The 121896-nt window shown below is 39.4% G+C and overlaps 1 protein-coding gene and 2 long non-coding RNA genes across 7 annotated transcripts; all 3 read right to left on the bottom strand.

Annotated features, from left to right (window-relative positions):
• Positions 1 to 2573: 2573 nt before the first annotated feature.
• LOC137472660 (uncharacterized) lies at positions 2574 to 10884 on the bottom strand. Its single transcript, XR_010998340.1, has 3 exons — positions 8598 to 10884; positions 7813 to 7954; positions 2574 to 3678 (listed from the first exon to the last, which is right to left on the bottom strand). It is a non-coding gene; the product is annotated as an uncharacterized lncRNA (long non-coding RNA).
• A 7208-nt stretch (positions 10885 to 18092) lies between these two features.
• LOC137472659 (uncharacterized) lies at positions 18093 to 49225 on the bottom strand. 2 transcript variants are annotated; one of them, XR_010998338.1, is made up of 5 exons: positions 48617 to 49225; positions 27401 to 27583; positions 20194 to 20404; positions 18663 to 18812; positions 18094 to 18438 (listed from the first exon to the last, which is right to left on the bottom strand). It is a non-coding gene; the product is annotated as an uncharacterized lncRNA (long non-coding RNA). The 2 variants fall into 2 exon arrangements; XR_010998339.1 differs by lacking the exon at positions 20194 to 20404 and having other exon boundaries at positions 18093 to 18438.
• Positions 49226 to 49437: 212 nt separating this feature from the next.
• Positions 49438 to 109635, bottom strand: PRDM5 (PR/SET domain 5). Of its 4 annotated transcripts, XM_068187968.1 has the most exons (18): positions 109414 to 109635; positions 105120 to 105203; positions 98178 to 98300; positions 93342 to 93525; positions 92452 to 92626; positions 91632 to 91724; positions 91245 to 91366; positions 89434 to 89513; positions 86004 to 86088; positions 84578 to 84735; positions 80827 to 80913; positions 79300 to 79393; positions 78107 to 78267; positions 76708 to 76801; positions 65388 to 65473; positions 55964 to 56068; positions 51043 to 51249; positions 49438 to 50556 (listed from the first exon to the last, which is right to left on the bottom strand). In XM_068187968.1, exons 1-17 carry the CDS (start codon positions 109504 to 109506, stop codon positions 51085 to 51087), a joined length of 1989 nt encoding a protein of 662 aa, XP_068044069.1. In that variant the 5' UTR covers positions 109507 to 109635; the 3' UTR covers positions 49438 to 50556; positions 51043 to 51084. The 4 variants fall into 4 exon arrangements, with proteins under 4 accessions (XP_068044069.1, XP_068044068.1, XP_068044070.1 ...); XM_068187967.1 differs by lacking the exon at positions 49438 to 50556 and having other exon boundaries at positions 50659 to 51249; XM_068187969.1 differs by lacking the exons at positions 49438 to 50556; positions 80827 to 80913 and having other exon boundaries at positions 50659 to 51249.
• Positions 109636 to 121896: the final 12261 nt, after the last annotated feature.

Below are 121896 nucleotides of genomic sequence, written 5' to 3'. Positions count from 1 at the left end.
CCAATTTATCCCTCTCCACCTGAAAATAACTGAGAAAACTGGAGATCATGGGCATCCTCAGAACAAGTGAGAGCTGTAAGGCCTCATTCTGTGATTTTTCTGAACAGCATTTCCCTCTTGGGCTGCTGATGGGATCCCCTTGGACATACAGTCAATAAATATACTGGAAAATATGTTTTCATTTGATGAATGATTTCCTTAACCAGTGTGAATGTGATACTTGGCCTTTTCAGTACTGCGAATCGCTGAGAAAAATGCGTCTTCAACAAAGCAGGAATGACATGAAATTCATTCTCACTGACACATGGATATTCCTGAATATTAGAACACACACCCATCACCAGTACATTTGGGGACTTGAAAACTTCTGTAATGCCAATTGAACAAGTCCAGCTGCATCACTTAGCTGGTATTTAATGCAAAGAAACACATTGTGCTATGTCTCTTCCCTGGCATTCACTCCAGGTAAGAGATTTTTGTTCTTTATTTTTCATATCAGAATTACAAAAAAAAACAAAACCAACCAAACAAACAAAAACAAAGAAACAAAATAAATAAACAAACAAAGATGAACCTTTAAACACTACTTCTCCAGTAGATACTCACCATCCTTATTCCTTTCTGGACAGGGAGATGTGCTTCACTTCAGCAAAACATTTTAAGAGATTCTAAGTCACTGCAAACGCCAATCACAGGAAGGAAATTAAGCTCTGTTCAGCTTTGCACATCTATATTCCAGTGCATACAAAAACCACAGAGCACACCTCAATATATTTTCAGAATACTTGGCAACAATAAATTAAATATAATCACGGCTGCATGTTGGCTCTTTGTTCCTATACTCAGAGGTGGAAGATTATGAAGTGGTGTCTTTCATCTTCTGAAGTTTGTAGACTTTTTTCCTTCAAGTATACACATTACAAGGTTTGCAGAGGCTAAAGTCAACAAACTGTGCCCAGCAGCTGGAACCCAGAGCAGAGTAACCAGTTCCTGTTGGGGCCGAGTCTCCAGCTCCAGATTAGTCACCAAGAATGCTGAGCCCTCAGACAGAGACGCTTTGTTCTCATCTCAGAAAATCCCAGTACACCTAGGGAAGCTCAGCTCGCACAGGCCTCATCGCAGAGATTTGCAGTTGTGTTTAGGGCTCAGTTTAAAGCTGGGAAATTCACAGTGACCTGAAGTGCTACATGCCAGCATTCTGCTTTCAATGCTCAGCTAGCTGTCTCTCAATGCTCAGAGCAGTCCAAGCTGCTGAGATTTAGAGGCCTGGGACGCAACTTTATTTACAGTGCACATCAGACAAGAGCTTGTGTTGATGATCATCCCTGTAAAAGCATTTTATATGCATATAAAATAGATTAACTCCCCACACCATGGGTTGCCTTGAACATTTGCTGGTCTATATTTACATTTCTTTGGTCTGGTGAAGAGAAAGTCAGCACAACACAGAAAGGTCCTTATTTATACCCCACAAAACGTGTACCTTTGGGAGAAGGGATACTAAAGTTTACGTACGTACTCAAGGAGAGCAGTGTTGGGTGACAAATTGGTATTGCTGCTCCCAAGTCTGCTTTTTAACTGGTTCTCCATTAGAGCAAGATTTCATCATGTCAGCTTAAAATGTTACAGTCAGTGAAAATCATCCCCTTCGCTAGAAGGAAAAAAAAGAAATCCAAATTAATTAAGGAGACAAAAGAAAAATTTTGTATCAGACTATTTAGAAATTTGCACCATGGGGAAGCAGTTTAATTTACTGCTCTCAAATGTGAGTAAAATTGAAGGATCTGACTTGAAAAAAACAAGTTTATGTATTCTTCATGCTGCACAAGCATGGCTGAATTTGTTTTATCTGACACTTACAGAAAGGATGGTAACATTCTCTTCTGCACACAGAAAGTTGTCATCTTCATAGCAGACTAACTCTGTGTCCTCACACCTGAAGATCTCTAGTCCATGACTGGGACTCAGTCCTGATCAAACAGTTAACTTAAGCAAACTTGTCACCCTTGGAAGGGCCATAGCACAGTCTAGTCCCTTACAAACAAAATGTCTTTTCTCCAGCTCCTTGCCTCATTTGAAGTCCAACCTGAACACCATATGAAGGCTGAGCTTTCAGAACCAGGAGGAAGCAATTAAAAGATCTATCCAGCACGAGTGCTTCCAGGGAAAAAATGAATGCTCTGTATGAATCCCTCACCTCTTTAAGAACAAGAATGTAGGGTTTGCCCAACAATAAAAGTTTAATGGCAGTTATTTCACACAGTGTCAGAGTGAGCCCCACACTAATCATCTGCTGAACTGAAATTCAAGACATTTAGATGCTCACCACTGACCTGGCAAGACACAGGCCAAAGTCATACCTGGAACACCACCTTGCTATTAGGTTTTTATAAGGGCTATGCTGCAGAGCATGCACGCTTTCCAGCGAGGCAGGGAAGCTTTGCAACCCAAAAGCTCCTTATGACACTAAATGTGATCAGCTTACAACACTACAGATCTCACAGTCAGCAGGAGCTGTGCTGTAAGAGAGCTTGTAAAAAAGCTTGTGCTACAAGAGAGCTCAAGGCAGATTTCAGTGCTTGCTACAGACCATGCTCTCTGTACCAGCACAACATAAACACACAAAAGCAGAGCTGAGTGTCCCCAGAACAGCACTTGGGCAAGATCAGAGGATGCCAGTGGATGTGCTGCTCCTGCAGTCCCAGCAGGAGGGTGTGCCAGGGAGAGACAGTGTGTGGGAAGCAATGACTGCAGCAAAGTGGGATCCAACCAGAGCACCTTGGCTGTGCTGCAACAGAGCAATTTGGTACTTTCCCACGTGGTCAGCCAGCTCTCCTGGCCAGCAGGACAGAGATGCAGCAGAAAGATCTTTCTTTCAAAGGTTTACTCCTGGCTCTGGAGAGCTTTGTAATTTTTGGCAGTCTCAGGATGGGCTGTGCAAAGGGAAAAGCAACTTCTCTGCTCCCTCTCCCACACTGCAGCCATGCAAGGCCCAGCCATAATGTAGCTATTAATAAAAAGAGCACAGATGTGCCCTGTAGGCACTTAAAAGACTAAAAAAAAAAAAAAAGAAACAAAATGTTCCTGTGTGTTTCATAAGTCGGTATGTAAGCATAATGCAATCTACTATATTAGATAGAAAATGAAGTATCTTAAAAAGTATTGAATCCTTGGTGAATTTTCTCAGTGGATCGGCATGAAGCTATTTAGCCCAGATGTTTCCATAATTCTGATGCATTAGGAGCTGCACAGCACCATGGCCAAGCGTTAACACAGTGAACTGTAATGTAAAACATGTAAAGATCCTGGCTTCCAGAGTTATTGGAAGTTTTCACTCTAACCACTCCGCTTCCTTAAGCAGCTATATTTTCTTTACAATATGCACTTATATTTTAATGCACATGGAAGAAGAACTAAAGCATTCCCCTCTCTCCCATCAAAACCTAATTCTGTGTGTTCTCTGGAAGAACACAGAGAGGCCAACGAGAGATTGACACGGAGTCTTTCAGAAATGGGAATCTCACCTCTGAACAGCAAATCTCACACTCCAGGCAAAAGCAGGGCCAGCAAGGCACAGCTGGGTACCACATGAGCAGGTGAAGAAGTGATGGTGAGATTTCCGATGACAACCTGGTGTCCAAAAGACAGACTGTCCCACTGCGAGGCTCTCATTCGCATCTGTAATGGATTTAGGGATTTGTAGAGGTAGTTTCAAAGATATTCAAGCAGGTGCAATGTGTATGTTGGAATGGCCTGACTGAGTGTAGGAGCAATAATGGGAATATGAAGCAGCACAAAGAAAGGTAACAGCATGTGCTTAGCAGAATGTGACATGAAGAGTGCAAGAAATAAACTGTCAGTCTCTACAGAAGAACAATGCAATGGAATGCCTTGCATTGAGAGTTAATTTGGAAAAATCTTTGTCACCATACTTAATTATTCAGAAGAGTTTAAAATAGTTCAGAGATTATTTCTTCATTATCTACCTGCCAGGGTGGAAGTTGAGAGCTTTGCAATTCTTCAAGACCTTGTTATCTTAAAAGCATAAAACACAGTCCTAAATGAATGAAAATTAGCTCCTGCTACAGCCCCAAACCCGCAGTCACAACTCTGTTTTCTTGCGAGTACTTGCTGGAATAGAGCTCACACTCAGACAGAAAACCAGGTGTTAGAGGTGGAGTAACTTCCACTTCTTGGAATAAAAAATGCCAAAACTTCATTTAGGCCTGGAGTTTCTCATGCCTTTTTAAGGTAAACAAATGTTACTTGGGTTTATAGAGCGCTCTGGAGCTCTAAAGAGCGCTCTGGAGCAATCCACCGTAGACTATCACCCTGACCACTCACACACTGATTATTCTCCAGAGCAAATAGGCCATGGAGGCCTTTTGTTTCACTTCTACACAGTAAACGTTTAGTAACCAAATTTTCTTTATGCTGCTGTCAGCTATTTTGCATTTTCTCCCCCACCCCGTGGCTGAACAGCAACTTGTCCTTGAACTGTATTTTCCAGAATAACCACTTCAATTCACATTACTGGCTGCTACTTTTATTTAAAAATATTACAGGACTTCCAATTAGTGAGAAGAGAAATCTGTATTTCAAAAGCAGAGTTTGTAAACCATGGCAGGTGGCACAATTGTCTTCCTATTTAACAGAGCTTAATATCAGACCTTCTCTTATTCCTGTCTGATTTAAGCCATTCTGTTCTTTCCAGTTGGATACAGTCCTTGGCAGCTGTTGGACAAAAGCTGATGACATCCATAACTGCCAAACAGCTCTTCTCTCTTTAATAGCCACAGAATTATCATCTAGGCATGGAAAAAGTCAAATATCAGTTTGTACGAGATTGTTCTACATTGTTTCTCAATTAGTGCTCTGCAATTTAAAAGTTAGTTCTCCTATCATCTATTTCATCCTTATCTGTTTGCCAGCTCTGAGGTTAAACAAAGCAAATATCATGTTACATTCCTTTAAATTTGGAAAAGGAAATGGGGTAGTGAAAAAAAAAGAGGTGTAGTCCTCAGGTATCTTAAATTATGAAAATATTGTAAAATAATCATTATTTTAATGTTAAAATAAATATTTGAACACAAAACTCCTAGATAACTAATGACCAGAATACCGTAACAATTACTTCTTTTCTAAAACATTTTTTGAAAACTGTGACAAAAAGTTCAGACTAAATAAAGTACTATGCACGTTTGCCTTGGGTTTAACTCACTTCCTTCTTTATCACTCTTCCTGTCTGAGCTTTAAGATAGAAAAGCATTTTTTTCTCCATTTCAAGTACAATCCTGAATAGTGAAGTAACAGCTTAAAGATTGCAAATATTACTGAGATTCTGCAAATGCTGGTGGTCTCAATTCTCTTTTTCCACGGAATTACTGGACCATTACCTGTCTCTCTCCAAATAACAGACAGTAAGGACCCCATAAAAAATGATCACTTGCATTATCCAGCTTTTACACTTCTTTTTGTAGAATTACTCCTTCTTGTATAATTTTCAGTGATGTTTAACTAGCTCCCACATGGCTCACAGTGTCCACTTCACTTAACTAGCTTCAATTTTTTCCCAAAATATAATTGTTCCAGCAAAATTTTCCTGACATATAACTCGAACTTCTGGGTTTTTCTATGTGAAATGGGAGGCCAGCAGGAATACTGCATTTCTGAGTAAATACAGTGACAAAAACACACCAAAACACCTGCAGAGGAGAAACAGGAGCTCCAACAACTGAGCTGAGAGAAGCTATTTCACTAATATTTAATAGAATGTGTTACCCAAAAGCACTGGGAAAGAAATAATTCATCACAACTCCTATACTCAGTCCATAATCAGGACCGAAACCTTCAAAACTTCATGAAAATTAACAAAACTTAGTGTGACTCAAACATATATACATTATCTGTAGGTTTTAAAGCTCCTGTTTTGTTGATCAGCAAACCTGTAGATTGGCTAGTCCATAAATTCTTATATTTATTTTCACTCTTTAAACACAGCGTATACCTGGGTTTGGTGCTTTCAGAAAGAAATTTTCTCTTTACTTGGTTGTAAGAGCAAAAATGTTCTACTGAGTTGTTGACCATTTTTGTCTATAGTATTTCTTGCTTTGCTCACGAAAAACAAAGTAAGGAGTAATTTTTTTATGAAGGATAGACCCTCCAGGCATGGGAATGTCATTTATTACTGTAAAAACACAGGGAACAAGAATAACTGCACGTCCCCCGTTTCAGTGCCTGTGCAGTTAGGTACAGTTGGTCCTGTCTCAAGTGGGATCAGCTCTGGTTCTATTTTAATAATTCCATTATACTTCTTTAACAACATTTACCTTTGTTTGACATGGGGGACTGCAGCACTGATATCCAGAGATGGAGACTGATGCCCATCAGATGTTGTTGGGGAAATCACAAATATATCGATCTGTCTTTGCCACTATGAGGACTTAGAATATCACTTCCTCTTTGGCAAGACAACGTTAGCATTCATTGTATCCACTGACACCAGCAACAGCCATTTTTGAGACTTCAGGATCAGTTTCTGATGGATTAGTTATAATATTAGATCAGATGCAGAATGTTTAAAAGCATTATTCCAATTTGGTCTTGCAATACATTGTTAAGAATACATTGTTGTAATAATTCCTCCCTAGTTCCATTAGGGCTGTGGGTTATGAAATATTTGTAATTAGAAGTGGAGCTGTATGTCAGAGGTGCTCTCTCAGACAGAGCAGCAGAGAAGGCTGATTCCATACACCAGGCTCTACTCCTGACAAATCCGTGCCTGTCACAGAGGTTTCGTACAGTGACAGATGGACTCACACAACGATGCAGCCAAACACCAAGGTATGATTCTTCATATTTGACACGTCTTCATTTCCTCCTGCTTAGCCCTGCACCCTCAGGGATTCTGCAAATCCACCAGGAGATTTCTCAACTGGAATACAAAACCCAGGGCCTCCACCTACAAACTCTATTTATTGGCTGCACTTCTGTAAAACTTCTGGGGGTGGTTGCTGGCATTCCATCCCATCCCTAATCTCTTCTTCATACCCTTACTCAGTCCTAGCTACCATGTCACTGCTTTTCCCAGCTTTCCAAACTGCCTTTCTTGCAGTCCCACAAAAATATGTGAGATGTAACAAGAACAAGCTGCTCTCCTTTTATTGTAACACCATTCTGGTTAATTTCTAAGATGTCTCTCTTCTTTCTTCATTCAGTACCTTCTGGCAATCAAACCCTAGGGGCTCACAACACTAAATTTTTACAATGTTTCAGGACAGCTACGGTTGTAAAAATAGGAATTTATGATCATATCATAGCAGGTGTAAGAAAGTTCATTTGGCTTAATTTTTCACCTGAAAACATGAAAATAGGTCACATCAACAAGAAAGTGAGATCCTTAGCACATGTTCTGTAAAGCCCTGTAAGCACAACAGGAGTACAGCCAGCCAGAGAAGCATGGGCAGTGTGAGTGCAGCAATCAATTATTTAAGGAAAATCTGCCTGGAGACAGCCATGCCAAGCACCTCGATCTACTTTAATGGTGGAAGTGAACACATATGCTTGGGGAGTTCATATCCTTTCTGAGTATCTCTCACTTATGATACAGGAACAGACAGCAAACTCTGAGCAAGACTGCAGTAAGTTCTGAGATGTGGGGGAGCTCAGCCAGTTGTGGGTTAGCATTGCACAAGCTCTATATTCACTCATATTCTGTATTTATTGATGCACAGATGAAAAGGTAGGAGGTTCAAGTGATCTGGCATAAATGAAGGTTTCCGTATCACAGCTGCTTGCTTTGGTAGTACTTACATGAAAAAGCCTAATGAAAAGTTAAGTGAATAATGTTGCACACTGGAAAAAGGACTCCTTTTGACAAAGTGATTAACTAGAGAGCCTCCACCAGCACTCCTTGGATGCATTCCCAGGAAAGCCTCTCATGTTCCTGCTATTCCTCATCCTAGATAAACAAATGAATACAAAACATTACTCAAACATGGAGAAAGTTGTTTTCAGCAATTGATAGGATGTGTTTTGATAACAGTGTACTTGATTTTAAAAATACGTATATCAGCATTTACAGAGAGAGCACTATTTCTCATGCTGTATTTACTCTTAGCTTAACAGAGCATTTCAAAGTCATTCAGTTGTGAAAAGCAGATGAATATATGATACTGCAGAAAACCTTGCTTTTAAAGTACTTTGTTTTCCCCTCTATCAATACTCCTTCATAATAATTTGTGAAGTTTAGGAAAAATAATTTAATTATAAGCAACCATAGCTTGAAAATATTCAAACCAACTCACACTTCGGTGCTTTTATAGGATATAAATTAAACCCCTCTTTTCCATGAGGTATTATATGTGCTACCTGGAAGCACAAGCTGCGTCAACATTTGATCCCAAAGGTAATCGACATCAGTCAGAAGAAAAGGAAACCACACAGCCCCCCCCCCCCAAGAAATTGCAATTACAAAAACTTGTAGGCTGTAAGAGCTGCACAAGATGAAAGTGAGGGATTGAGTGAGACACAGAAAATTATTTAATGGGAAATGAAAGAGGAAAGATAACAGAAAAGAAGAAGAAAGGAGTAAAGACTTAGAAGAAAAGAGAGCTCTGGCAGTTTACAAGTAGAAAAACTTCCAGGAGAGATGTAGAAAATTTGGCACCAGAACTTGAAACAAAAGCCCCAGTGGGACTGAGACTGGGAGGAAAGGCAAAGAGAGAGGGAGAGATGAGCTGTAGTGTTGGCTGGCCACAAAACAAAGACCTTCCCAGCCACATGTGTTGTCATGGCTAGCAGACAATGCAGATAAATACACTTCCCAGTTTGTGTTGTGAAAGCATCTGCAGTTCTTACAGAAGAACCTAAATTAAGTTAGGAGGTTTTAATTCTGATCATATCTCTAATTTTAGAGCTGGAACAATGGTCTAGGTCTTTTTGATGCTCTTATTGTGGTGCAATTGTTGTTGTGCCATCGCACCACTTCTTGCTCCTGTGTGCATCACTGGCATGGCCAGGCAGATGCAGTCTTCACTTGTGCCACTAACACATTTGGCACGCTGGAACTGAAGATGCCTGCATACGCTGAGTGAACTAGTGGGTACTTTGGTATGCCAAAATGCTCAACAAATTAGTACACAATGGGTTCTCAGAAGTGGCAAGGGAAAAGGTGGACAGAGCTGGGATTTGGGTTCCTTTACCAGAAAATTCAAACATTCGAACCCCAAGAGCTCATAAAGTACTTAAGAGTGATGAAGCTGAATGGCCAGGGATAAATCTGTGGGATTGTGGTACTAGCTAGCTTCATATGGTCCTGCACAGGTATGCTGAGCTATCTAAGGTGTGCAGAGCTGCAGGCAGCCAGTCTTCCCTAAACACTTCCCTTCCCAGGTTCATTCCTGTTACCCCTCCCTCCTCTCGCTGGCGTTTCTGTTCTGCTGCTGACAGTGTGCTCAAAGCAACATCACTTTAAAATGGGCTTTTCCTGCACAGTTTTATGGGCTGTGCTGAGAGTGTTTCTGATGAGCATTTTGCTCTGTGGCTCAGACAACGATGCCACATGTTGTGTGGATGCCTGGGAGGATTTGACTCCCGTATAGTTCAGAAGTCTTTCCTTCCATGATCTCAGGACACGCTGTTTCTCCCTGCCAGAGCAAAATGGTGGCAATTACATCTCCCCCTTGTGTTTAGGTTGCTGAAGCTCATAAAACCATGGCTGCATTACAAATAGAACATTCCTGTAACTTCACCAGAAAGAATTGTTTTCTTCCTGGCTCCTCTTCAGAGCTCAGTGGTTAACAGGGCCAGGCTGCCTCTTCTGAACACAGGAGATATTACCAGAGCTCTTGGCCATGCAGCACAAGAACTTCTGCCCAATCTGAATCAAGAAACATACTGTCTTTTGCAAAGGAGAGGGAAAGAAACATAATGGTAAAGTCTTACTTGGCTCTTTTCAGTCGAGCTGACAAGCTGTTGTAGGCTGAGTGACTGTAGGCTGAACAAGTTGGCAGGAAAAGAACAGTGTTTTCCAAGCCGGACTCTGCAGCCAGGGCTGATGGGTAGCATAACAGACTGCATAGCCTCCAGGCAGAATAAAATCCATAAAATGAAAAAAAACCACAACAAACCACAGCATGCAGTCATCAAATCTATTCATATGTTCAGGACTGGCTGCATAATCAAAGGAAAATTACTTCATTGGGCTCACAGCCCAATAACAAGCTGGAAAGGGTGAGACTTTATTTCTTGGATTTAACTGAAGGCAATTGGGATGACATCTCTAACACCATAAAACTGATATTCCTTGAACAGTTCATGATGACTTTTTTGTTTACTGTAATCCTGAAAATGTCACAACACAAAGGAAATCCAGAAAACAAATGATACTGCCGTCACATAGAACCTACACATTTAAACAGGAAGAATTTCCCTAACTTCAAACATAGCAAGCACTTTTTATTGGTAAAATTATTTTCCAGTCCACAATGTTTGTCCTGGTTCAACAGGCATCTGTGTTTTAAGCTACATATCCCTTTCATCTCATGACTGTTAAATTTAAGTTTTAATGAATTTGGGTGTTTAGATCACACTTTGACTCCTTGGCTGAGGCAATACCATTAAGCAAGTGCACTCCTTATGAATGCCTACTGCCTTTCTCCATACTTGGCTCACCCTTGGAAGAACAAAGGCACAAAGGCAGAGAGAAGGTGCCAAGTAGTTTCTCCAGGAAGTACATCCCACCACTCCTGGGAGATGTCTGTCTGCCTTGCTCTTGAGAACAAGAATCTTGAGAAGGAAGACACACCACTTTGAACAGCTGGCTGTTTTGGGAGATCAGCTCTTTCTAACATCCAAATGTCTTTTTCCTGCAAACTAGTTCTTGCCCTATCCCTAGGTGCAGATTCTCTATGGAGAATCAATCTGCACTGTCCTTCTAACATCCAGCTTTATCAAAAGAGAAATGTCAGACCAGCCTTTATAAAACACCTCAAAATCCTCCAGTTTTTCTAAACCCCTTACTGCCCTGACACACTTCTCTGAGAACTTCTCTTTATTTGTTTGCCTCAAATATTTCAAAATTGTATCAGACCTGACTCAGTTGTTGGATACAATCACTAGCTGACTGCTTCAGCTCCTCATGCAAGTGTTACACTTGTCATCAAATTCTGATGTATGCCTAAATTAGCTACCTATTCTTAAAGCTCTTTTTCAGTACCTAGCTAGAAGTCTAAATTATTGGTTGTCAGATGAAGTTTAAGGATTTAATTATTTGCATGGTGCCAGATCAAAAGTATTAAAATTAATGTTCACAACATGTAAAAGTTCTTAACATTTGATGCTGGGACCAAAATCAAACTGCTAAACAGCACAAAAAATCTTGTTATTATCTCTAATGAGAACCACTGATTATTTTTTACATTTCATTTGACAGTCTTCATCCTAATTAATTCTACATGGCAAAGTGAAATTACTCTGGTTAATGAGGATCATTCTGGCTCCGAAATACACTTATTAAATGAAATTAAAGCATGGTGCTAATCAGGAAAATGAGCATGTGTTGCCAACCAAACATACAAACCCCAACAATGAGATAATGACAGGTACAGTGACAGACACAAAGCACTGCTATTTAAAGAGAGTAAAAGACTTTGAGCTTCCCTAAGAGAAAGAGCAACCTAGATGTCAATCTCTGCAATCTTCAGGAAGAAAATCTTTTGCTTTTTAAATTGTGTTTGGTTTCTATCTCAAAAATAAAGCAACACCTGTATTGCAAAGGGACTAAAGATTAGTAAAGTAGTGGACTGCCAAGCTGTACCAGAGCACAGGCCTCTGTTAAGACACAGTGAGAGCAGTTTTCCAGTAATGCCCACTAATGTTTCCCAAGTTTTGGCAGGTTCATCCAGCAAGTTATTTCAAAACAAGTAAAAAAAAGTCTGGATCTAACACTGTCTTCCAATCGATTTTCACTACATCGGGATATATTTGTTAGATCTTGAGTCAAGGCAGTCCTGTGTATGTGTATTCTGGGAATAACCTGGCACAGGTAAGCGGAGCCAGCAAAGCTTGCATGTTGATGTGATGATAAATTCTGAATTAGCTTCAAAAGCTTTGTTTTGCTCAATGACAAGTGAGATGATTAACACCAGAACTATTTGCTTTCATTTGCATAGAACACATGGTTCCCTGGCTGAAAGGATAATTTTTCCTGGCAAACCTCTGACACAAGAAAGGGCTGAAGACAAGACCTGGCAGTGTGAATGTGTGTAAGGATGCAGGCTGACAGAGGAACTTTGCTCTGAGCAACAGAGACTTCTGGCCATGGCAGAGATCTCTTCTGTGGGTCTGAGGAGAGGGGAAGATTTATTCTGTGTTTGCCTGTCCTGGGTGGCTTGGAGGTGAGCCATTGCTGGGGTCATTATGCAGCCTGTCAGCAGTCACTGTCCTCTGTCATTTTGGAAAACACATTTTTAGAGAGATACAGGGATGTTCAAGAACTCTAATGGCTTCAATTAATTTCTCACACAGCTTTTCAAAGATGAGACAGGAGCACAAGTAAAGTGCCATGAAATGCTGTGGATTAAACTCCTGAATATATAATTTACTACTTCTGCATAGCAATTACTCACAGGTTTTCCAGGGAGAGGAAGAAAAGTCTGCTTATGTTTCAGAGAAATTAAGTCCTATGCTTCTCCAAATATACAAGAGGAAGTTCACCCAAATGTTTTGCTCCCTGAGGTATCCCCATTCCTGACACCACTTCTTTTACTGGGCTGTCCCAGGGCATAATTAAGCCCAGATCTTATCTTCCAAGGACAGCCACAGGCTATATGTTAGAAAATAAAATAGCTGGGGAACTAGAACAGTTGTTTGCAACATACTATTGTCTGGATCCTTGAAGCTTTACTACTGGTCTTTTGAGGAATGCACTGAAGTACAGAATAATAAAGTGTATTCATTTGTTTTTATTTTAGACTCCCATCTCTTCCTACTCTGAAGAGATGGGAGTCTAAAATAAGCCATATACAAGAAGAAAAAAGATGGAGGCAGACTCTTCTATTATTTAAATTTGTATTCAGCTCAGCAGTCTCTTTTGCAGAATAATTTACACCTGTATTTTGCAGCAGCGTGGGCCAGCACTCGTGGGTCTACAGCTGAAATTCAGAGAGGAGGTGTAAATACAGACACATGAACTACTTGTTTAGGTAGTTCAGATACTTGACTAATTGTGCTGATATCTACACTAGTAGTTCTGCATAGGAATAAATCACGTCTTGTAATTGTATGAGTATATTTTTATTTGTAGGAGCCACTTGGCTGTAAAAGTATAAATTCAATTATCTTTTTTTTTTTCTTTTTGTACCATGGCACATAACATGAAAAGAATATATTCCAACACAGGTATAAATTTCAGTTAGTTTTTCCAGCTTACCCTATATCTTGAACAATTAACACTGAATTGCATTTGCCATTTTCCAGAATGGAATCACTTTATACAGATAAGCACTGAAAAACTTGATATTTTAAATAGATGACTTTTGGTGTAGGACTGACTTGACTCAAATTAAAAAGGCATTTTTACTACTTTTGCCACATTTATTTTTAAAACTAAAATTTTAGTATCCAGTTTTTAGAAAGCTCATCTGTTTTCATCTAACAGTGGTGCAGGGGCATTTTGTCACACCGTGATGTACATTTCAGGAGCTCACACCCATCCTGTTGTCATTCAGTGATGAGCATAACTCACTCTGCCATTTCTAAATAGAATTAAGTGCATTTGGGACCGAGGGAGCACCAACATATCTTAAGAGCAGTCTTCTCTGACTTCTAATCTGTACATACATTGATTTTAATGGCTGTCTTAACTCTCCGCTCCCCACCAGTTTCTAAATTCAACAACTAAGAGAGATGATTGTAACATTCAGATAAAAAGAGGGTGTAGAGATGCAACATATCATCTTGGTATTTAGTGTAACATGTACTTTACAAGAGCTGCATTTTTATCCAGCACTGATTTACTCTGCCACTCTGCTAAGTTGTTCAATAAATACAGTATTCCACACAACCAGAACTCCTTAGATATGTATTACTGGGGCAGATTCTTTTCCCTCAGCAGTGTCTTAGAAAACTAAATATAGATGCCTAAAATGAAACCTAGTCATGAATTGCAAGTGTAACACAAACCAGCATTAAAGCCAGTGAGAGTTCTGGGCACTCAAGAATGAAGAATACTTTATATAAACCATCATAGACAAGAATCACATTACTAATTAGCAAGTGACCAAAATAAACAGGGATCAAGGATATTGTGGAGCTAAAACAAGAATCCCTACTCAAAATGCATGCCTAACTTTTTCCTGAATTCTTCAAGTCCAGTTGACCAATAATTTCTATTCTATTTCAATGGCTCATTCTGATTCCCTGTTTCTTGCAGGACCAGTAAATGTGGGGTATTTTCCAAGCTTCTAGGTAAATGGGTCTACTTCTCCTTTTCAGAGAAAGAGAGAGAGAACAGCTGTAAATCAGCTGGATGAAGCTCTGCATTGACTTTGCATGGTGGCCTGTCCCAAAACTCCCCAAAGCTGTCCTCCTCTGCCAGTTCTACTTGCAGGTGAAAGAGGCAGCTAGAGAACCTGCCAGAAGGACCTGTTAAACAGCAGGATTAACTTTCATTTCACAAGGTCCCAACAGTAATTTTTTGATTACTTTTTTTTTTTTTCAATACCATCTCTTCTATATTCACCTCTACTTTGTATTCTTAAAAACAGACAACCTTTGCCTATCAAAAAAGGGATCTGGTCTTGCATCCTCCCGTAGGCACAGCAGGCTCTTTGTGGCCTGTATGGCTGAGAATCCTGTTCTCCAACCAATGCCTGCTCTCAGATGTATAACTGCTTTAATGCAAAGTAAACCTCTCCTTTCCAATCTTTCACTCTGGAGAAAAAAGGGAGGTTGAAATTACAAATTCTTAATTCGCTGCCATATTAAACCTAAGACCTCTCCAACAGTTTACTTCCACCTTTTCACAACACTTTTCACACCATTCCTCTCCACACAAGCCCACACTTCTCTTGACTTCATTTACCCCTGGGAATCTTTCAGGAGATGGAACGGGTGCCAAAACATTGTAACCCACATGCCTTTCTCTCAGGAGCAGAGAAACAATGATGCTCTGGAGTTAGGGCTAAACATGCAAGATCACAAAGACCTCCTGCACTGCTGTCACTGGTGGGGCAGGTCTGGCAGCAGAGTTTGGATGAGCTGCTATGCCAAGAAGCCTCTTTTATACCTTTTAAAGGCCATTATGAGACTACCTAAGGTGCAGGAGACCAGCAAAAGACACAGAGTACCTTTCACATGCAAATGCAAGAATAGAAAAAGCTGCAGCTGGAGGCAAAGAGTCAGACTGAAATATAAGTGCCAAACCCTGGCAAACAGAGCCAAAAGCAGTGTGTGCCTGGCTCCAAGCACCCAAACTGAAGCTTTCTTGGCCCAAGAGATAATCAGTCCTGGGAAGACAACATGGAACTGTTTTAATGTCAGAAAAAAATCCTTTTTGCAACATTGATATCTTGTCAAGAAAACTGCTGTGATATGGAAGATGGATCATATGAAAGATGGGCAACAGCCCACAGACAGTGTATGGACTTCCAAGATTTCACCATAACACACTGGTCTTTGACAAGCGGAGGAGTAAACATGCCAGCAAAAATAGTTCTTCCTCCCAAGATGAGGCCAATTACACTCACTTTGTTCCAGGCCAACAGCTCCTGGTTTCCCCCAAGTTCTGACTCAGGGTTAGAGAGGTCACTGCCTCTTACAGACACTTTTCCTCACACTCTGCTCATCCAAGTTTCTGGCCAGAAGAGCACTGTGGCAGATTATTCCAGGTCTGAACCTGAGTGGGTTTTAGCATGCATCAATCAATCCAGTGTGATGCTTTTGTCCTGGTGAGCAAACCTTGAAAAGCTGCGAGCCTCACTTCTGGCAGTTTGCATCTTCTTTTGCACCAGTGCCATAGTCAGATTCGGTGTCACAGCCTTGGTTTCAACCCACTCATTTATATACATCCTGTGGTTTCTCCAGGCAACATTAGGCACATATAATCCCTCCTCAAAACAGGAGCTGCACTAAACATTATAGTATTTAGAACATAAATATGAAGGAAGTATGCCTTCAGATTGCTGTGGTACAGCATACAGCCCAATTAGACATACATAGAGTACTACGTTCTTTTAAAATCCTAATATTTTTTTAAAATGTATTTTCAGGATATTTCCATTACCTAAACAAGCTAGCTAAAGAACTGACTTGAAAACATTTGGATCTGGACATCTACTACAAACATTACATCGCACTCTCTTCTAGTTAAGAATATACAACAGCTGATATAAATCCACAAAGCTTCCTTGATTTCAGTGCAGCGGTGCCAATTCATAATGTACAAGGATTTAGCTGTACTGTTCCAGCTAAAAACAAAAATTTTATTCAAGCTGTCCAAATACACTTTTGACTCACATTTAAGAAAGAAGAAAAGAGACAGACATGTTTTGATGAGATTAATAAAAAAGAGGTACCTCCTCCTTTCCCACAAATGCATATTTGTACTGTACTGACAACCCTCCAAGTCCTACCTTTGTCTCAAAGGAGTAACATGGAATAACCTCAACCTACTTGCAGAACATTCCTGTCTCTCTTCAGATCATTCTCTCACCTCAAATATTTCCTTTTGATGCCTCAGGACACATAACACCAGCTTAGGAAAGGGGTCTGTCACCTGTGACCTTTAAAACGAACCTACTCAGAAAGATGGAAAAAAACCCAGCAGACAGCAAAAAGCTTTGTCAGGAATTTGGGTGTAGGAAGCAAAACAGGTACTTACCAGTGTTCAGTGTCCTTGCTTCACAGGCAAAGCTGTGTGCAGGGGCACATGAATTCTGCTTCCAAGTCATACGGGAGGTCTCAAGTCTTCCCTGCCTGTTGGGATCCTGTAACAAAAACTTCGGTCACCCTGAAACACATTTCTGACTGCTGACTTCTCTTACAAGACTGTGAGAAGAGCTGGACTGCTGAGGATGGACAAGATAAGCTCCTTCTCTGCCATGCCCAAAACACAGTGTTCGTGCATTTGACACATACATACACATTTTTTTCAGAATAAGGTGCTACTTCTGTCATTTTGTCAACACAAAGTCTAAAAAGGTGATTAAGAATAAGTGTCTTCACTTGTAATCTCAACACAAAAGTCTTAGGGCTGGGTTGAGCACCTGGTAATGTTTTCTCTGGGCTACCAAGCAAAGAAATCACAGATCACATACCCAAGGAGCTATTTACTGGTTTCTTTCTTTAAGGAAAGAATCATATAAGAAAATGAACTTGCAAAACAACATTTATTTTCTCTTGCTTCGCTTTAATTAGATTACGCTATTTGGGTTTAAAATACTTAGCTAAACTATCTGTATCCACCAGCTACAGATTTTTGTTATAGAATGTAAATGGCATATTTAAATGTTATTAGCATACAAACTAAATTACTTTTAGAAAGAGCTGACTCTACAGATATTGTGTTTTCATTTTTAAATATAGATACCAATTCACACAGTTTTAATTCCTCTACTTTCTTGTAGCTAGTAAACAAAAAATTTCTGATGTTTCTTTTCCTTCATCTTGTTTGGGGAAAACCAAAAAAGCTCAACAACAAAAAACATCAAACACTCCAAATTGCTGTGTTACTTCCTCACTTCAAGCCCAGGCTATTAAATTAACAATAATTATTATCTAATTACCACTGCCATTAAAGGGAATCCCACCACTGGTTTCAATGAACTAGGAATCAGACAATGAAGCCAGTTTCCACGTTTGTTACAAAGTTTGAATTAATAAAAAGTTGATTAACACTGCATAGAAAGATGCTCAAACCAGATCCTAATACTTACACTGAACACAAACAATGGGAAATATGAGTTACACAACAGTTCCACTTTTAATTTGCCAACTGAATCCTGTATTATGAAAAAATATTATTATTCAGCATCTAAAACAACTGGAAGTGAGATCAGTCAAATCCAGAATTTGCTGGGGAAAATGGAGAAAACTTGAGGGGAAAAACACAGAGTCTTTAGACTTGTTTTTCCCTTAAAAACACTGTCAGATGAAACAGTCTCATCAATCCTGCAACACAGCCTGACATGTTAATTAACAGTTATGAGGATAAGGAGTATTAATTTACTGTCCCTGCACTTTCAGTGGCAAACAGAAAAATTTTATCTGTAATTTCCCCTAGAAACTGAGAGCCTGTTTTCCCTATGTGCTCTTGGAAAAAGTTCAAAGCAAATTAGCAAAAAAAGCAACTTACTAAATACAAAAAATATACCCCATTCAAATGACTTGAGCAATTTCACTGTCTACAGTCATTTGAAGACTGAATCCTGAGCTGCACTGAAAGGGAGGAAAAAGAAAGATCTTGAAAAGTAACTTGGCCTTACCAAACTCTGCCTCAATATCTGCAAACACACAGCTGTCCTTGACTTCAAGTCAATGCTGTACATAAACCTGCCACCATTCTCTGACCCCTGAGCCACAAAAATAGGAATTCCTCCAAAGACAAAGATGGGTTATTTATCAAAAAAGTTATTTCAACTGCACACATACACTTAATTTACCTGCTGAACCATGCTAATCTTTAGTCTGAAGTAAAGAAACATGATTTGATTTCTGTTCTCATTCAGAAGCAAGATTTACAAAACATCACTTTGTTTGCTTATCAGGGTTCTTTTCATTGACTACACTTCTTTTTAGCTAACTTCAAACCACTGTGAGCAAAAGAGAAAACAATGGCTGACAACCAAAGCACAGAAGGGCTTTTTTTAATTTTAAGAATAAACTTAAATTTGGAGTTTTGGGCAGATCATTTTGCCAGAGATTGTGTTTTCTATGATATTTTCAGTCAATTTCTCCAGCTTCCCACCACATATACATAAATCAGACACACACTTTCTTAATTATTGCAGGGAGTGGCATTATAAATCTCTGCTTTTCTCAAGATCTACAACCTCATAAAATTAGAATAATGTGCATCATCTCTCTTGCATAGCTTCTGGCATATCATTTTCACCCTCCTTCCAGCATAATTGAATACTCTGTGGGATATTTGTAGTAATAGTCATCAGTCTCTCTAATTAAAGAAGTCTGGAAAAAATATGGCAGTTTAACTATCAGATGCCTTTTCATAAAAATAAATGTTAATGATTTTCAAGTACATATGATGTTCTTAACATTATTAAACTTGGGATATGTTGGTCCCATTTGTATATGGAGCCATCAGGACAGGAGCTAAAACTGTTTGGAGAAAATAGGAGTAATTTACAGTGAATTTTGTGACATTTCCCTATCACCACCATACCCACATAAAAAACAGCATGGACAAGGGCTGCTCTCAAGTGAGTTACCCCTGCCCCTTTTAATTACCTAATAAACCTACACTGTAACTCTGTAAGCATAACCTCTGAATACCAGGTGGTATTTAATTACACAAGCAACCCCACTGATTTTACTCATATTTAACAGGGGTAAGGGTCTATTCCTCACAGACAAAAATTTAGAAATCTGGAAGTTACCTTGCTTTCCTGTTTTAGTTCTTGGTTACCAAACATTTTACTGATTTGTTAATTGCCTTCCCACAACAAATGCAGATGCATTCTATTCAAAATTCTATCTCAGAGCTGCTATCAGCTGAGTTTAAGTTTCTATTTGAGTACAAGCTACTATTTCTATAGAGTTGCTTCTATTACAGAAACCATAGAAAAAAGGCTGCTTACCAAATGTGGTAATAAGCACTGAAGAGAAACCTTGGGCCTTAAGATAAACACAGTGTAATATAAGTTTGATTGAAATTGACTGGAGATGCTACCACTCAGAATTACTCTGAATTCAGCAGAGTAATTCAATCTTGACCAAAAGAACAAAGAAACAAAAGAAACTCTTTGCATAGTACTTACCAACTTCTGTGGGGTTAGTTCTAATGAATGTGCTCCCTGGGAGAGTAAAGCACCACAACATACACAGCTCTGAAATTTCCAAAACCCAGATCCAAGCCATGCTTTAGAAATACACTGCCAGCAAAACTGCTCCTTTGAAGAACCCAGCTTTGATTTTCACCAAAATTTTTATGACTTTAGAAGCCTCTCTTCTTACCTCCCTACACTGAGTGTAGCTACCACCATGTTCACTGCCCAGTGTATTTGATCAGCAAATTGCCAAGCTCAGCAGAGATGCAGTAGAAATTAAGGTAAGAGGACACTGATTTTTCCAAGAGCTTCTCCATGACAAATACGGTATTTAATAAAATGATTCGACTGCCCAACCTGGAATTTTATGCTCCCTCTGAGCATGACATATCTTGCACCTATGAAGTTAATCAAATGCCAATGTTATTTTTGCTTTTATTACCCAGGACCAGCAGAGCAGTTTCAGGAAAAATAATTTATACCGACTGTTTCCAGTTAAAGGAAATTCAAAGTCTTCAGACAGTGTTTTTTATTTCTGGTGCTTGAATTCTCAAAGAAATAGTGAAGTATAATTGATACCATATGCTTTTTATTGTTTTCCACATGAAAGAATCACTATTTCCAGTGGATCACTGAATTCTGCTGTGGCACGGTGCCAAATCATCAAACACCAAGGTCACATGCAATGAAGGTAGTGTTCAAAGCAGGAATAGCATGTATCATATCTTGGAGTTGAAGGTTTATTCAGTTTGTCTGAGTATACCCAGAAAAGAAATTTTCTGGGGTTTTCTGCAATCTACAAAGCATCTCCTTGTAAATTATGGGCACAAGACCAAGAAAATGTGCAAATATTCAGCGCAAAACAACAGGATTACAAAACACTTTCAGTTCAAAAAGTATGATGATTCAGATGAACATCAAAAAGCCGATGTTTCAGACACTTCAGAAATGTTAATAACCATCAAATCTGAAATTAACTGCACCGACCATATTTCAGGAATATCACTGACACAGAAAAATTGTTTCTTTGTCCCACAGTTGTGCCCGCAGAACACCATGTTTGTTTTAAGCATCATGATTGTTTTAAGTATTAATTTAATCTGCTTTACTTGTCTGCTTCAAAAAATCACAGCTAAAGGGCTATTTTTATAAAATCCTGCAAATCTTTCTACTTTGGGAAAACAACCCCACTTTTCACTTTTCCTGAAAGTCCACAGCAGCCTAAGTAACTGGATCTTTTTATCATTTTCAACTGATTTTGTGATACTACTTCCCACCTTCTGCTGTATCATTTCAAGCTGAGAACTTCTCGAAGGAGAACATCACCTTGATGATATGCGTCTTACACAATGGAGAAATTAGACACATATCCAGGAACTACAATTCCAGCAGCACGGGGCAATCAAAAACCAAGGTGTGAGACTACCCACAAAGTCATAGCAGTGGCTTTTAGCTTGAATAAGGCTTCAAAAAAGCTTCCTTTCTCTCAATGTTTGTTCTTCACATCATAAAAGGAACAATGTAACACAGGGAATGACCAAGCATCAGGAATAAATCTTGAGTTATAAAGTCTGAACTGCTTACAGGGATATTGCACATGCACTCGCCATCAGCACAGCAATTTCTCTTTTTTGTGTCATATACAAAACCATTTCTAAAATAATGGACATATCACCATAAGAATTCACCAAAGGCTGCAGAACCAAAAGTTCCACATAACAATTCATTATGCCAATAATACCAAAAGAAGTTAAATTGGCGTATTTTATCCAATGGTAGGACTTTTGTAGAGAAACAGGAACACAGACAGATTTTATCTGTCTACTTCTCAGGCAGGAAATTTAATTTTTCACCTTCTGGAAAGGTTTCAGTTGCAAAGACTTCTGAAGGAACATAATGACAGTACGACCTAAATTGATGGTTTTAAAGAGAGGAAATACTAAATTTATGGCAAGGACTATGCTATAATCCAGTATTCTTGGCCTTTGTTAGAGGCAGAACAAGCATCACCCCAGGGCTTGAATGATGCTGGGGACAATCTGAGAATCTGTCACCATGGCTCCTCCAGGTCACAGATGAATTGACAGAAAAAGCAACCCTCCATAAAAACAAGAGCAGGCAAAGAACTCTGAGAAAGAGTCACCTTAGTTCTTTCTGCAAAAAAATACAAAATGGCAATCTTGTTGTTTTAAACTTTTCCCTATTTTTTGCCATTCTGCATACTCTCTTTTTCATATATAACTTAGCCATGAAATTAATTTCTGAGAACATCACAGGGAGTTTCTGGAATCTGCTGGCAGAATAGAGGTAGCTCAGGATAGAACAAGGCACCCAACATTTCCTACAACAAAATGAAAACTTGTAGCAGTCAGAGGCCCTGTAAGGCCTCCTTGACGGTTACCCGCCTAAGACAAGAAATGCAGAGTCATGATGAGTGGACCAAAGTAGCTCCTTTTCCGTCTTCGGACCCTTGTTATCTCTCTGTAATGCTATAGGTCGTATTCTCCTCAACCCTGGCCATTGGACAACTTCCAACACCCCAGTAGCCTACTTAAAGCCCCATCTCTGCCCAGTTTGATGGAAGAGCTGCCACTGGAACCCTTCGCAGGACCTACTAATAAAGACACCGCTGCGGAACTCTACACAGACTTCTCCTCTCTCTAACCCTGCGTCTGCCGAGGCACCTTTGCGAGCACAGAGCTGGAATCACTTTAGAGCTGAACTCACAGAGCTGGAATCACTTAACAGTGCTCGCTTAGGTTGCTTGTGGCTGGGAGCTAGCCCGAGGGACGCAGAGAGGTTGTGCCTCATCCGCACAGCACTATCCGGGACACCTACCGCGGCAGCTGCCCAGGGGGCCAGACGGACCCCCGGGGCCCCAGGCCGTGATATGTGGCACCCGAACAGGGACTCTTTTGAGGGTTTGATGTGTCCTTTCTACAACTGATTGTCCTGTAGGATTTGCTGGTATGCCTTCCTTGTGTTCTACTCCCCATTCACTGAAGAACTCTTTTAACTTTCGAGAGGTATAGGCAGGTCCATTGTCTGTTTTGATTTGTTTTGGTACTCCCAGGGTAGCAAATGCAAGGAGGAAGTGCTTTATAGTGTGCTGTGTAGTTTCTCCTGGATGAGCTGATGCAAATACTGCTCCTGAAAATGTGTCGACCGATACATGCACATATTCTGACCTTCCAAAAGGTGGGAAGTGAGTTACGTCTGTCTGCCACAGCTGGCAGCTGTTCAGTCCTCAGGGATTGACTCCTGTCCCCATCGCGGGTATCTGGTAATTTTGACAGTTTGGGCAAGTGGCGACAATAGCTTTTGCTTGATCTTTTGAAAGCTTGAACATTCTAATAAGGGCAGGTACATTTTGATGGTAAAATGCATGTGACAACTTTGCCTGGGCGAAGATGTCAGGGATGTTAGCAGTTTCTATTGCCATGGCCAATGCGTCCGCTTTCCTGTTCCCTTCTGTGATGAAACCCAGGAGATCAGTGCGTGATCTCACATGTATTATATGGTAAGGTTTCTTTCTATGAGAGATTAAGCGTGTTAATGCTGAAATCAATTGGTGTAACTTTGGATTGGAAACCTCTTTGAGAAGAGCGTGTTCTGCTCCCATAGCTATACCTGCGACATACGCAGAATCTGTGACCAGATTAAAGGGTTTATCTTTGAATTTTTCAAAGGCTCTGACAACAGCGGCTAATTCTGCAATCTGTGGAGATCCCTCCACTATTTAGATGTCAGATTCCCAATTTTGAGTCCTAGGGTCCTTCCAAGTCATTACAGATTTGTGGGAAGACCCTGAGCCATCTGTAAAAATTGTTAGAGCTTTGAGTGGTGTTTTACTTTGGACTAATTTTGGGGTCAGATTAAAGACTGCATTAAAAAGTTTATGTTTTGGGATATGAATGGAAATTTGGCCTGTATAGCTGTCTAGGGCAAATTGGAGGTTTTCATTGGTCTGGAGCAAATGTTCCAGATCCCCAGTGGTCATTGGCAAATATATGCATGTGAACTCACACCCAGCAAGGGAGCGGAGGCGAGTTCTGGCTTTTTTTATTAAATGTCCCATTATTTCCTGGAAGGTAGTAATTGTCTTTGAAGGCTGGTTGTTTGTAAAGATCCATTCCAGTATCAATAAAGGGTCTCGGAGTTGAAGATCCCATTGGAAAATCAGTCCATAGAACCGAGGTGTTTTTCCGAGGATGACAAACTGGAAAGGCAGCTTGGGCTCGAAGCGATGGGCTTGGCGTGAAGACAGGGCTTCTTGGACCTTGGTGATGGTGTCTTGGGCTTCTGTTGTGAGCGTGCGTGGAGAGCATGCATGGCAACTAGGTCCTCGTTGCCATGGAGGAGGTTGAACAGGGGAGCGAGGTCCTCTATTGTAATTCTTAGCAGGGGGTGTGCCCAGTTGATGGATCCACACAGACTGTGTAAGTCTCTCAGGGTTTTTGGGTCGTCTCGGATGGCAAGTTGCTGGAGTACAATTGTCCTTTCTCGGATCAGGAATCCAAGATAAGTCCATGGGTTGGTGTATTGTATTTTGTCCTCACGGATCTCGAACCCTGCTTTTTCTATGGTTTCGATTGTCCCTTTGACTGCTTTTTCTAAGTAAGTTTTTTCTAATGCACAGACCAGGATATCATCCATATAGTGGTAGATGATTGCCTCTGGAAATAGATTTCGAACAGGAGCGACGTACCACTGGCATATAGTAGGCGAGACCTTTAATCCTTGGGGGAGATACAACCAATGGTATCTTTTGAGTGGAGCCTCTCAGTTAAGAGAGGGAATGGAGAAAGCAAACCGTGGAGCGTCCTGGGGGTGCAGCAGAATGCTGAAGAAACAGTCCTTGATATCTATGATGGCAAGTATCCAGTCTCGAGGCAACATAGATGGTGAAGGTAGTCCAGGCTGGAGGGGGCCCATATCCTCTACGACTGCATTAATTTTGCGAAAGTCGTGGAGGAGCCTCCATCTGTCTGTCCCAGGTTTCTGCAGTACGAAGACTGGAGAATTCCAAGGGCTGGTGGTCTCGACGATGGGACCTTTGGTGAGCTGTTCTTCCACAAGGGCTTGTAGTGCGTGCAGTTTTACTTTAGAAAGGGGCCACTGGTCAATCCAGATTGGGTCTTGGCGTTTCCAGGTGAGCCGAGGGGTATCTGGTAGTGTGCGCTCCTCAGTGGCCCCAGTCAGAAATCCTGACTGGGAGTATGTAGGGAAGCTCCCCATTGGGATAGGACATCCCTGTCCCAAAGGGTGATGGGGGCTCTTACCACAAATGGGTGGATGGTTGCCAGCTTGCCTTCAGGCCCTTCAATGAGAATGTTGTGTTTGCTTCGCATGGACACTGTGGCTCCACCGATCCCTGAAACCATTCCTGCTACCGGTTGTAGTTCCCAGCGAGCTGGCCATTCCGAGCGAGCGTTGATGGTCACATCCGCACCAGTGTCCAGCATCCCTGGTAGGTGGATCTTTTCTCCTCTGTAGGATAGACCGTACTTGATGGTAGGCTTACTTGGTCCCACAACTTGTGCCCACATTGCTGTTGGGTTGAGAGGAAGCTGTTCCCTGTGATTCTTTGGGAGCAAAAAGGCTTGTGCGATAGGAGTTCCCTTTGAAAGAAAAAATGGTAAGTCCGTGCAGTACAACTGGACAGAGATTTCTTGTCCTGGGTGCACTGTTTGCACTTCTGGAACAACAAAGATTTCCTCTGGGCCATGGAGAGTGTCCCTTATAATTAAAATGTTAAAAGGACCACCTTTTGGCCCATGCTTGCCTGTGGGAACACGATAAAAACTTAAACACCTCAGAAACATTACTTTTTCCTTTCCCATGATGGTCAAGGCAGGAATGAGAATGCTTCATTTTTTCTTGAAGGAGGAGAAAAACTTCCAGACACTTTTCATTCTGATGAAAGAATCAGAGATTTATCCAACTGTCATCTCTACAGAGCAGTATCCGTTGTAAGATGCAATGCAAAAATAGCAGTAGTATGCATATGAGATGCAAATAAAATTTTTACCTATCAAATATGTACAAATATAAGTCAAGTGCTAATACCTACCTGCTAAGGTTTTACACTCAAGAGGACATTTAATATTTGTCTATTTTTTTTAGTTTGTTATGAGTGCAGTATTACCCTTGCAGCTATCATATTTTTCTTCTCATTTATTCCCTTTTTTTGTTGTTTTTAAATTACACATTCCTGGGTGTCTGCCTAAGGGAATTTGGACATTCTCAAAGAATGGGGGATTCTTAGGTCTCTCTCAGCAAGGGGAAATAAGGCATGGTTTTGCTGGAAATTGCTTTAGAGAAAATAAAAGGACTAGGGAGGAATCTGAAGTATTAAAACCCATGTAAGTCCAGCTCCCTGTTGTGAATTCAGCAGCAGTTTAAAGGCAGCTTTGGTCTGTGTCTTGCCCTCATTTTCTAAAATAACTTGTATTTATGTTAAACACATACCAACTTCACCCCGTAAAAATGTTTAAACCTCTCACAAATGAGCTTCTGTATAAATACTGTTGGATAAACAATACTCAAAGAAGCTGAGACACTGTAACAAATAATTTGAGTTGATGGCTACAGCCATTAAATGCTTTTGCCAGGGGCAAATAAATTAATAACCTTGCTGTTGTACTGTAACATCTCTAATGCAAAATGCTTGTCTTTACTATTTATTTAGACATGTGCGATGAGACATGAAGCCACGGTTTCTGTAAAATCCCCTGAAGGAAGCTTATAGAGCCAACACATCGGGGTCTGGAGTTTGGTTCTGATGTTGTGTTCTTGTATGTGTTTCCAGCTCTACATATGTAACATAAGAAGCAAAACAATTCAATTCTCCAGCAGAAATTTTGCTGCTTGGCTTGAGACATAGCAAGGCATTCATTAGTTTACTGTCAACTCCTATATCCTGTCTCCTTGAAAATTTTATTTGAGGGAGGCACTAGCAGCAATACGTGCTGATGATGAGTGCATTCCACTCCTTCAGGTGTACTCTGATGATTCACTATGCTAAATGTACTTTCAAGGTTTATAGCCTTTGTTTCCATATATTGTTATGTATGTCCCACAGATTATATTCCCTCTTGTAGCACAGAACCCATCTGGAAATGCTTCCAGTTGTACAGAGTTCCTATTTCTTTGCTGAATATATTCAACAGAATGGCCAAGACAAATGGGAGGAAGCACAAACTTTTAAAAATAAACAAATGGAGTGCAAGACAGTTCTCAGCTTTGCACCACTTGTTCAAACCCAGCTACACAACTGAATTAACAACATTTTTGCCAGACATCTGAGGATTCTCTGCTTGTTCATTTACTTCTGTTTACAGTGGAATATTTAACACGCTATCAGTTCTGTGGAAAGGGCAATGCAATTTCACCTCGTTACTGCTGCACATCCATCGTGGTCAATTCTTTTCTTTGTGCTCCTTCGCAGCCTGTAACAGCTCTGGACTTCAGGGCCAACAGCACGAATGCAATTATCCAATCTCTCCAGTTACTTCACACTCTCCTGTGAGAATATTCTGAGCCGTCTGCTGTCAGCACCAGCAGGCCTGAAGTCCCTGGAAGCATGTAAATTACCTCAGTGTCAAAGAACACAAAAATCCCTTTTCCTAAATGTTGGTCACAATGTGGCCTTGCAAGTCACAGCTCTCACAGTCCCAAACACAGTCCATGCCCACATGTCATCATGAGAGCCAGAAGCTGCACGGTTCTAAGATACTAGGTTTTTTACTTTAACTTATTTTCACCATGGATCAGTGCAGATAATGAGTGAGTGTGCTGTCCATTTTTAAAAGGTGTGCGTTTCCCTGCTGAACTCTGCTTTAGTACTTGAACACAATTAAGCACAGGGAAGAGACAGCCCATGTGAGCATGAAGGAATGATTCCCTGAGACAGTCACCACTGTTAACAGATGGAGCAGAACTGTCACCAAAGCAAGTGAGACTTAAATCCCAGCTGGAAGCCCAGGAATCCCACAAATCCCTTCATCCAGGACACAGATGACGAACTAGTTGCCCACCTGCCAGCTCTGCCACACTGTGGGGAAGATAATCCTGACCGTTTTTGCATTAAACAGCTCCAAGCTTCAGATACATACAACTGGCTCAGTGAGTCTCATCAAGGACCTATAGCTGGGACTAGAGGTGGTCAGAGGTGGATTTTGGATTTATTTCATTTATTTTTCCTGAAAAAGGTAGTATTTCACTGCCATAGAGGCTAACAAAAAAAGACCCAGGTGCCAGAGCATGCCTTGTTCACTTTACTGAACAAGCAGAGCACCAGTTTGGGACTTTGGAATACTGCCCTGTGACAAGGGTCTAACATTCTTCTCCAGAAACCCTCTGCTTAGCTTAGGGCAATAAAGATTGTAGAGGAAAAATAAATCAAAATGCCATCGCTCTCTCTGGAATAAGAAAGTATTAGAAAATTACACTACAATACCAACAGAGAAGATCAAATTCAATTTTGGCATCCAGAGCAAAACTCTGCAACACTAGCAGAGTTTTTGGCTCTCTTTCAGCTTATTTAGACAGTAGCACTGACTCTGCAATTACATTTTTCAGTATGGAAAAGTAGTTATTATCTCTCCCTCTTTTATTCACATTTGTCACAGCAACTTCCAGTCAAGCACAGAAACATTATACAAGATAGATGTGACTGAGCAAATCTGAAACTCAATATCACTTTTTCTTCCCTTTCAAGACAGAAGATAAAGACAAAAAATGCTCCTGGAAGATTAATTTGATTAATAAAGACAGCTGCAAGCTCAATGCTGAAAAAAAGCAAAACTCTTCCTTTGATCCTTTTACTAGGAACTGTATCACTATAGACTGATAAACGTCCCATTTTTCTAACAAAGTAACATGAAGGAAACAGCTCAGATATGCATTGTTATGTTTGCAGAGAACCTAGTAAAAAACTCAGATAATCTAGAAATGTAATACTGTGTTAATGAGGAACTATGGTTGATAAATATTGATGATACTGGAAAGCTGTAGGAGAAATAGTTCAACACTGGCACTGTCCAAGCCAATTAGAAAACTCATCTGATTGCACTAATCCCCAGAATAGGAAACCATATCAGGGATTTCCAGCTAATAGCCTTCCTAACTGAAACTGAAAAGGTAGCAAAAGCTCAGGGCTGTCAGACTGCACCAAGGATTTCCACCCAGGTATAGGAAGGTCAAATGGGTTTTTGTAAGACGGGTGCTAAAAGCATTGTTCAAGGAATAATGCAGTTAATGCCTGAGCTCTGATCATCTGAATACTCTTCAGAATCCTCTCACAGGTTTGCATAAAACCACTGAACAGTCCTTATAATATCTTGTAGTAGTTCTCCAACAAATAGTGCCTGGGACTGACAGCATCCATAAGGCTTGAAATACAGTGCCCTGGTAAAAGAGGAGACATAAATCCTGTTCTTTTCTGCAAAACCATGAGTGCCTCAAGGATGTCTGCTTCCTCTTCTTTTAACTTCTCCATGGAGACAGGCACTACTTATGCATATTATGTCCATATTCTATTTTATGCTACAGATAATATATTGCTAGTGTGATCTTCAGGTAAGCAGAACAGCTACAACCAATGTCATAGCTAACATGACACGATTGAGAGGAATCATAAATATGCTTTCAGGGCTTTTCTGTACTTTATCTGTTCTAGTTAACTTTGGTAAACATTCTTCATTCATATATTGTATAAACTATACCAATATTTTTCAATCATGCGCAATGCTGATTAAGCATACTGTGGACTAAAATAGCAAAAGATGTGGGGTTATAATAGGATAATGACAAGAGAGTACTGAAATCAAGAATACCTGCAGACAGGTAACAAACCAGTAATTTTCATCTGTTTTTTGGAGATCAGCATCTATGTTCTCACCATATATTTTATCCTTATTTTCCCTTTTCCCTCCATTCTTGCAACACCAATTGTCAAGCAATGCTTTTGGTCAGCACGCACCAGTAACTACATTTTTCCATGTGGAATTCCTGCACACACATTTCCTTAGCAGTTCCTGACAGGCTGCCTGTGTACCAAGTATTTCATTTCAACTGTTCCACCTGCTGTCTACAAAATAACCACCAACAAAAAATTTTAAAACACCCAATTATTATTGCCCAATCTCAACCTCCATTACACCCAGGAGTCTCCCTGATGTCTTTCATAGGAACAGGCTCTGGCCAACAGAGCATTTTTGAAAATCCCCTCCTCAGCAACAGGAGGGAAGCACAAGCCACCATAATCAAATTAAGAAAGATCAGAAACACATAAGCAGCCTGTTAGCCAGGTTTTTTCCAAATTAAGACCCACACCCAGCAAAAACGATAGAGAGACCGACCTCAGCCCCATATGGAGATGATCACAGGAGTGAGGGCAGCATCCCTAAATAAATCCTTATGTACCCTCCAGAAAGACTGCACAAGGCAGTGCACAGAACAAAAAGAAGCCACAACAGCACTTTGTTCCATATTCTTCCAGGAATATATTCTCTTTGGTTTGAAAGCATTCAAGTCTTCTTTACCTTCTCATTACTTGCTCTCAGATAACCAAGCAAGACACGATTATTAAATCTGCAGATGAACTCATATTACAAGAATTTAGTGTTATGACAGAAAGACAAACTTTCCTGCTATTGCCTGTTTTTCTGCTAATTGTTCTGATTTCCATTTTTTTCCGGCAGAAAAAGCAGTCACACAAACAGTGTGAGTAAAAGGGATTGTAAAAAAAAAAAAAAAGGATTCACACCAGCAGTGGAAACCATCCTCCAAACAGCACAATATTCCATTAGAAAAGCAAGGCTTCCTAAGTGGTGATAATGTACAACAGAGCACGGGAGTCACTCGTGTAAGCTGCTGCTGCTGCTGTGGAATTGCTTGGAAAATGTTTCTTTCCCCTCTGGCAGGCTGCATTCATGCTGTGAGCTGAACAACCAAGCTTGAATTGGGAATTCTGCCTGCAGCAAAGGCACGTATCACACAAAGGAATAAATAAAACCTCAATTTTCTGTCCAAAACCAAATCTCATCAGGAAACTTTCTCTCAACCTTTGCACAGAGTGCAAGGGCTCACTGTGGGCAGCACTCAGTTGTGTAAACAGAGGGGTGCAGTGGCATTTTGGCTGCCCCGAGCCGTATCTCTTGTCTCCATGAGGCTGACAAATGAGCCAGGACCTCGTGCCCTTCTGGGTAAATGCAGGCCCAAGTGAGCTGTCCTGGGGCATCTTCCAGAGCACAGCAGGGATAAATGCTCAGGAAACCAAATCCCACCCACAGTGTGCTACTCAGCAGTATCAGGGCCTGCAGCGTTGGGTCTGTTACAAGCAATTCATCTTATTTGCTGGCTGTTTTTTGTGATGGGAACAATCTGACCAGAGCAGGTACAAAAAGATGAAGGAGGAAAACAGAGAATATAGACTGAAGTGTAGAGTCCTGAAATATCCAGACAGGGATCCCAAGGCAAAAACAATCCTGCCGGCAAGGCTCTCCTTCCCAGGCATCTGCTCCTCCTATTGTAATTCACATTTGCATTTAATTTCTGTCTCACCTTGCAGCATGGAGCAGTATCTGAGTGCTGCACAGTGGTAACAGGTGGTGATAATCCCACAGATTTCCTTCAAGATATTATGGGAAATTAAGTTTTCACTGCCTGGCCCACGCTACTCATGGAAGAATGTGCAAGAGTAAGGAGGGCAGCTGGGTGGGGAAGATCTGCTTCTAATTAGAGGGGAAGAATATTGTGCACTTTGCATGAAGGCTCCAAGACCAGAAATTATCCTATGCCAATGCTGGCATCTGCCTCTGAATTTTAATCTTACTGACTCCACAGCCACCTAATTCCACCTGATGTACTTAGGGGCAGCTGACGCTCTGCTCTCCTGTAATAGAATACATGTTCTATTACAGCAATGCTCAGCCATTTCGGAGGCACTGTGCTCTTCCTGCACTTGGAAAAAAGTCATTCCAGTGAAAATGAAGAATTTCTCTCTTTGTTCTTTCCAAGGACAGAGAACAACACTAATGTCTTGAAGATATCAAAAGACTTAGCTCCTGAGTTAGTTCAGAATGATTTTCTAAGAGCTCACCACGGCTGATAGTCAAAATAAATTAAACTGCAAACAATGTTGTACAGAGGTCCTCAGTTAAACTGCCAGTTGCATCTAAGAAAACAGGCATTACACATCTATATGCCATAAATTCCCCAAAGTTTTCCATTGCTGCTTTAGAGTGGAAGCTCCACTAAACTCAGGAACCTAGACAGAGCCATAAATACAGCAGTGAGGTGCAATTAAACACCTCCCAGTGTAAGCCATGAGTTTTACACTCATTTTGCAGCAGTATAAAACAGTTACATCCAGCACAGGCAAGCAGTGAATCAGTCATTCTGTACTGCACTGGTGCTCAGGCAACAGGAGCTATCTGACAGTCAAGGGAATCTCATTTCATTTCAAGGAGAGGATAATGTTTTGTCCCCTCTCCAAGGAAATCTCAGAGGGATTTATGTTCCAGAATGGACTCCAAAGCAAACATCCAAAGTGATGATGCACTGAATTACCTTCAAACCTGAAAACCACAGTAGTTTAAACTGCAGAGCCCGTTCCCAGTTTAAGGTCTGAGCAGTGGGATTGCTAACTCAGGCCAAGAGCTGGGCTCTGATGCTCCAGGGATCAGTGCTAGTTTATCTACACAGTACTGAGTCGCACATTATGGCTGTTCCAAGCCAGAGCAAACTCAGAGGTCTTTGCAATCCTTTTCCACTTACTTTTGTCCTAACTTTTGAGTGCAGGCCTATAAAGAAACCGAAGCAGCAAACGTAGAGGGGTGAATGTCATCAAGCAGCAAGGCTCAATAGGTAGGCAGTCTGCTTTCTTCAAGAGAAGAGATGACAAACTCAGAGCATGCTGATCTCTAGTAGTTTTAACTAATGTAGAATGACTTTGTGCATTTTAATACAACTGCAAATGGCATCAGAATTCTTGCATGCAACCCCTGATACCATTCAGGAGGTAAAAACAAGAAAAAATTCTGAACACCATTCCAAACATTATTTCATTAAATGTATACCACCATGTGCACAAATGTAACAAAACTGATAAAGGAAGTAAACCAGAAAGTAAATTCATCCAGTTATTTGCAAAGGTGCCATTAATGCTAAATCTCCTCAAGTCTGGACCCACTTTCAGAGGCTCAAGTTGAGTATGTTGATTCCAAGAGGCTGATGTTTGAGGCTACAGCCAGAAAAAGAGAGACATTACCAGCTCCATGTCCCTGTCTGGGCAGAAGGCATATGAGAGCTTTGATGCAGATGCAGACTACATGCTGCTCAATCTCATGTCAGGGTTCCAGTTCTCTTTGCTTCTGGCTTTACATGCAACACATGTTCAGTTGTTAGAGGTTTTCTGTGTATTACCTCACTGTAACAAGTGACCTCATGAACTTGCACTGCTAATTCAAAAGGATTAGTGACATTTGCTCGACATTGCTTTGAACTTACTTCTACTAAAGGATGGGCTGTTGAACAGAAGTACATCCTCCTGCAAAAATAATAGAAAATAGGCTTTGGTATCTGTTAAAAACATGTGTATCTGCAGGAAGCCTCCTGTTACATGAGGGAATGATTTCTGATAACGCAAAGAACTTTGATCAAACCCTTTTTCTCTGTTGAAATACATTGACCCCTATTGTCTTATGCAGATCCAGTGGCTGAGCAGCTTCAGCTTCAATTACTGCAGTGTGGCTTTGACAGATCACAGAATCAAGTAGCCACAGTAAATTATTCAGAGTTCTAGATCATAGCTTTGTCCAAAGTATTCCCACTGAACTTCAGGATTTAGGGTATTTAGCAGTCTACAAACAAGATTTTTTTGTATTTTAAAGAAAAATCTACCTTTAATTAGAGGATAAACAAATCATGCTGCCTTTTTTTTTGTTTTAGAATTCTGATGTGTTACTTCCCACTGCAGCAATCATTTAATATTTTGTTTTATTGTTCAGATTTGGAAACAGAAAACTCTAAGGAGAATGAACTGAGGAGCACCAAAAACCAAACAAAACAGAAAGTGCAGCACAAAACCAACGTCTCTTTTTAACCTGAAAATTGTCCCATCCGATTGTTAAGACAGTCTTTCCTGTAATGTCAGAAACAGAGGTTCATAAAGAAACCCAGGGGTCCTTCTTTTGCCATTTTGGGATTCAGAGCCTTGGGTTATAAAATCAGCTTTTTCAGGGATGGACATCCACAAAACACACTTTAAAGGAATTGATGCATCTGCCTCCCTTTATCTGTCCCCAGAGTGGCACGTCCCAAACTGTAACCAACCTTTTTATTCCAGGCCATTGCTCTGCAAAATAGGACAACCAGAGGGCAAAGCTCAGTCTATATAATGTGTATGTTATAAAAGTTAAAAAATAACACCAGAAAATGCACCTTCACCAAGCACATGCTGTGCTTTATACAATTGTTCTTGGTTTCCAGCTCTTGCTTCTCTCTTCTTGAACTGCAGAGGTCTTATGTGTGTACAGCCCTTAGCTCAGCTGCCAAGGACCTTCAGGCTTTACTGAAATGCAGAAGACAAATAAGATAATGGAACACACACACTCAGGGTCAATCTCAGCAAATCTCTAGATCAAGTATCTTCCCTGAAACAATCAGCCCTTTAAAAGAAGCATGCAGCTTTCACCTATTAGCTGAGTTTTGTAACATTTGTTTTATATATAGAAAGATGGATGGTGGTGGTGTGAAAATTAACTAAGTGTCATGTTACTCCAAGAATCTGACAGAAAACAACACAATATACTGTTATCCTATAAATCTAATCCAGGCTGGAAACTGGCCAGTGTTGCACCATTTGAAATACAGTTTGCATATTGTCACATATTTTAGATCTAAGGGTAGCAATATATATCAAAAGCAGATTATTCTCATATGGGGAAAATAAAATAAAGGAAAAAATAATTACAAAAACATCATCAGAGCCTAAATTAAACCAAATCCAAATAATAATCTCCAGGCAACCATTAATTATGTGGTGTCCTCAGTCAATTGAAAAGTCACTGCTGCATCTGTGGCTTGGGGGACAGGGATGGGAGAGATGGGAGAGCTCTATTGATCTAATAAGCCACAATACTTTATGCAAATTTAATACTACATAGTTTATTTGAGCAGATATTATAAGCTGAGAGTGTTACTTTAGCCTTGTGGTATGCAGCAGTTATATCCATTGTCAAGTGCTTTCTCACCATCTACCCTGAGGTCCTGCTGGCACAAAGTACCCCAGGCCAAGCCATGTCTGAAAGGATTCAGATCCTCTGGACCTCTCACTCACCCACTGAAGGGTCACCAAACTAAATAACATCTCCACTGAAGATGATAAGGCCATTAATTCTGATGATAACACAAGAAACTGTAATGAGTGTGTGCCCTGCAATTCTGTTCAGTTTATAAGAAATGTAAAGTTTCCATCTGCACAATACTTACTGAAACAAGCCAGCACAGCACCCTCCCTTCCTCTTCAGCTAATAACATGAAATACAAATTATAGTTTGGCTGTTCCATCCATCAATAATTCACATGTAAGACAATATCAATCTGCTGGGTGATGCTGAGCAATCTTTTTTGGGTCAGCAATGTCTGTGTCCCTTTAGCTGGGTCACAGAAACAGATCTCCTGCTAATAAAAAGTTAAAATAAGTCCCTTGAACTAAATGCATATGTTAGTTTGCATACCATCCATAGCAAGAGCTAAGAGTTTCATTTTGCAGTTCAGTTTTCTAAATTCAATTTTTACCCAGATGCAATTTCAAAAACTTTCTAACAAGATAAACTTCCTCAAGAAATCTCAGTTTAAAAAGAGCAGAGGAGGACTTTTAAAACAGTTAACAAACATTTCAGACTTTGATCAAATCACTCACAATCCTCAGGGGAATTTAACACTTGAACATGGCAGAACTAGCTGCAGAGTTTCCCGACTGGCTGCGTGCTCCTGAAATCCTGCTGAGTTTTGCAACTTTTGCCTTTCTACAATGAGATAAAACTGAATGAGAACACCATTGAAGGGAAAGGAGTTTGTCTTGAATGTACTGGCATTGAAACTATAGTTTGATAAAAAATAACAAGCAAGTTCTGCAAATGATTATGTTCCCATTTGTTTACTGGCATATGAGTTTGCCTATCACAAGATATAATTTACTGCTTTGATCTTTTCAGATACCAATTGGTAACCAAATTTCCAACTTACATGCCTGACTGCACAAGGAAGATGGATTTTGAATCACGCACAAGCCCCAGAGCAGAGCACTCATCCCCTTCTCCACTCAGAAACACAAATGGTGCCACATGACTTATGTGGAACACAGTATTTGGATTTCTAACATCAGAGTAACACACTGAGAAATGCAGCCACAAATACCAGCCCTGAACAGAATACATTCAGCCTCCCAGATACTCCTTCAGAGGACACAGAAGTCCAATGACTCAAAAAGCTACTCAGTGTAGAATTTTCACTGGGATCTAGTTAAAATGTAAACAACCATTGGAAATTTAGTTTGTTTTTCCTCTTCCTGTGTTATGCAATGTATTCAAGTTACACAAGGCTGTTTTTTCAGCTGGATCACAACATGGTAGCACATTTGCAGACCAGTGCTGATGTTTCATTAATGATCTCCATAACAAGAAGATCATTGTTGTCTTTTATGTAAATGCTGGCCAAGTTAAAATCACATTAAAATTTACTACATTCTTTTGGATGGCCCAGTATCGGAGAGCAGGTCATGCTTCCTACCACTAAGGGCACTCCAACAATGTACAGGCTATTTTGGGTGAGTGCCTGGTGATTAAAAAAGCCACATAGTTAATGAAGTCTGCCAGCAAAAGAGGAAATCTTAGTTGTTCATGTCAAAACAAGAAGAGAACTTGGTTTGTTAGGTGACATTCAAACTACTCCATATAAAAATCCCCATTTTGTGCAGCTGAAACTCTTCCCAGTCAAAGAGTCCGATCTAACAGCTGACTCAGAAGAGTTTCAAATTCTAACTTTGCCACAGACTTCAGAGCATGGCCAGGCCAATTCATTATTTCATTCGTCATTTTATTAACCATGAACCAGAAATAGTATTTGCCTTCATTTCCCTTAACTGTACGTTCACTTGTTAGGAATAACTAACTAGTTACACTAAAAAGTGACATAGCATCCCAGGCTGTGAGAAACAACAAGCAGAAGACCACAGTGCACACATTAAATAAAACTGTAATTCTTAGAGTAACATTTTCAATTGGCCAGTGAGATTTCATTTCACAAATCTCTCAGCAAATACATTTTCTCAAAAGAAAATCTTTTAGCATAGTAAAGAACTACAATCATATTAAGAAAAAAGAAATTGACATCTTATGCAGAGTCACAGTTTTAGGTACAAACTAGCAAGAAAATGCTGACAACACATGTAATACCCAAACACTTCCAAGCTGAAAACAGGATTTTCAGACCAATTTTTTTATTACAGCTTATATACTAACTTTATCAAATCCAAAAATCCACCCCATGCCCCCCTCACATGCAGACTCTGACATTCAGACAAGCACCATTTATGCCAACTGGAGATGCTTTAAGGGAAAATCCAGCACAAGACAGAATCAATAAAGTAACAGTAATAAGCAATTAAGTTTGGGTTTGGTTTTTTTTTTTTTTTGAGGAAAACAACTACAAAGAAACCACAACCTTACTAACCTTCAATAAATTTTCCATAGAGATTGTCACACAGTGGGCTCCTCTTGGCTGGGTAAAGTGGCCAGCAGGGAAGCAATTCCAGAGGCATATGACACCTTCTCATTCAACACAATGCCTGCTTCTCTCACCAACACTTGTGGCTCTCATTTGGCTCCTTCTTTTGGAAATACTGAAATATTGGATAACTACAAGTGTGGTAAGGAACCAAGTATCCTGGTATTAATCTTCCCAGTTCCTGCTTGGACACATAATCACAAGCAGCCAGTCTCAAGTGCTCTTCTGAAAAAACCTAACAATGATGCCTGCCCTCTATTCATGCAGCTCTGAAAAGGTTAGAAAAAAGTGAGTAAAACACCTCCAAATTGAGCAGCTCAGTAAAATAGGTATATTTTACTGCAGGTGATAGGAACAGCTACATTGCATCAAAGTTAAAAACACATTGCAGATTGTGTCAAACATACCAGAACACAGCTTTTCTATGGATCTTGAACTCTGCGTAATTATTCATGTTAGAAAAAACCACATTCCTGCTTCTACCACTTGCAGATGCATTTTACTAGGTCCCATTTTATCATAGAAATCCACAGCAGTGCATAGCCACTGCAGTGAGAGTTTCAGCAGGCATCAAGATCTGGCAGGTGCCTATGGAGAAAGGCTGAGGAAACACTGGGAAAAGTATTGTTCAAATTGTGAAATCAGCAGTGATTGTGAATCACACCACTCATTTTGCTCATTTGCTGTTCTGCAAGAAGATGCATGCATCTTTCCAGATTTCTTGGAAAAAGATCTAAACACAGAGATGAACAGGAAAGGAAGGGTTGAGAAGGTAACATGGAACAGCAACAATAACCTGCAGGGAAAAGGCAAAGAGGGGAAAAAAGCTAAGAGGGAAGACAGATTTTGTATCAGACCTAATGTACTCTAAGAATTCTACTAAAATAAAAGATTCATTGGAATTGAGAACATAATGGTAAAATATTCCAAGGAAACACTTCTGACATTTGCCAGGACTTTTGCAATGGCTAAAATTCAATTTTTCTCTATTTCACATGAAACAACACCTCAACTTAGATGAAAGTATAGCTCATTCTGCATCTCATTTGCAGAGTCAGACCTAGACTCTGAGATATTCTCTCCTCAGTTTACACACTATACCCAGCAAAGCCCCACATTTTAGCTATTTCCACTAGAAAACAGTAACATTCTTGCAGTCTGCTGCTAGCACACTCTCACCACTATTCCAGCAACAAGAGTGCTGTGACGAAACAATTCAGCCTCCTCAGAAGAGGCAAATTTGTGTTCAGAAAACAAATATGGCTAAACAAAAGTATGAAGAAAAAAATCTGTCCTTTGTGGCCACAGAGGAAGTGCAGTTCTTGGCTATGAAGATCTAAATTGTCAGAGCCACTGCAAGGGATTCTTGTGAAAGGAAACACATGATCCATCAGCAGCTCTTCTCTTTTCCCCTCCTCACTTCTACACTTAATTATCTATTTTGTTCTGATACTGAATCACTACAGAGGTTTGGGCAAATCAGATGTAACCAGCTTGGCTCACAGAGACCCTAAGCTTCTGCAGCTCCTGTTTCACTCAATGCAAGATGCCAATGTTTGGATTATTGACAATCAGGGCAATTAACTGCCTTGTGCTTTAGATGCCCAGTCCAGAAAGTGGGAGCAATTTACCTCCTCCTTTTCTCAGATGGGGACACCTGTTCTTCTGCAGTAGTGGACAGGTGAGAAAGCAAGACAAGGAAACAGTCAAAGGATTTCTTCAGGAGTAACAGGGATGTGAAACTATCTAAGCCAGGCTGATAATTACAAGAAAATGGCAGCAGATCTAAATCATGACCAGGTGGGAGGTGGCTCTACCCACAAATGTGACAGTCCTAGCAGGTTCTGCTCAACAGCTCTTTTTGCTGTAACAATATTATTGCACCAAAGTGAAATATTTTGGCCTCACTCCAGTAATAACCAGAGCAGGCAACTGATCTGGAAGAAAAGTTTGCTCAATGTGATGGAATCAGCTACTGCCTACTGGAGAGAAAACTCAGTAGAAATCTCTCTGTGTTCTGGTATTCTGGACTGAGCCTGGACTTCCCGCCCTGCTGTCGAGAAAAGGAATACTCTGTGAGCAGGACCTTAGCAGCAGACAGTGGTTTGAATATATGTTGCTTTGGTCTGGCACACTGCCTGTTAAAACAGTTACACATTTTCTTACAGCCATAAGACTTTCTGGCTTTCCTCTAAGTCAGATAAATTCACCTAAAACAAAGCACAGACTGCAAATCAGATCTAGTCAGAGTGCACAGATTTTATTACTGGAATCTACTGGGCATCTTAGAAACCCTGACACTCCAGCCTAGGAGTGTAACATAGATAATGAAAACATTTTCACAGTGAGACTGTCAAGCAGAAAACCTAACAGAACACCTCTAAGTACTCAAATGCACTTTAGGTGTATGTGCATAAGTCCTTTGGCAGCCAATTACAGTAAGAGAAAATATCAATAGCTGCAGAAGCAGAATGCAGACAAGACTCAGCCAGATAATGCTCCAATGAGACTCTGACTTCCTGGCTTGTTACTGACACTGTCACCCTATAAAGCAAAGCTGGGCAGCAATTAAGGAAGGGTAGTTATTCACCACTAACTCAGGAAAGGAAAAGAAATGAATGAGCTTTCCCAGGCTGCAGTAGTTCCAGATTGTCTCTCAAAGGGCTGCATCAATTATTGTCACTTATTTGTCAGCAGCGTGCAGTGATTAATTGGCGAGATCCACATTTTTGCGTGACTTACATCAGACACGGCTCTGCTCCCCCATCTGTTCTTACTGGTGCTAGAGACCAAAACGTTCCACACCACGGACCTTGTCAAGGTTGTATTAATGCCTCACAATGGACCCAAGCTAAAACAACTTAAAACCCTACAGATTACCTAAATGTGCTGAAAACAGAGATGTAAAGAGAAGTGACTGAAAGATTTAGTAGAACTGAAAGCTGAGATGCAAAAAACAGCAACAGGCTATGTTTCTTCAGCAAAATGAGAATGTCGTGTTGGCAGAATAAGGGGATTTGTTGTCAGTATTAAAATATGTGGAACAGTTTTTATCACTAATTCAGAATAAATAGCACTTTACAAAAAACCCCAAGATATTTACAAAGTAAGTTGTTACTTTGCAATCAAAAAGAGTCTTAAACTCCTCACATCCTTACTTTCCTATTTATCTAGACATTTGAATGCTTCTGACTTATTTTCTAAAAAACATGTGCATTCTATGGACTTCCACAGAAGTCTAACATGCATTTAAATGTTTCCTTGGAGTCTTAACAAACATAAACACACATGTAGATGCTAGGTAGGGAATAAATAATTCCATACACATACTAGAGCACAGAACAGCAGGACAGTATTGGGTAACACACAGACTTATGGTAATAACTATAACAAAGGATTAATTATCAAAATACCATTTATCATTTATGTGATCGTTTTCATGTGTAGAGATGGATGTGCTTTGAAGTTTTATTTCAATACATGTCACAGTATGACAATAGCATCTTCCCGGGTCCAGGAGCTGTGGTCCATGTGATCTCTGCCAAAGAAATTGCATAAATTTACTTCAATGCCTTTATCTATCTCAGTTTCTATCTGTTGTTGCGCCATTTGTAACAGCACCACCTTCACCAAAGCGACCTCTAAAGCCTCTAGTGCAATTCTGCAACACCAAAGTAAACACAGAGAAAACAACAAAATCACAGAGATTACAAACCAGTCTGTGTGAGGTAGCATATGGCACATTAAAGATCAGTAACCATCCAGAAATTAATTTTCATACACTTTGAATATTTTTACTACTTTCTCAAAATTAAATGGGAAAAAATATGGAACATCATGCAAAATATTCAAATGCAAGCACAGAGGAATAATGTTAATACAGGGGAACATTCATGCCAAAATGCAGCTGGCCATGCTTCCGTGATGGCTCTAACCATGACTCCATGGTGGCTACCACAGTATCAGCACTGTCAGTAGACAGGCTCTGACAGCTCCTCATCCCATGCATTGTGCAGAACAGAACAAAACCTGCCTGTGAGATCTGCCCTTGATCTGGTATTTACTGGTCCCAGAAGACAGGTCCTCACCTTTGTGGTACAGAGCTTGTCCCTCTCGCTCAGGTGCCATCAGCACCTTGGACAGTGAGAAAACAGCAACTATTTCCAATTTCTGCTCAAGAACTCATTTTTTATACTTATTTTTCAATTCCTGACTTTGGCCCCATAGTGTACATTTCTCCTTTCTTGTCCTTTGGCTGTAATCCTTTATAAGATATAATCTAAGAGGCTCTCTAAAATATTTTGTGTTGACACAAAGATACTGCCTGATAGGTCATTCATTTTACATTAGCTGAGTTTCTCTGCTACACACCATGAACATCAAACACCGCTTCCTCCTATTTCTGTAGCAAAATCCAAAGCTGCATTGGCTTAAAAACATTAACAACATGATGCATTATTTATTATATTCTACCTTGCAGGCTCACCTACACTAATCCTCTTGGATGCATTCAGCACAGGAGTGATCCTTGGCCTCTAACTTAAAAGCAATTTACTACTACTGCACACACAGCAATATTTTAGATAGAAATTATAGGTGGGATTGGAAAAGTGTTATGTTGTATAAGGCTCTTGCCTGTCTACCTTATGGCATTAGAAGAAGTTCCCAAAGCTTTGACAGTATTGGTGGTATTTCATATGCCTTGTCATTATCTTTCAATTCATGGGTCCCTGAGACAGATTTGAAGGGCAATTGTGTGACAGTAGGGAGTGAGAAATGACAACAAAAGCTTGACAAATATGGTTCAAAAACAGAACAAAATAACTTCCCAAATCAGAGAGTAGGCAGAACAATTCTTTTAGTCAAATAATGCATTCAGAAGAAATGCAGAAGAATCCTAGAACACATACACCCCTTTCTATCCCAGATAATTCAAATTAGTCACCAGATCACCACAAAGACCTGATGTCTTAAAACCTGGATAATTTAAATCTACAGGATTTAATGCACATAAAATCCACAAGAGGGCAGACACAGAGGTAAACTGAAGACACACAAAGACAGCAGATCAAAAGAAGCCTCAAAACCCTGCCCAGTGTTCTGAAGTACAAGTGGTTGGGTTTGTCTTGGTTCTGTGGTTTAAGAAGAATTTGACCATTTGATTGGGGGAATTTTATTAATAATACATTTAGACTCCTGATTGCCTTTACTTAAAAACGTAACCATGCCATATGCTGAAAATATGAATCCTATTAACCAGGTTCAGGAAATTCTTCATTTGTTCTGAAACAGGCTTGGGTTCCACAGATAATTATAATGACTACATGATTTGCCTTGTTCAGTCATTACTAAAAATTAATTCACATTCACAGCAACTCTTCCCTACAGTGGACATGGTTTGATCTGTGTATGTGCATGCATGCTACACATGTAAACTTTTTAACTTTAATACACTGCTTGTGCCTTACTGTAAACAGTGAACTCCATAACCACACTCTGGCACATGTACTTACTGTAATAATTTCTTCTTCCTACATGAACGTAAATCAACTTCCCAAAGCAAAGTTAAGCAAGCACAAGATGAGAACAAGAAAACATTCTTCATTTTCTCAGTGGACGTATTGCCAAAATCTACAGCAGCTGTGGATTCACCTAAGGTAAGTCTGAAGTGAAACACAGACCCAAGGATTCATCTGTGACCTATTTTGCTTGGTTTCTAGAAAATATTGTTCTTTATGTCTGGGGCTTCTCAAAACATGGCCTAAGGATCACCAAGCAGAAAAAGAGATGGTGAAAGCAGTTTATCCAGCCAGAATCTGCTTTCAGAAAAAGCAAATGCCACAGCCACTTTGAGTGCACAGCAAATATGCAGCTCCAGATTCTTTCAGAGTAAGCACATTCAGAAGTTGTTTTTATCTATCTGAAAATACCATTTGAAGCAAAATATTTACATGTTTATCCTCTACTGACAGAGAAGTGAACTGTGGCTAACATAGACAACATGACAGTCGCCCATATCCTGAGCAGACCTTGCCAGACTCTAATTTAGGAAACAGCACAGCTAATCATAGGAAATTTGTAATTAAGGGATTAGCTACTGACTGGGTTTTTATATTCACAAGGGAAGTTACCAGCAATTATGAAATAAGTCTGCTAGGGAACACACATGTGGTTGGGCTTTCTTAGGTTCAATAAATTTATTCACCTGACTAAAAACCTGACACTTGATCAGTACTATGCTCAGGAGTAGTAATTTACAGTCACAACTAAGGGCTCCAAAACTGACTATTAATTTTCTGTTTCTGGAAAAATCTTGCCTTGTAACATTTAATACAACTCAGAAAATATAACTTTGTCCACCATCCACACTGGGCAATCACATGGCTGGTAGCTGTTAGCCTGAAATCTAAGTAGGATGATTCTTTGTAAGACTTGTCAATTCAAAAAATTATGAATTAGACAATTGCAGCTGAAGGGATAAATAATTCCTGGTGCCACTGAAATATACAGCAGGAAGGTACAATTCTGGCACAAAGCAAACACACTAATTTATACCAGGGAAAACCATCTTTTTTTTTTTTTCCCTTTTACTTCTAATAGGCTATTAATTGTCTAAGTTTAAAAAGAAATTTAACTTGCATACCAATCAGCAATTTGTTCCTCTGACTGAGAACAGCTAAATTTAACCCCTTTGCCACCCCTACAGTGATTGGCTGAGTCATGTCCAATTTTGTGGTGGCTTTCTACAGACTGATGTTTAAAACAGGGAAAACAAACAAACAAGCAAGCAAAGTTCAAATCATTGATTTCACAGTTTTTTCTACTCCAATACTTATCTGAATTCTATGGCCACATTCAACCCTTACTATAATTGCTAGGCTATTGAAAAGTATCAAAGCAAGGAGAAGAATCACTGCTTCCAGCCACTTTTGCTGCACTGTAAAGGTATGGGCAGAAGAATTGACAGAAGGTTTGGTTTGCAGGTTTAGTATATGTGGCCTCATTTGTAGCTCCAACAGAACTGATCTGAGAGTCTTTTTCTATATTGAAGAGCTAAGCCCAGCCCTGTCATCCCACACAAATATTTTGGACATGGCTGAGGAAATAGTTTAGAAAGGGATAACCTCACCTGCTTGGCTTACCAACAACTGCCCAATACTGCAGAGGAAACTTTTCACTGCCCTCATTTGAGGAAAACAGCTGGGTCAGGTTACTCAAAACTGCAGGATTTTTCTCTCAGACATACAAAGTGAGTTTAGCAAACAAAAATATAGAAAGAGATTTAAGAGATTTTAAGAAGGTGTCTTTATATAGCTAAAGGCTGTTCAAATTCCAAGAAAGGATAGGAAAGCTCAGGCCTTGGCACCCTCTGCCCAGAAAACCCAGTAATACAACCACCTTCTCCTTCTGCAAAAGCCAAACAGTAGAAAATGTCTTCTGCATAAGCTGTCAGTGTCACCTGGCAAGACTGAGTTATAAGCTAAAGTCTGTGCTCAATACCAGAAGGGAAGGCAGTAACCTGCCCTGGTTGAAACAGCAAACTCCCATAAACACAGGAAAAAAGTGCAACTTGTAAAGATTAGTGTACTCTTAATAATTCATCTTCCTCCTGCATTTTCTAGACAGAACCTGATTAAATAACTATTTTCATCCACAGTTCTACTATTCTACATTTTCAATAATTTTGTTCTAAGTGATAAAGGAAGAAAACAAAGTGAGATCTGTAATCACAATTTTTTTTCTTCCATGCTCAAAAGGGCTTTCATTATTTCATCCCAGCAGATCTAATCCCCACTTTACCTGCTATGAAATTCAACAAATTGCATGCAGATGCAGAAGGCAATGTAGTGACCAAACCCACAGAGTTTTAGCAGAGTATAGATCACCTATGCTACAAAGTCAGAACATGCCAGACAAAAAGACTCTAATGCTTTAAAACATTTAGAACAAGATGTCATTTTGTGAAACAACTTTGGTGATTCTTGTCTTGCTAAGTGGATTTATCATCCACCTTGTATTTGGCAGATCAAGTTTGTTAAAGAATATTTTCAAGTCTGAGGCATCACACAGAGAATGATCATAACATTAGTACCAAAGAGCAAGCCTGGTTAATGCTGTAATGGAGGTTTCTCCTCCACCAGCAACCTTACCTGTGGTAGCATTGCCTCCCAGTTTTGTTTGAACAGCTGGTAAATTGAAAATGAACTTGTGGGTTTAAGGGCTTATAGTCTTTTCCCTGTAGAAGGATAGCAAAAAAAAAAAACCCTGAATCCACAAACCCAAACCAACTTTTATTATTGGTTGCTTTTTGCTGAATGCCCTTCTCAGAGAAAAACAGAAATGAAAACAACCTCTCTTCAATTATTGCTCAGCCAAGAACATGCTGCTTCACCATGCAACAAATGGAATTAGAAATTGACAACCAGTTATTCCCAATTCAGTACCTGCTACATCTACCTGATGCTGCTACTGTACAAACATGCTGAGACACTTCCCATTGCTTCAGAGATTTGAAAGATAAAGGCTATGAACACATGATCAATGATCTTTGAAGTACAGCTGATCGTATCTGCTCGTGATGCAAGATGTCTTATGGGAAATTTGTATACAAGAAACAACTTAATAATAAAAGGTTGCAATTTTGTCTCATTGTTGCTCTAAATTTTTTGAACAAAATATCAAATTTAAACTGGGACATTTTCTGGTTGTATTTATATAGAACCAAGTTCTTGCTTATCAGGACACCCTGCTAGTGAAAACCTAGACAATGGAGTCAAATGCCAAAATTTAGTTAGACTCCTAATTTCCAGGAGCACACACACAATCAGACTTCCAGAGCCCTATGAAACTGTGATCTTGCCTTCCCATTCTAGCCTTTTATATATCTGACCTATATAACACTTTTGGTGAAAGCCTTGTGGGATCACACCATTTCAAAAACGTAGGTGGCAACTCTTAATATTCTTCTCTTTCTTAAACTGAACAATAATTCTTAAATCCAAATTTCCTTGGGACAGTTGTTGGAAAGACCTCATGGTTTTACACAATAACACCAGGAGTCAAACACTAAGTGGCTTTGTTTTATTTTCTCCATCTCACTTACCTAGATTTTTCTGATGTACCAAGCCCAGGACATGTGCAGTGATGGATATCCAGGAATATTTTCCTGCTGCCTACCTCAGCTGGAGTCCATGGAGACAAATGGACCATCAAGTCTCTCCTGCACTTGTGACACGGGAGGGTGTTTCCCCCTCGTTTCCCTTGTCACTGGAGGGTGATGACAGCTTGGATAACATGGCCAGCTCTGATCCCTCTGCTGCTGTAACGTGAGAGGCAGCTGATGTTAGCAAACTACAAGATATTGCTGCTACTTGAGCATAACCAACAGGGCTCAGGGAAGTGAGCAGCAAACACTTTGTAAACACTGAGCTCTGCCAGTTCACTGTCTGCCCCTGCCCACAGCATTGCACAGAGTGAGGAACAGCTTACAAAGAGAAGGGGACAGGAGATAAAAGGGACTAAATAGGCAGTAACTATTAAATAAAAGACTGGCTATACCCCACTGAAATATTCAATTAATAATTTTCCAGGTCAAGGAAATTTTATCTATGACAACTCTTCACCTGTGTCTTGAATAAACTTAAACTTCTCCCATTTTCTTGATGTATCACAGAACATACAGCTGTCAGAATTCATGTTGAAGAACACAACTTTACAGCTGTAACTGCTCCTGTATTCTGAGCTCACTTGCCTAAAAAATCCAAATAAGCAGTTTTCAAATCTCACTGTGAAGAAAATCCCAACACTTCTGTGCAATAAGTATGTAACTGAACTGAAAACATTTTACTTTACCCTGACCACACTCTGACAGCGGCACACTGAGCTCCTCCACTCAGTGGTGCTTTAGAGGGACTGTTATGCTATCCTTTAAACTAAAAAATTGAAACAAATACAGAGTCAGATGTCCTGGAAGAATAAAAGCACTCTTACTTATTGACACAAATGCAGAGCACTAAAGGCTGCAACCTAAGGCAACACAAAATGTCCAGCAGATGTTAACTTATACTATCCCCTATCTGATTTCTATTTAGGACGTGATAGTTTAAAGAACACATGAAATCCTTCACAGTCATACAAACAGACCAGAAATTTAACATTAGGAAATGAAAGGATATTTAATGATTTGTATCACCTTTAGGCCACACTGCTGATCAGAATGAAAAGCAAAAGGAACTAGAAGGAACTAGTCAGAGTGCTGCTGTTCCTAACATCAGAGATGGAGCTTTCTCCAAGAGGGGTCAATGGTAATGGTAAAATTAGGAGAACAAATAGAATAGTATCCGCAGAAAATTACAGAACAAGGGGAAAAAGTCACAACCTTCTAAAATTGCAGTGACTACATACTCTTACAGGAATATCTCAGGATTTTCATATCATTCTGAAAGGCACCACTTACTGTGGAAAAGTCAATATTTTAACAATGATGATTAAAGAACAAACATACAAACACAACATGAAAAAATTTGCAATTACCTTTAGAGCAACAGGTTTCACTTTATCACTTCTCAAAATCAGGTGAAGGAAACATTCTCTGTTTTTTCTAGGTAACACCAAATGGGACATTGTCAATGGAAATTTTTACTCAAAGAAGAAGGGTTTGCTGGTTTGCTTTCTTTTTTCCCCTTTCTCTTTGTTTTTTCTCCTTTTTTTTTCTTTAAGAAAGCTATAATCAAATAAAAATATGTAGCATACTGTTAAGTCTGCCTTGCATATAAAATCAATTACACAGTTCATGAATCCAGTAAACATATTACCTCTGACTGGGAGAAATTCAGGCCCCCATGGAAAGAAGAGGGCAGCTCTTGCTGTGGCAAGACCTGGAGCTGCCAAGCCAGGTGCTGGCTCTGCAGCAGCTCAGGTCTGCAGCCATTTTAGCCCAAAGGGAAAGTTTCTAGAAGACAAGACAGAAAAGATGCTCACCTGGAGCTGGGCTTCAACCTCCTGCACCTGCTTCTTGTCTTTGCCAAGAAGGTTTGAATTCCCCCACTGATCCTGTCAATCCCTTCTCTGTTGACACCATTAACAAGATCAAAGCTTCAGCTGCTTAACTGCTGTTGCCAATTACATACAGCAAGATTAATCCTTATATATTGTAGCTTACCTAGAAATAATTTTACAAAACCAGGACATTCTCCTCTCTACTTCGTGACTTTCACAACTAGGTATTCTTCTCAAAAGCAGGTATTAACCCTAAACATGTAGCAACTTTGCAGTACAGATTTCTGGCAAAAATCCTATGCAAAACATGTAAATATGTTAAATTATCCTTTTTTTTTCCCAAAAGGATTTTCTTCTTTGTATTTTACCAGACTTGTTCCTCAAGAATTCCTTAGAAAACCTTCACTTTTGGTTTTTTGTTTTGGTTTTTTATGTGTTCTATTTTCCTTCTGTTCTTTTTGCCTGAGTTTGTACTGACCAAATTGAAGAAGGAAAAATATAAAAGGCTGAAAAACAAACAATTGGAATCTTGATTTTCCTATGACTCAATTCTTTTCATTGATGTCAAAAAGGCAAACAACAGCAACAAAAAAGTAACCTATCCCACACATGCTAAAAAGTGACCAATCTAATTCTCCTTGGAGATACTTAAGAACATCTTGCTAAAAAACCATCACACAACTCAGTATATGATACTGATTGCTTTTGCTATCTAACACTTAAAATTATATTATTTTTATAGTTGTTACCAGTAAATTAAAGTTTTTTGGACCCAGAAATAAACTGTTCCAATAAACTGTAACAAAATCTCTACAAATGAGGAGAGGAAATATTCTTTACTCAACTTTATAGTGCTTATTTCAACTACATTTGTCTTAGACACATAGAATATACTTGATTTATATGAAAAAATGATTTGTGGAATGGAAGTGGCAAAGTCTCAAAGTTTCTCCTACCTCTCAGGAAGCAAAGAGTGCATGAAGGCTTATGATGCTTTTACATATAGGAGGTTGCCACAAACAAGAGAATTAGTCATAATTACACTTCTCCAAAATCTGCAGGAACTCTATAAAGATGTCCCAGTTCATTTTGCAAAACACTGACAGGCCCAAAATGAATCTGAACAGTTTGCTAATGCCAGAGCCTTAATATTAACTGCTGATGACTCAGGAACTCCACATGCAATCAGCCTCTGAAACTACAGTTTTACTGTCCTTGTAGATAAGAATTTCTTGGTTATCTGGCTGTACAAGAGGGCCTGTGGGAACTCTTTTGAGTAGTCTTCTGTAGCAAACAACTCACTATGCTAACATGAAGAATTTGATTGTTACTTGGCTTTAAAGCAGTATTTTTCCCAATGCTCATGAACAGTATTAAGAAAAAAAAAAAAGGTATTTAAGTGATACGAAGAAATCCAGGGCATCTGATTCAGCAGGAAGAAACACTGTGGGAACCAGCTATTCACCAGGAAATCAAACACATGTAAACTCAACAATTCTAGCTGCTCAAGCCACCCAGTTCAGATGCCTTTCCACTTGCCTTGCCAGCCACAGTGATGAGTATGGATACAGTACTTAAAACTAAATTGCTCAAAATTTTCTCTTCAGCCTTGTTTCGTGTAACCAGATGAAATAAATCCTCCTCAATCTCATACAGGAATACTGAATGCTGACAGATTTCCACAGTTCTCTACCCACACACTTTGGCATCTCAAGAATCAATTCAAGTTAATGAGTTTCATACAGTAATGAGAACGCTGCAAATAAAATGAGACAAAATTGTGTTACAACAAAATGTGGAATTATGATTATGAATAAAGCAAGCCTGGATACAATCAGCAGTCAATTAGAATGAAAAATTCTGTGTGGTTGCAAATTAAATAATTTTAATGGAGCCTTGTAGGTTAGATACAGAAATACGGTTGCAGACAGCCAAGAGTTTGGTTGCATGTGTCCAGGATTTCCAGGCACTGCTACTAATATCAAAGTTTCTAAGGATGTCATTAACAAAGAAAAGTTTGCTTAATGCTTCTTTGTTTAAATGAGGATAAAATTTTTCCAAAGTTCTTGTATCTTCATTTTTTTTATTTTCAAGCTGTTTTACATCAGAATGTCTTTGGGATTTTTTTTTCCTACTAACATATTTTCAACAAAATTGGGAAAATAACATGTGAAGACATTACAGTTGTTTCTCCTGATTGTGCTTAATGGCCAGGTGGAAAGTCTGGACTTTGTGCACGTACAAATGCACCACTTTGGATCCAGCCTTCTCACTGAGGCCGTATTTAGCTGTCAGTTTCTCCATGGACATTTTCCATGTGCACTTTGAGGTAGTCATTCCTTGTAAACTTCTTGTGGCAGAGCTGGCACTCTGCCATGGGGCGGTTGGGGTTGTGAGTCAGCTTGTGTCGGATCAGCATCTTCTTCAGGCTGAAGGACAGGTCACAAACCTGAGGCAGTGAAGACAAGACAAAGTCAAACCAAGTATTAAAATCTCAAGCATGTATAACACTCCTAAGGTTACATCACTGAGGCCACAGCCACACATACCTGCAGTACTTCATAAATGAGCTGGTCTTTGGAAGAAAAATTCCTTCAGAGAGCACCTGAAAGATTTTTACTCTAACTGGCATCTTTTTACGTTGTATATTAGGAGTGGTACCACAGGCACAAGGATGCTGTCTGTCTAAAAAATACTCAATCTTCAAAATACCAACACATTGAGGTGTCCTGGTGACATTGTGGTGCTTTGTTCAGGTTTTTTTAAAGCTATTGTTCCATCTGGGATGCAGCAAAAATTGTGACAAAACATCACGAGCATCCATTAGTTCAAATGAAATATTTCCTTCCTGACCTCCAGAATGACACCTGCAGCTTCCAAAAGAATTAGTTCCAATTGCTCAGTTACAAAGAGGGAGGAGTGAGAATGAAGAGGTTCTGAAGACTGCAAGAAAGGTTAATTACTAATGTAAAGGAAAGCTCGTTGTTCCAGCCTTTCTCTGCCTGGCCAAGAAAATGGCAGACATCTGGTAAATGAAGGTGCAATTCCTTTGCATCATTATCTGGTGTGCTGCTTTCCTTCCTCCACTGTACTCCAAGCAGTCCAGTTCATTCTGCCATGGGAATAGATGGATAGAGGCACAAGGGAATCTGCCCATACTAAAGCCACTCCTTTATAAAAACCCCTGCACCCCTGAAGTTAAAATGAAAAACACAGAAGGTTAAAAGAAGGTTCAGCAAAGGAAAGTTAGAAAGTTAGAATTAAAATCAAGGCAAGACACCAATTCAACTGAAACTGTACAGTTATACTGTCACACTCACATACCATGCAAGGAAATATTGTAACATGAATTTGACATGGAAATGGAGGAAAAAAGAAAAGGAAGCAGCTGCTGATTTTACAAATGAAATAGATAAGAGTCATATAATTAAACAAGAATGAACATCTATATGCTTGCACTCTTAAAATTCCATGTTAATTCCAGACAATTCTTTCATGCAGAAAAAAACTCAAAGAACCCAGGACAATCCCTCTGGAGAAAAACGAAGCTTTAAATTTATATTGGCACCCAACTACTACAAATGCTGAATGATGACTGATTTCTTTTGAAACCACAACAAGAGCTCACTATCCAAGTAGATCATCTCGACCTCCAGCATATGGATTTTACACCAATTAAGGCTAAACCCTTAAATGACCATAAAACAGCAATGGCCAGAGGCAAGTTTTGTACCCAAAATAATTTCTCCCCACACTGTGTGTGCTGCTGCACTAGAAAATTTTTGACTTTATGACATGACGTAATGCTGAAGACCTTCACAGAGCAACTGCAGCTCTCCAGCTTTTCCCCCAGTGAATAATCTCTGAATAAACCTCTTTGAGACCCAAGCAACAGCCACCCCTTCGTTACTGAGAGTGAACCTCAATTACAGCACCCACTGGTCAGCTCTGAGCACTGCTTTTGCCAAACCCAGGTATCTGTTTCCCCTCTGCAGAGCACACAAAGGCAACCCATAACATTTATCTAATCACAGCCATGAATTCCAGTGTCAGAAGTGTCACACACTTGCAAATATTCCATGTTTCTTGAGAGTCAGGAGGCCAGTCAGGGATATACACACATACAAGATGTGTGTGTGTGTTCTGTGTATCTTACACGCATCTCTTCATTTCTAAAAAAACCACCTTGTAACACAGCCTCAAAACACATTTTTTCATTTATTCTGCTCATGTGACCAATGTAATGTGTCCTTCTGTTCCTCCAAGGCTCTAAGATGTTGTGCTACCTTCCTTCTTCAAAAATGCACATGGAATGCACAGAGTTATTAAAGATATGGCAAATCCTGCGCTGTTCTTATGCAGAAAAATTTTGGGGATTTTTTTTTTACGAGTGTGTTTCGTATATCATTTTCGTAAGCAAGACTGATATTTTACAGATTTACAACCACTCTTGCTAATGTGCACTTGAGCTCTAATCAATCTCTTCAAAATGATCAAAGTTTTGGCCAGGTAGGGAGGATGGAAAGACTGACATTTGAAAGAAAGTGTAAGGTCAACTAGAAGCAGAGTGGAAGGAAATACTGTACTGGAAAGAAACCAGGACCAGCAGTACTTGACCTTTCTGCCCCCCAGAAATAATCTATTGTCTCTGAGAAACTGGAGTTCAATTGGCCTTCCAGTAAAAATCAGGCTGGTATGAAGAGGACAGACATTTAATTTTCTATGAAAAATTTCATTTCTATTTCCATAGTTCAGTTATTTTCACTTTTCTAGGTGACATGTATTAGAATTGCCATCTTAAAATGGGAATATTCAATTTCCACTACGATCTGTGGGATGTGAGAGCTTTGAGACATTAAGGTCTGAAAATGCTTTTGCTGGCTGATAAGACACAGGAATAGACACATAAATAAACTGTAGCACCCTCCTCAAACAGAGTACAAGGATTAGTTTCATATGTAACTCAATCCTGCAATGTAATGACTGTTCCATGTGCCTGAGAGAGAGGAGAGTGAGACAGGAAGAGAAGACATGATTTTTATTTCTGGCTCTGGAAAAAAAATCTATTAGAAGCAAAAATATAAACTAAAAGAATTGGTATGTGGTATTCCAGAGATAAGAACTCATGGAAGTTGTGGTCATAAATTACCACTCAAGCCATCATATGAAAAATAATGACAGCATCTACAGCTATCTTGAGAAGAATAAAAAATTGTAGGTGAAAATACTCAAATGTAAAAAGGAAACTTAGTATTCGGTAGCCCACAGTAAATGTCCCCCATAGGGACATTTTTCTGTAATTGTCCACTGCTGGTTTTCCTGTAACTTCTACATAAACATCTGGAATCATGCAATGTGCAAGAGAGCTCTGGAGGAATGGGCTGCCCTGGGTGACATTTACTGTGTCCCCAGCATGTGCAGAACAGGAGCCCAGGTGGAATAAGGAGAAATTATTGAAAACATCAATTTTAACCCTGTCCAAGCGTGCATTAAACAACAGACCATGGTGGGCACCTGGGTGAGTGGAGCATGCAGGAATGAACAGTGGAGGCAACTGCTGTTATGTCCAAACCCCAAAAGATCAGCTGCCTCTTGCAGTGTGCAGCCAGCAAAAGGCTCTTTCTGAAGAGCGATTTTGGTGAAACAAGGCAGAAACTTGAAGTACAAAAAATATGACCAATAAGTGAAGGTACACTCTAAAAAATTCTCAAGCAATTATTGATTCTCAATTCTCAAGGACTAGGACTAGACACAGATTACAGATGTTTCTAGAAATGCTATGGTTTGAAAAAGTACAGCTCTACTTGATTCATGAGGAAAACTGAAGGAAAAGCTGAAACAGGGAAGTATGCTTTCACACAGCTCCTATTTCTAATTAAAGCAAGGATAAAGAATAAAATAGAGCCACCACACCAAGTTAGTCTGCAAAAGCCCACTTTGTATCCAAGAGCAGTGCATCTTGGATCCACAGTGTGGGAAAAACTGCATTTACACTGCAAGCTGGCCAAGAGCTGATAAACAGTATAACAATCTGAAAGCTGAAAAAGTTATTGACAATGATTTGGAGTTAGAGAAATCCTCAAGGTACTATCCAGAGCCAGGCTGAGATTCTCCCAAAAGAATACAGCAAATCTCCTAACTTGTAGACATCAGCAAAATGTCTTAGTTGAACTTCTTCATGAAATTAATATATTTTATTCTCAATGAAATGACATCAGATCATTCATTAAAAACCACAACAGTTAACAGACCCTTGAAACTTTCCTGCCAAGCTGTTATTCTAATTTTACATCTAATTATATAAATTTTTGAGCAAATTTACAGCTGCTCTGACTGAGCCATCTAGGATATAATTGAGAGCTGGCACTCCCCTGTGACTGCTTCATGGAGAGTCAGTATCACAAAACAAAACACCTACACTAATTCTACATCCATTCTGATGCCTTCCTCTGAATCCTTGAGCAACAGTTTTGGCATTTGATAGCTCTGAAAGACATTATTCCCCAACAGTTTCTGCACATTCAGCCTTCCCACCTAGCTCTCAAAAGCTGAGAGATGTTGCATACAAGGAGGGAAGGCTGCATGAAGGGTACCTGACAGTGATCTATGAACTGTCACAGGATATGCTGCATTTTAGCCCTGTGAGCGTGCACAGCATCTCAGATTTCTTCACTGAGCAACAAGAGGCTGTGAGAAGATGTTGAAAATATCAGACCAGATTTCACCAGAAACAGGCGATTCTGAATTCATACTCATGTCATTCAACACCAGAAGCATTGAGATTCCATGTAATAAATGAAATCCCTTTTCCCACACAAGCTTATCTCCAGCTATTAAACTATAAAACGTCATACAATTCATACACGTTTCATACAGGAACCCAAGCAGCATGAATTTGTAAATGGTAACATCCAAATTGCATTACTAATGGTGAAAAAAAACTCTTATGGGGTCCAAAACCATAAAATGAACGGGCGTGTGTGGCTCTTGGCAAGCAAAGAGGGTACATGAATTTCCCTGAATGGTGTTTCATTCCTTGGGCAATCAAAGCCCACGTGAAGTATAACTATGCCACAAGCAGTAAGTGCAAGGCCACAATATCCCTGCAATTAAACCCTGCTGCTGCACTGAGGCTGAGAAGACAACGGAAGAGAAGAACTCACATCACATTGGAAGGGCTTCTCCCCGGTGTGGGTCCTCATGTGCTCGTCCAGGCCTCTCTTCTGACTGAAAGCCTTGTTACACTCCGAGCACTGGTACGGCTTTTCCTGCATGCAATGACAACAGTGAGTGAAAGTGAGTCAACACAGAGCCCAAGTCATTAAAGGAGCGGAATTCCATGCTGGATGGTGCAAGTTTTATATTCTCTCCAAGGTATTACAGTCAGTGAAAACAACAGAAAACGACTTTCAAATGATTAAGTGAAAGCTGGGAAAGCTGTGGCCTGACAGTTTCCACTTCAGCACCCACTTATGAATTAATTATCTGTTCCAGTCTTTCAAACCCAGCCATTTGGGGAGTCTGCTTTTTGTCACGTGAAAGGTACAGAAACATAAAATTCCAATGTTCTTTCCTTTATCCTCCACAAATGCTTAAAGCATACAGACAAGTAAGATTATCCACAAAAACTTCGAGTTTGTTTGGAGGTTTCCAAGCAGGGGAAGAGGTATAGGGAGGAAGAGGAGGTACAAGGAAAGCTTGTGGTAGCAGACAAACTTACTTTGAAAAGTGGCGACAGAAGGCTAATCACATACTCATTGCAGAATCTCAAAAGAAGTGTAGATGGCAACCAAACCATCTGCATTTTTATTAGAACTATTGGTTAGCAGCTACTGTAAAACATGATGTTAGAAAAGTTGCAATCTCACTGACCTGAAACAAATAATTAGAGATAAATAAGGAAAACCCACTTATGTGAAGATTTTTTCTTTGATGTTCTTCCTTCATATAGAAATTTATAGAGGTGGAATTCCACCTTGATTCCGCTAAAGTTACAAAAGAACTGTGTAGAAATCAATTAAAATGCAAGACCAAAAAACCAATAAAAACAACAAATCAATTAAATGCAAGAATTAGCATTATGGCACTACACATGGCCTCATTAAAATTTTCATCTTCTAGAGGCATCCTTATTTTTGCACCAACTAGACTTCCTTCACTCTCGTTCTACTTTTCTCTGTGGTCTCTAATTCTGTACTGCTTAAGTTCTGAAGAAAAGTATTTTAAGAAAAGTAAACACTTTTTACTAAATTAAATTGAAAGCAATGACTATAAATCAATAGGCAAAAAAAGCAGCTAGATCTATGAATTAAGAAATAATAGGCAGTAATCAAGTTCTTTGGGGAGATGATGTGGGATCCAAGGATAAGTGAGATGGAACAACTCAGGCATTGAAGCAACAAAGAGAATAAGCTGTCTGGTTGTTGAATTCCTACTCTCAGCCTCTGGGAACCACCAGGTCTCCATATACTGCTGAATCCTGCCAGGATTCACCACACACCTAACACAGCGCACTATCAATTAGTGCTGGGTATGTCCTAGTCTCTCTCTTCAGGGCAGGTCCAGAGACTGCAGTGGGGCAAAGATGGGGTTCTTTCATTTTGCAGTCTCCTCCCATTAAGATTCCTAGAAAAGGCAGTGTTATTTCCATGATTCTTCAGCAGACAGGAAAACTTAACAAATTACCTAAACAATATCTGAATCGATCTGTGAAAGAAAAAAAAATTATCATCTAGACCAAGAAGTTCATGTCACAGGGAGCTTTGCTGACCTGACTAAAGGCTTCGTGGAGCAGGGTCTGCATTTTTAAGGGGAATGTACAAATAAGCCATGTGAAAAGCAGGTTTCTGCAGCAACCCCTTAATTGGTTTTGCAGTGTGGTTAACACAAACCAAATTTCTGTGAATTCTCCAAAAGCAGCCTTTCTCTGTGAAGATTGTTCCCCAGAAAGTGCAAAGTGAACTACACAATGTGCACATCTTAAACACCTACAAAAGCATTCACTACTGCAAATTGCACCAGGTGGATTCACTCTCTTTTTATTATCTTAGTCTTCAGCTATCTGAAGAATTGACTTGATAATGACCAGGTCAATCATTCCAGTGCTAAATGGATTTCAGGATTCCATTTTGAACAAGAACCATTTTAAACTCTGAGAAGCTGGAGTCTCAAACCTGCGCTGTATTATCCTCTCCCAGGTTCTGTTTGGCTGTTCTGTATTTTCTATTTGTATTATTCTGTGGCAAAAATGGTGTATGTAACATCCCACTGGCATTTGTATTGAAATTCACATCTGTAGTGCATGAAACACATCCAAAGCTGTCTTTGATCTAATTTTAGATCCCTTCCATCTGTATATTCCAGTGACTTCAGCAGACATGACTGATTCACACCAGCCTCCTCTCTCCTGAGTGAAGCTGCCCTCCATTCACATCTTTGTCTGTTTCAGGAAAACCAGTAGTGCTGTCCAGAGCAAAATCTGGCCCTCAGTTAATCTCCAGAGAAAAAAACTTTTTTATTGTTGATTTTGAAGAAGACATCATCCTCACAGATCAATTTCTTCAAAACAAAACATTCTGAGCTTTTCCTTTTCTCTCTGCTCCTTCTCCCCCTCATGTAAAATTTCCATTACACAATGCTTGGAGAAAGCAACACTTGTAACATGGAAAATGTGATGTTTGCTTAGCATAATCATCACTGCTTTAAATGTGAGCAGAGGAAAAAAAAAGATAAAAACCATGGTAAAAGGTCTGAAAAAGTAAATGCCACCATCAAAAGACAAAAGGGGCCAAGGCTGAGATGAGAAAAAAGCTGGACAAATTTAAAACATCAAAAAAAGGGAAAAACCTGCTATCAGCAAAACAGGAGCTCATTGGGAAGAGGATCCAAGCTGACTTCAGCAGAGTTAGCAAGTGCTGGTACTATAAATCTGCCCTCTGCTGAAGAAGCATCTGCCAGGCCATGGCTATGGTGGTAGCCAAGCTGAAGGATTCCATGTGTTTTCTTCTATTGACCATCTAAACGAGGAAGGAAGCAGGGAGACCGAGAGAGAAAGGACATGGCTGATACTGCAGTGATTTAATATCACAGTTTTAAGCATGCCAGCTATGAATAGAAATACATAGATCAGGATTTACAACCTTCTTGTCTCTGAACAAGGAAAGGCCAAGCAGAGCCCAAAGGTACTCCCGAAGGTGCTTTGCTGTAAGACTGACACATGCTGACCTAAAAGCTCCCATCTCTGGTGGGTTTCACCATTAAAACTGAGAGAAATTAAACACTTTAAAAACCCCATCAAATAAAGCAGTGCCTGCAGTACACACTCCTGTGTCTGTGGATGGCTGAATCAAAAATCACACCTTGAATTCTAAGCAAGTTATGCTTCGCACTAGAAAGACCTCACTTAGAACATGACAAATCTCAAGGACACTTGATGCACCTTCAACAGCTTGACACAAAGTGTGCACAGAGTGTCCTGCAAGCACAGCAGATGAAAATACTCAAATGCAGAATATTTAAACTGCTAGCTGCTGCTGCAGTTGCCTGTACATCCCTTACAAAATATAAATGCATTATGTACACCAAGTTAGCACTTGTGCCCTGTAAACCTGGTAATATTGGTTACACAGGTGAAATGTGAATGACTTTGGTAAGAGTCTCTCCAACTTACTTTCTAAATCTGAATTTAGAACTATTCCATCAGCTCAATTGTCACAGCAAGACAAACACAATTTAAACACTATTATTACCAAATAAACGTATCTCAAGATTAAAATAAGAGTTAAGAACACAACTACCAAGTTGATGGGCCTCTATTTTCAACATGGTGAAAACTGAAGCTTGAGAGAAGTTCAGAGGAAAAAGTAAAAGCTTATCAGGTCTTGTATTACATGTAAATATTTACACTTGTGACATGAACGTGAAAACTGAAAGACAGGAATAATGGTGATGCTACAGAACACCAAAAAAATTAAAATAAATCATCCTTTTCTTTCCATTATTCTAAAACAAAGACTTCCTTTGCTCACAGAAAAATCTTAAAATGTCTTCTCATTAGATACTGATACAGTAACACTATCTGCTTTCAAATGGTGTTTTATGTGGAAATTTTGAAAATATCAGTAGTACTGTTACTAAATATAATTTATATGCTTGCATTATCACCTGAACAGAGGGTTAATAAAAAGATTGTTTTGAAAAAAAATCAGGCAAATGGAAAAACGTGGCCTAGAATGAACAAACATGACCAGCCAGATAACATTAAAATACACCAGTCATGTCTGCAGCTACCAGGAGCTCGCTACTCTCAAAGAGAAATCTGGAAATCCTTCAGCTCTGCCAACCTGAAAATGCAGGAAATCTGCTTACACTTAAAATTGCAGATAGCCCAAGTTAACGGACTCTAGCTTTGTATCTAAGTCTGAAAAAAATTCAAGAACTATCAAGATGCTCTCTTAGAACCTGAAAGTTTCTGCAGGTTACAGCAAGTGGCTGACCCAGAGATAGAGGCCTACTTAAATTACTAATATAACATTGACATTGGAAGACAAAGGGTAATGAGAATTTACAACTCTACAGAAATAGTAGGGATTTGAAACTTATAATATTAAGCCTCAATTAAAAATCACTTTACAAGAACACGTTGAAAAGTAAAATCTCTTAAAAAAATATTTCCAACAATTAGAGCAGGCCAAAAGTTTCCTGTTAAAACAACTGTGAAATAATTCTGGCAGATTTAAACAAAATGTGACTTTTATTCTAAATGACTAATGTTTTTTTTTTAGAACGGGACTCAATTAATTCAGTTTTAGGAGTATTAAAAATAATCTTTTTTGCAATAAAATTTATAACTAAAACAAAAGCATGCATCTTCTCTTAAATGCCTGCCAGAAAAAAAAGTGCATTTCTTAAAAAGATCCAGTATATGCAATTCAGTGAGCCTTACCATATCATTAACTTCCCATTTTCCATGACAGTCCTCCCTATTTGCTGCCCATAAACTGAAAAGTTCTCATTTCTTTGCAATTTTTTGAACTGCTGAGGTAATTTCTGGCCCTAAAATTTAGTGAAGGAGGGTTTAATTAATCAGCATTGATGAAAATTCAATAGATGTTCACCTACTCCTGGAAAATAACAGTATCACTATAGAAAAAGTACATTTTTCACTCTACAAGGAAGGGGTGATCATCAGTCAACGTTACATAAAAAAGTGTGAAAATATAGGTGCAGTGGGATTCAAACCTTCCACATTCTATGTGCAAACACAGACTCCAGAAGCAAGGAAACCACAGCCCTGGCAAAGACATCATTCTCAGGCAGATGTTTGGGAACTCACCCCTATCTCACCAACAGGGAAATATAGATAAAATCCAAGATGGAAAACCCCTTCCAAATTCAATCAACACATCATATTATTTCATTACTCACTGTCATGTGCACAGAAGTCTATATTTAGTACACAAAGAATTTTTTTTTTGATAACAGCATTCTATGGTGCTTCTAAAACACACAAATCTTTCTCAAACTTTAGGCTCAAATATTTCCTGGGAAAAACAGGAGAAATGAAATTATGTCAATATTGTCCTTGCATTATTTCTCATTTACTACTATTTTAATACTCCTCTGAGTTAAAAAAGAGGGGGCAGTGTAAAGTTCCAAATGAGTGCCTTGGAAAGCCTGTTTAACTCAAGACCTCTTCTTGTTCAGGGAACAAAAACACTGTCTGCAAGAGTCCTCTACAGGAGACTGCCTTACTTCCATATTCACCATGATTTATCCCTATTCCCATGAAATTCATAAATAAAACTCAAAATTATTTCAAGGCTGGTTAACTTCCACACATATTGTGGTTTAAAAGTATTTAAATATTAATGTGTTTTAAAATAGTAGGCACTTATACATGAAACAAAAATTATACACTGAAATGTCTCTAATTTTTAAATTATCGCAGAAATGTATCTCATTTAAGCACAGGCTGGCAGCTTCCACCCACTGGAACTCAGATTCTTAAAGAAGTTATAAAAATTAAATATAGCTATTATATGTAAATATGAAATATTCAAATCAAGTGATGAAAAGTAATTTTCAAATAGCTTTGACTCTTTCTGTTTTCCATCACTGAATCCAACTGTAATAAAATCACGATTCACAGAAGTAATGAAAACATCAATTCAAAATGACAACAACTCTGGGCACCTATCAGTGGCCATATTTCCAAGTACTAGCAATTCTATTGCTGCAACACAGAATAATTTTTCCACATGTTTAAGCTTAAACATTGCAATGTTAGTCAGGCACTGAATAAAGCCCTAGGAAAGAGCTAAAGTTTCCTGCAGTGTGAGGGTTGGAAATGTGCATGGAATGCCATCTAAGCTGATATGGTCTGTAAACTCATTTCATCAACAACTTCAGTAAGTTCCTCATTTATGTTTTCCGAGGCTGCTATATTTCTCCTTAAGGAAAAAACCCAAACCCATCAAACCATAAAGCAAACACATTTACTTTCGTAGAAACAGATCAGTACTCAGGTGACATTTTATTATCAGTTGGGTGGCGTTTTCTCCCCTGCCCTGGCCAGCAGGGGTCTGGCCTTACTTTCTCTGTTTACTCCAGAGCTGGAGCTGACACCTGTGGCCACCCAGGCTGTGCTCACTTTAGCAGCTGCCAGACCTTAATCAACTTTCTACAATGATTTTTCCAGCAGCCTTCCCTGATCCCCAGCATCAGGTCCGGCATTTAAGCCCACTGGCAAAACACACTGACATTTAATCTCTACTGTCTTTGGTGAATGCCATGGTATGACTTTTAAGCTACTTCACAAACTTTCTGGCCGTAATACCAGATTCTTTTTTTCAAGATATTTATGAATAAAAAATATTTTATCACTGCAGAAGCATATCATGGTTGTGTCATTTCCACATTGCTAGGCTCAGCTGATACAAAAATACCTTCAGGATTTATACATCTTGCTATTTATTCGTTCAATAATGATGTTGCATGCAAGAAAAAATTTCAAGTAAAATGTATGTGTAGGAAAGGGTAAAAAAAAGAAAAGCCTACAACGTTACACCATTTTGAAAAGTCAAAACAGGGGATGACTGACAAGAGACATTTCAAGTGTGACTTCCTGGTTTGTCTTATTCTTAGAACTGACAGAAGGACCCAAACCTTTGGCAAACACAGTGCATTTTTTATTTCCTAATCTTTAGTTCATCTTTGTTTAAACAGCCTAGGTACACAGAACAAGTCCTAGTGCATTAGCATTGTGCTCAGGGGTCTCAAACTCTTTCTGCACAGGTTTCTTTCTTCCCTGGAGAAGTCCTTACACCGTGCAGTTCAAACACATCTTCAGAGTCAGGATTCAGATCACAAGCCCTCACCTCAAGAAAGACACACTTGAACAGCCCAGCAGCTGTTTTCTCTGCTGAAGGGGAGTTGGTTTGGTTCCTGTACCCAGCATTCCTGACAAGCATCAACCTACTACTAAGATTAAATATATCTGCACATTCTTGCCAAGACACAAATCGTGTCTTCCCCATTTACATCTCAGCATAGTTGCTCCCCCACTTCCCTTTCCAATTCCCTTCACCACACTGCTCTTCCACACCAGCTAAAATACATATTTATTCCCTTTTACCTGCACTAATATCTGCTCACCTGAACAATAAAATAACAATAGCTTTTTATTCTGTAGTACTTCATGGATCAGTACTTCTGTTCTGCAGAACAGGCTCAGGCATAATTCCTTCCTCTGGCTTGAAAATCCATGGGAATCTGTAATAAACTTTGTTTTCTCTTCTCTTGTTTTTATTAATAATTTCAACCCCTTTTTTTCCTCCTCCTCCTAAGATGACCTTTGATTTGTTAACTGTCCACTTCTACCTAAATATTAAATAAGGTCAACTGTGAGGAAGAGGGGAAGTTGGAACATGCAAGATTATAGCAACAATTATAGGCTTCAATTTAGAAATTACTGTTAATGTAAATGTTATCAGTACTGATTCTTGTTACTTCAAAGTTAAAAAAACACAATTTATATGGAGATAAATTAACATGTAATGGCAATCAAATATGAATGAGCCTCACAGTCAAGTTTTCGGATAGGAGCAGAATCACCACAAAAAGAACCAAAATCTAATCAGGTCTAAAAAACCGTGTTTGGCCTGCACATTTTAATCTTACAGTATAGCTATGGGGATGACCAGCAGGCTTCTTAGCACCTTCACACACCAAAATAAAAAAACCCTGAAATGTGACCTTTCAAATGTAGATGATCAACACATCTCAAGTGTTAGAAGCACTTGGATCACATTTGGTGTGAACCAAGTTCTTTGTACCTCTAAGGATGGTATTTGGCCTCCATGGTACAGTAGAGCATTTCCTGAGACATTTTTACATAAATTTTATTATGTTCTTAGTGCAACACAAAGCCTGCCTAATTACAGTGTCTACATATATTAAAAAGAAATATCCACTCCTAAAAATTTATCTTCCTAACTCCTCCCTTTCCTTTCAGCTAAAAAATGCTTAGAAGAAAACATCACTTGGTGTAAATCACTGTAGACTTTAAAAGCCTAATATTATTTTTTTTTCCTCTATTTTTCTTCTACAGAGGCTGGGGAGTGTTTGTTGTTTTTACTCAAACTGTATAAAAAATCAGGTAAAAAAAAATTTGGTATTGTTTCAGAGCTTGTTTACCTCTCACAGTCATGCAGAACTTAGATGGGTCATGAAATTTCTCCTAGTGCAAACACAGTTAAGAGGGGACAGTAACAACAGAAAATTTATAGCACTTAAAGTGATTTAACAGCTGGAAAATGGGAGAAACAACTAACAACATGGGACTAGCCTGTTCTCAATGAACTACCAAGAATATTGCACAAACTACTCATTACTTGTATAGTTTGGGGTACAAAAGCAACAACTTTATCTAGGACCTCATAGTTAATATGCTCAAGACCTACAGAGAACAGCGGAATTTTAAAGAGTTTTTAATTTAACTTATATAGAAAGCAATTCTGTGTGCTTATTTGCATATGGAGACTACTAAGTTAAATGTCACCTTTCCTGTTTCCCAGTAGATGCAGAATTTTCTTGCTTTGGCCTCAAGGCTGCACTGATCTCTGTGAGCTGTTAACAGCCCCCAGTTAAATAAAAGTTATATAAAAAATTGTCATCAGTTAATAAAGTACAGCCTCTAGATAAGCTCACAGTGACTGGACTTTACAGGCACAGTAAGAATCAAATCAATATTGAAGTTTCACTCTCAGTGAAGCCTTTACAGAACTGTTTACTCAGTAAACAACATTAATTTATATCTATAAATAACCATGGGTCAAATGAAGAGGTTAGTACAGCTATTATTTCAACATAAAAGATCTCAAACACAGAAAAAATAGAAGGTAGTGGAGTTCTAATTAGAATTTGTAAGTTAATGACTTGAATCTTTGCCTCTTATTTTTATAGGCATAAAATACCTTGGTTGGCAAAGCCTAATCTCTACACAAACAGGAATTAATTACTTTTCACCACACAAGTCACAAACAATCCCCAAGCAACCATAAAAACTCCTCCTTGTGTAAGACTTACCCTGGTGTGGGTGCGAATGTGCATCTTCAAGCCATCGTTCTTGCTGAAAGCTTTGTCACAGTAAGGACACTGGTAAGGACGCTCACCTGAGAACAAGAGAAGCATCAGGACCCAGAAATGTGCCCTCAGAGGATGAAGGCCTTGCAGCACAGCTCTTTGTCAAACTGAACTGCTTTTCTCTTCAAAGAGCAGATTTAAACTTTAGAAAAACTACAAATAATCCTGCCTGAGTGCTGGATCAAAATATTTCTCTTTGCTGACTCATTTTGCACTACAATATATGAATACACACAAACAGCCTTGGGGGAAATAAAAGCAAAAGGAAAACACCTAATGCCCTTGCTCAAACCACATTCTACAGTGATTTACGCATGGTCACTTTTATGGTTAGGCATTAACTACTCCCAAATATTTTTTCTATTTCACATCTGGTCGTTATTAGAGGCCTCTGGGTGTCAGAATCCCAATAGAATATAAAATCCACTCTTTCATAATACTGGATTTGTGTTAGAAGCTGGTTAATCAAAAGTTTCTGCAATATTTGTGTCCCAATTTATGACTGAAGTAGAAGCAGAACAATCTTAGCATCGCCCTTGCAGCATCCCATATCTGAAAGGTATTTGTTTAATGCTCCATTACACCAGTGTCATTTGGCATCGATTTTCCCAAACTCACATTAGTGTAATGTGGATACTGAGCTGGTCAGAGACAAACAGTAAAGAGTTTCTGAGCACCATCATTTCGAAGAAATGTACTTGAATTTTTAACTCTTCAGGCAATGCACCGGAATCTGAGTGTACTGCCTCCTGTTCCTGTATACAACACTTTAAAAGCAAAGATCAGGCTGTTTCCATTACAAAACACAGTAGAAAAAATTTTGATAGAAAATTTTCTGTTAACAAAATGGATTTTGTTCTACACAACCATAATGCTGAAGGTGTCTTTTCAAATAAAGGTTTGTCACAAGTTAAGCAAAGCCTGTTTTATGAAGTCAATACACAGCTTTCTACTCACAAAGGTATTTCTGCATGTATAGATTTAACACAGACCAAATGTCAAGCACTTATTAACATTCATACTCAATCTTCTAAAATAGGCAAGCAAGATTAACTACATTTCACAGTTAAAAAAAAAACCCCAAACCAGACTATTTCATTGATATCCCAAAGATACTGACAAAGAGCCACTGCTGGACATGAGATCTCCATTTCCACACGTTGTGTAGAGATTCAAGGGCACTTGAGGTGAGATGATTATTTAGGGAAGAGGATGGCCACCCTCCTCTACTTTGCAGACAGATTATTTTGTTCTTTTGTCTTCTATTTCTGTATAGGTAACTGTGAATGACAGAAGCACAAGATTGGCCAGCAAGGCGCTTGTAAACACATATATTTTTCTCTCTTGTGTTCTGTCATCTCTCAGAAAGCTCAGCTGTGTGAACTGGGGTTTTGGGACTCTTTCTCTTGTGAACTAGGGTTTTGGGACTCTTTTTAGGATGATGACAACAATCTCTGTGTTGGAGCTGTGTTTTCACTGAGCAGTTTGATATATGATCCTCTCTTTCCTGACCCTCGATGCCTTTAATTCATGCCCCTGAAATTCAAACACTCCAACAGTTGTCAGTACTCAAATATTGAATTAATTCAGCTGACATTTTTATGTCTGGGGGCTTTTGAATGGAGAATTTAAAGCTTTCAGCAGTTTGTAAGCAGATGAGCGATGACAGGTAGGAGTTGTACCCTCTCCCCTCACCCTCATGTCTCTTTAAAAAAAAAGCCTTTTGCCTTCAAAGGATGGGCTTGGGTTTGTCTGAAACAGATTAACCGCGTCCCTCTGAAATCAACCACGGACACCATGGTGCTCGATGAGGAAAGCCTTAGGAGCTTTCAGCAGATGCCAGCAGAGGGCAACAATGACTCCACATCAACTTGTCACACCTGAAAAATCGGGCTTGGAGCTGCTGTTATAAACTGTCCACTATCAAAAATCTTCATTGCTCCAAAAATCAAGTTTACTACCTCACACAGTCTGCCAGCTCTGACTTGACATTCAAACTAGGAACCATCTTGTTTTTCTAAATTAGATAAATTTCTCATGCACTTGTGTTAATAATTTCCAGTAAAATTACTTAAAAGACGTTCCTAAGTAATGTTACTGTTGCTCATATTTTTTGTTATTTTCTTTCACCTTTGGAGCCTGCATGCTTAGAATTTATTCAAGTGCCCAGGTGCTTACACAAGCGTCTACTTGGAGCATAAACATCTTTTAGACTTGTAACTTATCTTCTACCTCAAAAGGTTTTTGGATTTTACAAAATTAACAGTGGGCCACACTTAAAACACATCTGTGCTAGAAACAATCAAGTTTCTTAGGATAAACTTCTTACTAATTGCTCTCTGGAAAGGGCCTCTGTTGTCTGTCTCAGAAGTGAATGAACTGCCCTCTGACAATGTATCTTTTGCTATTTACTGTCTCAGGAGCCCAGGTAACTAACTTAAATATCTGATCTTGTGGACAGCAGATCTGGCAAGATCATTACAACTCTACATATTACCTTCCCTATCTCTGGGAAAAATTAACTTCCTTCCTTGCTTCTGAGCCAGCCTAGGCAGACATTATTCATGCTACCAGTCAGTTTCTCATCATAATGATTCCACATTCAAGGAGACTATTGGGAAGCAGGTGTTCCCCAAGAGAGGTCATACACACTCTGTCCCAGTCTAAGTCCTGTAAGATAAATAGGAACAGTTTAACTTTTTCTCATCCTGTGATAAGCAAATGGAATAAGATGGCAACAAAGGAAAAGACAGATTTGAAAGAATGAACGCTAGAAATATTCCTCCCATACAAGAAGGCTAGCTGAAGTGCAACATTTCATAGACAACTACTGCCAGTGTCCGCAAAGGAGAGTGGTTTGTGCTTGCACAAAGTTTAGAATTGTCACTAAGACAAACTGGAGAGCAAGGGCCATGTGATACAAGCTCCTGCGAAAGTGACATTATCCAGCAGGGCTCTGACATCCATCTGTAGACAGACAAGGACTACCAAAACCCCATTAAAAACATTGCAGTAATCAACTTCAGGTTGTTCACAAGAAATTGTGGAGATTTCCAGATGCAAAACTCCTCTGATCAGAAAATGAATGGATCCCTAACAAGGAGATTCAGAGCAAAAGTTACTAAGAAAAGCAAATGAAATACCTGGCAACTCATGAACCTCTATTTCTCTTGTCTTCACATGAAGGAGTTACTAAGAATCAAAGTGGAAGAAAGCGATTTTGCCTAGATAAACCACAATTTCTTCTTGGATTTGCCTCTAAAAGAACATTCATGAGATGGTGTCAATTTGTGATAACACCATAGTAAGAGAGGGTGAGTTTCAGGTAAAGTCAATGTCAATTAACAACTATGCCATTTTCACCCTGCATTTTTATATAAAAACATTTTTATATATAGTGATATATATAAAATATAGAAGCATTTTTATCATTGTGTGTTTTTAAAATCTGTTTTCTAAACAAAACTATTGTTTTCATTAAAATAACAGAACAGTCAAGCAAGTCAAAGATAATAAATGTTAAGTTCACCCCTAAGTTACAGCTGACTGTCATGTCCCTGCTGCTCCAGAACAAACTGCTCAACACATTAATGGCACTTCTGTACAAATAACCCCAAATAAATAATCCTGGGATAAATTGCAGTGGATTTAGCATAATTCAAAGTCTAGACATTCTACTTCCAGATTTTGTATGAAAAAAAAAAATCAGAGCTTTTAACATAATAAAAACAAATTTAACCTTAATACAAGGATTATGAAAAACAATTCCATGATTGAAAACCATATGGGATTTTGATCTGAAACCATGTCATGACAGAACTGACATATTTTTTTCTCCCCTCCATCTCTAGCTTGAGATCACAATACCTAGTGGACTTTAATGTAGCCTAAGAAGTTAAATACCAGATTCCCCCACTCCGGTTGGACTCAGGACAGCTTCCCATGAGACATCTGCAATCAGAGGTGCTCTAAGGCAGGATTTACACAGAGTTTAAGCACACAGATCTCCCAAACTCAAACACAAAACAATTAAGAAGCAAATCCATATATACATTAGTTTTTGAAGATTTCAAGATTTCAGTGGCTACAGCTAGACATTTAATAAGGACTTTGAGACAGTTAATCAAACTGGTCATTATGCATTGCTATTTTCACACTGTATTTTGCATTCCCTGGAGTCAGCTGAGCCATAAAAATAAATCTGTTTCTCAAGTTAGGTGGAAACCTGATTAGAACCACCAATGTTGGTGATTACTTCAGAACAACAGCCTCAAAAAAGATTAAGCAAATATGTACTTTACAGGTGAAAAATGCATTCCCATCCAATGAAAAAAAACAAAAAAGGGAAACATCCAACTGAGAAATAGTCCTAATCTGAAGAGCCCAGCAAACCAAAGAAACAGTCTCACTGTTCTTCCAAGCCATACACAGGAACTAATTTCCAGTCCTGTTTACTGTCTCTGTTCCCCTGCAGCTTGCTTAGTCACCCAAATACAATGCTCAGGTATTCATTTTAGCCTTCAAGCAGGATTCCCTGCCTTGCTGTCTTTACTGGAACTCAACTCCTCAGTTAAGGAATGAAGAATTTGAATTAGACAGCGAAATTATCAAGGTGGGGTTTCTTTAATATGTCTCTGCTAAATTGGGGTATTCAGCATCAATGGTTTTGGTCAACACCCACGAACATCAGAAAAAGACTTACAACAAACTGCACTGAACATCAGATCATGTGCAGCATATGCAGCCTCAAGGAATTTCTCTCTTCAGTTTTCTTAATTAAAATGAACAAATATAATTATGGCAATGTGGTCCCTCAGACTGTTCTACAAACTATTTCCCCTATCTCTCTCTCAGATGGTGAACTATTAATTATTGGGATTAGAAGATTGTTTCTTAAATAAAAAGTATTATGTTTTTCTGTATAAACATATATATGTGCATTATTTCAAAATACCAGCTTTCAGAACAGTTACAGCAAACTACAATCCTTTTTGAAGTCCTAACTCAAGCCTGGGTAGGGGAGAGGGTTAGAAGGGAGCCTCCACCATTGCCCAACTGCAATGGAATGAGCACAGCTCACCTGGGGAGGAATTTGGAGGCCATCTGGATCACACATTTAACACTCCTTACCAGATGATCCACAGGGCAGCCCAGAATGGGAATTTCAAGGGGGCTTTTTTAGTCAGAGATAATCTGTGGTGATGACAGCATTTAACAGCAAGTAAGGCTGGCAAAAGGTTAACGGATGTAACAAAATTATAATCTGTGACATCTGCTTTAGAACACTGCTCAGAGAGGGCACCCGACAGCTTCACACATTTATCCTCAGCTGCTCCTGCCCTTAAACAGTGTTCCCATTCAACTGAAAATGTTGTGTCCTTAACTGAGCATTATTCAGTTAATGCACTATGCAAATATGTACACACAAACATAAATAAACCTAAAATACACAGATCTGAATTTCTCCCACATAGAAGGGGACTTCGTTAGGAATCAAAATTAAATTAAACAGGAATTCAGTGAACCCAGTGATTCCAACAGAACATCAATTAGAAAATGCCAGAAACCAATCACTGAGGAAAGATTAAAAATTCACAGGTCAAGAAAATATTCAGTACATTTCACCACTTTGGTGTTGCAGTCCTGTGAGAAAACCAGCACCACTTTAAAATAATGAACTTCCTCTCGTGTAGAGGCGGCAATTTTCTACATCCTGAGTAGCATCTTCAAAACCATTTAACACCCTGCATCTCTCAGGCATTTCTGTAATTTTGACCAGGGATTCCAGGGAGGGAAAAGAACGGAAGAGTAATCAAGAAGCTTGGCCAACTGCAGCAGTGAGTTGATTTCCTTATGACATCTGGACTAGTCTTAATCCGGACTAGACAATAAAAAGTGATCTGGCCTGTGCAAAATCTTGGCCTGCCTCCTTTTTAGCCACTAAACACTCAAAATTTAGCACTTGAGAAGGTACAGAAGTCCCCACACAGGAACAGCTCTCTCATGCCAAGAGCTAAGTAACTTTGTGATCTGAAAGATAAAATACTTGAGGACATCAGCTGAGACAAGACCCAGAAACACTAAAAGCACAGGTAATTTTATACTCATCGTGGGCCAGATAAGGAAAGGTATAGGTCTGACTGCTCTGAGAACAGTCCTGTGCTCTGAGAAACATTCCTCGGGTATGGGGCAATTAGAGACATTTCTTACTTCATTTTAACCAATATTCAAATCTGGCAGACTCTGAAGATAAGAGATTAAATGCCTCTGTTTTTTCAGGTGGTTTGTTTCCTCACTGATGATGACTAACTTTAAGTTTGTGTATTTGTGAATAACCAAACTCCAACACTCATTTTCCAGGCACCAGGGAGAACTAGAATTGGTTTCATATAAATCAACAACGTGCATTTCCCATCCACTAAAAACAGTCAAATCCGATTCTTTCAAAATAAGGGAAAACCAGAAGGCTTGAAACATTTTTTTCTATTACTTATCTTTTTCTAAGTATTTAGCCATGCTTTAATTTTTGAGGTATAGAAGTGGTATTTTCACAGATGAGGTGGTTTGTTTTCTGCAAAGTTTACGGTTTATTCAAAGAATTTAGATTATTTCTAGTTCAGACAAATAAAATGTTTGCCCTATCTGGTCCATCAAAATTATGATGATATAATTGAGATATTTGGCTATTTGCCACTAAATCAATCATAAAGACTAGTAAAAAATCCTACAAAATAAGAAGACTATCTGAATCCATGCAGTAAAGCATTAACTACCATTATTACTTACTTACAGGCTCTCATCAGTTCTACCGTGATATCAAGATTTTAAGTAATTTTAAGGAATAAATACAAAACAGATACAGCTTTAAAGAACAAACCAGTTCCGTTTTTTGCAGCTATCAGTGGAATTAAACAATCTGATTTCCCTATGAATGGAAAATGTAACATCTATTACTTCAATGAACCCAATGGTCAACTAAGTCTTTTAAAGAACATGTATTAATCCATCAGTAACTCATTTGATCTGAAGATGTCTCATTCAAATAATCTACCCCTCAAAACAACATTTCCTCATTCATGGGTAAAGACAACAAGAAGCTGACAGCTCCATGAAACTTTACAGGTATTTTTAAAGATTTAGCTGTTGTCTGGAGATGAACAAGACAATGATGTATAAACTGAAAGGTTTAGAAATGCAGAATCCTTACCTTTGAGGCCTTCTGCAAGCTCCTTTTTAAACTGGGTAGATAAAAGGGGGATCATTTATAAGTAATTAATAGAAAGAACCTATCTGTAGACATTTGCAAGCTGTTCACTGACTAGATACAGATACATTCTTTCACATACTTCATTGGCATATGAGAGGAAGATCCTTCAAGCTTGCCTTTTATCTGTTTCACTATGTAAGAAAATATAAATTACTTGTAAGATAATTTAGCAGAAGATCTGCTGGCATGAGGATCCTGGCTATACATTATTATGTACATGAACGAACAGTTTCTTGTTTAGCTATTAAACCTTTGGTGATATATTTCACACCATAATAAATAAAATTTATCCTGTACTTGAACTCATTACTTCATTCAAATACTTTGAAGTCTTCTGTATTCAGAGATGACTGAACTACTGTTAAAAACCAAAGATCTCTATTATTATAACACCACCACTAATATTTTGCTTGCCCAGGAATTTTGTCTGAGAAGTGCAAAATTTGAACTTAGACATTTATCTAGTTGGGACTTTATTAAGATTGTAAATATGCTCAAAAGCTTAGTTAAGTTGTAGAAATGGAACTAAAATGGCAAAATTAGGTGCATAACATCAGGCTCTCAGTACAGGAGGCATTTCAAGAAGGCAATCAGCAGCTAAAAAATATTTTTGAAAGCTTATAAAGCAATCTCTTCTTACATAAATTGAAAAATATCGTGTTGGCACAAAGGATATAGAAGTCTGTGGTCCAAATGCTTTTTGCTTTTTTAATGTAATTTCTTGGTATTACCTTTTACTCATCCACATGGAAGTAAATTTGCAAAGAACCTTCTCAACTCATGCTTAAAAAACAAACCTGCTTTTTGCACCTAGCAGAGCATGTAACATGTAACAAAGATAAAATAAATCATGGCTTTCAAGTGACATAGAATAGAAAAACTCATCTTTTCAGAGAACATTAAGGACAGATGTAAGTTATCTTACTGGCTTATTATCAGGACTTGGACTAACTGTGATGGTAAAAGCAAAATAAGGTTATATTTTAACCAATATTTGCACATAATTTTCTGGAAGACATTTATGGTCATTCGTTGTTCCTCATCAGTCTTTAAGTACAGTAGGGAAAGGACAGCATAGAAAGGACAGAATTACAGTTAAATCCCTTAATTCTCTTAACTCTAAAAGAAATTCACCTTCAAATATAAACCACTTCAGGAACAACTTTCACTGTTGCACAGCTTGATGTGCTACATCCCAAGGATAGAAGGGATTAGGACACAGCTAATTAGGAAGGCAACAGTACAAACAGCAGACAGACAAAATGTGTACGTGTTTATACCCAGATCACACAGGCACACACAAATCCATACACACACCCTACAGCAAATTAACACCTTTAAACAGATATGCATAAGGCAACTGAGAAGCTGCACAAACTGCAGCCAGAAACTGCCAACACTGAAAGTTGCTTCAAACTTTAGGGAAGCAATTAACCTCCCAGCCCCCGGGTTTCAAGCCCATGGAGCAGACCGTAGGATCTTTTACAATTTATGAACAAGCCAAGGAATTTATATCATAGTCAAAAAATTCTTTTGCTGAATTAACCCCAGCTCTTTGTGACCCTAAGAAGTCATAAACCAACAGGATACAGGAGAGGGAGAATGTGCTCTAGTGTTTCAGCTGACCTGCAGAGCGCTGTCTGTGTCATGCCAAGGCTGAAACCCAGATGATGAATTACAGATCAACACCCCAGGTTCAGAGGCAAAGATCACCCCCTTCCCTCTGTACATGCACATGCAGACATGTTCACCTACCCCAAACCAGCTCAGATGCTGCAAAAGGCCAAGTACTGTTTGGGCTCATCTACAGGGTCTTATTCTAACACAGAAGAGGGAAGAAAATTGCTTATCCAGGAAGCATGCATGTCTGTGTGGAACAACATTTAAGAGCACATGCTGCATACTAAATAAAAGACAAAACCCCACTGAGCTTCTCTTTCTGTATATGGATAATTAAGCATGTCAAAAATACAATTTCAAAGCAGAACCAGAGAGGTACCCTAGAACCTCAGCTTTTGTAAAGAATAATATATAAGGAGGACAAAAAGTGATGTACAACTGTCTTTAAAATAACCTCTACCTGAATCTGTTTTGTAAATACAGAACAAAACCTCTCACACAAAGCAGACAATAAAACAAGGTCTAGCTGACCACAAAAAGAAAATGGGATAATGCAAATGTCTGGACACAGACCTCAAACATCATCACTTGTAGTCACTAAGACAAGAACTCTTTGCAGTATTTACACTTATGGTGGACTCAGAGTTGCACCAAAAGCTCAAAGCTTATTCAGAAGGATGAATCATCTACTGAAAACAGACAGTGGCTGCTTGCTTCACTTCAAGCTCAGAATGAAAACGATACTTTGAAGTCTGACTGAAGAGAAAAAGGATGGCATAGTTTTGAAATTATTAATTCAAATCCAAAGAATTTAACAGATACCAATACCATGAAGTATTAATCACTGCAACATTTAGAAACCAAACATTCATCTCTGAATAAAGTTAATGGCTCCACTATTTGATGAACTGAAAATTTCTTATTGCTCAGAAATTCCCTGAAAAGTTGTCAAGGATTTTCACACTGTAGGCAACTTAAGAGTGCTCAACTTTTTTTTACCCTGTTTGCAGATGACCTGGATTTCCTTCAGCTCCCTTTACATTCTTTGGGAATGATGCAAGCTATTCCTCAGAAAACCATGTTTCCTGAGGCTCACTGAACACTGGACAACAACTTCCTCCTGTGATCAGTGGGCTTGTGTTATGTCCAACAACAACATGGCCGAAGCCTTCAGGTACAGCACCAAACAAAACCATTTCTCCAGATTTGCAACAAGAATCCAACTATGGCATTTTCTCACTCAACCCTACATTAGGCATTTTGCCATGTAATAAAAATATTATTTTTAAACCCAAAGTCACAACTTAGGAGCAACCTCTCCCCATCATTCATCAGAACCATCAAAAATTGGCCAGGAATCATAACAGAGTGACAAAAATAACCATAAACATCTATTTTGGTTAATTCTCGCAGTAACGGATGCAAACCACCAAAAATGTAATTGACACTGGACTAGCAGCAGGACTGGAAGAGGAAAGAATCAGAGTTTATTTATCGCAGGTCATTATAAATTAATTTAGCAAGGCATTTTTCCTGAATTAGTCACTGTACAATGACTGCTTCTAGCTTCTTAGGTTAAAAAAAGGCCTTGAGATTTTCCTTCCTGCAGCATTACTCATTCATAAATTGTTTCCACAGTCCATATTGCTGTAATTCCAACCTGTATCATCTCCTGGCAAGGCAGTTTCTCCCCCTGCATTTAATTTACAAAGGTACTAGAAATCTTCTGTGCCTTTCTGCTTCAAGTAAGTTCAAAATGTCACAGCCTTCTATAATAGAGGTGACAAATAATGCAGGTCTCTATACTCAGGGTTAGAGGCCCCTGGTGTGTGGTTTCACGAAACTCACGTTAGCCCAACTCCTAAATTTAGGAAAGCCTGCTTGAGAGAGTTGAAATCTAACTGGTAGCAACACACATGTGAAAAGCATTTTTACTTGGACATCTCCAGAGCATCTTCCCAAGAGCCATCTACACCATGAGCTTGAAAAACTGGGGCTTTCTGCTCCATGCCAATTGATGGGTAGCATCAGCAAGCAGCACACAGAAATTACTGTCATCTCCCTGCAAGCCAAACTTGGCTATGGGAAGGGAAGAAAATGTCACGGCAAAGGCAAATCGACACCATTTTATGTTGTAAACAAATTAGCACAAAGAAACCTCTTTCAGCCACCAGATGCCACTTATTTGAATGAAAGTGTAAACTTGCAAAATGAAACCTGACAACAGCTTTTACACATTAAGCAGGTAAAATGTCTGACAGAGATGCTGTGTTAAGCCTACCAGTAAATTTGCCTGTTTGTAGATAGATAAACGATGGACATAGAGATACCTTGTTACAGATTCAGAAAGTCTTCTCTGTTCATAATAATAAATACCTGTATGGCTTCGGATATGAACTCTCAGAGTTCCATTGCTTGCAAACTTCTGTCCACAATATGGGCAAATCTTCTCTTTTTCTCCTGTGTGAGTCTATTTGGGGAGGGGAAAGACAAGAAAGACTATTCAGCATTACATAAAAAAGTTAAATATGGAGTATTTAATTGTATTGACATTGACTGCTATTACCTCTATTATGTATTTTACCATCACACCAGGCAAATATTCTGATTAGCTCTAGGTGTTAAAGAATTGATCACAAAAAGAACATTGTAACTATCACCAGCACTAAATCACTGAGCTTGTCTTTTGAAATCAAGCTTTTTGGGCTGGAAGACCTCACTGATATAAAAATTATTTCAAAATAGAAAAAAAAGTATTACAAACTCTCCCAACCAACCTGCATGTCAGCAGCAAGATCACCCTGAAATCAATTACACACAAGATCACCATCATTTTTCACACTGTACTTTCAACACACAACTCTGAACTAAAGATTTATCAGTCTATTGAATTATTTTTCCTTATCACTGTGGCTGTTCTTTTAGTAGAGAATTTCTGATGACTTCATTTAGAAGAGTTGATTTAAATGAGATAGGAAAGATAATACATTCAATTATATGAGCAGCTGACTATTTCGGTTTCCAGCTAGCACATGACCCTCTTCAGACAGCAGATAGTTTTCATTCCCTGACATGAAAGATATAAGTGCTAAACTCCTCTTGATTAGAATACAGTTATTTGGAGATCATCTGTATCTCTAGCAGCAACATTGGCATATACCAGACAGACAGCTACTAATTTATTCAAGACACCCAAATACCAAAAGGATTTCTGGGAACATTACAGTAAAACTACAACACAGCCAGCCATAGTCTGACAGGAGCACAAAGCAAAAGCAATGCCCATTTTATACGTATGTACGAAGCACATACTATATAGCAAGCAACACACACAGGATGTTTTTAAATAAATTCTCACAATCTGAATTAGGTGGCAACACTTAAACTGACCTTTCTCAGCTGATTTTTCTTGATGCAATTATTTTCTTTGAATTTCTTCCCCATAACATCAATCTTACCTCAGGCCAAACTAGTGAGCAAGCCTCCTCCTAAAGTTTACCCCAACTCCATGGCAGAGTTTGGTGCAAAGGAGGGTGGTAAGAGCAGCACAGTCAGGCCCATCCTGCCATACACTTGATGCTGGAGTACCTCCACCGAATTCATACACAAGCACCAGCTGTAGATTCAGCTGGGCACCAATAACCCTACTACTGCAATCAGCATTTTAGGTAGGGACAATCTACTGAAAAGCCAGAAAGGCAGAAGCAGCTTTGGGGATTCTACACTGAATGACAACTTAAGGACACACAGGAAATGATCAGTTGATTCTACTCACTTTCTTATGGCTCTTCAGAACTGAGGGTGTCACAAAAGTTTTGTCACACAGGTCACACTTGTATTTCTTATGTCCATCATGTACAACTTGAATATGAACATTTAATGTGTCCTTTCTTTTGAAAGAGGCATCACAGTGATCACACTTGAAGGTCCTCTCACCTAACAAAGAGAAAAATAGGTTTTCCTGAGCTACCTACCACCCTCTTAAAAAAGGTCACAGTGTATGTTTTTAGAGAAATCTTCAGGAAAACCTACAATTCTGCACACTGTGAATTACATATTTTGAATATTCTGTAAGTGCTTGTTCATTAGAAGACACATGACTGAACGGGTTTTTAACATTTTCCCCCATCCTTTATAACGCTGGGAAAAAAATTATGACATCCAATGCTTTAAAAAATTGCAGAAGCTTTTAAAGATGATTGTAAAAGAAGAAACTGAACATGCCAATCCAATAATCTAACAGAAACACTGTTATGCAGGATTAAAAAAGGAAAGATTTCTGGTTTTCTTAGTTATGTCAGTGTGAATATTCCCCAAAACCAAGTACTGTCTTCTAAGCTACGGATTTTAGATCATGAGCATTTTCTAAAATTTAAACTGTTGATTTTCAAAAGGTTGAATTATAGTCTAGGGCTCTGCAAGTATTAAAGACTGAGAAAATTCCACCAAAAATAAATCATAATACAGTCAACTAAAAAAAAAAGACAGAATGCCAAGGAAAGTTACTCATGAGTGAAAATAGCCACAGCATTTCTCTGAGCTGCTCCAGTTCTGTGCCAGAGGCAGCAAACCTGAGCCTCGGCTGGCACAGGAGAGACAAGCTGAGTGTCATGCTCTAAACCAGATTACCTACAAAAGCTGAGTGAGTCACCAACTTATCTCTGTTTCCATTTGTCCTTTCTTAAAATGGGGGTAACACTATCACACTTAATGCAGAAATAAATTTCTTGCCATCAGACCTCAAATCATTGCTGGATTTTCTACAGCATATTTGGATTTGCATTTAAGTGAATCTGAAGGCAAGGTTTGAATTTGGCTCTGAATTTTTTAACTCCCTGGATACAGAGTTGAGTCCTAGTACCAATTTAACACAGCAAGCTGTATATTGGAGCAAGGTGCCACATGTTGGTTTTTGTCAGTCACATATGCGAATGGAGAAAGCTGTTTTTCCTCTGACTTTGCACTTACTGTTATGGATTAACAGATGTCTTTGTAGAGAGAAGGGAGTTCGGAACAAGGCTTTGCATTCCTCACACTGGAACGGTCTCTCTTCAGAATGGGTCTGTGGATGAAAGACAAAATGTCAGAGAAAAAGCTCATGGAAATCCATCAGCTGTCACTGCAGTAACTACAGTTCATTTTCTAGATGGGACTCAGGAGATGATATCACAGTTGGAAGTATCAGAGGACAAAGAATTAAAATAATCATTCTGCCATTATTCAGGATCCTGAAAGCCCGCACAGCAGTTACACAGTAATTGCACTGTCCCCATCCTCACAAGTGTCACGAGGTGTGCACATAAACAGTAACAAAAATACAGAATAACCAGAGAAAAAAACTAAAAGTTCAGCTGCATTGCTTCAGCTGCACTAACACTGGCCTGGAATACTTATTAATATGAATAAATCCTTTCAAGTTGAACGCACACAAACCCCTTTCTTTTCATTAAAGTTTTAAGGTAAAACCAATCTGATTTTCAAGATGGCACCTAAAATTTGGCAAAGAAAATCCCTCAAATCATGAGACTACTTTTATACATAGCTTCTTTTCTTTTAAAATATACCAACAACAAAAACCACCAGAAAAAAACCAAAGCCATGGAAGCAACAGTACCGAGTTTTTTGTTGTCTGTAGAAAAATTCATTGTAGCTAAAAAACAGCCTCAAAGCTATGAATAAAATAAAAGGCTAAGCTTGGATGAATCTCCCAGACCACAGTGTTGTTGAAGCAAATTTATTTTCTGAAGCTTGGGAAACATCCAGCTTTATCTTACTTTTATATATTACAAAGCAGTTTCCCCGTTTCCTAGTGTTTTTAACCAGCTGTCCCACTGTAGATAATAAGTTGTACTGATTAATTTACTATCTACCCAATTTCCTACTATTTTTCCAAAGGAAAGCAGGTTTTTAAAGCATCAGCATCCAAATACTTTATTAGCTCACAAGGACCTTATTACAAGCTGGAGCACCCAGAGGAAAAGGGGATGGAAAGTAAGTGTTTTATAATATGCAGGAAATTAGGTAAATGAGTTAATCTGGTAGACTAAGGGCAAATATTAGCATAGTACCTATTTATATAATCTATTTCTGCTATCCAGAATCCACACAACTGTTATTCTACCCCTTCAACTGAGGGGAAAAAAGAGGGCTATTGGGAGACAGCGAAATTCTTGAGCGGTTGGCTGAGGGCCTTGAACCCACTTTGATTTTAACATCAATGGCCTCTCACATAAACACAACACCAGAACCTGAACATCCTGCAGTGGGCTCAAAATCAATTCCTTGACCTCAGCCTAAGTCACTGAAAGCAAAAAGGCTGCTGGAAGACCGTCACAAGCGTGGAATATATCTCATGTTCCTTGAAATCTACTGTGTGCTCCAGCCCAGACTCTACAGGTTCCCATCACAGCTGGCATTAGCTGACACCCTGCTCAGCCCCCCTGACAGTGAGGCCAAGGATTGACAGGACATGAAGAGACTGAACTGCCTTCTCACCTCAACAGGGGGTTCCTCCAGAACAGGCTTGGGACACATGGACGAGACACTGTGGGGAAGCTCGCAGTGCTGCTGCCTGTGCTGTACCTGTTCTGTGGATAAATAGAAGGGTTCAGTCTCCAGAGCTGTCAATCTGGCACCTTTCACGAGCACGAAAGTCATTCTGCTTTTTAAAAAAACGCCCTGGTTTGGAACCATCACCACGTGAGTGACAGTTCTGAAGAGCACAGTGATTTGTACAGAACTCCTCAGCATCTCCTTTATACTCTCCTCACCTTTTGATCAAAATATACAGACGGATATGCACGTCTTAACTTCCCTACAAAGAAAATCACCTAACTAGGCATACCCACATGCAAGGCTACACAGATCATCCCAGCAACTGAGGATGGGCTCTTATGCACCATTTCATGGCAGCCTTTCCTACCACAGCATCTGTGAAGGCTTAAGCCCAGCCCAAGGCTACTTATTCCCATCAGATAAACTGATGGAATACAGTTGTTTCAAATCATTACACTCCCCACGACAAAACAACCCCAGATTAGCCATAAACCCTTTAAAATCCTGTGTCTGATGACCTATTTCTGCCGACTGTCATGTCCTCATATTTTGTTCTCTGAACTCATCCTCTTGTACACAGCAACAAAGGAGCAGATGGAGTAAAAACATCTCCTGCATGGAGGTAATCTGCATTACATGGCTCCGAACATGCACCCTCCTCCAGTCTAACCTGCATGAAAGGTGACTACTTCTGTCTGTAGCACAATCCCTTTTTGCCTCCTCGTTTTGGATACTGCTCTCTTGCCTTGCCACAGAAATGGAATTGAATTTAAGTCACACCATTTAAGATCATTCAAGTCACAGCCTGAGCTCTCACAGAGGTTCCATATCCCAGAACACTTCCCAGCCTTGACATCTCCAAGCAAGTGGCAAAGCCAGCTTGCACATGCACCTATGCAGAGCAGCGCAGCACCTGTTTGCAGGAGCAGCAGATCACAGAGGTACCACAGTTCCTGCCTCAGATGTGCAGCTCTAAGAGCATAACAAGTGCTAAGTTAAGGTTCTCATCCCAGTGCTCCACTGAACAGAGCAGAAAAGCTCTTGGCAACTACACTGTGTCTCCCAATGAAATCCTGTGAAATGTGAGGAACTAATCTCCTTCTGCACTTTTGAAATGACCCAACAGACACCCACATCCGAAAGACATTTAAAAACACATGTTGTGGGAGCCATTTTTATTCTGAGACTTCCAACATGAAATCAGGTTAAAAAAAACCCCAGAGGAATTACAGAAACAAAAGCAAAGTTTCCATCTGAAACACGAATCAAGAATTCAAAGGCAGAAAACGTATCTGTACTCTCTTACATATAAAAAGGATATAAGCCTGCTGTAAAATCCAAATGTTTTTTAAACATGTTGCTATAAAACTTAAAGGTATGTTTTCTGTCAAATGCTGTTGATTTAAGTGGTTTTAACTCCTATGCCCATCATTCCTACTGCAGGTATCTATGCTCGCTGCTACTAGTCCAGTAACCTAATCCTGGAACTCAGAAAAGTACCCTGAAATTATTTAGAGGTCAACTCTCTTCCTCCAAAAGAAAATAAACCTAGGAAGACATCTTACAGGAAACACACATCTAAAAATCATCATAAGCTGAAGAAATACATAGAAGTATAATACACAATTCAGTTTTACATTTACACTGTTCCTGTAGGATCAGCATTCCTGTGAACAAGCAAGAGAATCACTGTCCTCTTTCCCTAGGTATAGCCTTCCCAAAATTGTGGCACTCAAAACTATTTTGGCCTCCCAAACCACCACATCCTTGAGTTGTATGGTACAAATGGCTTTTGTGCACATACATCCAGACTCCCTTGTACCGTCTGCTCCTTCTCCTCCTGTTGTTTTCTCAGTGGAGAGAGGTGTGTCTAAAAAAGCAACTCAGGCCATCCATGTGAGTCTCCTGTCTCTCCTGTTCGCCTCCTCACTCAGCAAATGAATTTAGAGACCTATATGTGGATGGGTGAACAGTCACAGCTGTTTGGGTAATCTTTATGCAAACACAGGAACAAGTTTCTCTCAATATAGAGCATAGCTGATTTACAGCCAGTATTGCGTGCAAACAGGTCCAGGAAACCAGCATTCTGCTTTAAGGAATTCCATCAAAATTTGGTACCCGCTAAAGCTGACTAAATTTTATTATTTTTTCCCATTAAGTGGAACCTCTAATCCTTGTTTATGCTGGTGGAACTGCTGCTTTCAACACAGAATTGGGTCAAAGTGCTTACTCCTTCATACTTAATCCTGAAGGCCATTTTCAACCCAAACTCCCTACCAGTCATCAATGGCTAGGTAACATCAGGAAACATGTAAAAAGTATTCATTTAAAAAATGGAGCTATCTTTCTGTGGATATTCTCAGTTCAGTCAGAGAGAAAAAGAGAAGGTTTTCTAACCAGGTGAGAGCCTGGGAGACTGTTGGGAAAGAATGTAAATAAATCTCTAATCTATCTTGTTGTTCACATTGTTTATAGATATGTTCTGCCACCGTGCGTCATTCAGTGCACACCAATGGTGTGAGATGTTTTTACTTTAGGACCAATGAAATTAGTCCGCACAATGTTCTCCATAAATAGAGTGGTGCATTTGAAATAAATCAGAGTCCATTCTCTAGCCTTTGATTTGGAGTCATTCTCGTTCCCGTCCTGCTCTACAGCGACATCTTTCTAGATAATATTTTATACATTTTTCTTAGAATATATCCAATCTGCAAGGTTCTGTCCAATTTTCTTAAAGTCTAGACCATAAAATATAATGGATGGGAAATAATCTTGTCCTTCAGCAGGCTGTTGCATGCTTTCTTATTTTAGACAGTCATCACCATTTCATCCAGTGAGAGGCATTATTATTGCTCTTACATGATTTATGGCTTCAAGTGCAAGAGATGGTGCAAAGATCCTGTGCCAAATTCCCAGATGGAATATAACATGAGCCACACTGCAAAAGACTTGGAGGTATGGCTATATCAGGGTTGGGTGTTTTTTTTTTTTGGTTTGTTTTTTTTTTTGTTTTTTTTTTTTTTTTTTTTTACAGAGTTGTAATTCTGAAGCAGCAGTCCTGGATAGAGCTTTGCCATTAGAAATGCAAGTCCAGGTTAAAATTAATGACAGGCATTACAGAAATTAGGCCAAGCAGGTTACAGATTCAACACAGGCAGAACATCCCTTTGTGAGTCTATTTTTCAGGTAACATTTCTTCTGATGTTGCTTTAATATGTGAACACTGCACCAAGTTCAAATTTAGTGTAGTTTGAAAGCATCTGCTGCTAAGTTCAACAATGACTGCAAGAGGACTATACATAATTTTATTGAATTACACTATTAAAAATAAGTATTTGAAGACATCTTTAAATCAGTGACATTAAGTTGGTAACCTAGTACTTAAAAAAACCCACAACCAAAACAAAGCAAAAGAAAAAATAAAAACAAAAAAGTCAAAATGGGATTTATTTGATGTTTTTAACCAAGCAACTGTGCTTTGCTTCTCCTTAACTTTTTTGTTTACTAGAATTGGCTCAGCTTTTTGAAATTTTGGATGTAACAAAGAACAGTAAAACTACATTCTCAAATACTTTAATCCCATGTTTATAAGCATGGCAGACCTTGACAATGAACCACTTAAAAGGAAAAAAAAAAAATCTGCAAATCTGAGGCTGGCAGACCTGTAAACAACAACAGCAGAGTGCTTTACCTTCTTGTGATTCTTGTAAACATTTCTGTGGGCAAATCCCTTTCCACAAAGCTTGCATTTATAAGGTTTATCTTCACTGTGTATTATTTTGTGTGCAGTCACTTGATCAAGTCGTTTGAAGGACTTATTGCAAACCTCGCAGGTGTAGGGGCGTTTTTCTGCAGAAAATGAGTGGGGGACATTTAATCTCCTGTTTATACGGGGGAGAAGATGAAAGGCAGAGACAGTCATCTCCTCAGAGAGATTTCTGCAATTACGTCAACCCAATTAAGATTAAACCGATTAGAAAGACACCTAATGCCCTTTATGTTAGACAGTTAAGTCACTTCACAAAAGATGAGCCATGGTGTATCTCAAGAAATTGGCACATTCTTTGCAATACTCATTGCTAAAACTAAATTCTGATTAATTAGCTTAAATCAAAAGAGAATGACTTCAAAGAGGAAAACAGTGTTTCCAGATTACAAATGTGAAAGAGGCCGTGACAGTTTAAATGTTTTAAAACTTAATTAACAAAATACATATTAGCTTCCAAACCCAAAAGTTTCTATGCAAAAAGCCTTTATGCTTCAACTGGTGACTGCAACATAACTGCACTAATGCTCATCCAAAAGTGTCAAAAGAAAGCCAGGAGCCTCTGAGATACAGATTATATTACAAGAAATGAGCTTTTGCTGTGGACTGATACTAAGAAAACAGTTCAACTCTAAGCCTGTGCAGCTGTAAAAATCTGCATTTGTTTAAATGCTAATGCATTTGACAGAAAAATGTTTGTGTTTCCATAGTGTTGGTTGATGTTTCTAATCACTGGTGAGGGACACAGAAAATGCTGGATTTGCTGTGACCAGAAATCCTGGCAGAGCCACCTGGTGCCACACTGCCAAACCCAAAGATGGGACACTCCCTGCTCACAGTAGATGCTGGCACAAGGGAACCTTTGTGGCTGGTCTGTGGATAGCGTGGCCCATGAGCTGCTCTCCTCTGACCAGAAGCTATGAGCCCACTAACACATACACAGATAAACAGGAAAATGCAGTGTGTAGCACAGATCACTGACAGCACACCCTGCTCCCAGCCTCTTCTCCTCAGCAGAAAACCTCAGGCACTGGTTTTTCACCTCCTCTCTAAGCCATACAGCAACCTTTTGGCCCACCCCAGCTCGCTGACCTCATCTAGCCCAGCTAGCATGACAAAAAAACAGTTTGACAAAGCAGCAGTAGGAAGAAGACTTCACCATGTCACTTGGAATTTTGGAAGGCTTGGAAAGGCTGCCTTAGACAATTTCCTTGGAACCTGAGATTGGCTTGCCCAACTCAGGACAGTACAGGTTTCGTTAAGCCTTCCATAAGAAATTAATCCAGGTAAAACTCCACATACATGAAATACATATCCACACACAGAGCTCTGTGTCATTTCTGTACATTACCTGAATGAGTTATCATATGGCGCTTCAGCTGGTTTGCCGAAATGAATTTCTTGTCACATTCTTGACATTCAAAGATCTCATGGACCTGCAAAATGTTTTATGATAATTAAATGTGTGTCTAAAACAAGACCATATCTCTTACACAGACATAAATTCTCTAACAGAATGTAGCTACTTATTAGCCAGTAGCTATACTAATACTCCAGAATATTCTGTTATTTCACCCTTGCTTGTCCGTTGCTGAAAAACATCATCACCCAAAAAGTAAAAACTCATAACTGCAAAGAAAACCCATCACTACAACTATACAGCAAGTTTGTATAACCTGTGTTTCTATCTACCAGCTCCATTTAAAATATCATTATTAGGAAAGCATTAAAAAACCAAATGCAGACTAACTTGTCAGGACATTTTCTTCTAGTCAAGACACATGCAAAAATAACACAGAAACCACTTCATAGCTTCTGTCAGAATTTTAAAAAACAAGTACTGTCACATTCTTGCAGGACTGTTTCTCTTAAAAGCTTTTAAGAGGCCAGACAGTGGAGGGGTAGCATTGTCTCAAACTACAAATACAGTTTTTTCAACATCACAGCACATTACAGCATTTAGGACTAAATGCTGGAAAAACATGCTGGAGGCAGTTGAGAGCAACTTCTGGTAAATAAAAAATAACAATTGCCCAGTAGAATAAAACACTGTACAGTGTTAAACAAAAAGGTCAGAAATTAACCCAAAAGAGATGCTTAGAGCTGGCAGGTAAAAAAAAGGGGGGACAGGGGTTGGGAAGTAGAGAAGATTTTTAAGGGTGACTCTACTCACACCAATTTTGTAGGAAGTCCAGCTCTATAAAGTTTAATAAGTTCAGAAAGTCTCAAGGACTCTTCATACACATACTCAAACTCTGACCAGAGCAGGATCTTGACGGCAGAGATACAGTTGACACCAAAGAAGGCTTTAAGCACCAGCACTTTATTGCTCTTCAATACCTTTTATACCCCTCATGTTCATGCATTGCACCTGTGTGCCCTCTGTTCCTTTTGGTGATCAGTCAGTGCACCTGGGTACTCCATGTCCCATCAGCTTCAATACTGGTCACCTGTCCTACACAGCTGTCGCCCATTAGGGATGAGGCTGGGCTGCAGCCCCATTCTGAATCACCACAAACTTTGTACCTACAGGATCTACCTTGGTTTGTTTCCTTAGCAGACAGCACTACAGCTGAATGGAACTGTACAGGTCCATCTAAGAAATCTGCTGAGAAATACAGAAAGGCACCAGCTCAAACCAGTCCTACCAGTAACATACAAAACCTGCATTTCCAAGGCCAAAAAAGCCTGACTGCCCTACACTCCAAGGTGTTCTTAATCTTCTCTTAAAAGAAGAATAAGCTGCTTTACCATGGAAACATGTGCTTACAGTAAGAGTCAGAAGCTCAGTCCACAGTTGTACAGGCAGGAAGAGAGAGACTCCGCCAGCCCAGCTACAAACACTGGAAGTGCAGCACTATCAACTCTGACTGGGAAAAGAAACAAGCAACCCTGGGATTTGTTGGAATGTTTCTTTCCTTTTCATTACAGAACAGTGGAGCATCAGTGGAGAGGCCTGGCAGCCTGTGCTACTCACACGTACCTGCTCACTTTGAAATTTGAGTTCCTGTGAACAATTCAAATCCAAAACATGAGATCCTTATATTGAAAAGAATAATTTAGCAGGAATCTGCATCAGTAAAGATGAACAGTCCCCTCACTTTCCTCCTCATTATTATCACTGTTGAGTGATTGTAATTTGCATTTTACTCAAACTTCAGAACTTAGTATCAGAATACAGTTAGACAGTTAAGGCACAAGCAGTGCACAAGACATATGAAGCTAAAAATGAGTTTAAATGTGACATGAAAGCTACAGATGTGAATGATGACCATGTCTTCAGAAAGTGAACATCTATCAATCCCCTATAGTGACCCTCTTTACCTCCTTTCTCTGTGTTTGTCCAACTTTTTCTGTTTTTTGGGCTTGTTTTCTGTTATATTTACCTTTTCATTCTCCGCTTTTATTTCTTTACATTGAAATGGGTAGGGAAAAAATTTTGTCTTTTTCTCCTGATTTTACCTATTATTTTCATACTGGTTTTATTGCCTGTACAATTGTTTTTGCCAATGTTGATGATCCTGCCCCACTTCCTACAAACGGAAATTAATTCAAGCAAACAAACAGCGTGAGTACTATTATGTGCAATCTCCTTCACTATCTGATATAAGTGTGTAAGTCTGGAATACCCATCTTCTGGATGTTTTAAAATAAAAGCCAATCAAGAAGAGCAAAGAAAGTTTTATGCACAAAATCTTCATGGTGATTCTTAAGGTAAGTGCTCAACTGACATGGTAAATCATATTTGAGAAACTTGTGTGTCACGTCTGCCCAGAATTACAACTACTGAAACAGAACAAACATTTAATAAAATGGACACACTAACAAGTACATTCTGCATTTTAAAGGCCTGATGTGCAAGACCTGTGCCAATGTGTAAAACTTGTAATAACATGTGGCAAGGAACACCACAATAACAAAATAAAGCCCTATTAGACAAGAAGTGCAGGGCATACTAACACAAGCAAGGAGAAAAACAAATTAAAAAGGAGAGGCCTCACCATTTCCTTTGCAACAACATATTTTAATTGATATCATTTATATCCTCAATGGATTCAGGTTATAACCAGGGTATTATTAAAGACTTACAGTTAATCTGATAAACAGTACAATGCAGCTTTTTGCAAAAACAGATTCTCCTGGGGTTTAGTGATTTATCAAATTAATCTTGCAGGGACTTCCTTTGGGTATAATGGATTCAGAATCTCATATTCATGGTCCATCTGTATTTCTACATGAACACCCTTATTTCCAATAGATGCTTTTCCAACTGTTAACCCCTCCTGTTCTGGTTATAAAAGATTATGTGCATAAAAAAAAGACATTAAAATTTGGGTTTGAGGAAGAATTTTTTTTACTACTACATCACTACACTAGAAATAACTCCCCTAAGTGGTATTTCAAAAAGCAGTAAGGAAATTACTGTGTTTTGTACAAAAACTGAAGGCTCATGAACCTATTTTAAGGTCTGTATGTATGCTATGATTACATAACACAGTGTTTAAGAATGCTAAAGAACAGCAGGCAACGCTGACTTAATGCTGGAGTGCACAAACAAATTAGCATTTGGTAAGAGATGCATGGAAACTTCAGGGAGATATTTGGCTTGAGCAAGTGTGACTACAAAAGTAAATACCCACACTAAACCAGGTTAGCTTTGTAACCATGAAAGAGATCACCCAAAGGCTTGCATGACTGCAGCTTTCAAGTGACGCGACCAGCACAGCCTCACATCTCAGAGAAGCCAGTGCCTGCTGTGAGTCAGCCTTCATCTCACTGACCTTTCGATGCTCCTGGAGATTTGCTGCTGAGAAACATTTCTTATTGCACACTGAACACATCAGCCTCTTCCTAGAATTTCCTGAAACAGAAACAAAATACCACCAACATCTTAAAGAGGAAGTGCTAAGAAAGAACCTAAATATTTCTACTGAGCCTGTGACATTTCACAGATCATTTGACTGACATAAGATTTTTACACTTGTATCTCATCTTCAAAGTGCTCCGTATCAGGAGCTCTCTGTGGGTGTCTAACCAACCAGTCACTGGTGGAATGTTAATTAAGAAAACCAGAACAATAAAGAAAAAAAACCTTTCAAATAGATGTTATCATACACCACCAATCCCACATGAAGAGCACAGTTCACAACTGAGAACTGCTCACTTGGCAACTGAACAGTTCATTTCACCCAGAAATCAATACAGGAGTTAGTGCAGCAGTGACCAAAAAATCTCAAACTTAAGTCAAAACCATTTCCCATTTTTGTTTATTTGGAAAGCATTAAAGATCCTACTATATAAAATATCATTAATGGTCTTTAACTGAACGAAACAGGGAAATCATACTAGCACCAGATCATGAATTAAATCTTGTCTAAAATGTAAATTACAAAACAAGGTATAGGTCAGCTATCAGACATTTTCCTTCCCTTTTCACAGCTACTTTAGAAAGTCATAGACCACTTAACTGAGTTGATCTATTACTTACCTTTAGAGATTCTTTTTTGTACCCCACAAAGCCACCATAAACTTAATTCTTTGTTTATAATTTAAGATACCATGCAAGGTAGTTCCTAGCTTAGGTAAAACACATCCACCCTACACTGAACAGCAGAAAATTATAGAAGTAAAAACTTACAAAATTTATGACAAGTATTTATATAAACAAATAGACACATAATACAGGAATACACTTAGTCCTTCAATGTGGAATTCATATACCTCTACACAACTGACAAAAACTAAGCCTAAACATAACAGTGCTCATAGATGAAAAAAAAAATAGTGATACCAAAAAAGGAGATAATTTTTGTAAGAATTATTACAGAAAGGTAATTTCTCTACACTGCAAGAGTTTGGCAGCAGAAAGAGATTGAAAATCTTCTCAGTGCTGTCACCATCAACTGAAGACTGTTTTCTGTGCACTCTGGAATTCTTCTGCCCCCACACAATGATATTCCTTTGACACAGAGAGGGGACACACAGAAAGAGTGCAGAATGCCAGAATTGAGATCTGTGTTGTGGACCTGAGAGCAGTGTTTTGCCCTTCCATGAGAAGAGAGTGAAGTTTGAGTAAAAACTATTCACAGCACACAGACATGAAAACATTAGGGCCTAAGAGGACCAGAGGATGGTCTGGTCTGGCTTCCTGCACAACAGATGCTACAGGATTTTATGCAACCCTCATATAGCTCAATTGTTTGATTAGGCAAAGAAAAGACATCCCATTGTGTCCTGAAAATACCAAAAAAATCAAGAACTCACCATTTCCTGCAGCACTTTGTGCCAGTGGTTGATTTTCCTCACTCCTGAAACATTTTGCTTCATCTACTCTTTGCCTAGTTTAAACTTCTCAAGATTCCTATTACATTTTCTGCAGGAGACTAATGATTCATGTGGCCTACAGTAATTTCTCCTGCGGGGGAGGAGGAATAGTAACTCTTAAAATTTAGTTACTTTTTCATTTTCTATTTGATACAAATGAATCCATTAAAAAAGAAATCAAAGACAATGTTTACTCTGATTTGCAAATTTAAGCCTAGGAACATGTCAGAGGGGATTTTTTCTGAAGGAACATTAAACTCTTTCTTACCACTGTGAACATTTTCTTTGTGTTTTTTCAGGGCATCCTTGCTCTTGAACCTCTTCCCACAGCTATCTGCCTTGCATATGAACCTGGCATCCCCTCTGCACGCCTCCTTGTGCTGCTCATAACTACATGGGATAACAAAGAGAGGGGAAAAAAAACCCACATCAGGCAGTGTCTCCAGAAACCAGAGCTGTAGCAAGTACTCAGAGCTGAACACATGCTGCACTGCAGAGTTCCAAGGCCACCTCATGCATTACTTACAGCAGAGAGGAATGAAAGCATTTGAGTCCTTGCCCTGTTAGGATTCCCACTACCAAGCTTTTGGAAAGCTAACATGCAAAGGGAGGCCAGCAAGGACATGACAGCAGTCCTGTAACTCGAACACAAAACCTCAATTCCGAGCTGAAGGCAGTATTGCAAACAGAGCACTGGAAACTTCTTGAGGAGTCTCCTGGGCTGATATTCTCTGTGCACTGAAGGACACTAAGAGACAAAAAAAGGAAAAAAAAACTAAGTAAGGGCAACATTCTACAACTCACACAGGCTTGCAGTAGCTATAAACTATATATATAGCTTTGCAAAAAGTAAGTTAACAGTCTGCAATTAAATGTGTAATAAAATAATATATCTAATTGTAAGAAAATACATATAGAAACAACAAAATAAAACCAATTATGTTTCTGTGCAGGAGCATAATTCTAAGATATATAACTTTAGTGATAAAACTGCATATTTATACTCTCAAGGACAATACAGACATGTTCTTAAATCCTGTATCTTTCATGTTTCTATTCTGTTTTTCCACCACCCAAATATTTAATTAAGCAAACATAAAGCACTGGTTGTCCTTTTCTTTTTCCTTAAATCTTACTTTAGTTCTGTACCAGTATCCACAGCTTGAAAATTACACCTCCTAAACTACTAAATATTCCACTGACGGAGACCAGTAATGCTGTACCAAACTGCTGCTCTGGTCTGGTCTCCAGTGTATGACTTCAGCACATTTAAAAATGTCAATATTTTTCCAATTCCCATTGAATTCTACAACAAATATGAGAAATTAAGACATTAAAAGATTAAAGCAGAGGGTAAGGGTATACACACAGATGCATAAAAATTAAAGCTTAGCTTGTGATTAGGTCAAGAGAAACAAAGGATTTAATGAAATTTATTTAAATGATCCCTGAAAAACCCTCCTGTTTATACTCACTGTCTTTGTAAAGCTTGTTTAACAGGGAATTTCTTTCCACAATTTCGGCACTTAAATTCCTTTTCCTCACTGGGTTTTTGGTGTAAAGTCTGCAGATGCTCAGCTAGGATCTCCTGGCTGGCAAAACTGGATTCACAGTTTGGGCATGCATGGTCCTGTTTACAGGTGAGGGGATCTGCATGATTGGAAGCAAAACCAATGTCAAGGAGTAGCTTTTGGTTACATTAGGAGAGACTCTCTGCCAGAAACAGATTAAGCAAAATGGTGGCATGAACCTCACAAAAAACAATGCCTCTGAAGGGATTGTAGACAGCCTATCTTAAGTGGATTACCATCAGCATTACCGAAAATGGATGGAAAGTATTAAGATGGGTGTGACTTAGACTGTTGGCCCAAATTAGTCATTCAACTCAATCAGAACTTCAATGCAATTAGTTGTTCGTAAATTCATCTTCATCTTTGATAGAGATGCTGGGAATTCCCCACACAGCTCAGCTCACCTTCCTTTTCCCACACATCTTACTTTAGGATTGGCTGAATAGCTTTATGGGAAGATTTATTTCTCTCCCTCCTAAGTAAGAAGGACATTACCCCTCTTAGAGCAAAAGCTCAGTGTTCATAAGTTTGTGTTTCAGGTGAAACAAACTGTCTTTAGTTCAAAAATTAATGGTTACTACTTAAGAAATCCAGACTCACTCATTCACAAGACTTGCTGCTCCTTATAAAGAAAAGAAGCTCAACTAACACCCAAAAAAAGAGATAAAAAACCGCAAGAACTCAGATTCAACCCTCGGGACCTTCCAGTTCCCCAGTCCTATACTGTTAGTGTTTGTTTTCTTCATCACCACTTTTAAGCTCTCAAGTTACCCAATATTTTACATATTGCTCACCTGCAATTTTTTCACCAGCTGGCTGCACTTCTTTATTGCTGCCACTGTCTTCATCTTCCGGAATAACAGTTACTTCTTCCTCCTCCTCCTCCTCTTCTTCCATGTCACTGTCCAAGTACCCAATCAGAAGTTCTGTGTCCGTTTCAATATCTTCCACTGCCAGATAGAAAATATTTTCCCCCTCCTGTCACAAACAGGAAGTAGAAGCAACAAATAATTACGTCAGAAAAACAAAAATCTAGACAAGTATGAGACCCTAAACTAATATTATCCCTCAACCATGGAAGGGTTGGCTCCATTCCTCAGGAAGCACAATGCTACAACAGCCTTGCTAAATACTTCTTTCCTAGTGTGGCTGCATGGATAGGGTGCATTGGTATTCTGCTATTTTGGGAATATTCCCCTGCCTCACCTGTGAGGCTTTTCCACTATGCCCTGTAGCTTAGACCAAGGTGGAGATGGCATTGAAGTCCTCTCCTGCCACACTCTACTTGTCAAGAACTTCAGGGTTTGAAAAGGAAATATTTGAGGATTAGAAAAACAGCAAAATTTAGATAACCAACACATCTTTATCTCTCTCCCCAGCTGACTGCAGGAATTCTAACACAGCTTTCAGCAGAATGTTTACATAGTGTTATTTTCTCTTTCTTTCTCTCTCTCCTTAAGATTCCCAGCCTTCTCCAACAGGCTTTCACCCCTGGCCAGTTATCTTCACTATCAAATTAGAGGCACATCTGGAAAATGCACTTTAAACCCTGTGCTGGTTTAAATCAGTGTAGATCCACAAAAGGCCAAAGGATCCAGCCCCCATTCAGCATGACAGCACAAACTGCATCACGATTAGTTCCAAAAGCTTCTTGATAATGCCTGGACAAGCTTCCAAATAGCTACATCAGCTAAAAACTTTGGGCCTTGACAATACTTAATGAAGTTACCAAGTCTAGCACTACGGGGTGTGGGGAGCAATCTATACATCTGTCCCCTAAACTGATATTTTGTAAGACAGGGATACCTTTTTTCTTTCTATATGTGAACCAACTGCTTTAGGTACTGCCCAAAGCACTGAAGGAGTCTCATTTCTATGCAATGAAGACTCCCAGTTCTATCATAAATCTTAAAGCTTATCTGATTAACACCCAGAAAAGTTAACTGAAGCTTCTTTGCCCTGCATCTAGCCATACCTTTTGTAACAAGCTTCCTTGAGCAAGGACAAGATAATGATTTTTAATTTTTGTAATACACTAGGATTAATTTAAACTGTCAACAGGGATGTAGCATTCCCTGAGCTGCAGAAGGTCTGTTATATTTTACACAAGATACTGTCACACAGGAGTGAAACCAACTTAATTCAGCAGACTTGATAGAGTTGCTACTTTCAAGGATGCGCCACTTTTCTGTCCTTATCTCAACAGCAGCATTGGAAAACAAAAAATTATGATTTTTTTTTTTCCTCAAGATCTATTCTGCAGTTCAGATATCTATCAGCACAACAACCTAACCTCTGTACACATCTACAATTTGCTAGGTTTCATATGTCTCTGTCAAGTTGCAGAAACCTTTAATTTAGTACAGTCTGAAGTCAAAACAAATCCTCTTGACATGAAGAAAAGTAGAAGGTCTTTCTACACTCAGTCTCCACACAGACAGGATAAAACCACTGGGGGAAATTTCTAATACATCACTGTTTAAGACAACCTTATTCTAAAAGCAAGACAACCTCAAGAAGGGAAGCACATCTCTATTACTGGGTTACCAAAAATAATAATGGAAATACTTTAAAAATTAAAGATTTTGAAAATTTGAAAATAAAAAGAAAAAAATAAAAGTCATGTATCCCAGGCAAAAATAAAGCCTCAAGTACTAGGAGCTGTCAGTGTTTGAGTGCTCTGGGTTACATTTGCATTAGAAAGAAATTAGCTTTGGTGCCAGCCCAATGTAAACTCATTTCTCCTCCAAGGTTAATTTGTTTGGCTTTTCCATCCAAACAAATGCTAATAGCCAGGTATTCAGAGCACTAATTAATCAAGATATACCCACTAGCTGTAGTAGCTCCTCAAGGCAGCATTTTGAGTGAAAGCAATGGAAGCTCTCCAGAAGCCACAAAACAATTTACATCTCTCCCCCCACCAGCAGCACCTGTATGAATCACATTAATCTACGTGCATGCAGGCACAGTAAACAGTCTTTTAAATTATTTTAATAACCCCTCTGCTTCTAAGAACACATCTGCAGCCATTCCACCTGCCCATGTGCTTAGACCATGCTGGCTGTTCCTAACACTCATCTGCAGCAGATCACAATGATCCTTGGGAGAAGATTCCAAGTGCTTGCTCATCATGGTGGCACCACAACCTCCCTTCATGTTATTCCTGGTTTATCATTCAATTATGTTTTTCTCACCTCTGCCTTCACTGTCACCCTTTACACTGTAAGCCACACAGACCTGCTCAGCAAATACAGTTTTCCAGTTCCACCAGCACTTGCTATCTCCTTTTTGGTCCACTTCCATGCAGACTCTTGACCTTTCCATACAGTTACACACCTTCAGAATATCTGCTTTGTAAGAGGGAACACAGGACCACTGACAGCCCATCGAACTTTTGTGCAAAAGCATAAAACACTAATGTCATCATTCCTGAAAGTTCAGGAGGAGGAAGCAGCACAGTCTTGTGTTATCTGAGATAGTGTAGGGCTTTTCCACCCTTCAGAGTCTGAACAGCTGGCTCCATCCCAGCCTTCCTAATCCTTACCCACTTAGTGCCCACAGTGTTACCTGACTACCCTCTGTATCTGATTCCCTGACAGCAAACCAGCTCTTCAGCCTACCTGTTCTGCCAGTTCTCCCTGTCTGCCTCTCTAAACGAGCACAATGCCTCTCCCAGTCTTTCCCTGCAGCTCCAGGATGTCAAGTTTGCCAGAGGTAAAACCAACACAGGCAATGTCTGAGGGCAGAAACTGCAATCCAGGAAATGCATGGAGATGATTTCACACACCCCCACACACAGCCCAGAATTCAGATTATACCACATCTAAAATAAAGCACCTGAACCACACACACACACACAAGATCCAGAAGCCTCAACTCTCTCTTCTGATCTGTTCCTATGGTGCTACATTGCATGGCAAGGCAGAAAACCTCTGAGACACAAATATGAGACTAAACAGAACACAAGGCTAAAGTACTACAGCAATTCTGGCATTTCTCCATACTCCAGTTTTCAGTAATAGCTCCCTATGAAGGCTAGAATATTTTTCTATCTGAAAATTGTGTGTTAGGATAGGCTTTAAGGTCCTAAAAAATCCTTTGAGATAATTTAGCAAGTTTTTATTTGTTTCTATAATTTTCCTTATGAAGAAACCCACTGGTATGCACTGGATATTCCATTAAAACTTCTATTCAGAAGTTCAGGTCATTTACTGGAAAGATAATGAACATTAATTGTTCCCACTACTCTCTCTTGTAAGCCTTACTTTGCCTTTGCTAACAATGACTGTGCACTGATGAGGTGCTAATCACACCTCCTGTATGAGAGCCATTCACATCTGCTACCATAAGGAGGACAACAAATTTGATCAGAAACAAACTTGTTTTCCTAGCACAGAAAAACCGTATTTTTTTTCCAGCCTCAAAAAAAAAAACGATAATTCTTTTGTCAGGGACACACAGACTAATCCTTGGGGAAGAAAGTCATCTCATGATGAAAAAGCAGAACAGTCATTTTAAGAAATGCTGATAAATTATTTTCCTTTTCCCGATTGTTTTCCAATGTTTTGGATTACGTCAGCAAATACCTTAAGTTAGCCTGAAACAACACTTTGTAAATTATACATTTTGAGAAAAATAATTCACAGAGTCATGTAATACTTATGTATGTGGGAGTGGAAATTAATTTACTGTGAAACTGAGCTGCTAAAAAAAAAAAAAAGCAGACAATTTCTTTAATAACCTCCAAAAGAGCAACAGCTGGAACTGCAAAAGTATCCCTGTCTCTGTTGTATCCTGTAAATTCACGGAACACTTCCAAAAATGAGCAATTAAACAGAATAAGACTCTTCAGCTTGAGAGAAGAGCTGTCAAATAAGAGTGAAAGGATATAACAGAATTCCATAAAATCAAACATGGCATAGAAAAATAAAGTAACTCTTCAGTGTTATACCACAACTAGGAAATCAAGTGAAATTAAGGAGTGTCTAGAAGAAAAACAGAAGCATATTTCAATATAATTAAAGGAGTGGAACTCATTACCACATAGTGTTGCAGATGACAACTATAAAAATGAAAAAACAAGCTGGATAAATTCAGATCAACAGCAAAGGCAAGAAAATTATCTTTATTTATTAATTTATCCTCAGGCACTATATGATCATCCTATCAGATAATTAGATTGTTCAATTTTCTGGTTTCTACTTAAATATTTTCAGCACCATGCCTCTTTTCAAGCTTGTCACACTTTCCTAATTAATTATATAATATGTTATCTATATTATATTACTAATTTTATTGAACAATAATGTAAATTCATGCTTTACATACAAGTAAGGCCATACCCAAGTTTGGCATGAAACACACACAGGTCTCTAAATAATTAGTCATTAAACCTTTCAAATAGCATCAGATTCCAAGGACTTTTCTAGTCTTTCATCCTACTGCTCTTATTATTTGTGGTATTACCTTAAGCAGAAGAGTTCTCTTCTAAAAAGAAAGGCAGAAAAATAAAAGTAGTTTGCTTCTTTCCTCAGATCTCGCAATTTTATTACAAGACAGGAAGGCCAAAGAGGAAATCAAATTAGTAAATCAGTAACAGGAAGCAAATGGTAGGAATCCAACCAATCTACCTGGATGGCTGCCAGGTTCTTCTGTTCCTGGGATGGAGCCTCATGGACAAAGCGCAGCCAGTTCGAATGGCGTGGGTTGCTGCCATCCAGGATATAAAGGACCTCGCCCTTGCTCCCACGAACCTGAAACATTCAAAAAAATCCCCGAGAAAAATTTAAATTAAAAAACCAAATATGTCCAGGTTTTGTCCACTCAGTCAAAAAAACACCTTAAAAAAAGCATTGTGCACACAAGATATATCCATCTCCACATCTAGACCTTTTGGCTACCATTACTGGTCCATATAATTAGTACGATTTCTACAATTTTGACAGAATTCCAGCTTACATTGAAAACAGGAAGATAATATAAATAAAAACTTAATATTAGCTAAGTCACTCTTCCCTCTCAAATCACAAAGACAACTGCTGTAAAAATACATCTGTCATTGCCAAAAAAACCCTGTTTGTTTCATTTTAAATAATAGATCACTTGAATCTCCACTGATCCAGACAACAGAGAGCCATGCTAAAAGGTCATACAGCCACACTATTATTCCATGTGATTTATTTATATAATGAATGGATTTTATTTTCCATCTGTCAACAAGAAGTATCCAGGGCAGGTATTTCCTAAGAGCTAGGGAATTTGGCTGTGTAAGATCAAAACTGGATTGTCTTTGTGGCTTTGTATATAAATTGCTCACATTCTTGCTATATTTGTTTCTAATAGAATGCAATATCATATTTCTTCAGTATGACTGCTTCAATTGCCTAAACATTTAGGGTATCATTAAAAAGACAAAAACTGTATTCCATTATAATAATAGCTGGTGACAGCACGTCGTTCTCAGATTAAGCAAAAAAAGAATTACAGCAGTTCTGCAAACAAATAAGGATCATCAAAACTCATTACTGCTCTTCTGAAAGAAAAAGGACCCATCATGAAAAGGTGCCAACATTCAAACTGTAAAAGCTCTTACTTTCCAACACATGAATTAACCACAGTGAAAAGTGTCAAACCTACACATTGAAATGCATCTGGAAACAATATTATCTGACACTAAGCACTAATGGTTTTTCAGAGAGGCCCTGGATGTCCCAGTCTTGAGAGTGTTCAAGGCCAGATGGGATGGGGCCCTCAGCAACCTGATCTGAGTGGCATCCCTGTCCGTGGCAGGGGGGCTGGAACTGGATGGTCTTTAAGGTGCTTTCCAACCCAAACTATTCTGTGATGCTGTAATAATCACCCAGTTCTACAGAGGCTTTGTGCTTTAGCTACCAAAGCACAACTTACAGGAGCCCACCATGTAGATCCTATAAAGGCTTCCATCAGATCTTGAGTTGGAATGAGAAGCAATCCAGGTCCTATTATAAAAACTATACATTACACTATCTAAACTTTCATTGATTTATCTTTATTTGCTTGATCGTTAAAATTTATTATTTATATTTGCTTCAGTGATACACAGTCATCTCAGTTATGCTTTCAGAGTCTTTGCCAATCCACAGAGAGATGCCAAACACAAAGCAGAGCTTAAATACATAAGGAAACTATCGATAAAGGAATATGATAAATCCCTTCAAAACATTCTGTATTTTCCACTGCTTTTTTCACCTCATAAAAAAATAATGCTGCATTGAATATACAGATGTGAGCATGAAGTCAAGAAAAAGTGCAAAAACACTGCACTGCGCAAAGACTAGACCGGTGACACGAACCAGTCCTTCCCTGGTTGCATGAATAGGAAGGTTCCTAAATGAACTGATGGCAGTGGATCCCAAACCTAGCACTTAAAACCAACACCTAAAATGCATACACATATCCACATTATGTACCTCAACTGTGTAACTATCTTCCTGAGAATCAACACAAAAGGTGTCACTGAATGAATTCAGTCAAGTGCCTTCAATGTAAGATGAAACACATGAAGTTGTTGACTGTCACCACACAGGGTGAGGTTCCACCTCAAAGCCAATCAGGACAATTTGACACCATTAACAAGCACCAGAAGAATTCAGGAATAGAAGAGTTCAGGAAAAGATGTGTCCCTCATCAACATATAAGCCCCCCATATGAAACCCTACACAGGCCTAAATAACACCTAAGCTGCTTTCTGGAAACAATTTCCTAAACATTTCTAAATTGAAAAACCTATGTTCATCAACCAATCATGTAGAGAAAAGTACTGGTTTCTGCATTGCTTCTTTTTTGATTAGCTGAAAATATGATCTTTATTGCTGTAGCACAAAACAGCTAGATGCAATACTTCTGCATCCTGAGTTCAGACCATCACAGAGCTCATTGCAGAGTAGAAACTCACATTTTAACATTCTTGAAGATATTTTAAATAACTCCAGTAAAAGAAGCCTGAGGCAGCAACTGCTGATTTGCTTGCTCAGTGAGAAGTCTGGGACAGAGACAGCATGTGACATTTTCCCTCAGCCAAAACACACAGCAAGTTTTCCATGGTAATGAAGCTCCTTCTCGTGCATGACATTACCTGACCCTGCCAGGGACAGAAGGGTACAGGAAGCTCACTCCTAGACTCCTGCAAACATTCTGTGGAGCTTTCAGGAGCAGGGCTGCACTTCCCTTTCTCTGGAATGATACCCAAATCTCCCTAAGCAAACTGTGTGTGATCTTCTACAGTAAGTTCAGGCTGGAATACGAACACCTCAGCCTAGCAGCATGTGTTTTCCAGCATCTTAAATATATTCCATAACTGAAGATGGGAAGTTAACACTCTTAGCTACTTTCAGGAGTAGATCCTTCTCATCACCAAAACCAAAAGATCATTAATGGGCCTGCTCCAAAAGTCATTAAAATTAATACAAAGTCATACATTTAACATAGAAAAAGATGACTAAAACAAGTTTTAACAGAGTTGATTATAACAATATTAATAACTACTCCAGACAACTATCTATCCCATTTGAGAATAATTTACTAAAATTGAAATTCTGCGACTTAGACTTTGCAGCTGAGATAGTGCACCAATTTCTGATTACTGTAAAAGCCCAGATCATTTAAGAAATGAGAAAAACAAAAGCATTTCTGAAAATTAAACAAAGATTCACCCAAAAACATTTAAAAGCAAACAGTTTTCAATGTAAATAGTATTTAAGGAACAATGACTGGGATGGTAGTCTTCATACCAAGATTATATTGTTCACAAAAAATAAAGCCTAGATTTTCAGAATCAGATTTATAGATTTATTAGATTCACCTTGACAGCAAACACAGAATTAATCTAATTAAGATTTATTTTATCATGAATCTGTGAACATAATTTGACTTAATGTCTTGTGTGTTAAGAGCCTTCCTATGCCAGAAGCACATTTAATAGGCAAGATATCAAAGAAAGAAGGAAAAAAAAAAGCCACCAAAACAGCAAGCTTAATGTGCTTGACTTCTTATACCTCAATCCTAAACACCACAGTTCTGATCTGAAGCTGGCTGCAGCCAATAGCAGATTTTCTGTTGCCTTCACTAGTTTTCAGGCAGGCTAATTTAACTGAAAACAACTGTCACAGCAAAAGTGATGCAAGTTAAGCAGTAGAAATGTAAGTTCATTTTATTTTCTTACAAAAATAAACACAAGCATTGGCTTCCATTAAAAGACTGTTTTCTGATCTCTTTGGTTTTAATGTAACAATGAAGAAAACATGATCCTGGCAGATAGACAGAAACCCAACCTGAAATATGTAACATTCAGCATTACATGGTATATTATGTTCCATCCAACCCTGACCAACATTTCTTTATGGTATGTCAGAGTATTTGAAGAAGGACAAAATCTTTCCAGCCCTCCCTGTTTCAACATTTGCCAAAGTCATCACCAGAAGTATATGCCTGCCACAATCCAATAGGAGTGAAATGAACTCCCCCTTCTTGGTTAAGGATAATGAAGAAAAGGAACTGAACACACATAAACTAATTTATATCTTCTCTTCACAAAGGCCTATCTGAGCCTCCAGAGCAAAAATGTCTGTGAACTTTTAATACCTGAAGATTATTTCCTGCTTGCCTTTAAGCACTCGCTTCTCCAGCAAATACACACAATTCAAAGCTGCTATGCCAAGTTTACTAACACACACAAAGAAGTATTTAATCAAGGTGTAAGAACAAAACTCTCAATTCACCACCAGCAACAAGCTGTGTCCTTCACCAGCACAACATTTAGAGAGCTGGGGGATAACATAGAGGTGTTTTCTTAACAGAAAGAAAGAGAAAGCACAAAGCCATTTGGACATTTCCTTGGCTTTTTATCATCACTCTTAACTAAATGGTTACCACAGGTTTGTTTGAGGGGCTTTTTTCCTTTCACACCACTCATAAATAAAACATTTCAGCCTTTACAAAGATAACAGCGAGATCAAGAATACTTCCCACCCGCTGGAATCTTCCACTTTCCAGGAATCTGTTGAATGAGCAAGTATAAACCTTTGATTTCTTCACAACTATGCATGTTACAAACAGAGTAATGGCATTCTGCTATATTTAATTTAAATAGAAACTCTAAAATCTTCAGAATTTTACTGAACAAAATCACTGGGCTCAATAAATGTTCTGGGTGCCACGTTTTCCCTGAGACCAAAAGAAAATACAATGAGTGCAATTCTGCCTCAACGTGATGCCTTAAAGATGCCAACTCACAATGCTGGTCTCAGAGAAAAAGGAATGGCTTGATCAAAACAGACCACATCACAGAGCACTACTCTGCACAACTAGAAATGCATGTGGCAAACTTCCTCACTAAAAAATGATCTCCATAAAATTGAAGCCTGGATCCCAGGCATCACATGCCAAGGAAAGAAATGTTGCACTAATGCCCGTTTTTTTTCTTGACTTACAAAAAGCCTCTACTGCTTGAGACTTCTTTCTGAAGGTGTTCTCTCTGAAAACATTTTTTTTGACTGCCATCAGACTGTGAAGTCAGGCTTTAGTGTGCCTCCCGCCAATAGCCTTCAAATTAATTATTTTTAATATCTTTGGTACAGCTGACTACACACAAACTTGGCCAGTTTCTGTGCATGCTTCCCACAGACTCTGGAATAACCATCTACTTGGGCTGTTCAAATCTTACTTTCTGCATTCCTGGTCTCAATTTTCAACTTCAGACTACTCCCAGCATGATTTAAATTATATTATAAAGCTCACGTTCAGATCAACTTCAGTAAACATGAACAACTTGGGTTAAAACATTCAGGAAGTCATAACATTTGGTATGCAGGAATCTTTTCAAGGCTCTCAAAACTAGGTTACAGTAAGATATTATGAAATGATTTTAAAACAGGTCATAAAAACCTCATTTTCTGATTTGCTGTCAACGGGGTCACATTAGTGTCACCAATAAATAAATGTATGTGCCTTTTCTTTCCTGTCGTGCAGAAACAGATAAATCTATTTAAGTATGAGCAATGAGGAATCTGGAAAATCATAAAGCTTTCCAACAAACCTAAAGGCCTTCTCATTGCTGTAATCCACCCACTGTCTTTTCTGAAAATCTTGTTCTAGCACAAGCATTTTACTGATTTAAAACAACCTGCAGAAACATCAGGGAGAGCCAAGTGAGCCAGGGCACATTAACTGTACTAAGCAAACATCTGTAATAAAAGCACAGTGTATTGCTCTGGTTTCAGCTGGGAACAAAGAGGATGAAACTGAGTATATAACCCAAAAGGGAAAGGGAACAATTGTCCACACCTCTTCTCTGGGAACGGGCATTTGGGGCACACCCCTAGATTAAAATAGACAAAAGAAAGGGAAAGGGAGAAAACAGAGCTTCATAGGCTGGAGTTAGCACTTACCTAGGAATATTTCACCACTCACAATATTTATACTGAGTTTGGGTAAAAAAAGATGGGCTTTTAACATTCAGTCATCATTCTAGTGTATGCTATCTATCTGTAGCTCTGCTAAGGCTGCATCAATACTCTGCTCTCTTCATAAGCTGCTCAGTGATGTTAATGCCAGAGATTTTTCAAATAAACATGTATTTTGTGGTAAATGCACTGACAGTGCTTTAAGCCAGATGTCAAACGTACCATGCAGTAACAGTCCTTCCACCTCTAACCACAGAAAGGTAAAAAAGTAAGAAATGAGTCCTCTCCTCAGTGTAAAAGAGGATTAAATGTGCATTCAATAGAAACTGCTTGGCTGAGGGGAAAAAAAAAGAAAAAAGAAATTCTGCTCAAAAAAACTACAGCCATAAATAAAGCTTACTAAGACAGAAAAGAGGGACCAGAAAGCAGGCATTTTTAACAAGTTGGAAATGTTGTTCCAGCCAGTATTTTTCAGTCAGTGTAATCTCCTCAACTGGTAAATTCAGATTTTACTTCAGGCACACACAGGTACAACAGGAGCTAAGATGGGTTATGTACCTAATTACAAGAACTAGTGCATAAACTGCTGTTCCTGACTAATGCATATAAAAAATAAAAAGTTGCTCACAGCACCAGGCTTCTATTTTGCTGAAAACCTCACACCTACTCATTGCATTAAAAACTGCTAAAATTTTAAAACTTCATTTATATAGTTTGCCAAATCCCAACTCAAGTGTCACACCAGGAAATGTTTCATATTACAGCAGAAGGAAGCCATAAGCTGGTACCTGCTGATGAGCATTAAATCAGTATCTCTGTAATTTACAATCCGCTTCCCCAGTTCAAATTATTTTACTTTTTCTAATTATTTTCACATGTTTTAATGATTTTTCACAGTGTTATTATATTTGTATTTGGCTTGACTTGATGTTTTTTCACACTCCATTAATTAGAAACCATCATTTGCTTTTTCTTTAGTTTTAAAGAAACCAATCCTCTTCCACCCAGGCATAATTTAGAAGTACTAAATCTCACTGGATGATCTCTAAGCCATGAAACAAAACAGAAAGGATTTGTTTCAGTATAACTTGTGAGAACACTTTGTGCGAGGTGCAATGACATCACTTTACTCACTTCCCACATGAGCCTGCAGTCTGTGCCCTCATCCAGTTCCTGCGGCATTCGCTTCTCCCCTGCAAAGGGGCCAAACTTCTCACCCTAAGGAACAATTATGAAAGAAAATGAATCAGTAGGGGGGAAAAAAGAAAAAGGCAAGTCAATCACCAAACTCCAGCAGAGGAGTAATTTTTTAGCCTCAAACAGGAAAGAAGAGTTTTCTTTTATTGCCCTAGTACATGCCAAGACGGTGCACATCCTTGAGGGTTCAACTTGAAGCCCACTCCCATTCTTCTCATACTTTGAAGAATCTCATAAAACCATACCTTCCCTCTGCATGCTTATTTCTCCTTTGGGAAGCAGGATTTTTCTTTGTCTTCAATAGGGCTGAAATTTACAAGTCAAATTTCTTACAAAATTTTCAGGAAGCACCTTACAACAGGCATCCAACTAAAACAAAGAACTTGGCATGCACCAAGTTTACATTAGATTTATTTGCAAGATTATTTGCAACGCTACTTTTTGAAGTGCCACAAATCAAAAGACTGAATAACTGAGGGCTTGATTATACAGAGAGATTTGTTTAAAAATGTAAGGGAGTATGCACGTGCTTATGAATTAATTTGAGCCTTCATAAACAAAATTAAAATGTTCTACCACCTGCTAGTCATAACACCTGCCGTGAAAGCAACCATTGATATGTTCTTCCAAAAGTATGTGGCATCAGGGGTTTTTTCCTGCACAGACGTCACAGGAGCAGTGGGGCAAAGTAATTTCATAGGACTTTCTTCTTCCACAGGCCCAACTCGTACCCATTCGCAAGGACAGGCCCTAACACCTGGAATGTAGGATGCTGTGTTCCTTCAGGCAGCATTCAGATCCAAAAGCACTTACACTTTCAAGCATTAGAGATTTTAAGTGTATATTGAAAAGCAACTTTGGTGTTTCTTTTAGAAACAACAGTATTTTGGTTAAAAAAAAAATATTCATCTTGTCCACTTATCCCTTCCTCCAGGCACATTCCATATTCCCAGCAATAGTCTGCTACGTGCTTTCCTTCTTGCTTAGTTTTTACAGATTGCCTACAGGTAGAGTAAAGAGAAAAAAGTGGAATGGAAAACATCCAGGACTGCTCCTCTTGGAAACAGGAAATCAAAATTTTTTTTTAGAAAAACAAACAACTTGTATTTCAAATTAAAGCTGAAGTGGTAATAAACAAAGGAAAAGGAAATTGACATTGCAGAATAAGGCAACAGAACTGAGGCACAATTTTTTAAATGTGCACAAAGAACATTTCACTACAAGGAAAAGCAAAGCAGAAGGTAAAAACACAAGAACAGCAGAAGTCAGTAACTGGAGGCCAGAGCAGCAAAGGAGCCAGACAGGGCCAATGACAGTAAAAACTGGCACTCTGGGACTTCATATCCTTACTTCTCATTGATTTCCATACCACACTTCATCATTTTGCTGATCAATAATGTCAGAGCTCCTCCCCTGCCAGTTTTTCAAATCCTGGGATTCAATACTCAGGCTGAAACTTCCTCCTTCTCTTACCTCATTGGCAAGGAAGGTGGAAATAGGTAAATACAGCTGTATGTGTACGGCATCTACAGTGTTCATTTCACCCGTCGCTGAAGCACAGGAACAGCCCAGAACAAGAACCACCACACACCATTCCCAGCTCAGTACTCCAAACCAGGAAATCTCTACTGCAATATTCAAGTATTCACGACCTTCTGGAAGCTCAGAACAACAGCAAAAGCAACATGTCCACCTCTGAACACAGAGTAAACATAACATAAGCTGCAGGTGATGCAGATTTCTAAGCACTTTTTATGGCTTCTCACATTTGGGGGGGTAAGCAAAACCTGATGTCTTGGTCCATGGGGATAAGTGCAATTATTTGTTTAGCCTTTCAGACCATTTTCTTCATATATATATATACACACAGACATACATATATACATATTATTTCTGGTTAATAAACATGCTGTTATATGCCAACAGACATTGATCAAAAACACACTCAAGACTTCAACTTCCCCTCTGCTCAATAAAAGCAAGGCATACAACACAGTCTGAAGGCAGAGAAATTATTCAGTATATAAAAGCACATTTTTCCAGCGCCGAAAAAGCTATTTTCAAGTGTTGCTTTCAAAAAAGCAGCAGTGACTAATCTTCCAGTTGCAGAAAAACACTGGGAAATGCAATGGCTCTCTTATGATTACACCGAGAGCCTCAGGATGTGAGTGCTCTGCAGCCTGAGGCCAGCTCACGGAAAACAGAAGGTACAAGGGAAAGGGAATCACAGCTTTGTTAAGGCAACAAAACAATAAGTTTGCACCTTTTATGATTACAAACAAAATCTTGAAAGCTCCGGACGCCTGAAGGTGCACAAGCAGATGGAAGCCAGCAGCAGCTCAGAATGTATAATTACCAAAACTTTGCTAATACCAGAATTTTCAGAGGCCTCCACAACGCTTGGAGAGCTGGTACTGCAATTTCTGATTATAAGATCATCCAAATTTTTTTTTTTTTTTTTTTTTTTTACTTTCAGTTCAGACAACTGCAATTGTGTGACAGCAACAGAGAGAAAACAGTGCGGTATTTCCTACTCTGCAACTTAGGTCTTACTTCACAATAAAGTGTCACATTCAACACCTCCTCCCAATCCCCAAACTCCATGGAAATTATTTAACAGCTATAAGCTACTCTTTATCACAGCCACAAAGTGTGGTACTTCTGCCTCATTACTAGATAGTGGAACAAGTTAAGAGCACTTCAGGTGTGAATTGTCTTCCCATGGAAAAGAGTAACATGGAGTCTGGCTGTGTCCAGTGTACCACCTGTGTTATTTACACACCCACCCTTCTCCCAACAGAGAACATGGGACTTAGGTCCCCAACAAACTTCAGGAGTGTGTTTTAATAAACCACAGAGCAACTCAAGAGTTGGTTCCTCTGCCTGTTCTTCTGACCAGGGCTTTGCACACCACAGCTGTCTGTGCTACCAGCACAGAGGACTCAGTGCCAAAGGACAGGTCTGTAACAAACACTGTCACCAGACACTCCTAATACAAACAGATCCTACTGCAGCTGCCTCTGCCTTTGCCTTCTGCAGTCCACATGAAGTACACAGCACACTTCCAACACTTTTTCTAGGTGCTTGCACAGCTCTGACCTCACACACTTTGCCTGTATGAAGTCCCCAAGTAAGGTGGAATAATTCAGGCAGGAAAACGCTGTTTGTCTCAGCATGCAGCTCTAATGGCTCTATTGTCAACAGTGTAAAGGACGGAAGCTCAGACCCCCAGGTCTGAATTGGGAATGCTGATTCCCATGAGTTTCACTCTGTTTCAGAGTCCAGAGATTAACAAATGCTAACAGTGTACAACCTTCCTTGCTGTGTGAACCCAAAAAGTTTTGAAATGCAACTTCAGAACCTCAGCAGAAAAGTTTTGAAGAATTAAAGCAAAAGAAACAAAATTGTTCCGGTCCCCTTAACACTCAGGGACACCTTAAAAATGTGAGATCTCCACCCCATCGAGTCTCATTCCTGTTGATGAAACCAGTGAAAAATTAGAAAAAAAAAATCAGAGCCAAAACGAGGACAAAGATGGAAGGCAAAACATACAAAACACAGAAAAGTGTATACTAATGATGGGTTCATAGTTTTGGTATGCCTCTATGCGTCCTAACAAGCCACCTGGACAGTCTCAGCTGCAATGTCACATGATCACGATGCTTTCAGTTACGAAGTGTGAAGAGGCATCACCTGGTTGGAGTACGGGACTCGGTTCAGCTGAATGACACCGTTCACGGGCCCGGCTTTATTACGCCGAAAAAAGGAATGAAACCACGGTCCCGCCGAGCCCGGAGAGCCGTGAGGGAGGCGACGGGAGCCCGAGAGCTCCGGGCTCCCCCTGCCCTCAGAGCGCGGACCCTCAGGGAGGCGGTCCCGCCCAGGGGAGCTCTGCCCTCAAAACTGTGCCAGACACACAAACCAAATTAAAAAAAAAAAAAAAAAAAAAAATCACAAAACGGGGAAAATAAAATTCCTCAGAGCAAACCCTCCGCCGGCCCCCGCGCCCCTTCCCGCCTGAGGCGGCGGCGCCCCGGGAGGCTCCTTGTACCGGCAGGGGGGAGCGGGCGGGCGGCGCCTCCCGTGAACAGATGGAGCCCGGGCGGGCACAGCGCGGCTCAGGCGAACTTGGAGCGGGGCAGAGGGGCGGGAGAGCCGCCCAGCTCCCCGGTGATACGTGGCAGCCGCTCCCCGCCGGGCCGGGCCAGGCCGTTCCCCCGCCATCACCCACCTTCTTCACTCTGCGGGCCGTGTAGAGCCCCATCCCGTCCTGCACCCGGGACGACTTCAGGGCGAACCTATCCGGCACGTACATGCCCAGCATTTTTGCACCGAACTCGGGGCCCGCTGCCTGCTACCGGGGAGAAGGAAGAGGCTTACGGGGGTACTCCCATCCCACCGGGAGCGGCGAGCCGGAGTCCGGGGGAGGGGGCAGGAAGAGGGGCTGGATGCGTGGGCTCTCCCGGCTCCTGAGGGGAGGGGCCAGCGCGCGCGGCGGGGCGGGGCGGGGCGGGGCGGCCGCAGGGGGCGCGCGCGCCCGGGGGGGCAGCGGCGGGAACGGCGCCGGGGAGGGACGGCGGCGTCGTGAGGGGACGGCGGCGTCGTGAGGGGACGGCGGCGACCCGCTCGGGTTTGTCCCCCGCTCGGGTTTGTCCCCCCTCTTCTGTCGTGTTCTACCAATGCGTGAAGGCAGCTTCGCTTCGAAACCAAGTAATCCTTCGCTTTCGGATGTTGGTGTTGAGGGAGCGCGGATCTAAAGACAGAAAGTGGGCATCCTTGCGAACACGAAAACGTGACGCTTTTTGTCTAAAAAAATAAACAAACATTCTGTATATTCTTACGACATAGCCAGCAAAGGCACGGTTTTCTGACTAAAACTACACACAATGTAGTCGAACAGGGAGAAGTTCGACTTCAACACGTTGCTAACAGCACACCAGTACTCTTCCACAATACATTATAAATATACATTTTATATATGCACAATATACATTGACCTTCTAGAAAGCTGAATAGCTTTCTTGGGGATTTTTGGGATTTTCATTGACGCCATACTCACTGTTGCTCCCTAAACTGAAGTGGTGGTGTAGCTAGAAAAGGGATTTGTTATTATATCTGCTTAAGGAATTAAAAATAAGTATGAAAGCATGTGAGGCAAGCAGAAGGAAAAGGAAGAAAAGGGAAAAAAAACCCTATTTACAGACATATTGTAAAATTGTGGTGCTAATGATAATAATTAAACCACTGGAGCGTAACAACCTCTTTTCTCTCTACCTCTTTCTGTGTTAACAGATGTATAGACAGTAGAAGTTAAATATTAGAAGCTTGTCGTATTCCAGCAAAGTATTAGAAAAGTTCTGTGTTGGTGTCATTTGGAAGAAGTGAAACAAATGTCCTGAATTTTAGTTACCACATGCCAGGGAACAAATCATCATGAAAGTGCTTTGGATCAGTTGGATTCCTGCCCATCCATAGATGGACATTTAGGGAAAAATTAAATTTAAAAAATCAGGTCTATTTTTTGTTCCCTTACCTATTTCTACACAATGGCTTTTTGTGCTTAGCATCTGCAGTGTCATAGTTTAGCTATCATAAAGTTTTATAAGACAAAAATCTTTACAAAGGTGATGTATATTTCCACCAACACGCATGTTTATACAGAGAAATTTATATAATATTGCATGATAGTCAATATATGAACAAATGCTCTGGTAAATTTTATGAGGCCCTTAATTTGACAAGAAAAAAGGATGAAAAACTCCAACATGGTTGAAAGAAAAAATTTGGAAATGAAAACGCACCAGACCCACAGATTTCACACCCTGACTGATAACCTGGTCACCGACTACTAAATTAGTAATAAAAATGGAGCATCTAAATCTGTATAAGTAAGAATTCTGCCATCTCAAAAACAAATAAATTGAACTGAGACAAAATAAGTTGCTGGAGCATTTACTTCAGTTTTATGACAAAGAGCAAAATTTAACTAGTCTTTTAATTAAGATCTAGGTGTAAAGCTTCCCCGTGCATAATTGAACGTACTTAATATTTTTGGAGACCAGAACACTTCCGTGACTGGATGCCCATATTTCTTAATGTATATAAGCATAATTTCCCTGTCTCTGACCTTTTCCAAATGTCATGAATATTCTAAAAACCATTTGACACTGTATGAAGGCCTCAATATTTCTCTTTGCAGAAGAGAGAAAAAAAAAATACACTGGAGAGTCTTAATTTTGAGCCTTAAAATATTTCTTCTGTGGGAAGTTAAAGGTAGTATTACAGTTTGGATGCATTTCTGTCTTGGTTTTAAGCTGTTTCAGTACACAAAAACAACTGTTTCACTTTGTAATTTTCAGCCATTATTGCTCCAACGTGGAATGTCGTTTCCTGTGTCTTATTCTGTTTGAGCAAATTAGAAAAAAATATCACTGTATCACTGGACAAAACTATCACCAGTCTTCCCTTTCATGGTGTATTGGTGGTGTGACACTGATCACAAATTCACAACTGCCTGTCCACTTGTAGCAAAATACCCTTTTTTTCCCATTTAATCAGCCATTAACCTTACAGCTGTGACTCACTCGCAGTGCAGCACAAAGAAACTGAACACGTTGACCCTCTGTTTCTGTGTTGCTCTATACAGAACGCTGAGGAGAAACACAAGGGGATCCAGCAGCCTTCAGATTTGAAGCCTTACACTGTCAAAATTCATTTACATAACTTCGTTGGAAAAGGAACAAGGATGGAAGCTCTTACTTAGTCATGAAAGCTGCTGTGGTCCACATGAAATTCCATGGCAGGAATCCACCTGTGGTGACAAACAGAATAATTGCAAGAGCTTTTTCTGGAGTTACAGTACTTACCAGAGGCACAGTATGTTAGGCCCTCCACTCGAGGAACAACTAATTAAGTGTGTCATACTTAATATGTCACATTCTAACAAACAAAAGGATCTAAGACCAAAATGCTCTTCAAGATGCCAGAAGTAAACATGCCAGCCCCAGCAGCTTAGAAGGAAAATGTGTTCTCCGAGAAAAAAAGGTGGCTTTTCACTGCTCCTAACTTGTTTAGATGGTGTGCTATCATCTCTAAAACTTTTCAGGGACCTGACATTTCTATCCTCCCTCCTCCTGCTCTGCAGGCAGTTGGACTGAAATCTGAGGAGAACGGCTTTTTAATCCTTGCAAGAGTTCCTTGTATCAAGTAGTATTAAAATATTAACTTTTGCAGCATCCCTAGCAATGCCAGAAATAGAATCTGGCAGCTGACACACCTGAGACAGGGTGTTATTCGTGATAATGGCTCCTCCTTCCCAGTTTGTACTGGTCCACAAAACATTTCTGCACTGCAGTTTAATTAAGCTTGCAGGCACATTTTGAAACTTCCTTCCTGAATCTATGGATCTCCTCTCTAACCCCATCCTCTTCCTCTTAACTTGGTATGATCAGGAGCAGCTCTTTTAAAGCAAATCTTTGTCTTATCTGGATTGTACCACACGTGCAGGATATGTACAGTATTGTCAGACTGTTCCTTCTTAGCTCATGTGTACCTGCACGTTTCAGGTGTGCAAATAATGCTTAGCTTTGACCAGGAATGCAAAGGTTTCAGTCAGGTATTTCCCTGGAATTTGCCAAGCCCCTTTCTCTGTTTAGGTACAAAGTCCTGAACTTCATTTGGGACCATTGTTCTTTTTTCACGGTGACTTCCTAGACCTTCCCCACTGCAGTGCCTGGACCAGGATGGAAACGGGGTTTGCAATGACTCATTTTGCACTGAAAGTTTTCAGGAAGGAATGGTTCCATCTCACCTCATGGCAGAGTCTGAGTGAAAGATGGGAAGAGGTACAGCATAAAGACCTCTCAGGGTTGGGGTTTTTTTCCTTTCCTCAGTTGTACAGTGTTCCACTAAAAAAAAAAAAAAAAAAACAAAAACAAACAAAAAAAAAAAACCCAAAAAAACTTACCTGAGCCTGGTAAGAGAGCTGTGTACACCTTTAGAGCCTGCCCTGCTTTGGGGACAATGGCACCCTTGCCACCAGTAATCACCAGGTACAGGGACTCTTAAGTACCTGGAACAGATTGTGTTGACATGGAGTCAACTTAAACCGTATGTCAAACTACCCACTCAAAACTCAAATTCTTTCATGTAAAACCATCTACTTTCTGAAACAATTAAATGTTCCTGTTTAAAATATGACAAAAAGTCCCATCTACTCAGTGTCTCGGGGTCTCTCCCAGCTCTAACAGTGTTTATTTTGTCTGTGTTTATTGGTGCTCTGAAAAGCTTAAGTTGTTCTTTCCCTAATGCACTTTGATTTGCTGAGCAAAATTCCTTTCAGAGCTATTTTTAAGGATTCCCTTTTTTTTGTGTGTGGTGAGTTGTTGTTTTTTTTTTTTTTTTTCCTACAGTGATTCTTTTGAAGCTTTTTGAATTCAGAAAACATTGCAACGAAAAAATTATTTCCCTACCAAACTCTCTCTTCTAATCAATGCACAGTTGGCTGCTTGGGTTTTCTGTAAACTAATACAGAATCCTTGTGTTGTGATATTCAAGGTCATGAAAACTGTAAATTATAAGATTAGTTTTAAACTTGTCTCATTCTTTGCTTACAGCCACAAAGTAGTTGCTGTCAAAATATCTCTCTCAGATATTTGAAGTCCTAGAATGTCAGAACCCAGAATGTCCCTTGGACACTCTTGGATGTTCCGGGCCCAGGTCAGAAGCATTTGAGACCCTGAAATGCAGCCGCAGACCCCTGTGGCTTTGAATCTGATCCATGGAACAATTTACCAACTTTGCAAGGAGAACAAGAAGTCACAAAAGATTAGATATTGTAGTAGAAGTAGTCACAAAGTGAAAGGAAGAATTTTTGAGTGCTGTACAGGGGGGTTTTAGGCCTTGTACAGAGGGGTCTGAGTTTTGTACATGGGGGTCAGAAGTTCTAAGATGGAGGGACTTGGGCGGGCCCTGTCCTCTTTCCTTCTTCTTCCTAACCTCCATGTTCTTGGTGATGTTGGCACTCACAGATTGGTTTAGAGTAGAAAGTCACTATTCAATATAGGTGATGGGCATTGGGGAAAAACTATAAACATCTAACACATAATATATGATATAAAAGAGGGCACCAGCCCCCTGGGTGTCGGAGTGTGCCCTTGCCTGACTGCTGAACGGACCGCAGCAGCTCGGGGAGAAAATCTTTTAGATAACATACAATAAACTACCTTGAGACCGGACAACAGAAGACTACTGAGTCTTTCTTTGGAGACACGGGTTGGAGGAGAGACTTTTCCACCTTTCCGGCTCACCCCAACCAGGGGGTGAGTTCCTATACTAGAAGCTGCTGCCAGGATTTCAGAATTAAAATTTTTCTCCTTCCCCTTTGAATGTACTGAAATTCAGACATGCATTTGTATTTACATTCCCCAGCTTGTGGCATATTAAATGTTCACATTGGTTGTTTGAGAGGATTCAGAACTAGGGGTAAAAAAAAAAAAAGACAAAATTTTGAGTACGTAGGAGATTAAGCTAGTAATTCAAGTTTCATAGTGATGGACCTAAAAGGAGTACAATATAATGGGACTGTAGTAGATTTTTTTTTTTTTGCCATCTCACATTAAAACTTCACATAAGTGATATAGGAAAGAAGTCTAAAAAGCAAGTAGAGAATGGTTAAAGATACTTACTTTAAACGTTCAGTGTAAACCATTTCCATTAATTTCTTCAGAGACAAGCGAGTGACAGAAACACTCTATGCAGTAGCACATGAACTGGGCCACATCCTTACACATCCCAGAAGTGGCTTCTTCAGCTCAGGAATATCTTATTTCAGCTTGAGAGTGACTTCCCTAATTGGTGTCACCCGCCCTTTTTTTCCTGTCAGCTCCTTCAGGATCAATTCAGCCTTTCCTTCATTAATGGAAAGTGACTTCCCAGATCCAGCCTCTCCCTGGTGAGCTACTTCCTTCAGTCCTAACCATTCCCATACCTGCCCTGGTGCATAAAGGTTATAGCTTCCCAATTCCCATTACAGCCTGCTCTGGAGCTGATCTTGTGCTCCTTCTGGGAGCAATAAGCCTTAAACTTACCTGCTTCCTCTTCTACTTGCTACCTAATCATGAGAGGGATCTTCGTGGAGCACGAGGTTCATCACCAAGCTAATTCCCAAGCTGTGCTCTATTTTTATTTGATGAAAAAACATGGAAATTAGGCTCCCTTTCACTACCTGCTCTGTGCCAGTCATTTAACTCATTGTGTTTGGCAATCCAACCATCCAACAAATTTTTTCTAAAATCTTGAAAGAGCTTTGATGCTCTGAAGTATTTTTCCACCATTCCTCAACAAGACATGAAGCTGGAACACCACGTTGGGTTTCCTGTAGCAGGAAGACAGCTGACTACTATGAACTCTTGGTTGTTTGCTGATATTATTTTAGCAGATGGATGACAACTCTTATGACTGACCTCTGCCTTTCATGTCTGCCAGGTGCTGTTGGATAGTCCTATTTTCACTTCTCCATGAATCTCCACAACATGGAGTATCATTAAGCTGCTTGACAGAATGTTTTTAAATCCTCGGAGAATGGCTACATACACACAGAAGGTATTTCTCAGAACTGTCAGCTATGGAAAATTCATTTTGCCATTCTGAGCACACATTTTCACAATCTGTGCTGTCCTTTGCTCAGAGACTTTTCTCCGGTCATCTTTCACATAATTTTTATGCACTTTTGCCTCACTATCTTCTTCCCATTCTCAGAAAATCAGCATTTGAGTCACCCTCTTTTCAACAGGGTGAGTGTCCACTACCTTCTTACCTTTCAGTATTCAGCTGTGCCTGACCCACCAGTGGAGGGCTTAAATCCCCCAGTTCTCCACACTACAGATGTGCTAATTTCTTTCTGTACTGTGAGCTGGAGCAACTTAATTCCCCTGCTCAGGAAACCTGGTCCCAGAAGAGAACACTTTGCTTTAAGGCCTACAAAAGCCCAAACCATTAGGGCTGGACACAGTAGATTTGAAATGCGAGGGGAATTCCCACTGACACCAGGGATCTGGGAACTGGGATATGGTTCGTAATGCTGTTGGATTTATTTTTCTTTGAAGGGTTTTAGTTATTTTTAGAACAGCTAAAATCAACACACCATGTAATTTGACATCCATGTCCTAAGGGAGAATAGCACACATCGGAGTGAGAGCTACTGACTTACGAATGGGCAGCAGCTATGCTGAACACACCTTAATGCTTCCCTTGGTTCTCACTCTCCTGCCTACTTGCCCTCCACTGAAGTCACTTTCTCAGTTAACAACATTTTCCCCAAGGAAATACTTCTTTCCCAGTGCTGTAAGAAATTCCTCTGGAAGAGTAGGAAATTCTAACTGCTTTAACACAGGCATAGAGGAGAGACACTTAAATTGCTCTGTGGGTCTTTGTTCCACTCCATCCAAAGACATGTTTTGTTCTGAGAAAGAGAAATATTAATACAAATACATATTCTGTTCTGAACGTGAAAATTTTAAACAAATCTGGGAGTTTTCCACCTAGAGGCCTCAACAAAGCCAGCTTCAATAATACTTTTGGGTATGAGCTGCTTTATAAAGCTTAAGGGCTTGCATAATCAGGGACACCACATGCACATGTAGAATGAACTGAGCCTAACAAAAACCAAAAAAACCAAACAAAAAAAAATTCAAACCACCAACATTTGTCAGGAATTAAGTTCTCATTAAACCATGCAGGATGAGTGTTTGAAAAAGGCTTTTCTGTTGAATGCTTCCATTTAAAAACTCTCATCCTCATTATATTCCATCTGACACCGGGGGTACTCAGCAGCTCTGTACCAAACATCAATATGTCAGACTGGACTCTAAAAAAAATGTATAAGAATCATCAAGTATGATGACTCTGGCTCAAATGATTTTTGGATATTATTGCCAAGGTCTGCAAGGATGAACTGTAAATTTATTTATACAGTACTTAGAAAAACAAACAATTAAGGAAAAATGAAGAAAACCAATAGCTATTTCAAAGGTTGTGTTCTTACAAATACTTCATAGTGAAATTACTCAGTTTTGAAAGCAATAGGAGGATTAAAGGCAGGAATATGATTTTTCTTTATTCCCTTCATTATTATGTTTTCAAAATAAAGACAGAAATGTGTCTTTGCTTACAAGCAACAATAGCATGATTCAAATAAGTTCCCTCTTTCACTCAGAGCCTTCTGTTTAAACTTTACAGGTCTACTCAGCTTCACAAAGCAGAGATGTCTGGAGACTGAAGTAACTGGGGAGAGGATCTCACATGTCCCCCCTGTCAGCAGCTACCTTCACTGTTCACTAAGAGCAGCAGCTGATTCAAACCCTTGATACACCTGCACTTTGGGGCAGAAGTTGATTTTGAGAGCAGATTAAAGTCACAGGGAGTTCTGTAAGTATGTGAAATTAGAGTAGGACCAATGGAAGAATGTTTGTGTCTATATGTACAGAGCAATCATTAGATTATTAAGAGTGTAAGTGTACTCTGAAAAGCAGGCTTTTTTAAGAACAATAGCTATAAAAGACATCTGTAAGATGCCTGCTATTTCCTTTCTGAAGTATTCACCCTTAGTTAACAAAACCCACAGCTCCTCGGACTGAAGCTGCAACTGGTTCTGCTTTTCCCTGTGCCAAGCCTGCCTGTCCAAATGTTTCCCCTTAGCTGCAGTGAGTGCTCCTCTCTGGCATTTCAGAGAGCACAATGGCACCCCCCTGGGCCGGGCTGCAGCGAGTTTGGGTTGGAGATTGTTTGTGGGACGCCTTTCTATTTGTTACACAATAGGGTTTCTGTTCCTCCCTCGGCTCCATTGTGTCCAATCACACGGGATTTTTTTAAAGTTACGGTTTAAGTTATAGCCTGTAAGGCACCCTAAGGCATCTGGACACTGGGTGCACCATAAATTTGAAGTTATTACTGCTCAGGATTGCCGTAAATGAGTTAGTCATCTTTTCTCATAAGGCAGCAAGGGAACAGGCTGAAAGTACAGGGCAGCTGCATCTTATTTAAAAGTGTGTCTTTCAAGAGGTACAATACATTAATATGCCCTTTTGGAAATTATATGAAAGTCTGCCCAAACTGTAATAAGTCATCACAGAAAGTCTGGAACAAGCCCTGTCTGCACTCCAAGAGCAGCCACAGTTAGTCCCTGTACAACGTGTCTGTGCTCAACCTGCAGCCAAGCACACTTCCCTGGTCTGTCACTGGGGATGAAAAGCATTAACCTGCATGGAATCAGAGGATACATCACAGCTGACATGCTTGTGCCTGATCCATGCCTGAGTGAGGTTATCCTTACAGAACCAAGGGAGCCCTGGGAGAACTGGCAGGGAGGAAGCAGTGGATGCAGAGCACTCAATGTGCAGTTTCTGGTAGCATCCTGCCTGTCTAACCAGTGAATTTTGGAACCCACCACCAACCTGGTCCTCCCATAGGCAAATCTATACACACAGCCCCCAGCAGAAAGCAGGGGCAGAGTCTCCATTTCCCTTCTCATTTTATATAGAGAGAAACCATTTTTTGGCACTTTGGAATTTCTGAATTCCATTATTTGTGCAATAGTTCTTGACACTACATTACTATCATTTAGTTTACAAATTGCAATAAGAGTTATTGGGTTATACACAACACATTTTAATTCTGGTGAACCATCATCAAATAAGATTGGCAGTAGTTTAATTTTACTTTGTTTCACCTCTCTACAGACTTGGAGGCTGTGAGCATAACCATTACTCCTAATGAAATTCTGAAGGCTGGAGAATATTTATAGTAACCTAACACTGAATTGTGATAAAAGACATAGGAAAAAGATACAACAATCTAAAAGGCTTGTAACAAAACATCAAATAGAAACAGGTGAACATTTTTCCATCATGGGTATTTTAACTCTGTTTAGTTGAACCCAATTAATCTCTAATGCTCTTCAGTTGGCTTTTGAAATTTTTTAATAGATACTGGTATGAGAAATTAAAGTCACATAATGACCCCTGATTTAAGAGCCAGATGGTCATTGGATATGATAGGTCCCACTATTTAAAGCTGTTAGAAAGAAGTGAAAATTTAAAAGGCTTCAATACACAAAAAAAAAAAAAAATCTGAATACTTTCTACATAAGAAATCTACTGTTTTGAGAGGTCTAGGAGGGAACAGCTACTGATTTTGGTATCATCCCATATGGTATTTTGTCCATCCCTTCAGCTTGTAGTATTTGCCTAATAGCACAACTCATCCAAAACCCCTATCATGATATAAATGGAGACATGTATCCACTTCAAATGCAGTATGACACTGCTGAGGGCTCCAGCAGCCCAACATCAGTGTTAACTAAAATTCCACACAAGTTATTTTTAGCATAGACACTAAGCATACCTTTTATGACAAAACATTTACTAAAAATCTTCTTCCCCCTCTCCCCTCACTTCCCTCCCATAGAAACAATGAAAAAGATGAAGAAAACATCAAATGTTAAAAATTCATATTGAAATGGAGAGAGGCATAGTCAGGAGCATGGGTTTTTTGCAGGTTTGACTAACCTGCAAGCTTTCACTTGTTCCTTCAGGCATCAAAGAGCATTTACCCCCAGGCCCTGTCCAAGGGACAGACATTTGGATTGCATTAAGCTTCCAGGGGGTATGTGTGCAAAACTCCAGTATGGAACAGTTATTAAAAAGGCTGCATGTTTGCTATTTCTGTGGTTTGTCAGAAAGGTCATTGTTTAAGATGTTTTCATTTAATGACAATGTGCCTCTATTCTTGTTATTATTGTTTGTTTCTTTCATGTCCATTCCTCCTCCTCAGTATCATTGTTTTTCCCTGTCCTGTGAAGTGTCTTGCTGTTCTGGTGCCATGGGATTGGGAAGATGTTATGGATTTGTGTAACTTCTCACTACACTGGTAGTTCATTTACAGAGGGGTGTTTCCACCATAGCCACTTCTCTTAACTTGCTGGGAAGATTTAGTCTGGAGCAGGGAAAAAGGAACCATATTCATTTTTGCAAAGCTCCATTACTTTAGCAGGTGAAGGCTTGTTGCAGTTCCCAAAAACTCCTCATCAGATCATCACCTATCAGAATTTTCCTCTTAATCAAAGCCCCTGTACTTGCATTCACACAGGTCTACAACAGCAGAAAATGGGAGCAGAATTATCCATTCCATGCAGAAAATACACCAAATACTAAACCAAACTCTTCATTATAAACACATCTCCTGAAGTGGCAGAAATAAACAGCCCAGGCCACCAAAAATAGCCAACTAAGGATCTGAAAGCACAAATTTCAGCTGAAATACAAGACAGTCACATAGATCACCCAATTATTAACCTTGCACAAACTGGAGGTGTGAGTAACTGCTCTTTTTCTCCATTATATGAGAACTCAAAAAGATGGTTTTTATTTTGAGATGGGAAAGAACAGTATTGTATGATGTTTCCATCATACCAAGAAGCACACAAACAACTTTGAAAAGATAGCAGGAAACATTAACAGATGAGTTAAAAGTAGCTAAATATTTATATTGCACATTTCACATTTATCACAACAAACCCTTCTTTTTCCAGAAAAATATCTGAGTTAGGGGCTAGGACAGAGTATCCAATTTAATTGTTTCTCTTGGTATATCATGTTCTTTTAAAGGGGACAACACAGCCTAGTGGGCCCTTCTGCAGGGGAAAAGATATGGTATCTTCATATGTGAGCTACTTGGTGTGCTTAAGAGGGGGGAAGCAAACATCAAGGAAACATAGGCACAGAGCTCAGGCTCAGGAGATAGCTGAGAGCAGCAGGACAAGCCAGAAACCAGCCCCACTGACAATGGGAAAAGTTCCCTAGGGACCACAGTGAGCTTACAGTCTGCTTCAGTCCAGAAAGCCACAGAGCTGACTGAAAGCAAGACTGGAAGCAGGGACAAAGTGAGCAGCAGGGGATTTGTTTATAAACCCTTCCCCATGTCTAGTCTGTCTTTTCTCTCTCTCATCTCTTTTGCAAGAGGTTTGTCTGGTGCAAGCTTTGTTCAAAGAAAACCTGAGGTTGGAGTTGAAAAGCTCTTTGAGGGAAGAGCTCTGGACAGACCTACCTCAATGCTCTTGTCAAAGATTTGTATTCTTTAATGACAGAGGTATTTTGGTGTTTCATTTAATTATGCTGACAAAGGCTTGGCTGCTATGTGCAGCACAGAAGTATTGGCTTTGTCAAGTTTCACCTCTTAGAGAAGGGTGAGTGGGTGCCAGCACCACAAGCTGTGCACTAGGGCACAGTCTGAGCTCAGGAACAGCCAGGATCTCAGAAGCAATTCCTGCACAATTGAAAATAAAGGCAGCACTAAGTTCTGGTTAAAAAGATTTCATAACTTTCCTGTCTTCCTCCACTTCTCCTGTGCTCCATCTGAACTAGGAGTTGCTGATCAAAAGCTCTGGGCAGGCCTCCTACAAAGCCTGTCCTGTACGCTAGACTGAGTTATTATACAATCAGCTGTGATGCCTCTTGGGCAAAGCCAGAGGACATTGATCAAACAACTCCAAAACACAATGAGAAAAGGGCCTTTGTCAGTACCAACAGGGAACCTGTGACTACCCAGGATCCAGAAACAGTTGTGTCTTGCTTTAACCCACTGCTCCCACCAAAGCAGCCTTTTCTCCATGTCCTGTAGCCTGTTCCACCCACTCTGGAGAGGACATGAGCCCAATTAC

This window comes from Anomalospiza imberbis, chromosome 4, assembly GCF_031753505.1.
Source record: "Anomalospiza imberbis isolate Cuckoo-Finch-1a 21T00152 chromosome 4, ASM3175350v1, whole genome shotgun sequence".
In the NCBI taxonomy this organism is placed as follows: domain Eukaryota; kingdom Metazoa; phylum Chordata; class Aves; order Passeriformes; family Viduidae; genus Anomalospiza; species Anomalospiza imberbis.
Note: the sequence above shows the minus strand (reverse complement) of the source record. Positions and strands in the feature narration are given on the sequence as shown.

What these genes read in the sequence shown, in the direction of transcription:
- PRDM5 (XM_068187968.1), bottom strand. Translation starts at nt 109,506, where the DNA reads ATGCTGGGCATGTACGTGCCGGATAGGTTCGCCCTGAAGTCGTCCCGG. An exon ending in AGAACCTGGCAGCCATCCAG is followed by an intron (nt 93,526 to 98,177) that starts GTAGATTGGTTG and finishes TGTTTGTGACAG; the next exon opens with GAGGGGGAAAATATTTTCTA. An exon ending in TTCTGAAGAGCCATAAGAAA is followed by an intron (nt 76,802 to 78,106) that starts GTGAGTAGAATC and finishes CTCCCCAAATAG; the next exon opens with ACTCACACAGGAGAAAAAGA.